The following is a 137,280-nucleotide window of genomic DNA, read 5'->3' as shown; positions in this document are numbered from 1 at the left end:
AAAACACTCAAAGGCAGAGTGGGGGTGGGAGGAGGGGCACCTCTGTCACTTGTCACTTAGTGTGAGCGCCAGACAGGGCAACCCTGTAAACCTAGACATTCACCTTTCTAGCTCACAGGATCAAGCCCCAGGGAGACACACTTCCTCGCATATCTTGTCCTGGTTTCTCAAACAGAAAGTGCCCGCATACATCAGAATACTGAGTTTTGCATGTGAGAGAGGCACAATTTAGGAGCACAAGAAGGATTTGAGTGGCAGGAATGCTTAGGTAAGAGAAAAGACAAATTAATTAACTTGTCAAATCCTTCTTCTGAGCATGAATGCAGAAGATTCTTGCATAACAAAGTATTGTTTCCCAGAGTGCCAAGCAGCCATTTTCTTTCCTTCTCTTTGTGTTCCAATTCATGCTTCTGAGGGTCTTCATAAATTAGCACAGTATTCACTAACATTGCAGTGTCTGAGGGACACTTTGTAATACTGCACAATTTAGTTTACCCTTAAATTTATATGTGTATAGATCTAAACATTACCTATGGGAAGTGTGACATCGATTTTTTTTCATTAGCAAATAGATGCACATTGAATGCAAAAATTGTGAACAGTTTTAAAACACTGAATTTTTTAAATGATAAAATATTCAGCTTATCTTAATATCTTTGAAAGTTTGATAGTGATTAACTATAACTTCACTTTGTCTTTTCGTTTTGTTTTGTCTTTTTTTTTAGCATTTTTTAAAATATATATTTTATTGATTTTAGAGAAGAAAGGAGAGGGGGAGAGAGAAACATCAATGATGAGAGAGAATCATTGATTGGCTGCCTCCTGCACGCCCCCCACTGGGGATCGAGCCCGCAACCCAGGCATGTGCCCTTGGTTGGAATCGAACCCGGGACCCCTCAGTTCGGAGGCCAATGCTCTATCCATTGAGCCAAACCAGGTAGGGCTGTCTTTTGATAGGTCTTTTATTATATTTTAGAAGATAACATTTTTAAGACATAAAACATTTTAATTTTGATTTTTTTTTATTTTACTGTTATTCACCTTTTTTAAAATATATTTTTATTGATTTCACAGAGGAAGGGAGAGGGAGAGAGAGAGAGAAAATTCAATGATGAGAGAGAATCATTGATCAGCTGACTCCTGCACACCCCCTACTGGGGGTCAGGACCGCAACCCCAGCATAAGCCCTTAACCGGAATCAAACCCGGGACCCTTTAGTCCCGCAGGCCGACGCTCTATCCACTGAGCCAAACTGGCTAGGGCTCACATTTTTTGTTGTTGTTTTTTCTTTTTTTTTTTTGGAAGAGCTCACATTTTTTTGATGAATATACACTCAAAATTTCTACATCTTAGCCTGGCTGGTGTGGCTCAGTGGTTGAGCTTCAACCTATGAACCAGGAGGTCACAGTTTGATTCTTAGAGGCACATGTCTAGATTGCAGCTCAATCCCCAGTAAGGGGGTATGCTGGAGACATCAGATCAATGTTTCTCTCTCATCAATGTTTCAATCTTTCTATCTCTCTTCCTCTCTCTAAAATCAATAAAAATATATTTTTAAAAACGAAAAATTTATGCTTTAAAAACAATTACATTTTGACCATATTTATACATTACTTTGAATTAAAAATTAGCCCTGGCCATTATGGTTCAGTGGATAGAGCATTGGCCTGTGGACTGAAGTGTCTCAAGTTCAAATCCAGTTGCAGGCTAGATCCCAGTAGGGGGCATACAGGAGGTATCCAATCAATAATTCTCTTATCATTGATGTTTTTATCTATCTTTCCCTCTCCCTTCCTCTCTAATATAAATAAAAAATATTTTTAAAAATTAAATATAAAATAAAAGAAAGATCATAAGAAAAAAGAAAGTCCATAAGAAAAAAAAGTGTCTCACAAGTGGTTTAGGGATCCTCCTTTTGCCACCCCCACTTTCCCTTTCTTACTTTTAAGTTGGCATCATATATATTTTTAAAATATATTTTATTGATTTTTTTACAGAGAGGAAGGGATAAGGATAGAGAGTTAGAAACATCAATGAGAGATAAACATCGATCAGCTGCCTCCTGCACACCCCCTACTGGGGATGTGCCTACAACCAAGTACATGCCCTTGACCGGAATCGAACCTGGGACCCTTGAGTCCACAGGCTGATGCTCTATCCACTGAGCCAAATCAGCTAGGGCAACTTGACATCATATTAAACATCTTTTCCTCCCTTGTTTTCCACTCTCCACCCTCCAAATACAAACATACATATCCTGTTTGGTTGCCTGATGGAAAAAAGTGTAAAGTTTGGAAGAAAACATAGCCAGCAGAATTGACAGGAGACATTAGAGGAATCTAACTGAGTCCAAGAAGAAAAATTAGATACAAGTTCAATAGTTTAAGATGACCACTACTTCTTAATAGAACTCTGACACATAGCCTATGTCTGGCCTTTCTTGGCCTAGGGCAGTGATGGCGAAACTATGACACGCGTGTCACCTCTGAACTCATTTTTTTGGTTGATTTTTCTTTGTTAAATGGCATTTAAATATATAAAATAAATATCAAAAATATAAGTCTTTGTTTTACTATGGTTGCAAATATCAAAAAAATTCTATATGTGACACGGCACCAGAGTTAAGTTAGGGTTTTTCAAAATGCTGACACGCCGAGCTCAAGAGGTTCGCCATCACTGGCCTAGGGAGAAGCCATGGGCATCTCAGAAATGTGAGTGTGACAGGCTGGGCAAAACCAAACACAAGTTTCAGGAACTTAGTACTACTGGCCACATCTGCACCTCTTCAGGTACATACCTGGAATGTTTTCACAGCCGGAATCCAGTCTCTGAGGTGACTCATGAGAAATTCAAATTTGTTTAGAACACTCAACGATAATAAGAGTAGCTAACAGTTTTCAAGTACATGCCAGGCACTGTGCTAAGCCCTTTTGGCAAAATAGTCTCTCTATGCCTTACTAGTAATAGTTAGGATTCCCATTTTGACAATAAGGAACTTGAGGCTCAGAGAAGTAACTTGCACCAGAGTCTCTCCTGCTCTTAACTACTTTCCCAGCTGTTAAGGATGGTGACTACCACTTACAGAGAGCTGATTAAGGGCCTGCCCACGTGTTGTAACTGACTTAATCTTCATAAGAACCTTACTAAGGAGCACCTAGGAGTCCCACAGACAGATGAAGAACCTTTGGCTGCAGCACCGGGCATCACAGGTAATACAGATGGTAATGATAATGGGTGCAGGGTCTCTCCCCACCTCCTGCTTTGAAAGCAGATGGGAAAGTGGGCTTTCTCTTCCCCCCGCTGTTGAGAATCCCGGGCTCTGTGCAGAAGAGATTTTTTTTTTTAATATTTTTTATTGATTTTCTACAGAGAGGAAGGGAGAGGAACAGAGAGTTAGAAACATCGATGAGAGAGAAACATCGATCAGCTGCCTCCTACATACCCCCTACTGGCGATGTGCCCGCAACCAAGGTACATGCCCTTGACTGGAATCGAACCTGGGACCCTTCAGTCCTCAGGCCAACGCTCTATCCACTGAGCCAAACCAGTCAGGGCCAGAAGAGATTTTTTTATTCTAGAGCAGCACTATTCCACAGAACTTTCTGTGATAATAGGAATGTTCTAAATTGGTGCTATCCCATATGGAAGCCACTGACCATGTGTGGCCATTGAGCATGTGAAATGTGGCCAGTGGAGATCGGTGAACTTATTTAATTTTAACCAGTTTACATGTAAATACACATGGGGCTAGGGTTCCATATTGGACAGCACAGCTGTAGAGGGTAAGACTGCTTGGTGGCAAAATTCCCAGTGGAACCTAAGAGTTTCTGATTTCCTCTCCTTCTCTTAGCCCTTCCATTGGCCAGCCTCTGGGGCATGTATGTTCCCACTAAGGCACTGCTAACAACAGAGGAAGAGGAAAAAGAACCCAGCTCTTTCTTACTCGCTTTATTAAAACCTAAGTCTGTAAGTGCTCAAATACTCGCTTCACTTGTTCATTTATTCATTTAACAAATATTTATAGAATTCTTCCTACAGGGCAGGCATATCGACATTGGCTCTGGGGTAAAAATGGCGAGCAAAACAGAACTGGAGAGACATGACTTAAATACTCACTCAAATGCATGATTAGAAACTCGAATAAATGAAACGTATAAGGAATTGGGGAGGTGTTTGACAAGGATGGAGGCTCCGTTGGAGGCCTCGGGAAAGACCTTTCTGAGAATGCTCAAGTTCAGTTTGTGAAGGAGCTGTTTCAGCTGAGAAATGAAGAACGAGTTAGAATTAGTGACAGTGAAGGGACGAGCATCTGAGGTGGAGGGAATCACATGTACAGGCTGAGTGGGCAAAGTGTGGGCATGTTTCAGGAGCTTAGAGAAGAGGAAAGTGGAGAGAGGGGAGACTGAAGTGGCAGACCTTGTCTTTTCCTACCAGGGTTTAAAATATATATATACACACACATAGATAGATAGATAGATAGATAGATAGATAGATAGATAGATGATAGATAGATAGGTAGATAGATAGATAGATAGATAGATAGATAGATAGATAGATAGATTCTGGAAAAGAAGGGAGAGGGAGAGAGAGATAGAAACATCAATGATGACAGAGAATCATTGATGGGCTGCCTCCTGAATGCCCTCCACTGGGGATCAAGCACACAGCCTGGGCATGTGCCCTGACAGGAATTGAACTGTGACCTTCTGGTTCATAGGTCCATGTTCAACCACTGAGCCATGCTGGCTGGGCCCTATCAGGGTGTTTGACCTTTATCCTAAAAACAGACCTGAGCTACTAGAAGGCTTTCAGCAGAACAGTGACATGGCTAGAAAATAAATGTGAAAAACAAAACAAGCAAAAAAAAAAAACCCTTGGCTTTTAATAAGGGCTTCATTGTTGCTTGTTCCTTCCTTCCTTCCTCCTCCAGCAGGCAGGCAGGTGACTTCCCCAGACACAGGCTGCAGCTGGCTGCAGAGGCCGATCCCAGGACAGACTAGAAGGGCTTGGTCCTAGGCCCAGAGGATGAATGGAGCTAAGCTGTGCTCTTTCCGCTAATGCCCTGTGTGTTCTCTCTGTGTGTTTCTGCCATTAAATAAATACTGGGGTATTTATAAAAAACTGTCAGCAAACCACCCACTCCATTTTCTCCGCCGCAGGCCCAGAAGCCCTCAAACAGTAACAGCCTGTACCAGAGTCTCAGTGACATCCCGAGACAGTTCCTAAAGGGCTACTAAATATAACTCTCTTCCACGGGGCTGCTGCCTGCTACCTTCACTTTTATGATCTTACTTATGAAACATCTAGTCAACGTGAAGTTCACGGGCAGGTCTCAGCTGAACAAGGGCAGCCTCGGACAGAGGTTGAGTTTCAGTATGTACTCATCTGGCCACCTTTTCACGGAGCCACGTGAGGTTGATTGACCTTCAGTTGGGAGAATGACCAGCTAAAAGAATGTGTTCCCCTGGGGAAAAGGCAAGCCATGAAGCGTGGAATGAGAAAAAAGACTGATGAATGCACTCGGACTTCCAAAGTTTCAAGCAATAAGAATCTGACTTGCTTAAAGCCAAGGGAATCACTGTCCTCTTCTTTCAAAATGAATTGATGTTGCTTCTGTCCCCGGCATGATAGAAAAGTCACCCATTTCGCTGGTCGACACTCTGGAGCCTGATTCCCAACTCTGCCACTTCCTCCAGGCAAGGTCACTCAGTATCCTGGCAGAGATGGAGTGTCCTTGTCTGTGAAAGGGGTTAATAGTGTCTGTTTGCAGGGTTGTATGGACGTGAGACAGTGTGGGTGGATTGCCTAGAAATAGTCATTGCACATGGTAAGCAAAGGCACTGGTTTTATCCAGTAATTTACTGTATATATGTATCTATCTCTCCTGTGGCCCTGAGCTCCTCAAGTGCAGAGACCTGCCATTGGTTTTTAGGTCTAGTGCCTACTCCTGTACATGCTCATATAAAAAATGAATAATTGTGCTCTGGCTGGGTAGCTCAGTTGGTTAGAGTGTCGTCCTGATATGCCAAGGTTTGGGGGTTGATCCCCAGTCAGGGCACACACAAGAACCCAAGAATCAACCAATGAATGCATCAATGAGTGGAACAACAAACTGATGTTTCTCTTTCTCAAAAAAGCAAACAAACAATAAATAATTTAAAAATAAATAAATCATAAAAAGAAATAACTGATACAGCCATCTTAGAGTAAAGGAATTCTTCTCTTGCATTATCAACCTTTCCAATATAGTCAGTTTTCTAACTTTCCACAACCTTTACTGTTTGTCTGCTTTAGACATGACTGAGGAAAACAAAATTTTTGAATACTTTCAGAAAGCTATGTTCTTGGGATATTTCTACTTACACATACATATATTCACTTATTAATAAACTAATTCCTGAGCAGTTTTTGGATTATAGAAAAATGGAGCAGAAAGTGCAAATTTTCCACATGGCCCCTCATTCCTATTCATATTATTAATGTCTTGCATTAGTATGGTACATTTGTTATGATTGATGAGCCAGTATCGATATATTATTACCTAAACTCAGAAAGTTCATTCTTTGTGATGTATATTTTATGGGTTTCAATAGATGTATAATAACATGATCCACCATTACAATATCATACAGATGTTAGAATAGTTTTACTGCTCTAAAAATCACGTGTGGTCCACCCATTCATTCCTTTCTGCCCCCAACTCCTAGCACCCACTGGTCCTTTTATTATTTCCATAGTTTTGCTTTGTCCAGAATGTCATGTAGCTGGATTCATCCAATAGGTAGCCAATTCAAATTGGCTTCTTCTTTTTTATGTTTCTATTGTTATATCTTTTTTAAATTAAAAATTTTTTCAATCACAGTTGACAATATTATATTAGTTTCAGGTGTACATAGAGGAAAGCAGATCAGGGGAAGAGAATTTAATGGAAATACATGTGCAAAGATGATTATGAGCCCTAACCGGTTTGGCTCAGTGGATAGAGCGCCGGCCTGTGGACTCAAGGGTCCAGGTTCAATTCCGGTCAAGGACATGTACCTTGGTTGCGGGCACATACCCAGTGGGGAGTGTGCAGGAGGCAGCTGATCGATGTTTCTCTCTCATTGATGTTTCTAATTCTCTATCCCTCTCCCTTCCTCTCTGTAAAAAAAAAAAATCAATAAAATATATTAAAAAAAGAGAAAGATTAAAGATGATTATGAAATCTGGGGATATTAAATGTTATTAGGTTAATATTAATGATAATAACAGTTACTTATTGAGTATCTGTCATGTACATTGTGCTCATATGTTTCTCATTTCACACCAATCCAGCAAAGTTACTGTTATTATCTGTATTTCACAGCTGACAAAATTGTGGCCCAGACTGGGCTACATAACCTAAAAGCAGCAGCAAGCCAGCAGCAAGCTGGGATTGTAGTCCAGCCTGCCTGCCCCTAGCCCTTACTTCCTCCATTTGGATGCAGACTTTACCAGCACATGTACAAAGGGGTTTGTACACATGTGTTCATGCTCATTGTAATATTATTATAATAAAAATAATTTCTATTGTTATATGTAAGTGGTTAAAATAATCTATGTTACATCTTTATATTTACTAAGGAATATAATAGAGTTAAAAAGAATAGGGCAGGTTGATATGTACTAACCTAAAAAATCCCCTCCCCATACCAGTGACAGATAACATTTACAGAATATTATGATTATGTTGGCCAAGCTAATTTAAAAAAATACAAAACACAAGATGTGATGGAGTCTACAGATGTATTCTTGTATTTTTAATATATAAATTTTTGTTAATTTTTAAATAGAGTAAGGGAGAAGGAGAGAGAGAGAGAGAAAAACATCGATTGGTTGCCTCCAGTACACACCCCAACTGGTGACTGAACTGACAACCTGGGCATGTGCCCTGACTGGGAATCAAACGGATGACCTTTTGGTGCACAGGACAACGCCCATCCAACTGAGCCACACCACCAGGGCTACAAGTGTATTCTTATATAAAACTTCATCATGCTGTACATTTAGAATTTGTGCAGTTGACTGCATGCAAATTAAACCTAAATCTGAAAATAGACAGTGTCTATGTTTTCATCTATATATGAAAATAGAAACCAGTCTCGAACAATACACACCCGATATTTTGGCAGTGGTTACATTGAGGAAAAGGAGACCTCTGCTTTTCCTCTACATCTTTATTGTTTAAATATTATAAAAGGAGTATGCATTAACTGGGTATCAAATCCTATACAATAAAAGCCTAATATGCTAAGTGTCCAGTCGTCTGGTCAGCCATTCAACCAATCAAAGAGTAATATGCTAATGATATGCTAAGGCCACTCAACACTGGCTATGATGTGCACTGACCACCAAGGGGCAGACAGTCGACTGGTCGACCAGTCACTATGACATGCACTGACCACCAGGGGGCAGATGCTCTGACCAGTAGGTTAGCTGGCTGCTGGGATCCGGTTGATCAGGACTGAGCAAGATGGGCTGGACATGCCTTGGAGCCTTCCTGTGGTCCCTCCCCAGCTGGCCAACCTCCTGTGTCCCAACCCTGATCGTGCACCAGTGGGGTTTCTCAGCCTGGCCTGTGCCCTCTCACAATCCAGGAGCCCTCGGGGGGATGTCGGGGAGCTGGTTTTAGCTCGATACTGCTCAATGCAGGAGCTCCCCCCTGGTGGTCAGTGTGCTCCTACAGGGGGAGCGCTGCTCAGCCAGAAGCAGGGTTCACAGCTGGAGAATGCAGCAGTGGTGGTGGGATCCTCTCCCACCTCCACAGCTAAGGATGTCCGACTGCCAGACATCCCCTGAGAGCTCCCAGACTGCAAAAAGGCACAGGCCAGGATTAGGGACCCCCCCACAAGTGCATAAATTTTGTGCACCAGGCCTCTAGTATATAAATAAAAGTGCAATATGTTTTAAGTCAACAAAATAACATCAATAAAGTATTCAATTAATAAAATAATCAAAATTAACTGACAATAAATACACCTTGGAAGGCAACAGGTTACTAAGAACCCAGATAGAAATATAGCCACCCACCTCCCTTGGGAAGAGTTTCATATGGAATGTGTTTTCTCTATTTTTCTCTGGAAAGAAGTTGACATTAAGTCATTGGTTAACTTCTGTATGGGGGTTTTCCTACTACCCTAATCGCCATGCAGCCTGAAGGCTGCATGTAGAGGTGAGATATGAGCACCAAGCCACCCTGTGAGATGCCCCACCCAGAGAGCTGGAGCCCACAGGAGACTCAGTACTTGCTTGAAGAAGGGGCCTCACTCCTTCCCACTCTCACAGTGGCATGGGGATGACACAGCTGCGGGAAATGAATATGCAGTACATGTATCCACGGTGGGAATTAAAAAGCAAAGGAATACTAAGACATTCGGATTAAAAGCATTTCCTACCAAACTGGTGAAGATTTGTTTAATGTTTCTACACAATATTGGCATGGGGTGAGGGGGCAATGATGAGAGGTTAGCAGAAGCCAAGGAGGCAGAGATCTGCCAAATGCATAAGGAGTTTATCTCAAGAACAAGGGCGAGCCAGTAAGAAGCCTTAGGCAGTTGCATCACGTCTGCAGCTCCAAGGGGAATGAATGCACTGAGAGGCGAGCAGACTGGAAGTGGGTGGAGTAGCTAGGAGGCTAGTGCAGTAAGTCAGGCAAAGGAATTTGGTACCGTGAAACAGTGATAGCACCGGGGAAGGAGACAAGTGGATGATTAGAGGGATAATGAAGAGAGAGACCTGACGGGCCTTATGATTAGCATATATGCCGAGAGAGAGGACAGGGTGGTGGGAATGGTGGTACCTGTTTCAGTTGGGGTTCAATTAGGAAAGCTGGAACTTAGGAATTATGAAATAAAGAATTCAACATTACAATTAGACCTTACATCGTTTGTAGGAGGAGCTGGGCAATTGGACATCTGGGGAGGGGAGTTGGAGGACCAGTGAAGTCCCCAACCGGTCAGTCTGAGAAGCCAAGGATGTCCAGACCACATCCAAGGATGTAGGACCACAAAGGTGAGGCTGATGGCGAAGTCTAAAGGAAGCATTTGCCTTGGTGGGTCCCAAGGCAGGCCTCTGCTGATGGCTCTGGGGCAGCTGTTGGTCCACAGGACCTGCAGTCTGGAGGAAGAGCGGAATGCAGAGTGGAGGGAGCAAGAACAAGCTGGAACCTCTGTGGGTCATCTCATTGAATCATGATAGCATTCAGATGTAGTGCTCCCAAATTCCTTTCTTGGCCAACTCTAACCTGGAACCACATAGGGAACGGTTTCTGGGAAATTTGGTTTCCAGCCTGCCCAAGCTAATGGTGGGGGAAGATTCTGGAAGAAAGGTAGTAAATGCCACTTTGGACATGTTGACTTTGAATTGACTGTGATACACCCCCATGGAGATTCCAGTAAGCACTTGAGGTTGTCTAAATGTCTTCAATGTGCAAGAAAGCTGATTTAGGACTCCAGTTCTAATCTAACCTGGGGTGAGAGAGTGGAAGGCAGCTCCAGATTAAGAACCTACAGACTGAAGGTATTGGCCAGGCGTGAAGGCAGGCTCAAGAGACAAGAAGTCCAGTCCTAGCCGGCTTGGCTCAGTGGATAGCGCATTAGCCTGCGGACTGAACGGTCCCAGGTTCAATTACGGCCAAGGGCACATACCTGGGTTGCAGGCTCGATCCCCAGTAGGGGCGTGCAGGAGGCAGCAATCAATGATCCTTTCTCATCATTGATGTTTCTATCTCTCTGTCTTTCTCCCTTCCTCTCTGATATCAATAAAGAAATAGATCAAAGAAAAAGAAAAATGTCTATAACTTTCAGGTAGGGACTTGGAACAGCAAGATGGATTGGGCAGTCTTATAGGGAAGGTGGGAGAGCTGGCCTGAGACACCCTGAGAGATATGTCAGTGGGAAGGCAATTTGTATATTAAGAAGAGCCTCTTCAGGCCAGAAGGTCACAGTTCAATTCCTGGTCAGGGTACATGCTCGGGTTGCAGGCTGGACCCCAGCGGGGAACAAGCAGGAGGCCGCCAGTCAATGATTTTCTCTCATCATTGATGTTTCTATCTCTCTCTTCCTCTCTGAAATCAATAAAAGAAAAAAGGAGGAGGAGTGGGAGGAGGAGGAGGATAAGGAGGAGGAGGAGGAGGAGGAGGAGGAGGAGGAAGAGGAGGAGGAGGAGAAGGGCCTCCTGGAATCACTATTTTGAAAGTACCACAACTTAGAAGAAGAAAAAAACAACACGAAAGTTTACTTGATAGTCACTCTGCTTATTTCGTTTTTATCTCATTATGCACATAATGAACAATCCTTCTTTCAGAAATTCGAAGAGTAGTTTTTTTAATACACTTTGTGACCCAACTGCTTAACTCATAAAGTGAGTTCTGACTGAGGTTCTAGGTGATGTAGTAAACATTCCACACATCAATTCAGTGGAGCCCACACCATTGCCATCACCTTTCCATTATTACCACTGCATCACCACCCAAGTTGGAGGAATAGAAGCTAGGGAAAGGTGACAAAGACAGGGCACGGAAAGGTAACAATGGTAACGAAGGAAAAGAAAATGAGTCCTTTCAGGTAAACTTCATTTTTACTGAGTAACAAATGTAATCAATGAACAATTATATTCGCAATATTCTTTTACCTTCACTTTCTTTTTTTAAAAAAATATATTTTATTGATTTTTTTACAGAGAGGAAGGGAGAGGGATAGAGAGATAGAAACATCAATGAGAGAGAAACATCAATCAGCTGCCTCCTGCACACTCCCTACTGGGGATGTGCCCGCAACCAAGGTATATGCCCTTGACCAGAATCGAACCTGGGACCCTTGAGTCTGCAGGCTGATGCTCTATCCACTGAGCCAAACCGGTTAGGGCTACCTTCACTTTCTTAGTAATCAAATAAACCTAGGCTCCCTGTTAGACTGTGTACATGAAACAGGGATATCTTCCTTTGATTACCTTATGCAAAAACGGCTTCCATTCCTCTCTGTACTCTGAACCTATATTTTTCAAAACAGTACTTACCTCTATCTGATATATGTTTACAGGTGTCCTTTATTTATTTTCTGTCTCTCATATCAGAATATGAGCAGCATCTCAGTCCATGCCTATTTTGTTCACTCCTGTACCCTCAGAAAAGAAATCAGTACCTGGAATATTGCAGACACTCAAGAATTTGTTGAATGAATGAATGAACATATAAATGACACATTATATTCTAAGAATGACTCCATGTGAGAGATAAACGTATACTGGCTATCCTTTATATGCTGAAAAATAAAGTTCTGATATAAAAGTTTGAGTTGAGGTAAAAAAAATAATATTAGGGTCTGGCTGGCATGGCTCAGTGGTTGAGTGTTAGCCTATGAACCAGGTGGTCATGGTTCAATTCCTGGTCAGGGTACATGCCCAGGTTGCAGGTTCAATCCCTCATGGGGGGTGTGCGGGAAGCAGCCAATCAATGATTCTCTCTCATCATTGATGTTTCTCTCTCTCTCTCCCTCTTCCTTCCTCTCTAAAATCAATAAAAATACATTTTTAAAAATAATATTAGGCCCTAGCTGGTTTGGCTCAGTGGATAGAGCGTCGGCCTGCGGACTCAAGGGTCCCAGGTTCGATTCTGGTCAAGGGCATGTACCTTGGTTGTGAGCACATCCCCAGTAGGGAGTGTGCAGGAGGCAGCTGATCGATGTTTCTCTCTCATTGATGTTTCTAACTCTCTATCCCTCTCCCTTCCTCTCTGTAAAAAACCAATAAAATATATTTAAAAAAATAATATTAGGATGCCTTATATATTGCTCCAGCAGTTCATCAAGGCTCAGGAAAAAAATGGTATCATTTACTTGCATATCACCAAATAATAGCAATTAAAATATTTAATATACATTTTGGTCAGAAGAGCTTAAAAGCTTGCCGGCTTCCAATCTCTTCCCCTGCTTCTCTGCTTACCTTTCCATTTCCTTTGCTAGGTCTTCTTCCTGCTGCTATGAACTGGTATTTCTCTGGGATTTATTTTGGACATCTTCCTGATTTCTCTCAATTGTGAGTTTTTCTAGGTCAGATTCTCATGTCTCTTAATGCCATTCCTGGCTAGATCTAGGGTTAGGCCACTGGTAGGTACTGTCATGGGACAGTCCTAAGCTCCACCTGACCTGTTTAATCCTTTGTATGATCATCTGGACAGCCCTTCAAATCTTGCCCCTGTAGCTTCAAAGGCAGGACACAAGCCGTCTGTGCATCTTCTGTACCATGAACAGTAGCTGGTAGTGATTAAAGAAGTGAATGGATGCTGATCAAATTTGTTGATGAGACTGAAATATTTAAGAGTAATATAATTTGGGGATTGGCTTTAAATTTCTCCAGAAAATTAAAGAAATAGAATAAAATAAAATAAAGTGGAGGAGGACTCAGATAAGTGAGAAAACATTGAAATGGTTAAAACTGGTGATGGGTATATGGGAGCTTATTTTATTCTTCTCTCAATTTTTATGTAATTTTAAAATTTTCCATAAAAATTTTTTTTTTATTTTTTAAATATTTTTATTGATTTCAGAGAAGGAAAAGGGAGAGAGAGATAGAAACATTAATAATGACAGAGCATTATGGATCACTGCCTCCTGCACACCTCACAATGGGGATCGAGCTCCAGGCAACCCAGGCATGTGCCCTGACCGGGAATCCCAGCGTGACTCTTGGTTCATAGGTCAACACTCACCCACTGAGCCACTGCAGCCAGGCATGTGGCATAATTATTTTATTTATTTATTTTTAAAATATATCTTTTTTTTTTAATTAAATCTTTATTGTTCAGATTATTACATTTGTTCCTCTTTTTTCCCCCCCCATAACTCCCCTCCTCCCAGTTCCCGCCCCACCCTCCGCCCTCACTCCCCACCCACTGTCCTCATCCATAGGTGCACGATTTTTGTCCAGTCTCTTCCCGAATCTCCCACACCCCTTTCCCCCCCAGGAATAGTCAGTCCATTCCCTTTCTATGTCCCTGATTCTATTATAATCAACAGTTCATTCTGTTCATCAGATTATTTATTCACTTGATTCTTAGATTCACTTGTTGATAGATGCATATTTGTTGTTCATAATTTGTATCTTTACCTTTTTCTTCCTCTTCCTCTTCTTAAAGGATACCTTTCAGCATTTCATATAATCCTGGTTTGGTGGTGATGAACTCCTTTAGCTTTTCCTTATCTGTGAAGCTCTTTATCTGACCTTCAATTCTGAATGATAGCTTTGCTGGATAAAGTAATCTTGGTTGTAGGTTCTTGGTATTCATCACTTTGAATATTTCTTGCCACTCCCTTCTGGCCTGCAAAGTTTCTGTTGAGAAATCAGCTGACAGTCGTATGGGTACTCCCTTGTAGGTAACTGAGTTTCTTTCTCTTGCTGCTTTTAAGATTCTCTCTTTGTCTTTTGCTCTTGGCATTTTAATTATGATGTGTCTTGGTGTGGTCCTCTTTGGATTCCTTTTGTTTGGGGTTCTCCGCGCTTCTTGGACCTGTAAGTCCATTTCTTTCACCAGGTGGGGGAAGTTTTCTGTCATTATTTCTTCAAATAGGTTTTCAATATCTTGCTCTCTCTCATCTTCTGGCACCCCTATAATTCTGATGTTGGTACGCTTGAAGCTGTCCCAGAGGCTCCTTACACTATCCTCGCATTTTTGGATTCTTTTTTCATTTTGCTTTTCCGGTTGGGTGTTTTTTGCTTCCTCGCATTTCAAATCATTGACTTGATTCTTGCGCTCCTCTGGTCTGCTGTCGGGAGTCTGTATAATATTCGTTATTTCAGCCCGTGTATGCTTAATTTCTAGTTGGTTCCCCAATATAACATCGAGGGTCTCATTAGTTTTCTTGTAGATCTCATTAAGTTTATCGGCGGCTTCTAAACAGTTCTTGAGAGACCTTAAAAGTGTGGTTCTGAACTCTATATCTTCCATTGACAATTTTGTCCTGTTTCTTTGTCTCCGCATTTTGTTATGCTTCCTTGGTGCACCCTCTAGTGGTCTTTGTTCGCAGTCTTATAGTTAAATCTTGATTGTTGTAGCTAATTCCAGGGAGGGTTTGACCTCCAGGCCAAGTGGCTATGAGAATCAGCTGTGTCAGCAGTGAGAGAACTTCTGTCCTCTAGGGAGGTGCTAATCTGGCGTTTGCCTGAGGCTATCCGACAAATGCCTGTGTGCAGGGCTTGGGCGGGGAGGGTCGCACAGGATCAACAGGGTGGGCCAAAGAGAGCAGTTATGGCGGCTCTCAGTCCTGTCCCCAGGGGCTCTGCCTCTCTGAGTCCCAGCACCCGCTGCAAAGCTCAGAGAGAAAGCTGCACTCGCTCTGACCGAAGCCAGACAGTCCCGCTTCTCCCGTTTGAGTCTGGGTCCCTAAAGACTCGCCCGGATCTGGAGCTCAGAGTCTGCGACTCCCTCCCGATTGAAAACGCCAACCGCGCCCTCCGCCGCCAGCCCGCTCCGCGCACTCCGCACCTCAGAATTTGACTTCAGCACTGCGCCTCCTCTGAGTGTCCGTATGCGTTTCTCTTTCCTCCTAGTTGTAGGACTTCCACTCAGCCAGCGTTCCTGTGGTTCTGGGTGATGTCCCTTCCGTTTTTTGGTTTCACTTTTGAAGTAGTTGTTCAAAGCAGCAAACTCCGGCGTTAACCTATGCCGCCATCTTGGTTCTCTAAAATATATCTGTGTCCACTGCTTCAGCTCCTTTCCCTTCTCCGCTGCTTCGCTCCCTTCTGCAGCACTTGGCTTCCTTCTATCTTAAAATTTTCCATAAAAATTTTTTCATTGATTAGGCAGAGCCAGGGAGGCTCACTAATATGCTGCTATTTCTACTTTGTATCCTCCTGCATTGAACTTAAAAAATGATTATGCATTGCTTCTATTAAATGTTTACAATATATTCCTAGCCCTAACTGGTTTGGCTCAGTGGATAGAGCATCAGCCTGCAGATTGAAAGGCCCCAGGTTCGATTCCGTTCAAGGGCATGTACCTTGGTTGAGGGCACATCCGCAGTATAAGGTGTGCAGGAGGCTTCTGATCGATGTTTCTCTCTCATTGATGTTTCTCTCTTTCCCTCTCCCTTCCTCTCTGTAAAATAAAATCAAATATATATACACACTAGAGGCCCAGTGCACAAAAATTTGTGCACTCGGCCTGTGCCCTCTCGCAGTCTGGGACCCCTCGGGAGATAACGACCTGCTAGCATAGGCCTGCTCCCGGGTGGCAGAGGGCAGGCCCAATCCCTAGGTGCAGCCCCTGATCGGGCTTAGAGCAGGGCTGATTGGGGAGTTGGGGCACCACCCCCTGTTATGCACAGAGCAGGGCAGATTGGGAGGTTGTGATGCCACCCTCAGTCACACTCAAGGCAGGGTCAATGGGGAGGTTGCGGCGCCACCCCCTGTCACGCACAGAGAGGGCCAATCAGGGGGTTTGGGCGCTGCCCCCTGTCATGCTGATCCCGGTGCCGGGAGGCCTCGCGGCTCCGCTGATCCCGGTGCTAGGAGGCATATTACCCTTTTACTATATAGGATAGAGGCCTGGTGCATTGGTGGTGGCCAGCTGGTTTGCCCTGAAGGGTGTTCTGGATCAGCGTGGGGGTCTCGCTTGGGTGCCTGGCCAGCCTGGGTGAGGGGCTGATGGCTGTTTGCATCTGGTCACACCCCCTTCAGGGTGGGGGTCCCCACTGGGGTGCCTGGCCAGTCTGGGTGAGGGGCTGAGGACCGTTTTCAGGCTGGCGGGTGACTGAAGCTCCCAACCGCTCCTTTTTTTCTTTTTTTTTTATTCTGGGCCAGCTTTAGCTCTGAGGCTTGGCTCCAGCTCTTAGGCCTCGGCTGCTGAAAGCAGGTATCTGGTTTGTTTGGGTTCTATAATCGAAACACTGTTTCAACTCCAGCTCTGAGATCATGGTTGGCTGAAAGCAGGTTTCTGGGGTTTTGTTTAGCTTCTATATTTGTAACAATGTTTCAAACTGCAAGCTCAGAGGCCGGCAGCGGCAGGCGGGGAAAGTTGGCTTCCTCCGTCACTGAAACAAACAAGCCTCATGTTCGCTTCAAGCTGTCTGGCTGCCGGCTGCCATCTTGGCTGGCAGTTAATTTGCATATCGCCCCGACTAGCCAATGGGAAGGTTAGCGGAGGTACGGCTAATTGCCATGTTTCTCTTTTATTAGATAGGATATATATATCTACACTAAAAAAAGAGAAACATGCAAATTGGTGTCAGGGGGCGGGGCCACAACCTCCCTATCCACCCTGCTCTGTTCGTGACAGGGGAAGGCGCCCCAACCCCCTGATCGCCTTGCAGCTCTGTGTGTGACAGGGTGCGGTGCCCCAACCCCCTGAACGGCCCTGCTCTGTGTGTGACAGGGTGCGGAGCCCCAAGCCCCCCCCCCCCACAGGCCCTGCTCTGTGTGTGACAGGGGGGAGCACCCCAACCCCCTGATAGGCCCTGCTCTGTGCGTGACAGGGTACGGAGCCCCAACCCCCCTGATGGGTCCTGCTCTGTGCGTGACAGGGGGTGATGCTGCAACCCCTGCCTTGAGTGTGACTGAGGGTGGCATCGCAACCTCCCGATCCGCCCTGCTCTGTGCATGACAGGGGGCGGCACCCCAACTCCCCAATCAGCCCTGCTCTGAGCCCTACCAGGGGCTGCACCTAGGGATTGGGCCTGCCCTCTGCCACCCGGGAGCAGGCCTAAGCCAGCAGGTCGTTATCTCCCAAGGGGTCCCAGACTGCGAGAGGGCACAGGCCGGGCTGAGGGACCCCCCCTCCCCCCCCGAGTGCACAAATTTTTGTGCACCGGGCCTCTAGTGTGTGTGTGTGTGTGTGTGTGTGTGTGTGTGTGTGTGTGTATATATATATATATATTTTTTTTTTTTTCCCCTATTGATTTCAGAGAAGAAGGGAGAAGGAAAGAAACATCGATGATAAGAGAGAATTAGTGATCAGCTGCTTCCTGCACACCCCCTACTGGGGATTGAGCCCACAACCTGGGCATGTGCCCTTGACTGGAATCAAACCCAGGACCCTTCAATCCACAGGCCAACACTCTATCCACTGAGCCAAATTGGCTAGGGCACTTTTATTATTATATAAAAATTATTTTGTCATTATTACTAAAAGGGCTCATTTTTTTTTAAATATATTTTATTGATTTTTTACAGAGAGGAAGGGAGAGGGATAGAGAGTTAGAAACATCAATGAGAGAGAAACACTGATCAGCTGCCTCCTGCACACCCCCTATTGGGGATGTGCCCACAACCAAGGTACATGCCCTTGACCGGAATCAAACCTGGGACCCTTGAGTCTGCAGGCCGACGCTCTATCCACTGAGCCAAACAGGTTAGGGCTCATTTCTTTTTTTAGCATATCATTTTTAAAATATATTTTTATTGATTTGAGAGAGAGCGAGAGCGAGATTGAGAGCGAGAGAGAGAGAGAGATTGATGTGAGAAACATGGATTGGCTACCTCCTACTGCATGTTCCCTATTGGGGAATGAACCAGCAACCCAGACATGTGCTCTGACTGGGAATCAAACCAGCGACCTTGCAGTGGCATGGGAGGATCCTCAACCAACTAAGCCACACCAGCCAGAGCTAAATGGGCTCATTTCTTATCTCAGCCATCAACATTCTTAAATACCTGTTATGATGCCTAGAATGCTTTAAGTCCGTATGGGCTCCAGGCATTATTTTTGTAGGCCCTACCCTTCATCATATCTAATACATTAAATGTACTCATATCAAATATAATTTATGTATGAATTGAGTTGAAGTTATCTAATTTTCAAAATGCCACATTTCATAAGCATTTCAAGCCACTATCTTTGATGTTTCGGATTTTAAAATATTTTATAACCAAAGCATTTTTTTTTTTCGGGTCTCTAACATTTCCATAGGCCCTTGCAAAGATTCCATGCCCTAGGATTTGTGCATAAAATGGATAAACATGTCCCCATGTGCTGAATACTGTTCTAGATGCTTCTGACAGGAAGGTGTCAGCTCTCCAGAAATTTATCATCCAGGTCCACAGCTTTCTTTCCTTTTCTCAGCCCGTACCTCTTGCCCATTGTGGTCCTAAAAAATTCTGTTCTTACCATCAGTCTGGTTTTGGCATCTCCCATTCATTTTTTTGGCAAACCCTTTAATTAGGACAAAAGTGTTTTTAAGCAAGACAAAATAGAGTATGAAAGTAAGTATGCTCATATTTTGAAATCAAATTCCTAAGTCTTAAGAACATACCTCCAGATGCCTGGGATTAAATATTGTGCTGATTTCTCTGAGTATTTGCTCTTAGATGTCAAGCTGACTTTGTGGAGATTTTGCCTAATTTTATTCAGTCACACACAGGTCAATCACCAATTTATTCAATATTTCCCATGTGTGTGGTTTGTTCTCTTTTTTTTTTTTTGAAATCGCAGAAAGATGCATCAATATTCAATTCTAAGTCTAGATAAAATCATGAGGAACCAAAGTAAATTGCAAAGATATGGGTCTGCATCATTCCTGGCACATAAATATCTTTCCTCCTGCTTGCAGAGTAGTTTGGAGAGTGATGAAATGGAATATGAAAAAATTTGATTCAGAAGCGGAATTCCTAGTTTTATGGAGAAGAAAGCATTTTAGAAGGAAGGAGGAAAGACCATTATGTTATGCTGCAGACCAGCAAGAGCAGCAGCTCCGTGATAAAGTGATCACAATCCCCTGTTCCATATGCAAGAAGGAAATTGACCTAACTGGATTTTTCCTACACAAAAGGCAACATGAAGCTCTAGCCGCACTGGGTCTTGAATGGAGGAGTGGATTTAAACCAACACGCTTAGCGATTTCTAGTAAGAGAAAGTTTACCATTACTAAACTACTGTCATCTTCTACATATTCTGAAAAAGGCCTAGACAGCTTGAATAATGCTTTAGAACTACTTTGGAAGAAACAAATACCAGCGTTCTATAAGATTATGGACAACATTCCCAACAGTTCCATCTATTCACAAAAAATCCGCCATCCATTAATTAAAGGAGCAGCCATTTGCAATGACAAGAATTCTACGTGGAAAGTGCACATGAATGATAAATTTACTGTCGTGAATCATTTTGGCAGTAAACCGAATGTGTGTTTCTTCGGTTTGTTTGATGGACATCATGGTCCATCAGCAGCAGACTTCACATCCAAGGAACTCCCAGTTTTACTTCTCCATCAGCTTTCCAGATTTGATCCATCCTACCAAATGACCCCCAAAGAGCAAACATTAATCAATTCCTTCCAGACAGTGTTTAGGGAAGAGTACATCGCTCTAGAAAGCCTCTTCTCTGCAAGCAAACAAACAAAAGAATCATGGTGTGAGCATGAGAGCATACACAAAGCCTTTGCCAAAGCATTTTGGAGAATGGATAGGCTTTTACGTCTTGGAAGGCAAGAAGTATCCAGGGTTCGATGGAGTGGCTGTTCTGCAGTTGCCTGTATATTGGAAGGCAAAATCACAAGTTCCCATGACGAGAAGAATCAGAGACCCATTGACCATGATGGTTTGCCAGAGAGGTTACCTTCCCAGAACGTGCCACAAATAATTTCTGGAGAACTACATATTGCATACACTGGTAGGTACACTGAAGTGCCAGGTTATACCTTAACATTTTTTAATTCCTGGCAGCAAGACCTCTTATGTTTCCAGAATTATTTAGTGACTTATTAATGCCTAATATTGCATTGACCAATTAAGAAATGACCAATAACCAGTTTAAATGCAGATGACAGGCACACAAATCATTGTAATTTTTTTCTGTTTATTTTTAAAATATATTAATATTGATTTCACAGAGGAAGGGAGAGGGAGAGAGAGATATATCAGTGATGAGAAGGAATTGTTGATTGGCTGCTTTCTGCATGTCTCACACTGGGGATCAAGCCTGCAACCTAGGCATGTGCCCTGACTGGGAATCGAATCATGACTTCTTGGTTCATAGGTCAATGCTCAACCACTGAGCCACACCGGTTGTGCAATTATAATTCTTTTCCAAGGAGGCACATATATGAAATAATGTCACCAAAACATTAAACTTTCTAAGTGGGCAGCAATACAGCAGTTAATAAAGGCAAAGCAAATACATTACATTTGTTAAGTTCTGAGAGAAACAAAAAACGTTTCTCACACTCCTTTTTCAGAAGAATGGAAAATACTTTGACTATTGTTAGTATAATTGTTCAGTTGGTATATTGGTCATTTATTCTGATTACTAATACATTTGCAATAGGGCACTCCTGTGCTCACTGGCCAAGTGGCATCCATTTCATCTCAGAGAAAACAATAGTGCATGCCTCAATTTTATGGCATGCTTTCTCAAATATTTACTGTATTCTTTTACTTTTATTTCAGGAAGCCATTCTTTTGACATTTGGTGCTAAAGTTCCAGTTTAGGAGCTTGCCGAAAGGAAAAGCACAGGAGTAAAACCGTTTTAGTGAAGTGAATCTGAGTTACACGCAGTTTCATGAGATGTCCAGGACTCCACCACCCCATTCATGGATATAATTATTATTGATAGAGTCTGCTTGTTAAATACTAAATAATTTCTCATTTAGCCTTACAAAAACCCTGATATCTAACTGCTGGGGGTTTTTATTTAAAAATATATTTGATGACCCTGTGGTTTGGCTCAGTGGATAGAGCATCGGCCTGCGTGTGGACTGAAGGGTCCCAGGTTTGATTCCGGTCAAGGAAGGGCACATGCCCAGGTTTCGGGCTCCATCCCCAGCAGGGGGTGTGCAGGAGGCAACCAATCAATGATTCTCATCATTGATGTTTCTCTCTCTCCCTATATTTAAAAAACAAACAAACAAACAAACAAACAAACAAGAAACACATCTAAATGCACAGCATTTAAAAAAATATATTTGCCCTGGCTGGTTTGGTTCAGTAGATAGAGCGTTGGCTTGTGGACTGAAGGGTCCTGGGTTTGATTTCAGTCAAGGGCACATGCTGGGATTGCAGGCTCGATCCCCAATGGGGGGCATGCAGGAGGCAGCCAATCAATGATGCTCTCTCATCATTGATGTTTCTCTCTCCCTCTCCCTTCCTCTGTGAAATCAATAAAAAATATATTACAAATATATATTTGATGTATAACATTGGTGCAAGTTTAAGGTGTATAATATGTTAATGTGGTACACTTATATATTGTAATATGGTTGCCATTGTAGCAATAATTAACACCTGTATCACATTGCATAACTATTTCTTTTTAGTGGTTGGAATAATTAAGGTCTAGTAGTCTCTCAACAAGTCTGATGACTATAATGCAATACTGTTTTCTCCATTCCCTATACTGTGCATTAGATCTCTAGGACTTATTTACCACTCATTCCAAGTTTGTACCCTTAAGTATCTGTTCTTTCCCCCACCCCCTATATCTAAGTTTTGTTAACCCACTTCTCCAGATGAGAAAATGGAAGCTTGGCGAAGTGAGATCATTTGTTCAAGGTCTCAGAGGTAATAGAATGGAAATAATTCTGCCTCTGGAGGGGATTGCTTCCAGAGGCTGAGGAGGCTGGGCCTCAGTGACAGAGATGGCTCTGAACTAGGGCCAGATAATCACAAAGACCATTACAATGTCAAGGTCTTGGAAGTCAGCCTGTTTCTGATCTAGTTCAGGTTCTGAGCCCCAAATGAGAACTCCAGATTAAGCAACACCAAGAACCAAGTGCAGTGCCAATTTCCTTGAAGTCATTGTCATTTCTCAGGCTCTACCCTGAGATTCCAAAGTGCTTCAGAGTAGGCCTCCTCCACTGAGCAGAGAGTTTTTAGATTTCAGACCCAAGTGAGAACTGTCCCATATTCCTGGACTTGGGACCTTTATTAGAAAATATCATTAGATATCAGGGTTCTTGCAAAATTAAAGGAAAAATTAAGAGATAGTCAAGTAGATAAGATCATTAAATGTCTAGTTTACTATATGGCTAATTCTGAGGCTTATATATAAGTGTGTTACACTCTTTTACTTAGGCATCCCTGATTTTAACAGAAACAAAAATATAGGAAAAACATTCAACTTGTGAAAGGGAGGTCATGACTTACACTACAGAAGTGTTCCTAAAAGAATATAATTGATGGAAAACTTTATTCTGCATCAAGGTGTCTGGAAAGAAGATAATTTAAATGGACTATAAAAAAATAAATGTTCGCATAAATTTATTAAGAACATATTTTTTTATTTTATAAAACAAGATCTATAATTGTAGCAAGTGAATTCATTTGTCTTGTTTGAAATTTTAAAATACCAGTGTCATCACAACTCTGGAATTAAAATAAAAACACCTCACTTTATAATGAAACGTGAGGGCAGTGATGAAGCCATTAAATAACTGATTTTGTACATGTGAAAAAAGATACTTCCCAACTGATATTCCTGATTTTTTTATTCTTATCACTTCTCATTTATAATTCATTTTATAATTTTTCTTGATGCTTTTAAAATTTACTTTATTCCTCATAGGTTTATGAAGTATTTCAAGATCAGCTTATCAATTTCCCAAAAATATCTACCTGATATTTTGAGATTGTGTTGATTCTGCACAATTTGAGTATTGCCATTTTATCAATATATATTATATGTAACATCTTTTCTTGTTTAAGCATTCAATTATTTTTAAAATAGATTTCAGTAAGACAAATTGATATACCAGGTGTCCCCAAGAATGTATACACACTTTGAATAATTATAAAGACAGTGTTTATTAAAATACATTTCATTTTCAAAATGAAATAGAATCAGCTGTTAAAGTGTGTATACATTTTTTGGGGACACCCTGTGTTTTAGATTCCTTCTGCTTGAAAAACTTAAAAAAAAAAATTATATTTTTATTGATTTCAGAGAAGGGAGAGGGAGAGACTGAAACATCAACGATGAGAGAGAATCATTGAAGGGCCATCTCCTGCACGCCCCACACTGGGGATCAAGCCCGCAACCCGGGTATGTGCCCTGACTGGGAATCAAACCATGACCTCCTGGTTCATAGGTTGACACTCAATCACTGATCCACGCCGACTGGGCCTGCTTGAAAAACTTTTAATAGTTTTTGTAATGTCTTCTGGTGATAAATTCTAAGACTCTATTTACATTTGTGTTTTTCAAAGATGTATTTATTTGGCATAGAATTCTAGATTGACAGGTTTTTTTCTTTTCAGTGTTACGACTAGGATTTATTTTTCTTTTACTGTCTTCTGGCTTACATCCCCCCCCCCCCTTTTTTTTTTTTTGCTGTGAAGGTATTTTATTTTTTCTGTGTCTGAGTCTTCTTTCTTTTTTCTTAACTCCTTCACCTTTTTCACCCAGACTCCCAACCCACCTCCTCTCTGATAGCTCTATGTTGCTGGTTTATTATGTTCATTATAGCCCACATATAAGTGAAATCACATGGTGTTGGGGGCCAGATGTAAGCTGGCAAGGTCCTTGCACCTGAAGGGGGCTAGCAAGGCTGGGACCCTTACCCACACAGTTTTCCCAGACTTGTTTGGATGGCGATTATCAGTAGAATGAGAACAGCCTTTCATAGCTTACCAAGAAGTCGGTAACTATTTACTGAGATATGCTGTACTGAGAACTTGTCCTTCTGCTGTCTCTCCCTTAGAGATTAAGAGGAACAAAGAATACATTCCTCTTGACCTCCTATTCAGTGTCTTGTGTATAAATAAGATTGTGTGGCTAATAAACCTGCTTCAGTTCCTCGAGAGCTGTAGTCCTCCCGATCCCGCTTTCCTGTCTTTCTTTATTTTCTCAATTCCCACCTTTCTGTGCTCGCTTCGGCAGCACATATACTAAAATTCCCACCTTCCTGCCTCAGCCCGGCTCAACCTGTCAGGCTGGCCCTGACAACATGGTAGTTGTATTTATCTGACTGGGTTATTTCACTTAGCATAATACTCTCCAGGTCCCTCATCCATAAAAGGTAAGCTTTCCTTCTTCTTTATGGCTGAATAGTATTTCATTCTGCAAATGTACCACAGCTTTTTTATCCACTCATCTACTGATGGGCACTTGGTCTGTTTCAAAATCTTGGCTATTGTAAATAATGCTGCAGTGAACATAGGGGTGCATATATTCTTTTGAATTGTTTCAGGTTCTTTGGATATATTCCCAGGAGTGGAATCGCTGGGTCTTTATGGCTTGCATTATTTATGAGAAATCTTCTATTACCACTATTCCTGTCTATGTGTCTTTCCCTTCCCTGACTGATGGTTTAAAGGTTTTATCATTGGTTTTAAGCAAAATTGTGATGCACCTCAAATTTTTTCTCCAAGTTTTCTCCTCTCCTTAAGGAATTTCAATGATGTACTTTAGGCCAATTGAGATTGTCCAAAATCTCCATAATGTTCTTTAGATTTTGTTAGTTTTCAAAATCACCATTTTTTTTTCTTCTGCAACATCTAATTTGCCATTAATCATATCCATTGTATTTTTTAATATATATTTTTAGTGATTTCCGAGAGGGAGAGGGAGAGATATCAATGATGAGAATCACCTGCCTTCTGCACACACCCCCATACCAGGGAATCGAGCCCGCAACCCGGGCATGTGCCCTTGACTGGAATTGAACCCCAGGACCCTTCAGTCTGCATGCTGATGCTCTATCTACTGAGCCAAAGCAGCTAGGGATATTTTTCCATTGATTTTTAGAGTGGAAGAGAGAGGTAAAGACTGAGAGAAATATCGATGTAACACATCGATTGGTTGCCTCCTGCACACGCTCTGACCAGGGCCCAGCTCAGGAGCCTGCAACTGAAGTATGTGCCCTTAAGCCAATGGTTCTCAACCTTGGCTGCACATTAGAATCACCTGGGAATCTTTTTAAAATCCGGATTTCTGGGCCTCATCCTCCGGAAATTCTGTTGCTTTGTTGCTAATGTTGTGGCCCCACCCCATAACAAAGAATTTCTGGAGGATGAGGCCCAGAAATCAGGATTTAAAAGATTCCCAGGTGATTCTAATGTGCAGCCAAGGTTGAGAAGCATTGCCTTAAGCAGAACTTTGGTCCTCAGGCCAACGTTCTATCCACTGAGCCAAACTGACTAGGGTGTATTTTTCACTTTTAACATTGTATTTTTATTTATTTAATCTTCACCCAATATATTTTTATTGATTTTAAAGAGGAAGAGAAATATCAATATGAGAGAAACATTAATTGGCTGACTCTCTCAAACTGGAAATTGAACCCACAATATGGGTACGTGCCCTGACTAGGAATTGAACGCGCCACCTTTCAGGGTACAGAATGACACTCCAACCAACTGAGCCACACTGGCCAGAGCTAACATTTTATTTTCATCTTTACAAGTTTGCATTTTAAAAATTATCTTCCATGTCTGTACTCAACTTTTTATTATATTTTATTGATTTTTTACAGAGAGGAAGGGAGAGGGATAGAGAGTTAGAAACATCGATGAGAGAGAAACATTGATCAGCTGCCTCTTGCACACCCCCTACTGGGGATGTGCGTGCAACCAAGGTACATGCCCTTGACCGGAATCGAACCTGGGACCTTTCAGTCCGCAGGCCGACGCTCTATCCACTGAGCCAAACCGGTTAGGGCTCTACTTAACTTTTTAAACATATGGTATTGTTATAACTTTTAATGTTCTTGTCTACTAATCCCAACATCTGTGTCAGTTCTTAGTTTTATTTTTTTTTAAACTGTGGGTAGTTTTTTTCTGCTTATTTGCATGCCCCATGATCTAGTTTCCTATCACAAGTTCTGGAGTCCAGAAACCTAAATTAAGGTGTTGATAAGCCACACTTCCTCTGAAGCCTCTAAGGCAGTGGTTCTCAACCTGTGGGTCGTGACCCCTTTGGGGGTCAAACGACCCTTTCACAGGGGTCACCTAGGACCATCGGAAAACACATATATAATTACATATTCTTTTTGTGATTAATCACTATACTTTAATTATGTTCAATTTGTAACAATGAAATTGGGAGTCACCACAACATGAGGAACTGTATTAAAGGGTCGCGGCATTAGGAAGGTTGAGAACCACTGCTCTAAGGGAAAATGCTTGCCTCTTTCAGCTTCTAGTGGCTACAGGCACTGCTTGGCCCAAGGCTGCAAAACTCCAATCTATGCTTCCATTTTCCCATGGCTTTTTACTCTTCTGATATCTTATAAGGATACTGTTCTTTGGATTTAGGACCAACTTGGTGGTGGGTCACATACATACAAACCTGATTCTGAGAACACATCCAACAAATACTTGACAGATAGTTGACTGATATGTAAAATATTATCTGGTTCCAGCTTTATAATGGTGAACATGAGTTTCATGCACACACATTTTACATAATGAAACAGGGAATACCCAGGGAAAAGTAGCTCCACATCATGATGTCCTCCCATATAAATTCAGCCTTTTTGGCCAAAATTAAGAGTCCTTAACAAAAACTAGACAAAGATTGTTTAACCCCTAACATCATTTACATGCACTTCTGTTATGCTTCCATTTTAGGTATACTTCATGTGTGTCAATTTCCTTAGCTTTGCTATTTTTCAATTGCTTTTTCTTTTCCCAATAACTATTTCTTCATTTCTCCAGTTATTGCTCCCTATTCCCTTAAGCCTATAATTCTATTTCATAAGAGACTTTCTTGCAATTTTTAAATAAATGGTTCTGATGTGTAGCTTCATCTCAATTTATTTTTGGATAGGCTCCTTGTGTTCTGTGAAGAGGAAAGCAGGCAAAGGAAAAACCTTTATCAAGTGTCTACTTATTAAAAGTACCTTCTTACCCTAGCTGGTATGGCTTAGTGGATAGAGTGTCAAGCCTTCAAACTGAAGGGTCCCAGGTTCGATTCCCATCAAGGACACATGCCTGGGTTGCAGGTTCCTTCCCCAGTAGGGGGCGTGCAGGAGGGAGCCAATCAGATTCTTTCTCATCGTTGTTTCTCTCCCTCTCCTTTCCTCTCTGAAATATCTATATATACGTACCTTCTTAAATCCTCACAATAGCATTGACAAAAAACTGCAGGTGGAAAACTGTTAGCTAAATGAAGTGACTTAATGAATGTCACACAAAGTGGGACTCAAGTTTAAGTGTGTCAGGCTCCCAAGTCTTTCCACTTCCCCATGCTGTTTCTTCTAAACAAGCCATCTTTTTATCCCAGGGCACTCCTACATCCTAGGTATGTTTCCTTTTCTTACCACTACCTAAGTTTTCTTCCTCTTTTCTCCAGTTCTTCCTTAAAACTTTCCTGTTATCTTCAACAGTAAGTAGCCTTGCTGGCTTTAGCTGAAAAAAAATCTTGATCTTGACCATTCAGATACAGAATTCCTTTCAGAATTCCAAGGTCACTCTGACTTACAGAATACTTTTCCTTTTCACAAGTCAGAGATCACCCAGCAATTGCAGGAGGCAGTTACATCACAGCCCTCTATCTATGGAATACCTTGCCTGATTATACAAGATATCTTAAAAAGGCTTAAGTAACATCTCAAAGCAGTTCTTCTTAATCCCTATATGATTAATCCCCCTAAACATGACGCTCTCCCAGTAACCCTGTTCCATTTTTGTTCCGATAACATTTTCTGAATGGCACAATCTCTCCAGCTACTAAAAAATTATCTTTATGTCTAAGACTTTGAATTCTTATTTATAATCAGATTCATTAAAATTTTTGTGTAAGTCTTCATTATATTCACTGCTAATTCTCATATCCTTCAAACAATGTTACAGGGCCTTTTCTTGAAAGCCAATCTGTCCCCCCTTTTATACTGTCATGACTTGCTTCTCCCTTCAGTTTTGCAGATACATGGACATACAGTGCTATTTTAAAATCTTACTCATTTTCCATCTTCCTTGGGGCTTTTTATTCATTATTCTATTCTTTTAGCTTTAACAGTCAACTACTTTCAACAACCCCATTTGCAGCTGACAGCATATGCAACCTAAGGTCCAGGAAATAAAACAATTAACCCTGCACACCTAAGTAGAATAATCAGCAGCAAAGACCTATTAATATAAAATATTAATAAATCCTTCTACAAAATATAAGAAGTCCTGCTATTAGGATTATCATTTATACAGTTCTTAGATTTCTAAAACATTTTCCATATACATCTTCATCTTTTGGTCCCATTAACTCAAGATATTTTAACAATTCCCATTATGTAAACGAGGCAATAAGCTCAGTCTATGCCAGATACCAATTCTTCACTAACTTATACTCTGTCCAATCATACTAGGTTGTGGACCTCTGCCTCCTGAAAGGTAAATTCATTTACTTCATTTCATGTTGGCTATTATCCATTTAATACATTAATAACACGTATTTTTTTCTTCATAAGGCTGTGGTTTAATTTCTTTTTAGCCACACACATCAGGAACCTAACAAGCCTGACATTAACAGTCATATTCTAATTTTTTTTCATCACCCATACCTACCTGTATTTTAGTTTTTAACATTACTAGTTATAAAACCAGCAAATTCCACTTTTAAAAAAATCAAAATTTGTTTTTAAACAAAAGGCATTTATTTAAACATTTAGAAATGTCTGCTCTATGGAATATATATTGGTTATAAAAAAGTTCAACTTTTGGCTCTACAAAGTAAGTAACATTTGGAAGTGGTTTCATAAAACATTTGATTTTTCAGAGTCTGTAATTTTAGTTTTTTAAATACTAAATGCGGTATTTTAACACTAAATTGCTTTAAAAGTAGGAATAAACTGGCCTCTCAGCTTGAATTACTGTAAATCATCCAACGATACCAATTTATACATTTAAAAATATTTTAAAATGGCTTACTTTGTTTATGCATTGAAACACAGAATTACTAAAGTTAACAGCATACTTTGATACAACTGGTTATTAAATCTCTGGGATCAACTTTCTCTAATAATCTTTTAGGTAATGTACAAGCACTCTTATGCAGAAATGGGAAAGGCTTTCGCCTAACCAAAGAACACACTCTGAGAAGCAAAAAGGAAAAAAGAAGAGTACTTCAGAATGGAGCGGTAGTCAGTTCAAATGAACCATATGGACTCCTAGAAGGGCAAATAAAAACCACAAGAGGACTTGGATTTCATGGAAATCCCAAACTGAAAAAATTCATTATCCCGGTACCTCAAACTATGTCTGTCCCTATAGATGACTTATGTCAATTCCTTATCTTAGCTACTAATGGACTCTGGGAAGTTCTGGATAAAAAGGAAGTCACTGCATTGGCAATAACAATGTTTCAAATGTATGAAGAAACATACTCTTTAAACATCCAAAAAGAATCATCATCCAAAAAGCCTCTGTTACTCCCAATCAATGAATCAAACGCTACTGAATCAACAAGTAATACCCACACATTGTTTCAGCGTAAATCTGAAGAACGTGTGTCAAGTACAAATTCAAAAGAAAATTTGTCTGATGTAAAATCTAAATATTTCACTCATGGTCCTAAAAATACACAAACATTTCTACCAGAAATGACTAATTGTGGTACTTGCAGTGAGAAAGCAACTGAAAGGCCAACCCATGTAGACGGTGTGCAAAAAGATTCAAGTGGAAAAGAAACAATATGCACCAAGGATATCTATGAAGCGGTAGCTGAGTATATCAGCCATGGACTTGTACATGCTGCTTTAGTGGCTGGCTCCAGAGATAACATTACAGTTATGGTAATACTTCTCAATGGAAGTGAATGTCAGTTTCTGAAATGAAAGATAAAGTTCTGATTATCCAGAATACAAAAATATGAAGACTCTTCAACTCTTCAATGAACCAGATATTAGGATAATACATCAATACCACACAAATCATTTTTAAGAATGTAGTAAAGAAAATATAAAGACAGATTTTTGAGTTACATAACACCATTTATATATGTTCACTGCTCCATTAAAAAAAAAAAAGAGAGAAAAACCAGTGCTTGCTTTTTATACCACTTTATTCCAACCTGAGCACCTCAATATAAAACTAAACACTGGTGAACTGTTTTCCTTACTAATTTTGAATTACTGTAAATGTACAAGTTCTGCTAGCAGTTCAACACTTAAATAGATTAAAATCATCTCTGACACATGGTAGATTTCATATAATGAAAATACCTAAAACAATTAGTGCAATATACTGAATTGATCAAAATAAACAAACTTTGGAAAATAAGGCTGCAAGATTATTACTAACATATCGCAATACTTATGCTACAAATTACTGGTACATTGGTTATTACGGTTCTGAAGCCCCTTCCTTTGAAAGGGGGCAAGAAGGAAAAAATTAGCTGTTTTAGTAACTGTACATTTTGTATGCTTTTAAGCAACTCTTAAATATTACAGAAGAGGAACATATGGAGACTACAGTGCAGTACCCTATTTACAGTACAGCTGAAGATCGAATTTAAAATAATCAGGTCTGAATGTACATAATTGTTAGTGCATTGACTATATTATGCCCAAAGGGAACAAAGCCCTGGACCTCCATGCCCCTAAACAAAACCGATAAAATGGCCTGCAGTGATTAAACAGAAATCACAGACACCTGGTTTGTTTCACGTTTGTTGAAGAGCTCACCTTTGAAGGGAACACTACCCATTAAGATGCATTTTATCAGTTTACATATTCCTAAAACAAGATGAGGTTACAATTGGTTTTTGTTTTTTTTTACCCCATTTAAAAAAATAACAGGACTGGCTACAATTTAGATGCCACTAATGTTCATTCCACCCTCCCCCCCAAACCCCATATGTGGGACTGTTTTCTTGCGGCTAATTTGTTTAAATGTGGAATGTACACTTTAAATACGGATACTAAGAGAAATTACTGGCTGCCTAAATACTATAGCTAAGCATAAATATCTTTAGAACCTTCTAAAAAAAAAAAAAGAGTGTTTCTGAAAGGCTCAAATTAAGTTCGAAATCTCTTTCTTAGAACTGGCTGGTTAACTGTGGGTTCAGATAGTCATTTGCCTATATCCCTGGTGATGAGAAATGATTCCTCCTAACCTTCCAAGGAAACAAGTATACACAGCTCTCATTTCCCCCTTCTACTGCTGAAACGTTAGTCAGAGGGTCACATGCATGTCATTAAAAATTAAGTTCAAAACACTTAAAATAATTCTGTATTAGAAACTTGACTCTATCATAAGTCTCTTCTTTTTGGAAGTCATACTGAGCTGGTTAAATGCTCCAATTCCACGGTTATTACATTTAGGAAGCAGAAGACTATTCCAGCTAGTTCAAACTGGAGGCTTAGTTACTACAACACTGACTCCTGGTTGGCTGTGTGGGTTCAGTAAGGTCTACTCCTCTTCCCCTGGCAGAATTTGCTCCTGGATTCTGTGGTTCATTCTTTGGCAACTTTTTAGCTGAGAAATAAAGTATTAAAACAAAACACAATTAGAATATTCATACTAGAATGTTAATCTTCTTACTGATAATCTTCCTTTCTAATTAGATTACCCCAAAGTGTCACATAACCATATGTTCATGCTTTTCAAATGTTTATTGAGTATCCACTAAGTATCAAAACATTAGTCACTCGGTCCTGATGGAGTTCAGTGAGTTGATAGAAGGATAAAATGGGGACCAGTTGCTGACACACAATTAAAACTTAACACTTCTTCCCAGAGCTGTCGTCCCACCCTTGGGGCCTCTGCTGGGAAAACGGAATCAAGTCTCAAACAACACCTTTTTAATTGTATCTCTAGTATTAGAGATGTAGGGCAGTACTGTATTATACCTCTGTGAATGTAAAATAGGGGGAGCTCTGCTCAGCCACAAGCCAGGCTGATGGCTGCCAGTACAGTGGTGGTGGTGGGAGCCTCTCCCGCCTCCTCAGCAGCGCTAAGGATGTCTGACTGCAGCTAGACCTGCTCCCCGCTGGCAAGTAGACATCCCCTGAGAGCTCCCGGGCTGCCAGAGGGATGTCTGACTGCCAGCTTAGGCCCAATCCCCCCCAGGGAGCGGGCCTAAGCCAGCAGATGGACATCCCAAGAGGGATCCCAGACTGTGAGAGGGCATAGGCCGAGCTGAAAGACCCCGCCCACCCCGAGTGCACAAATTTTTGTGCACGAGACCTCTAGTGTATATATAGTTTGAATTGTTGGAAACTTCAGCTGTGCTGTCAACTTTGGAAAAACTATCCCAGTTGTTCTGTGTTGGGTTGGCATTGTACAGAAATTAACAGCCATGTTGGTCTGGAAACGTTCAACATAATTTTTTCCATTTGTACAGGGGTAAAGCACTGTATTAAATATGTAAGGTCTTAATCTACATGGGTTTGATTACAGAAACTAATAAAGTATCCTCTAAATAAAAAAAACAAAACAAAAAAACTTAACACTAAAGCTATATGAAATCTTTATGTAGATTCACCTACCAATACCAGAAAAGGTATACTTTATTTCAAAATCATTAACACCTCTATTATTTATTTGACAGCCAATCTACACTAATAAAAGACAAAGATGCTAATTGACCGTACATTCGCTATGCCCACCAGCCAATCAGAAGAGCATGCAAATTAACCCAACAAAGATGGCCGTTAAATTTGCATACTGCAGGCTAGCGGGGCAGGGCCTCGCCATCTGCCGCCTGCCCCAACCGCGGGATAGGGCCTGCTGTGTGCGACCCAGGGAGCAGGCCTAAGCCAGGAGGTGGTTATCTCCCGAGGGGTCCCAGACTGTGAGAGGGCACAGGTCGGGCTGAGGGATACCCCCTTCCCCCGCCAGTGCACAAATTTTTGTGCACAGGGCCTAAACCTAAGCGACCAGTTGTTATGACACACACTGACCACAAGGGGGCAGGCACACAACACAGGAGCTGCCCCCTGGTGGTCAGTGTGCTCCCACAGTGGGAGCACTGCTCAGCTGACCGACGGGACAGATGCCAAACGCTGGGCTCAGGATCATGGTGGGCGAGCTGCAGTGACGGTAGGTGCAGTGTTGCCGGGATGAGTGGAAGCCGTGCGGCACTGGCCCCTCCCCAGCCACCTGCTGCTTTACACACTACTACATCCCTCAGGGGATGTTAGACTGCCGATTTTGGCCTATCCCTGCAGGCCCCACTGAGGGACCCCACCAGTGCACAAATCTGTGTACTGGGCCTCTAGTAATGTTTATAAAGTTCAGCTTCTATCAATGTTCTCTGGACTGCTACAAGCACATTTTGGAATAAGTTAGGATATAAACAAATAGCATTACCATCACCCCAGAACTTATCCTCTGCTGTGCAATCTAATTATTACCAAATTATAACAGATCACATCTCCTATTTTCTTCCTACCTTACGCAGATTTTACCCTTCAAATATCTACCATTTTCCTTTCTTGTAACTGAGTAAGAATACTAATGTGATTCATAAGTAATTCTACTTAATGCAAGTGAGGCTCTCTCAAAAACCATTTCCCAATTTTGAGACAGATGAGCATGGCTTGCCTCATTTGAACAAAGCCCCTGAACCAGCAGTTATAGCTTTAGCTCTGCTATACTCGGTACAATGCTGTTCTCTGTAGCACTGCACCTGCTGATTAGATGTCAGCTGCTTGGAATCTGAAGATCCTTATATGCTGGGTTCATGAAATAATAAAACGTCTTTAAGAGTACAGATTGTAAGGGTAGCTAGACACACTGGTCTCTACCAACCTTGGGAATGGACTACTATGGTAAGACTCTAACTTAATCTTAGCTTTGGCTAAGCTTACACAAAAGTTAAACATGCTCTACTTCAAAATCTGAACGCCTAATTGTGTCTTGGATCTTCTATCCTTTATTTGTTGTAATATTCCACATCAGCATTAATAATCTCTAGAATTCTAGATGCTGGGCTGGGCAATGGATCGGGAAGCCAGAACATCAAGGTTTGGGAAGAAAAGCCATCATCACCTTAGGGTACTTCTCTAGGAACTTCTGTATAGATGGTAGGGTAAATGATAATAAAACGATACATTTCCAGTCAGCTGTATTCACAAAGTTTCATAGGACAAAGAATAGGCTACCATTATAAACTTTATTATAATTATGTCAAGTTAGGTTTCTGACTGAGTGACCATTTTCACTTTAGCAGGGCTTCCTGTAATTAGATATGAGTGAAATCAGGAGGCTGAAGGAAATGAACCAGAATGGTTAATTTTTACTGTGATAAACCAAAACACATTTTGGGGATTTCAAAAGAAGCTGTCTCCTGTCTTATATCTTACTGAATGTCACCAAAGTGAAACTGGTACTATCTGTTTTGTACATAGATAACCAGCCTACCAATCTGTCCCTAAATTGATTAGGATTGTGAGAAAAGAAAAATTCTAGATCAAGTTAATGAAAATGAACAAGAAAAGAAGCCACTCAAAACCTTATAAAATTAAAAGCAGATGATAAATTTATTTTAAACTCTTCCACGAAATAAGTGTACTCCCTTTGGGAAGTCACCAAAGTAAAAATATGAGTGTATTGTGTGATTTAAGTTATAATCTGGTAAAAGAAATGGCCTTTCCACTTCTTTCAAGGAAAGAACATTCTAATTTCAGAACAGTAATAGAAAGTTCTAGTATGTAGGCTACTTTCTGACTGGAAAAACGACCTTACTAGTACTTCTAAATAAAAAATAAAAATTAAATAAATTAAATTAAGACTCCTCTGGTATTCAGCCCCCCCTCCCCCTGGTAGTCTTAATACCATCAGAAAGCTTTAAAGTTCAGCCTGATTTAAAGGACTTACTATTTTGTTTTCTTTAAACTTTCCAGATGTGGTTCAGGGTGTGGTGTCACCCATCCCATTTACAAAAAGAGCGTATTGTCCACAATCCTTCACAACTGTGCTGGCTAGCATTTCCCTAATAAATACGAGCCTGAGTTTCTCAGGAAAATATTTTAGACAGCAGTTTTTTCCTAAGTGAGCCACCATTAAACTCTTTCCCTTAGTTCCAGTTATTATGACAGTACTTGCAACTTTTTTTGAGTTTTTTTTTTTAAGCTCTTAAATGGTTAATTGGTATGACTTCAATATAAAAGAGTATTTCTTATTTGGGGATAGGAATGTGGACACTCAGTTAATGATCATTGCAATTTAATAAAAGATGTTATGGGACAAGAAGAGTGCTGGCACATGAATAGAGTGGAGGCAGAAAATTGTGAGAGCCACCTAAGTAGACCCTTCCCATAGAATCTGCACCTTAAAACTAATGGAAGGAGTTTAAAGTCAATAGAAATACTTTTATTTTTGTTATAGACAGAAAGAAACTTCCTTATTACTATTCCAACTTCATTACTTCAACAATGGTAGAATAGCAATCATCATCAGTTTAAAGTACCTTAAAGAAAAGGTAAGAGTGCTGCATAGGATGGAATGATCATTGAGGTCACATAAAGCATAGACGGTGTTTTGTTTTTCCTCTTTCTCTCTGTGTCTCATGCTTTGAAACTTTATTACAATATCTGCATTAAAAAATATGGCTCTAAGTTTATTACCTTTTATTTAAAAAGTATAACCTAATAGAAAAACACACACTTTATCCTCAGTGAAATCTTTAGAAAATCTATTACTGCAAAGTCCAGGCTTCCATATTTTCAGAAGAAACCATGCTTAAAGTATTACAACCTAATAGATAATAATCTCTCAAATTTGACAATATTACTAAGTAATGAATGTTTGGTCAAAAGGATCTAAAATAGTTGTAGAATCAATTAAAAAAAATAAAAAAAAGAAGGAAAATCGAAGAATTTTTTAAAAAGAAGAGTCAAACTAGCCCTGGCTCAGTTTGGTTGGGCATTGGTCATCTTGGGTACCAAAAAGAATGCCAGTTTAATTCCTGGCCAGGGCACATGCCCAGGTTGCAGTCTCAATCCCTGGCAGGGAGCATGTAGGAGGCAGCTGACAGATGTTATACTCTCACATCAATGTTTTGATTTTTTTTTCTCTCCCTTCCCCTCTCTCTAAAAACCAATAAAAAAAACCCCAGAAAATTTTAAAAATAAAAATATTTTTAAAATAGAGTCAAACTAAAAATGTTCCAGTATAATTTGTTTTGCCTATATTTGTAGTTTGAAAAAAGTTCATCTTACCTATTGCCATGAATATTTCATTTACATTCATTGATGTTTTAGCTGATGTCTCCATGAATAATAAACTGTTGTCATCTGCATAGGACTGTGCTTCCTGTTTATAGAACAAAAATAAGAGGCTTCCTTATTACTACTCCAACTTAATTATCTACAACCAATAATTACTAGGTAAAAGTAAAACAAAGATAATGGCATTGTGTAATTTTCTTTTTGCTTTAACTTGCACTATCCCAGCCTGATTAATCTGGTCTTACATTAAATCTGCTTTCCAGCCCTGGCCAGGGAACATGCATAGGCTTCAAGGTTGATCCCTGTTGGTGCACCTACAGGAAGGCAACTGATCAATGTTTCTCTCTCTCTCCCCCCACCCCCTCCTCTCTAAAATCAATGTGTGTCCTCAGGTGACAATTAAGTAAATAAATAAAAATAAAGTCCTTTAAATCTGCTTTCTAGAGGGGGAAAATTTTATCCTATTCTAAATATAAAATTTTCTTGGATCTCAATGGCAATTTTTTTTTTTTAACAGCAAAGGTGGAAATTTATTGAAGAACAAGTACACACTCTCATGTGGGGAGGGGGAAAATGTACCCTCAATGGCAAATTTTACTTATGCTCATCATTTGCAATAAAGTCAAAGGGAAACCAAATATATAATATTGCCTTCAACCACTAAAAGGCACTCTGATATTTAATTCTAAATGAGTTTTGTAAGCAACATTTTAAATTTGAATGTATTATGATCCATTCCTTTGAAAATTGTTACTATTCTACATTTTTGTCATGCTTTACAGTTTACATGTATTATTGCCTTTGATCCTCACAGCTGTTGTAAAGAGCAACCAATTATCTTTCCCATTTGACAAAGAAAAAAAATGAGGTAATAAGGTTCCTTTGAACTGTAATGTGATAGAACCACTTCTGACTATAATTTACATGCTCTATCTACCACTCTATGCTGGGGAGTTAATATATGATACCATACCTGACATGGATGTCACCAGAACCAAATGAACTCTGTATGCTCAGCTTCACACCTAATGATGTAAGAACCATTACTTCCCTTTCTCCGTATCTAGCCAAATTCCCTTCACTGATGTTGTACATATAATGGCCACAATCAAACTTCTCTAGTAGAGAAGCTGACAAACAAGAGGACAGAAGTTTTAAAATATCTACTTAAAGACATTTGCTTTATTTTAAAAGATTGTACTTTCTCTATTTTATAGCAGGGACCATTCCTAAATAGCTGTATTTGATAACATACAAACTGGATTTTTTGAGCCTTTTTTTAAAGGCCCCTTTAAGAACAATCACATGAGTGTAGATTATGTGTACCGCAAGCGTGTGGGTATATCTGGGTATGCATATGTGTGTTGATATATATGTTATTAAATAAACAGGAAAAGGTTAGGAAGGGTAGGATACAATCGGTTTTTACTTATTTCTGCACTATTTGCAAACAATTACTTTGTAATTGTTTAGGTCAACAAAATCTGTATCTATATATATTAAAATTATGTAAAGACATTAAAAGATTCAGGTTTATCATGAGGAGCATTTTATTATATATAGTATATCACGTGTTCAATACATTTTATTTACATGGTTTTTAAATTATAACTATAATTCAAGTATGGCTACAGAAGAATTTACAATAAATATGTGTCTTCAAATATAAGTTAAATTCAACATACCTGGAAATCAACAGCTCTTTTATTTGCAAGGTCAGCCTTGTTTCCTGATAAAGCTATTACAATGTTAGGACTGGCTTGCCTCTGAAGTTCTTTAACCCAATTTTTGGCTCTGGCAAAGGACTCCTGGGAAACAAACAAAAAAACCCCAGCTACTTTCAGGCACAGGATCAAAAAATGGCCAGTGAGAGTCTTTGTGAGACAAGGCTTTAAAGACTGTTCAAAGTGACGCTGGAAAGAAATTCTTAGGCCCTTTGAATTATTTAAGATACTTTCATCTTTTTTTTTTTTTAAATCAACTTTTCTAATTCAAAAGCTTTATGGAGAAATGTCATGCTTGGCTATAAAAAAAAGGATTTAAAAAGATCTTATCTCTAATCAAAATTCTAAATATCAGAAACGGACATTCAAACTAGTTCCATGATATTATGCATTTCTACTTACCTCATTTGTGATGTCATACACAACTATGGCTGCTTGTGCTCCTCTGTAGTACATTGGTGCTAGGCTATGGTATCGCTCTTGACCAGCTGTATCCCATATTTCAAACTTTACTGTTGTGTCATCAAGACACACAGTTTGCGTTAGAAAAGCAGCTGAAAGAAGAAAATGTCTGCAATAAGTTTATCATTTTCCCCCCTAAAATTTTCATAATACAGAAAACACCTGAAAACCTGATATATTATTACGTACCCAGTTAACAATGGCTTTAAATACTTGTAAGATCTGTGCTTCATAGCTGAATAGATGTGCTTACATATAAGAACTTTATAAAATCAGCTTGAAAGTCTCTTCTACATTGTTTACTGTAATAAATAAGCTTAATACATTTCTTAGTGTCTTACAAACTGTAACTTTAAAACTGTAAAACATGTTGACCACTGTCACCCCAATAAATTTAATAAAAAACTAAAAATTCAAGAAATACATTTATTAATATTCTTGAAAACGGGAGGGGGAAAATCAGCATACCTGTAACTATCATATATATTGCCAAACTATAGCCCCCTGGCTCCATTCTCCTGGTTATTAATGGTATACTCTACGGCAGTGGTCGGCAAACTCATTAGTCAACAGAGCCAAATATCAACAGTACAACGATTGAAATTTCTTTGGAGAGCCAAATTTTTTAAACTTAAACTATATAGGTAGGTACATTGTTATTAACTTAATTAGGGTACTCCTAAGCTGGCCTTTGCTAAAAACGTCCTCAATCTGAGGTACATTCGCTGAGGTCGACCCCTTCCAACTCTCCCATCCACACTCGTCTTGTATACTTGTTTCAGAGTTAGATGGGAGAGTTGGAAGGGGTCGACCTCAGCGAACACACCTCAAAACAATGTACCTCCTCCACGCTGAGTATCCCGCGGCCAGCCTGCGCCACGTCTCCCGTCGCCGGACCTACCGACACCCCCCACTTCTTCTAACGCCACTTCTTCAAAATAGACTCGCCCAGGCCGAAAACCACTTCTGCACATGGGCCACGAAGTTTCAATTGCACTGTACGTGCGTGCCTGCATGTGGTATTTTGTGGAAGAGCCACACTCAAGGGGCCAAAGAGCCGCGTGTGGCTCTCGAGCTGCGGTTTGCCCACCTCTGCTCTAGGGATTTACCCAGTTCATTACCACTAAATTAATATTTTTGTTATATTATTCCTTTAAAACATTGACACCTTGATTTTTATAATCATTAGCTTAAGCTACACTTAATTTGCTAAACATAGTTTCAATATTAACTCCTAGCTCTTTCATTACTTGCCACGAACATTTTTTTTTGGATTTGTACCTTTTCATCTTTTCCCTCAGATTTTAATTTTAACAATAAAGTATCATTTTATAATGACATTTTTGTTTTTGAAATTGAGATTGCTGTCAAATCTACAAAGTACCACTTGTTTTCTGAATTGCTTCATGAGAACAGTATAAAGTAAAATATCTATTACAAGTATACTTCTCTTGGCTCTATGAATAGCCATCAGTAAAGGCACCACAATGGACACTTACGAAAAAAAATCTGATTTATAAAAGGTAGGTTATAATCAAGTGGATTAACTTTAAAATAATGTGAGAGTAAACAACTAACCACAGCTAACTGCACTAAAGATATTTATGAACAAGATCTACACACACCCATTTTTAGCAGCATGCTGGCCAATAACCACACCTATAGTTCCTTTTGTTCATTAACTTTGGTAGTCAAATTCCTGCAGTTCTAGCATTCATCTTATTATGTTCCTCACTTTTTAAAAATATGCATTTTTATTGATTTCGGAAAGGATGGGAGAGGGAGAGATCAAAACATCAATGATGAGAGAGTATTGCTGATCCACTGCCTCCTGCACGGTCCTAACTGGGACTGAGCCCACAACCCAAGCATGTGCCCTGAGTGGGAATCAAACCGTGACCTCCTGGTTCACAGGTTGATGTTTAACCACTGAGCCTCTCCAGCCTTGGCTGCTCCTCACTTTTACTTTCAGCTCAAGGTGTGATCTTCAACTCCTCCCCAAAGAGCATGGAAGAAAGTTATTAAAATTTCCTAAAACTGGTCTATCTTGCAAGAAAATTATAATCAATTTTTGTAAACTGTACCAATTTATCTGATGGTGTCAATCCTTTGTAAGAGATTCAGTAGTTAATATGAATATGCTGACTGAGCCAATTGTAATTAGATATTATATATCATATTTGATATAACATTTATTTTTCTTGCTATTTTTTAAAAATATATTTTATTGATTTTTTACAGAGAGGAAGGGAGAGGGATAGAGAGAAACACTGATGAGAGAGAAACATTGATCAGCTCCCTCCTGCACACCTCCTACTGGGGATGTGCCCGCAACCAAGGTACATGCCCTTAACCAGAATCAAACCTAGGACCTTTCAGTCCGCAGGCCGATGCTCTCTATCCACTGAGCCAAACTGGTTAGGGCCTTGCTATTTTTATTAAGTCAATTGGTTCCTGGCTTCAGTATTAGCACCTATAATATTAATTTTGCAGACATTACAATTGGAAATGTATTTTGAGGTACATTCTAATGAATATTTCTGTGAATTCTCACAAATGTAGCCATACTTAAAATATACTTAATAATCAAGCCTCTTTTACAACACTAGCAGTAATACCCATTTTCTATAATCCTGTATTTATAGTAAAGGATACCGAGAAAGCACTTTTTAAACTTTCATGAATGGCTCTTCTATAGAATCAATAAATATTTTTAAGCACTTAAAATTTAGCCTCTAACATTATCCCTTTCTCAATAAAAGGGAAAAACAAAGGAATGGATCACAAAATATAAGCCTTTTCTCAAGTAAAGTTTGATGAAACTAAGAAAAATTTAGTTATAATTTGGAATTCAGACTTTGTTTTCTCTTTTTTATGACCACAAAGTACACTGGCAGTAAAAACATTCACTTACACTTTTGTAAGTCAACTCTAGACTCAGGGAAATAACTATTAGTTAAAGCTGCCTTAAAGCATATATAATCTGATTCTCAAACCGTTTACATATATCACAAAAGGCTACTGATCTTTTTTATTAATGCATGTACAAAAAGAAAATACAGGCAAAGAAATGCCAACAAATACATTAAAACAAACACACACACACACACTCACACAAACACACCATGACCAAATAGAGCTCTTTCAGATACACAAAGCTATTACACCAGGCTACAAAAGAAAAACTGTGTTTTATTTAAAAATTAGAGGCAACATGCATTCCTAATATACATATAGGATTTTTCCCTTAAAATTTATCAAGTGTCCACTCCATCCTTAAGTATGAAATCAGCAAAGCTCTTAGGCAGTCTCTCTAAATCTAGAAACCAAACAAGGAAGTCCACCATCACAGTTATTTATCATCTGGGATATCCATATAAAAGTAGTAAATTATTGGAAAGAGACAATTATTTGAAAGACAGGACTGCCATGAAAATCCAAAGGCATCAGCTAATGTAAAATGGATAACGAGTTCTTTAAATTGACTAGAACAGACCTTACCATGCACTGCCAATTACCAGGTTTTCAGTATTATGCTGATGGATCCCAATCATATTAACAAAGAACAAGAATCTAAGCAATTCCTTAGATTCCTCTTAGAAACCATTCTTCAATCCCACACCATCAAGTAGCTCCTACTTCTGTGCTCCCAGACTTCACTGTGCAATAACATATTTCATAGTTTTTTATAATCTGTTTAAAAGGATATCATCTTTTTCTTTTCCTAGACTGGAAGTTCCTTGAGAAATTACTCTTAGTTATTCTTCTCCACATACAACATCTAATATAAATCCCAGTTCATATAAATATTCAAAATGTTTGCTAAAAGATGTTCATATAAGTTATGTGGAATTATTTTTGGTCTACTTTAGATAACATTTGAATAGACAGTTCCCAAATGAGAAAAAACAGGCATTTCAAAAAGCCTCTATTCATGTTACTATATAACTATCAATCTCAAGCATAATATCATCAAAACCTTTTTAACTACATAATACCATACTGTTGCTCATGGTATGATGAAAGCATAATTTTGGGAGAGGAGAGAAAGACCAATTATTACAGGCCAAGGGAATGAGTTTTAGGATACATCTAAAACACATTAAAATAATAAAAGTGTTGTAGTGCCACAAGAACAAATATTATGGGAATAGGATAACTCAGTATTATAAACATTACATATTGCAAGACCATCACGATTCCCTAAAGTTCTCAAGTTTTCAAATACTACTAACTATAGCATTTAACTTCCCATAAAATTCAGTTAAGTATAGCTGACGTCTTCAAACCTTAGTGTTTGTAAAAATACATTACTTGTCAATTACAAAGTTATAAAAATAAATTCTGGCACTCAAAATATAACTACATCAATACTGTTAGCAACATTAACTAACCACAAACTTACCTGAATCTGCAAAACCACTTTAATATATCCAAAATGTCTATTTTCTGGCTAAGAACCATCACTTTCTTAGACCTCTTCATTTTCTCTTCACTTCCATCACCAGCACTAGCAGTTGGTTTTCTTTTCGGGCCCACATTTCACAAAGAAACAGCTTTTATCACTTCGAGAGTTACTGTGTACGCGACGACAAGTAGAGAAAAACAAAGCTGCGTTGAGATGTGGGTGCTGGCCTGTCTAATAGGCTCCCTTTTTGAGCTACATGGTCAGTTCCTATTTGCAAGCCTGGCAGCAAGCAACAATTCAGTCTCAGGAAAACTACAAATTACCGCATCATAGACCTAATCAGCTGAGAATACCTGAAACTGTAAATATTAAATCTGCTAATACCAAAGGCCTATAATCTAAGACCTTAATAAATAGTAATCAAGGAGCAGACACTGCAAAACAGTGGGCAGGGGAAAGACTATCCAAATCAATAGCATATCCAAAGGCCAACAACTCGAAAATAAAGTATAAACTAACAACTAAAATGATTCTACATGAATTAAACAGAACAGACTGAGGAACCAATACCACCCCAACCCTTAACAAATTATTTATCAAATTTGATAGAATTACTTTATTCGAATCGACAAAAACGAAACAAAACTATGCCTATCAGTCTCAAATAAAAATTTGAGACTAGGTTTGCAATGTATCATAGAACATCTTTAAGGAATTTTCTACAATGTTAACAGATTAATTTTTAATATGTGGAAATCTTATATAAATCTTACAAAAAATTACAAAAGCATTAAGGATAAATGTGTAAAAAAATATTTCACAAAAGGTACATAGAGAAAAGTCAATGTCAAAATCATCTTTAGAGCAAAAATATTAAATTTATCTCCTAACTTAAAAAAAAATGGGGAGGGGGGATGGCAAAAACACCCACTGCTAGTGATGCTGTACAAATGTTTTGGAAATAATTTTTTTTTTTAACCAGGCAAAGCCATGAAATGCTGGTACTTGTTAACCTACTATATCATGGAATTTCCAAAATATGGTATGGTGGGCAGGGGCAGGAGAGTAGGTAGAACAAACCTTTATGTTAAAAACGTTGTAAACTACCTAAATGTGTAAGTGAAAAGACACCGGTGGCTTGGTAAGTGTTAAGTAGCAATTACATAAAAATATGGTTATAAAGTGACCAATTTAATTGCCATAAAGTAAAATATATAAGTTCCTTGTAAGGATAAAGTATATCTATATAAAAACATTAATAGAAAAGTAAACAGAAAAAACTAAAATAATAGCAGTGTCCCCATAGTGGAATCATGACTGAATGTTCCCCCTATGTAAAACTATCAGAAGTGGTGGATTTGAGAACCTATCAAGCTAAAAATTAAAAATATAAATTGCTATACTGAGAGGAAGGACCTTTTTTACAGGGGGGATGGATCTCAGAAGATCAGGAACTTGTGATCATCAAATCCAAGTTAGACATTGGAAGTGATGTGTAGAGAAAGCAAAGGTTTTGAGACCCAAATAATTCAGTAAGAGTTCAATGGATCTGGAGCAAATTTCATGATGAACATCCAATCAAGAAAAATAGCAGGAATTGATTGAGCAGTATCAAGAACCAGGTACCACCCTGGCCGAAGTGGCTCAGGTTGGTGGGATGTTTGTCCTGTGCAATAAAAGTTGCTGGTTTGATTCCTGGTCAGGGCACATGCCTGGGGGGCATGCAGGAGGCAGCCAATCGATGTTTCTCCCCGTCCCCCCATCTAAAAACAAATAACAAACAGACACACAATAAAAATTAAAAATCTACACTAATAAAAGACAAACATGCAAATTGACCATACCTTCGCTATGCCTTAAACCATGCCCACCAGCCAATCAGAGTGACTATATGCAAATTAACCCAACCAAGATGGCGGCCAGCAGCCACAGAGCTGGAGCAAGCAGGAGGCTTGCTTGCTCCAGTGATGGAGGAAGCCAAGCTTCCCACTTGCCAAGGCGGCTCTGAGCTCCACTTAAAGCAACAAAGTTTCAATTATAGAAGGTAAATAAATCCCAGATACCTGATTTCAGCAGCCCGTGGCTACGGAGCTAGAGCGAGCAGGAGGCTTCCCTCTCGCTGCCATGGCCGGCTCTGAGCTCCTCTCAAGGCTACAAAGTTTCAATTATAGAAAGTAAATAAATGCCAGAATAAAAAAAGAAAAAAAGGAGAGGCTGGGAGCTTTTGTCGCCTGGGGGCTTGGCCAGCCCAAAAACGGCCCTCAGCCCCTCACCCAGAATGGCCAGGCACCCCAATGGGGACCCCCCATTCTAAAGGGGTGTGGCTATCCTGAAATCAGCAATCAGCCCCTCACCCAGGCTGGCCAAACCTCCATCAGGTGAGGGTCCCCACTGGGGGGGCTTGACCAGCCTGCAAACAGCCATCAGCCCCTCATCCAGGCTGGCCAGGCACCCCAGCGGGACCCCCACCCTGATCCAGGACACCCTTCAGGCAAACCAGCCAGCCCCCTCCCATGCACCAGGCCTCTATCCTATATAATAAAAGGATAATATGCAAATTGACCTTAACAGCAGAACGACTGGGAATGACTGGTCACTATGACACACACTGACCACCAGGGGGCAGACGCTCAATGCAAGAGCTGCCCCTGGTGGTCAGTGCGCTCCCACAGGGGGAGCTCTGCTCAGCCACAAGCCAGGCTGACGGCTGCCAGTACAGGGGTGGTGGTGGGAGCCTCTCCTGCCTCCTCAATAGCGCTAAGGATGTCCGATTGCAGCTTAGGCCTGCTCCCCGCTGGCAAGTGGACATCCCCCGAGGCTGCCAGGCTGCCAGAGAGATGTCTGACTGCCAGCTTAGGCCCAATTCCCCAGGGAGCGGGCCTAAGCCAGCAGGTAGGTGGACATCCTCTGAGGGGTCCCAGACTGCAAGAGGGCATAGGCCGGGCTGAGGGGCCCCCCGAGTGCACAAACCGGGCCTCTAGTAAAATAAAAAAAAAAATCAGGTATTAAAGTTATCAGTAAAGTTAGAAGTTGGTTTTCTAGGAAAATAAGTATCAACAGTAATAATGTAATGTAATGAATTTTCTAATACAGGGAAGCACTGACTTCAGATGATAAAACGTGGAGGCTCTGGCTGGTGTGGCTCAGTGATTGAGCACGGACCTATGAACCAGGAGGTCATGATTTGATTTTCAGTCAGGGCACATGTTTGGGTTGCGGGCTCAGTCCCATTAGGACCGTGCAGAAGGCAGCAGATCAGTAATTCTCTTTCGTCATAAATGTTTCCATCTCTTCCTCTCCCTTCCTTTCTGAAATCAATAAAAATATATATATATTTTTTTAAATATATTTTATTGATTTTTTACAGAGAGGAAGGGAGAGAGATAGAGAGTTAGAAACATCGATGAGAGAGAAACATCGATCAGCTGCCTCCTGCACATCCCCCACTGGGGATATGCCCGCAACCTAGGTACATGCCCTTGACCGGAATCGAACCTGGGACCTTTCAGTCTGCAGGCTGACGCTCTATCCACCGAGCCAAACCGGTTTTGGCGAAATCAATAAAAATATTTTTAAAAACTGTACACAGAAAATAGATAAATGGTCTAGAGCTGACAACAGGCAAAATAAAAACTAAGGCCACTTTTATTGCACATTAAAATTGTATGTGTATATGGGGGAAGTACCCAGTAGATTATGGTAGCAAAGCCTAGCCACATTTTCAGGGAAGAGTTACACTGAATTAATATGAGGAAGAGAAGGGGATACAAATAGATTAGGACAGAAAGCATACACATGTGACTAAACCAAAATAGAAAATATTGCAAAAGCCTGGCAACAAGATAAAGAAAGTTACTATTAATATATAAAGAGATGGCAATATCCCCAAAAGTAAACCCATCTTATGAGATGATCTATAAACATTTATAATATGGGATTCATTTTTAACACATTGTATGTGGGAAACGTACTTATACGTTTTACTTATACATCTTACGTTGACTGGTAGTAGAGCGCGGGACACGTATTAATACGTTTTTTATAGACTAGTGGTAGAATGCGGGTAACGTATAAATACGTAAACTAAAGTTATCGTAATTTTACTGAACGTTGCCATTTGCGCAAAAAATTAGCAAAAATGGCCCGCGCCACCTGTTAGCGCGCAATAAAAACTACCCACAATGTGTTAAAAATCAACGATCCTCTTGCCCAGCAGGCGTGGCTCAGGGGTTAAGCCTGCAAACAGCCATCAGCAAACAGCCGTGACCAGCAGGTCACGGTTCGATCCCCAGTGTGAGGGGTGCAGGAGGCAGCTGATCAATGATTCTCTCTCATCATTGATGCCTTGATCTCTCTTCTTCTCCCTTCTCTAAAATCAATAAAAAAATGTATTTTAAAAAATCAACAATCAAAAAAATAATTTAAAAAATCAATGATCATCTCATAAGGGATTGATATAATATAAAAAGAACTCCTCCAACTCAGCAACCCCAAAAACCCAAACCACCCAATTAAAAAATGGCCAAAGCACTTTAGTAGAGTTTCTCTAAAGAAACACAAATGGCAAAGAAGCATAGGGAAAGATGCCCAACAACACTAATCACTAGAAAAATGAAAATCAACGCCACTTCACACCCATCAGGACAATTATTATCAAAACAGAAAACAAGAATTGGCAAGGATATGAAGAAATTAAACTCTAGTGCATTGATGATGGGAATGTTAAATGGTGCAACTGCTGTGAAAAGTGGTATAGATTCTTAAAAAAATATTAAGCATAAGACCCAGCAATTCCACTGCTGGGTATATACCAAAAAGATGTGAAAACAGGAATTTGAACAGATATCTGTACATCAATGTTCATAGCAGCATCATTCATAATAGCCAAAGGTAGAAGAAACACAACAGTCCGACAAAGGATGACTAGATAAGCCAAATATGGTATATACATACAATAATATATTATTCTGCCTTATAGAGGTAGGAAATTCTGACATGTTACAATATGGATGAACTCTGATGACATGCTAAGTGAAACAGGCCAGCCTATTAAAAATTCATGGACAAAAATAGTATGGTATTGCCACGAGAAGGGATAGGGAAAAAATGAGGAGTTATTCTTTGGGTACAGTTTTAGCTGGGGAAGATGAAAAAGTTCTGAAGATGGACAATAGTGATGGTTGCGCAACATGAATGTACATATCACAGAACTGTAAACTTAAAAATTGTTAAAAATACAAATTTCCTATTATGCATCATTCAGCAACATCTAAAGGTAATTGTTGACAAATGAACTGCAATGTTAGGAACTATTAATGATACATAGGAGAGAGTCTGCATGAAGTCAAGCAAAACCAGGTGAAGATTAAGAATCATTTTTCCAACACTGTTAAAACTAATTCATGTGCTTAAAAAAAAAAAAAAAAATCCTCAGATCCAGAGACATGGAAGCATGGAACAGAGTGCGGAATTTTGGAGGGAAAGTGGGGGAGGGTGGGTGGGTGGGAGGTAATCAACCAAAGACTTTGTATGCATAACCCATGGACCCAGACAGTGGGTGGTAAGGGTCTGGGGTGGGGGTTGATGGGAAAAAAGGGAGGCATATGTAATAATACTTCCAACAATAAAGATTAAAAAAAATTTTAAAAATTACACCAATTTGCGTGCACACGCACACACACGAAAATAAATACATACATACATTCATCCTATCTAATAAAAGACATGGTAATTAGCCGTACGTCTGCTACCCTTCCCATTGGCTAATCAGGGCGATATGCAAATTAATTGCCAGCCAAGATGGCGGCCGGCAGCCAGGCTACTGACATGAACAGGAGGCTTGCTTGCTTCAGTGACGGAGGACTCCAACGTTCTCCGCCTGCCGCTGCTGGGCTCTGAGCTGCTAAGAAACATTGTTACAGCCGAAACCGGTTTGGCTCAGTGGATAGAGCGTCGGCCTGCGGACTGAGGGGTCCCAGGTTCGATTCTGGTCAAGGGCATGTACCTGGGTTGCGGGGACATCCCCAGTGGGAGATGTGCAGGAGGCAGCTGATCGATGTTTCTCTCCCATCGATGTTTCTAACTCTCTATCTCTGTCCCTTCCTCTCTGTAAAAAAATCAATAAAATATATATATAAAAAAAAAGAAACATTGTTACAAATACAGAAGCTAAACAAAACCCTGGGATTCAGAGCTGGAGTCGCAACAAAGTTTCAAATACAGAAAGTAAACAAAGCCAGAAACGTGCTTTCAGCAGCGAGGTCTCACAGCTAAAGTCAGCTCTCAGCTCCAGTGACAGCCATAAATCCAAGAAAAAAAAAAAAAAAAAAAAGGAAAAAAGGAGCAGTTGGGAGCTTCAGTCACCTGCCAGCCTGAAAACGGCCCTCAGCCCCTCACCCAGACTGGCCAGGCACCCCAGTGGGGACCCCCACCCTGAAGGGGGTGTGACCAGATGCAAAAAGCCATCAGCCCCTCACCTAGACTGGCCAGGCACCTAAGCGGGACCCCCACCCTGATCCAGGACACCCTTCAGGACAAACCAGCCGGCCCCAACCCGTGCACCAGGCCTCTATCCTATATAGTAAAAGGGTAATATGCCTCCCAGCACCGTGATCAGCAGAGCCACAAGGCCTCCTGGCCCCTGGAGCAGTGTGACAGGGGGCAGCGCCCAAACCCCGATCGCCCTGCGGCTCTGTGTGTGACAGGGGGTGGGGCCACAACCCCCTGATCAGCCCTGCTCTGTGCCTGATAGGGGGGAGCTCCCCAACCCCCTAATCGACCCTGCTCTGTGTATGACAGGGTGCAGCGCCCCAACCCCCCCCATGAGCCCTGCTCTGTGTGTGACAGGGTGGAGCCGCAATCTCCCCATCGGCCCTGCCCTGAGTGTGACAAGGGGGGAGTGCCCCAACTCCCTGATCGGCCCTGCTCTGTGGGTGACGGGGCGACGCCCCCACCTCCCCATCGACCATGCCTTGAGTGTGACAGGGGGCGGCGCCCCAACCCCCCAATTGGCCCTACCCTGAGCGTGTCTGAGGGTGGCATCGCAGCCTCCTGATCCGCCCTGCTCTGTGCATGACAAGGGGTGGTGCCCCAGCTCCCCAATCGGCCCTGCTCTGAGCCCGACCAGGGACTGCGGGGCAGGCACCTAGGGATTGGGCTTGCCCTCTGCCACCCAGGAGTGGGCCCAAGCCAGCAGGTCGTTATCTCCCGAGGGCTCCCAGACTGTGAGAGGGCACAAGTGCGGCTGATTTTTGTGCAAACTTTTGTGCACCGGGCCTCTAGTACATAAATAAATAAATAAAATCCTCACCCAAGAATTAATTTTATTGACTTTGATTTTAGAGAGAGAGGACGCTAGGGATGGAGGGAGGCAGTGGGAGAAAGAGACAGAAACACCAGATTTGAGAGAAAAATTGGGTTGCCTACCATATGCACCCGACCAGGGATCCAACCCACAATGTAGGTATGTGGCCTGACCAGAAATGGAACCCACAACCTTCTGGTGTACTGGATGACACTCCCAAAAAAACTGAGAAACCCGAGAGAGAGAGATTGATTGATTACTATCGCAGCTTGACAGTTATTCTAAAAGGACACCCAACTCTCCTAAGGGAATTCACTTACCAGGACATAGCTTTAATAAATATACTCTCAACATGTACTAGAAAACAAAATCAGTCTTAGGAGTTTGCGTTTGGTTAGTATTAAGTTAGTGCCCCAAGCCTTATCACCCTAGAATGAGCTGATAATACCAGTATTTGAACCTTCAAGGCTAAGAGGCACTAAAGGCCTCTTTACTTCACCAAAGGCACAAGCCTTAAGTCTTTACTCACTAGATTGGATTTATCTAACAAGGATGTAACAAATACAGAACAGGGAAGCAGAATGAAGGTACACATTACAAAGAGAAAAGGTAAAAACATGTGAGAAAGGGGAGAGGTTATTTACAAGTTATTAACTAGTATCAGCTCCTCCCAAATATGAAGACAGAAAAAGTTAATAAAATTAAGTTAGCTTTAAGATTATGTCTATGAAAGACATTTTATCTACAGACAACAAATACTTTATTAAGTAGCTTGAATATTATTAAATTTCTATAATATGCAAGGAAAAGATGACTCTGGTTTCTAGTTCCAGGTGTAAGGACCTTAGAAGTCACCACTTCACCCTGAAAAGAAGCAGAACAAACTGACAATCAACAACTCTTCTTAGATCTGTAAGACAAGTGAGGTCACAAACAATCTGCTACCCTCAAAACCGGAGACATAGGCAAATATAGAAAATCACACCTCAGAGCAGAAACCTAAGGAAACCAGTGCTCAGGTAAGAAAACATGAACTGTAACTGACAAATTGCTGGAGGTAAGGTGCAAACAAGTCTGAGTTAAAAACTCCAGGGAAACCCAGTTTTAGTAGGGGCCACCACACGTTTTTGAATTTTACCTACAGGAACTTGATCAGGTTCTCACAGTAAATATCAGAGAAAAATCCTCTTGTATTCTTGGCAGGGTGAGGGAAAAGGACCCATTTTGAAATAAGGCCTTGAGGACATATTAATTGAAACCTCTAAAACTGAAAATATAAAGAGCGCAAAGTCAGAAAACAACAACTACAACAAAAAACCCCAGAACAGAATATCCAAGGAAAAATTATAGATCCAGGAAAGTCAGAGAACGGCAAGGAAGATAAGTGCTGAAATATCTACACTTAAGCCTATCATTTTCAAACTATAGAAAACCAAAAATAATGTGCAAGGATAGTGCCCACGCTATTTTGCAAAGGAAGCTTCTTTCCCCCTTCTCTTTGGTGATACCCTTTTTCTTTCTGACTCAAGAACCTAGCACTTGATGCTTCCCAGACTTCAAGGGCATCTCCCAGACCTTTACAACATTACTGGCCTTGAAAATGACTCTAATGTTTAGCAATAAACCCATCCACGAAGTGAGCTTAAAAATTCTAATAATGGATCTGAAAATTTTACAACCCAAGAATGAAAAGGAGCAAATTAAAGAAGGGAGAAGAGACAGGGGAAGACTCTAACCCTAGAGTAATAACAGTTACAGGAAAACTGTAGTCCCAGAACAAAAGTATCTATGCCAAGCAATGCCCCCCAAAAGTAAGAGTACCTCTACAGGAGAAAAAAGAGATGAAAAGACTGAAATCCTTTTGATCCCACAATATTTAAATAAAATTATTTCTGGTTCAGTAACCACATCTAGAAATAGATCTTACAGAAATAAGTCCAGAGGGGGAAAAATTCCATGAATATATCCACTATTACATGATTACCTAAAAGAGCAAACAAAAATATAAACATTAACTGCCCAACAATAAGGGTATGGTTAAAAAATAAGGTAGAGTGTAAGTTTTTAAAATAAATATGACTACAATCCAGAGTTACTGAAAAATAATTACCATTAACAAATGAAATAGAATACTATAGTATTACTATTATAAGTGAATCTATATAAAATATCATAAAGTCATAAATAGTTCAGAGAGAAAGGAAATACAATAGGTTATAAAAATATGAAAGTATACTTGACCTCACTCATAATATGGAAAATTTATACATAAAAAGTGCAGAAATCAATGCATATAAGAATAGAAAAGACTGACAAGTATGATGATACTCTGAGTTAATAAAATTGGGTAATAGGCATCCTATGCATTGCTGATGGGGACGGCAGTTTGGAAAATTTTATCAGAATTACAAATGTATATAACCTTTGACAGAGTAATCAACTTCTAGAAGTTTATACTACAGATACTTGAAATACGTGAGAAATGACTATGAATTAAGTTATTCACTGCAGCACTGTTTAGAGCCAAAAATACAAAACAATGTGCAAATCCGAAACTAGAGAACTGATTAAGTATATCCATGCAATTGCATACTGTTACAGCCAAGAAAAATGAGGATGCTTTTCATAAAATGACATGGAGAGAAACTTGGCAGACTGTATTTTCCAACATGGTTGCAATAAGATTTCCCACAGTACACTATTCTCATAACACAACACTGAAAATTCCTCTCTTAAATCTGTTTAAGCTTGTGACTAGAACATGCCTGATACTATTTATGTGACTTTTGGGGCTAGGCCATAAAAGGTTATCCATCTTCCACCTGGTACTTTTGGGACACTCATTCTTGAACCCAGCCGTCATACTGTGAGGAAACCCAAGCCAGGTGGGTGAGACCGCCTGTAAGTATTCTGGCTGTCAGCTCCAGCTGAGGGCCCAACAAACTGCCAGCATTAGCTGCCAGATATGTTGACATGATTTTAGCCCCAGACTGACTGCAATCCATGAGAGATCAGAAAACCACCTAAGCCCACTCAATCCCCAGTACATAGGAGAATAAAAACAGCAAATTAGTGAATCAAAAGAGTTCATTGAACAACATAAAGATGGTGGTAGTTAATTATAGGTAGAATTGGCAAAATCATTTTACTAAACAGCTTTAAACACTTCAGCACCACCAGAGGGCATCAATGGATTAAGTGAGATACAGTAAAAACTGTTTATGATCCCAATATGTGAAATAAATTTTAAGAGGGAAAAAAGGTTAACTTGTATTGATTGTATTGTTGAATGTGTCGGAGAGTACACACTTTACAAGTTGGCTCTAGAAGAATTCTTACTTAGCTCAATCTGCTCAGTTTAAAAATCTGTACGCAGGGCTTATATAAGTGTTTATAAAAGGGTGCCAGGATAAGAACCGAGCTTACTGTATCCTAAAAGAGCAAACAAAAAATATAAGACAATGTGTCTCCTAATTCATTGCAATGTTTAAGTAGCCACATATAATAACATTTTAGTCTGGAATACTGGAAAATAATTGATGTTAAGATTATTAAAAGATAATTTTAGGTTGAATGGGTATAAATCTTTACAACTTTCTTGATTAATAAAATCTATCTCAAATACTGAATATGTACTTTCTAAAAGGAAATAAACTATATATATAAAAGCCAAGCGACCAGGACTGGTTGCTATGGCACGCACTGCAGAGGCCAACTGGCTGATCAGGGCCCCGACTAACCGCCCCCCCCATAGCCCCCCCCATAGCCCCCCCCCCCGCCAGCCCTGCCCCCAATTGGCCCCCATGGGGCGGGCTGGCCGGACCCAACCCATGCACTGGGCCTCTAGTATTATGCATAAAGATAATATTCTTTCACTGAAAGCCAAATGATTAATTTACACAAATTCTAACTCTTGCTGTATCAGAAAGAACAATGAATATTTCAAAAACCATTTTTCTCACTAACCAAAAACCATATACTGGTAGTCTGTCTCTAGGTCTTATGTCCTTTCTCAAAAGTACTTTTAATCTAAAGCAATGTGCAGATGCAAAAAGATAAAGGCAAGTAAATAAATGCCCAGATTACAATTATACAAACAAGTCTTTCAGAATGGCAGTAGTGGAAAGTTTACTACTTCAGGAAAAACATGAGCTTTTCAGATTTAAATTTTCTAGCTGGCTTTTATTTCTCAGTTTAGGAAGCAACTTTAATATTTGCATACATGTAGTATTCCATTTAAATGTGTAATTTCTCCCTCTGAGAAAACTTCCACAAATAACTTAGTTGATGTGGGTGGCATACATTTAAAGTAATATACATGACTAACCACTTTTGTGAAAACTAATTAAGGGGGAGAAAATTATTAAGATTTTACCATACTTAGTTGTAAATACTCATGTTATATACTTGAATCAAACTGCAAAACCATCACTATTAGAAAAACTCAACTTTAGGACATAATTGCTTATAGTTTTTTAAACCTTATTTGTTCCTGTAATTTTTAATGAGAAGCTTTACATTCTGCTAATCTGAGCATAAAATTCTTGAACACTGTCAAATGCTAAACTGAATGCTATGCACCAAGTAGAAGAGTCACAATTCCAAAATAATGGCATGTCATGACAATATAACAAAATATCATTAGTGATGAAAATGCCTCAGCAAAGGCCTGGCTGGTGGGGCTCAGTTGGCTGGAGTGTAGTCCCACATACCGAAAGGTTGCAGGTTCGATTTCCGGTCAGGGTATATACCTAGGTTGTGGGTTAGATCCCTGGTCAGGGCACATGAAGAAGGCAGCCAATTGATTTTCTATCTCATATCAATGTTTCTCTCCCCGCGCCCTCCGCCCCACTTCCTTTCTCTAAAATCAATGGACATATCCTCCTGTGAGGATTTAAAAAAAAAAAAAAAGGACAGCAAAAATATATGTGATTAAAAAAAAAATTATGTGATGGTAGTGGTAATAGCTAACATTTATTAAGCATTTTATTCTGAGCTTAGGCATTGTGCCAACAAATATATAAATATATATATATACTTTTGTTTAATCCTTGCAAAAAGATCTTTCAAGTTAAGTACTACTATTTCCATTTCATAGAGGGAAAAATAAAGTTGGGTATGACTTGCCTAAGATCACTGGTATGTACTAGAGCTAGAATTTAAAATCAAACGGTGGATACAAAGTCTACCACTTTCTTTAAAAAGAAAATAAATAAATTCTTTTTTTATTGATTTCAGAGAGGAGAGGGGGGGAAGGGAGAGGGAGAGACATCAATTATGATAGAGAATCAGTGATCAGCTGTCCCCTGCACTCCCCACACTGGGGATTGAGCCCGCAACCTGGGCATGTGCCCTCACCAAGATCTCCTGGTTCATAGGTCAATGCTCTACCACTGAAACACACTGGCCAGGCTGAAGTTGGTTTTAAAAGCCTTATTTGACCTGTATAAGCAGAAAATATTAACACATTGTATGCGGGAAACGTATAAATACGTAAACTAAAGTTATCGTAATTTTACTGAATGTTGCCATTTGCACAAAAAATTAGCAAAAATGGCCCGCGCCACCTGTTAGCGCGTGATAAAAACTACCCGCAAACAATGTGCTAAGAAAGCTTTACAGGCAGGAAATAATAGTAATAATAAAAATAAAACCTTTTGGAAAATTCATTAACAAAATGTATACAGCATAATTGGTATTAAATAGAAAAGGAAATTATATATATATAACTAGTGGTGGCCCGGTGCACGAAATTCGTGCAGAGCTGGGGGGGGTTGAGGGTGGGGTTCCCTCAGCCCAGCCTGCATCCTCTCCAATTGGAGCCAAAACCAGCAGTTGGACATCCCTCTCACAATCTGGAAACCCTGGCTCCTAACCACTCACCTGCCTGCCTGCCTGATTGCCCCTAACTGCCTCTACCTGCCTGCCTCATCTCACCCCCAACAGCCCTCCCCTGCCAGCCTGATCTCGCCCCTCAACTGCCCTCCCCTGCCAGCCTGATCGCCCCTAACTGCATCTGCCTCAGCCTCCACCACCATGGCTTTGTCCAGAAGGAAGTTGGATGTCTGGAAGATGGTTGGTCAACCCAGTCTAATTTGCATATTACCCTTTTATTAGTATAGATAAATTATATAGGATAGGATTGCTCAAAAAAGGTGGGGGGTGGGGGGAGCCTTTTTCAGCAGGAGGAGATGCTCTTCATAATTCCTATACTTGGACCGAAAGCCTGCCATATGCACTATACTGCCAAACTGGTCATTAAAAAGTTGAAGCACTATCTTACACCTTACACCAAACAGCTGTTGCCCTTAAAACCCCTCCTCAGCCCCCACCTTAGGTTCTGCCTTCGCAGTTCACCCAGATTTGGTTCTGATTTCTATGCCAGTCAGCGTCAAAAGCGCCACCTCCTAGGCAGCCATCTTGTGAGGGTGTGAGGATTAATTTGCATATCACCTCTTTATTATATAGGAGGATTATCAGAGAACATCTACATTTATGATGCCCTGATATGGGTTTTTTTTTTTTTTTTAAACATACTTGAGATGTCATTAAGAAAAAATACGAGCCTCAGAGAGGGCACCAAAAAAGAAAAGAAAAAAACCCACACATTTTGATGATGATCAGAGTATCCAAGACAAAAACAAAATGTCTACTCGCAGACTTCTCAGGCTCCAGCAAACTTTCTCAGGAATTAAATTCTGTACTATAGTATTTCAGTGTTTTGATTATTTTAATAACATGTACTGTGAAAGGGATGGGGGGCTAGCATATAATAAGTCCCAAACCTATTGGGCCCAAGTATTTCTCCTAGAATACATGTGCACTTTGGGAAATGCTGCCACTGACAATCACTTGCTAAGAAACCAGTTACAATAACTAACTTTCTGCACCAGTTTAAGGTAGGTGGACATGACCTACAAGTCTTTAAACTATTTCTACTACGTCAGCCATTTAATTGTATTAACAAAGAATGCATAGTATATTGCTCATTAAATATTCTAAAAATACCAGCATTTTTGTGATTCAAAGTAAAAGCTCCATGATATGGACTACATTTTTCTTTTTTTAAAGAGGTTTTTATTGGTGTTTTTAGAGAGTGAGTAAGGGAGAAGGTGAGAGAGAGAAACATTGATGTGAATGAGTACCATAGGTCAGCTGCCTCCTGCATGTCCCCCACTGGGGCTCTGGGCACGTGCCCTGACTGGGAATTGAACTGGCAACCTTTTCGGTGCACAGGATGACGCCCAACCAAATGAGCCACACTTGCCAGGGCTGGACTACATTTCTGATGCTCATCCATTACAAAAACACAAAACACTAAAACAACAAATAGAAGAGATGGACAAATACTATACTGCTGAGTCTATTAAAGTGGGAATACTACTTATCTAGTGTATTTCTGTATACAGGGAAAATCCAGGAGGTAGTAGAGTTCTGGAATTTATCTTCCTGGACGGGTCTGAGACTATGAATAAAATTCTCAAGTGTACTTACTTGAGAATATACACTAAATGCACAGCATAAAATTATGCTTCTTGAAAGATGGAATCTAAGAAGCTGCCACATGACAGTGGGTATATACCTTACATATTTCAAAACTTTGCCTTTTTAAATGTATAAGGTTAGAATAAATTCATATACATCTGAAAAAATATAGTATTGTTTAATTGCATACTCCTTGCAAAATATTGTGAATCTTAAAGCTTTTGTGGTTCCTCTGACATTATCTAATCCAAAGCTTCCTTTGACAGATGAAGTTAAGGACCCCCCCCCCCCCCCCCCGCCAAAAGGCTGTTCTGCACCACCCGCTATATAGTTATGATTTCTTTGATTAAATTATTTAATGTTCTTTCTTCTAACCACAAAACTGAACGGTTAGTTGTCTCCTCTTTGTCCTACATATTACCTTCCTCTCATCTTGGTCCTACCAAAACCATTGCATGCAGTGCTTTTTCTACTTCTTCCCCCTCTTCATGTCCCTCTCCATTATAACTCACTTTTTCTCTTCCATCATCCTAGGAGCATTCTTAAATGAGATTAATAAAACTTAATTTATTTTTACAAATTAGTGTAATTTACAAATATTTAGAATTAGAAGTTTAAGATTCTTTTACCATTCTAAAGCCAATAATTCAGCACACATCTGTAGTAATTTGAAGAAGCTTATAATTATCAAGAAGTAGATACCAGATAAAATCTCATTACTTGGAACATTAATTCTACTCTTGTCTAAATCTGTATTTTAGCTCCCATACAATGATCTTAAGGGTAACCAGAAAAATCAAAATGTAAAAACTATTATCTTAACAAGAATCAAGGTAAATTTTACAGCTTGAGGTATACTGAACAGCTCTTTTCTTCACTGTGTTACCTATTTAGGAATTCATCATCACACAACTGAAATTGCAAAATCAGTTTTGCCAATGTGAATCAATTAAATGAAGGGAAAAAAGAACATCTTACCCCCAATGGTACTCTCTTGAAACTCATGAAACTGGCCTTTCACAAAACGAAGCACTAGGCTTGATTTGCCAACAGCAGACTCGCCCAAAAGTACTAGTTTGAACTGGCATATTTTATTTCCAGTATTTGGCCCGTTGGGTCTTGTTGCTCCTCGATTAGCCATGTCCAAATTCGAAAGAAGTCCCTAATTTTAGTCTCTTAAATGAACTTCCAGGATGCAAGGTGTCAATTTTTTCTTTCTGGAGGCAAAGAAACCTATAAACAAACAAATGAGTTAAATACATAAATCAATAAAACAAAACATAATATTAATCACTTTAGTAAATTTTGCCTATAATATATTATTGTATAACAATTATATCCTTGCCCTAGCTGGTTTTGCTCAGTGGATAGAGCCATTGAAGGGTCCCGGGTTCAATCCTGGTCAAGGGCACATACCCTGGTTGTGAGCTCGATCCCCAGTAGGGGGGCATGCAGGAGGCAGCCAATCCATGATTCTCTCTCATCAATGATGTTTCCCTCTCCCCTCCTCTCTGGAAATCAATAAAAATATATTTTAAAAAATTATAACCTCTACTGGACATTGAATGCCATTGAGTTTAAACATCCTCCCAACACTCAAAGGTTTTGGGTTCAATCCCCAGTCAGGAAACATACAAGAGTCAACCAATGAATGCATAAATAAGTGGAACAACACCCAGCTGGTGAAAATTTTAATTGACATCCAATATTATGTTAGTTCCAGGTATTCTGCACAGAAATTAGACATTTATACAACTTAGGAAGTGATCTCCCTATAAGTCTGGTACCCACCTAGCACCATACAGTTATTACAATACTAGTGCCCTGGTGAACAGATTTGTGCACATTGAAAGAAAATTATAAGGTGGCCAGCAGGGTGGGACTGGATGAGATGGGCCAGACACGCCCTGGAGTCAACCTCCCGTGGCCCCTCCCTCCCAGGCACCTGGGGCGGAGCCACGGCTTGAAGATCGTCAGTGGAGTGACTCGAAGGTTGTCTGCAGAGGGTTCCCTCCAGCAGGTGGGGTCCTTTGGCCTGGCCTGCAGGAATCGGGCAGAAACTGGCTCTCCGACACCCCCCGGGGAGGTCCTGGATTGTGAGGGTGGTTCATGGGTGATGCATCCCGGAATCAGACTCTCTCGTCTCTGGTTCCAGATGCATCACCCTTGAACAAGTCACGGCAGCTCAGAAGCTCCTGCGTTGAGTGTCTGCCCCCTGGTGGTCAGTGTGTGTCATACCTACTGGTTGGTCGCTTAGCCTTTTATATGTATAGATTATTGACTATATTCACTATGCTGGCCTGCACCCTCTCAGTCTGGGACCCCTTGGGGGATGTCAGAGAGCCTGTTTAGGCCTGGTCTGCGGGGATCAGGGACCCCACCAGTGCACAAATCCGTGCACCAGGCCTCTAGTATGCATATAAGATTTTTGGTTCATCTCTTCCCACCCTCCCCACTTCCCTCTGAGATTCAACAATTTGTTCCATGTTTTCATGCCTGTGGTTTCTGCTCCTGCATTGAGTGTCTGCCCACTGGTGGTCAGTGTGCATCATAGCTACTGGATGGTCGGCCAGTCGGCCAGTTGCTTAGGCTTTTATATATATATAGATTTTTGACTATATTCACTATGCTGTACTTTACATCTGCATGACTATTTTGTAACTGCCAATTTGTACTTGTTAATCCCATGAACAAAAAAGATTTTGGCTTCCAGGTTTGTATGCCTAACAGCTGAAAGATTTAAAACTGTTTCCTCATGTGCTCAAGTACACATACATTGACGTGTTAACAGTGGTTTCCTATGTGGTGAGCTTATTAGTGTCTTATTTACACTTTCTGTAGTGTTGGCGCCAACAATGAAATATGTCATTATTTTCTATTTAATACATTTAGAAAAAACTAGCCTGAACGGCAACTCCTGTCTTCTCTTATTAACTAGTAAAGCTAATTTTCAATCTGAAAGGAATTAGCAAACATTTAAAGAATGATTTTCCAGTCCTGACTGGTTTGGCTCAGTGGATAGAGCATCGGCCTGTGGACTGAAAGTTCCCAGGTTCGATTCCAGTCAGGGGCATGTGCCATGGTTGCAGGCACATCCCCAGTGGGGAGTGTTCAGGGGCAGATGATCGATGTTTCTCTCTCATCGATGTTTCTGACTCTCTATCCCTCCCCTCTCCCTTCCTCTCTGTAAAAAATCAATAAAATATATTTAAAAAAAAGATTTTCCAATCTACCTCCAAGTCAAACTTAAAGTTCTTTTTATCCCATCTGTAATCAAAACCTGATCATGTGCTTACTAATGCTATTAAATCTGACGATTCTCTCCCTATAATCATTATTTTAAAAATATCTATTTTTAATAATTTCAGAGAGGGAGAGGAAGAGATAGAAACATCAATGATGAGAGAGAATCATTGACTGGCTGCCTCCTGCATTCCCCCTACTGGGGATCAAGCCAGCAACCTGGGCAAGCGACGTGCACCAGAATTGAACCTGGGACCTTTCAGAATGCAGGCTGACGCTCTACCCACTGAGCCAAACCAGCTAGGGCAAATCATTGTTACATTTCACTTAGGTACCTCATAAGAAATGTGCCTTCCCCATGAAATGAATTTACGTAAGAATCTCTCTTGAGTCAAGACAAGAGTCAAGAGTCTTGACAATGAATTCATTAATAAACACATCCAAGAGAACTTACATTAGAGACAATAAATGTCTTACCTAAACAGCAGCTTGGAAGAGTCCTTTATGGGTAACACACATATTTACAGATTAGAAATAGGTCTAACTGCTTCCAAACAATGGGGATGTAAACAACGTAAGACTGGCCATACAAAAGAGAACTTAAACTAAGTGATAGGTTCTCATTATACTATTCTCCCTATTATCTGCGTATTTAAAAATTCTTTCAAAATAAAAAAATGCTCCAATAGAACCCACCCTGCCCCCCAAAAATGCCAGATTTGGGAATCTAATTTGGCTGGCCATACCAATTTCTGCCAAAGCAAGCTCTTTGATTTCCAATTCTCTATTTCCAGAATACCTAATTTACATAGCTGCTGTGAGAATTAAATGAGAGATTATATATAAAATCATCTCCAATACAGTGGCACATGAAATTACAAATTGATAGAAGCTCTTTGATGAGATAATGACCAAGTATCAATAGAATGTCATGTAGACTAAAAATGCATCAACATACCATCAGATATTATACACAATAGCAATGGAAATATTTTCCAATTGTCTAACTACCTTACAAAACAGCAAATTAAACGATTTAAGGAAAACATGCTCTGAATTCCCACGATACTTACTAAATTTCAGATTCCCATTATAAAAAAAAATTATAATTTAGCTTTGCCTTCTATTGATTCTAATTCGCCGCAGGCTTCCAAACAGAAAATAACTAAATTTAATTATAGGCAGTCACCTTAACATTGTGAAAAATTATGTGCATTTATTTGCATTCACTATTGAAACTTGTTTTGCAAAACAAAGATGTTTGCATAAAGCGCCATTTTAATCTTTCGAAAAATTTTTAACTGGTTTTCTATCACCAAAATTGTATTGATAACAGCAGCTACCATTTAGTGGGCCTTCTACTGTACCAAGCACTACTCCGTGACTTTTGCTTACAGCTCATGCTCCTATTTGTCTCTAGTTTACATTAACAATAAAGTCTCTGGGCTGTCCTGAATTGTCACAGAGGGGTACAGGTGTTATTTTTCTCTCCCTACTTCTTAAGTGAACGGCAACTGATTCCACACTCTGACCTGCACTCAACAAGACAAAAACCACAAACGTGAATGACGACGTGCAGGGCCTAAAAGGTCCGAGTCTATCGGGGGTAACCAGCTTCCCCCCGACAGCCGAGCAGGTCTAATGGTCTCCGCCCAGGGAGCGTGTCCAGGGGCCTAGTGGTCTGGAGTTCTGCAAAGACGCGGGACACCACCTTCCTCAGATCAGACAAGCATCTCCAGACAGCCTATCTTGATGGGCCACCTCCTCCCTCCGAGGCCCGTCTTCGGAAGTCCAAGGGTAGGCGGGGCTCCCCGATTTCACACCTGCGGTAGGCCCCGGTTCCTCCACAGAGAACACCTGAACCACCGGTGCTCAACTCCGGGTCGCCGGAGCCAGCGGGGCCCGCCAGGCCCCTGGGCCACCCTTCCGGGCCTCTCCCCTGGAATCTGGCCTGGTTTGGGCCGTCGGCCCCCTCTCCCCGGAGACCGCCAGGGCCCCGGGCCGGCGAAGCCGCGGCCTCCAGACGCCTTCGCGGCGCCATCTTGAGAAGGGAAGAGGGTGACACCCGCCGCTCCCTCCGCCAGACCGCAAATCCTGTTCCTCCAGAGCCTCTTGAAGGAGGAGTCCGCGGGGCCGGCAGGACGAGACGCCGAGTTCGACAGCTCTCTGGTCCCGGGTACTGGCGCGCGAGAGGCGGGAGGGGCGGGGGGCTCGGTGCCGGCAGGGCCCCGACAGGCTGGGGCCGGCAGATCGCCCGGGGTCCCGGCCCGCCCCGGTTACCTGAGACCGCAGCTCGCAGGGCCGCGGGGCGGAAGCTCCTGGCAGCAGCAGGTCCCTGGCGGAGCCCGAGAGAGGCTGTGGCTTTGGCGGCGATGCGTCTCCTCCTCGCGCCGCTCCCCTCAGACTGGACGGTGCGGGGCTGGCGCCGTGGTGCCGCCCCCGTCGGCCTCGGTCCCCGCCTCTCTCCGCTCCGCCTTCCTCTTTCCTTTCTCCTCCTCCTCCTCCGCCGCCGCCGCCGCCGCCACCGCCACCGCCGCCGGCGCGCGAGTTCCCACTAATTCTTCCTTCTCCTCCCCCTTCCTCTGCCTCCTCCCCTCGGGGCGGCCGCGGGCTCCTTCGCGAACCAAAACACAAACACTCCAGCCCCAGCGCAGAAGCCACTTCCGCCGCGCGGCGCCGGCCTCGCCGCCACGTCGCCGCACGCAGCGAACGAAGCCCCTACGTCACTTCCTGTCGCCGCCAGTCGGACCCCGCTCCGTCAGCTGCCCGGCTCCTCTCCAAACCCTCCGGGCGGGCGCTGCTCGCCGGGCGCGGTGGGCGTGTCACGTGGGCCCGGCAGTTCCACCGCCTCCCTCCCCGCGGGCGCGGGGCCCCGCCCTCGCTGGCGCCATTGTTATCTGGGCGGCGGTCTCGCTCCCTGCGGCCGGGGGCGGGGGAAGCTCCATGCCCGCCCTGCTTTCGGGAGGTACGGAGGGAACTTGTGTTTGTTGCTCCCAGTCCACGTGGGGCGGCGAATTTCTTCTGTGAATATTAACTCCCAGTCCCCCTTAACCCTACCCCGCAGCACCCCAACCCTGGCACCCCGGTTATGGATCATGCCTAACAGGAGAGAGCCCCCCATTATATCCCGGGGGAAGGGTTGGTTGGTGAAGGCAGTAAGTGGTACTTTAGGAAAGAGGCTAGAGACCTTCCCTAACCCCAAAGTTGTCTTTTTAAAGTATATCTATATCTCTATCTCTATCTCTATCTCTATCTCTATCTCTATCTCTATCTATATCATCTATATCTATATATTGATTTCAGAGAGGAAGTGAGAGGGAGAGAGAGGTAGGAACATCATGATGAGAGAGAATCATGGATCTGCTGCCTCCTGCACACCCCTTACTGGGGATCAAGCCTGCAACCTGGGCATGTGCCCTGGCGGGGAATCGAACCCATGACCTCTTGGTTCATAGATCTGATGCTCAACCACTGAGCCACACCATCTGGGCCCCAAAGTTGTCTTTTGGTGGGGATATCTTAAAATAATCGCTTGCGCCCTAACTGGTTTGGCTCAGTGGATAGAGCGTCGGTCTGCGGACTGAAGGGTCCCAGGTTCGATTCTGGTCAAGGGCATGTACCTTGGTTGCAGGCACATCCCCAGTAGGGGGTGTGCAGGAGGCAGCTGATCGATGTTTCTAACTCTGTCCTCCCTTCCTCTCTGTAAAAAATCAATAAAATATATATTTTTAAAAAATAATCACTTGCTTTTATTGTGAGTTTACTGTTTTTACGGAGCAGAGGGCACATTCTAAAATAATAGCAACTTTTATTCAGAGTTTCCCTTCTTGGGTTACTGTACTAAATGCTTTATAGGAGTCGCCTGAAGTTGTCCTTTCCAATGTCCGGCCAGCACAGTGCCTGGCAGTCCGGAGTCTTTTTCAGTCTTGGTTGTGGAATTAATGAATGAGGCATACCTGCTTTACAGGTAAAGAATTTGAGGCACAGGGATTGTGTAACTTGTCCAAAATCAACATGGAGTTGGTGATGAAATTATATTCTAACCTGCAGGCCAGCCCCAGAACCTGAGCTCTTAAGCACCAATTCTAGTGAAAGACAACCCAAAACATTCATTACCCTCCACTGCAGACCTGCATAAGACAGGCTGCTTTGGTTAAATCTCACACAGTAGGCAGTGTCTGGCCAGGCATTTGAAGTAAAACAAACAAAAAATTTTGTAATTTGGTAGACTGTTAAATTGATTTTTCACTCAGGATAATGGCTACTTTTCAGTGTACCATTTATAGCTCTGTTGTGAGGGCATCAATATTGATTGTCTAGGATGTGTACTTGGAATAAGATACTCCGTGGGTGCTCGGTCAACATTATGCAATGAAGATGATTTGAATCCTTGAAGAGCCAGTCTTTTAGATCACTCCCCAATTACTAACTAGAAGAATGTAATGTGTCACAGGTAAATGGTATCTGTGGCACTTTATCCCCAAGGGGTTGTGCTAGTATAATATGTTAGTCATGGTAATACCTCTTGGACAATCCCAGGAAGAATCAGGAAATCGGATATGTCGCATCAATGTTGGCATGTCAACAGTCTGTCCAAAATCAAACCCGTACCACCGCAAACCTGCTTCTGCTTGGTGACTGCTATTAACAGCCTCCCAGTCACCGGACTTGGAAGGGCAGAATCATCTTCAATTCTTCCTTCTTTCTCCCATGAAAAATTGTCCTTTCTATCACCAAGAATTCTTTAATCCCCAAAACGTGACCTAATCCCAACACCTAGGCTATGATTAGCATTTATATAAACTGGAATTAATGCACACTCTTGCCTTTGCAATCTATTCTTTACACTCCAGCCAGTCACACTCAAAAAAATAAAACCTGACAGAGTGTAAACCCAATTTAAAGAAAAATCTGGAACTCAAAAACAAAGTTTGAGTTTAACACAATATTTCTAAAAAATCAATATGCAAATAAAAAAATATGCATTATTGTGTAGCACATCTCAAACTTTAATATATTTACTTAAACTTTAATAACATATTTACTTTAAATGTCATTCAAAGCCTAGTTACTAAAATGTTAGTGTCCTCAAAGACTTTAAGGTATTTCTACACCCCAGCTGTCAAATATAACTTAAATGTAATAATAATAAAGTAGTTCTTTAGAGCTAAAAAAAATACCACAACTAAATGCAGTGTGCATGCACTTGCATAAGGTAGGACCTATAATTAGGGATCACCAACAGAGAAAATGTTATTTATTCCCTGATTACCAGTAAAATGAATAGGCCAATGGCCAGGAGGAAGCCCATGGCTGATCCCATCCTGAAAGGACTACATTGCGTGGGAAACCAGAGAAGTTGGTGAGCATTTGCTCTAGTGTCCAAGAGCACATCCTTTACGTTTTCTTGCCATCCAAATCCAGTAAAGAAGCGGGGGGGCCAGGGCGGGGGACGAGAATAAGAGAGGAAGTAAGGAGGAGAGAGATGGGCAGATGGACTGGGATCCCAGGGAAAGAATTGCCCGCCTAGCCACACCCCGGTTTCCCAGGTAACGCGGTAAACAGAACTTGAGCTCCTTGTCCTCTGTGAACTCCATGGGTGTAAAGTGGTAGGTAGAAAGTAGCGGGGAGTGAAGATGTGCTCTTTCGTGAGAGTAGGGTCCTCCAAAGGGTTAGAGCCCCCAAAGAAATTGGAAACTTCCCTTGGGACCGGTACAGGTTTCCCCTTAGAGATGAGTGCTGTTGGAGGCACGAGGGTGTCTGAGAGGAAGTCTCCCCTGAGCATGGGAGTCGGATTAACCCACAAAGGAAAGGATGATGTAGGAGAGAGGAGGGTGTTCAGGGGAACAATATCTCCCACGGATTGTGGGCGCAGGGGAGGATTAAGAAAAGATTCCCAGTGGAGGGAGAGCCCCTTGGTTAGTGATAAATATGAGGAGAGAACGGCATCATCAGAAACAAAATCGCCATTGAATAAGGGGCTTGAACTTAGATTAAAAAGACAGGATATTTCTAGGACCCCCTTGGAGAGGAGTAATTTAGGAATCAACAGGGTCTCAGCCTCACAGGAAACAAGACCTTCCCTGGATATGTTGCCAGAAAATGAGTGTCTTCTGGCAAAGTGTTCTGGAAGGAGAATACAGCATCCCTCGGGTATGGTGTGTGAAAGTCCGCAGGCTCTGGGGAGCAGGAGAGGGCCTGTGGCTGGCGCCCCTGTAGAGTGTGGGGCCTCAGTGGAGAAGCAGCAGGCTCTGGGTGTGGAACCTAGCCAGGAGCTGGAAAAAGAGCCCACCTGTGTGGTGATGAAGCCCAGTGTAGAGGTGACGTCTCCCGTGGAGGTGGACATTGGGCTGCCCCAACCAGAGGAGCCAGATGCCGTGAAGAATACAGAGCCCCTAATGGGCTTGGTGATTGAACCTTCTGAGTGCCAGTTCGCCCAACAACCTGAAGAGAAAAGAGAGGCTGAAAACTTTGAACCAGGAGTAGAACCTCCAGATCGCATCAGACCCATCTACTCTGGGAAATTTTTTGATCGAATGCCGTGCTATCCAAGTGTAAGTCTTTTTTTTTCCTCTAGTATTTTCCCAGGGAACTGTGAATAGCCATATCTTTATAGAGGTGATAAGCTGATGATACTTGTGTTTGGGTTTGTGGAGTCAAACTGCCAATATTTCATTGGGATTCTGATATCTCTTGTCCCATTGGACTCTTTCTAGCTGTTACTTCATCCAATCTTCTCTGATTCTCTGCCTTCTTTTCTAGATGTCAGCTTTGTTTTCTGTGCACATCAGTGGTTCCTCTTGATTTTTGTTTTCTCCTATGACCTTTATTTCATTCCTTAGCCTGCATTTCTCAGTCCTCTCACTGAGATACATGTTGTATTCTTTTTTAAAAAATATATTTTTTATTGATTTCAGAGAGGAAGGGAGGGGGAGAGAGATAGAAAAATCAATGATGAGAGAAAATCATTGATTGGCTGCCTCCTGCATGCCCCACACTGGGGATCGAGCCTGTGATCCACCTGGGCATGTGCCATTGGCCAGAATCGAACCTGGGAGCCTTCAGTCCTCAGGCCAGCGTTGTATCCACTGAGCAAAACCAGTTAGGGCCATGTTGTATTCTAATATTCATGTTTCTTTTTCAATTTACATGGAATGTTCTTTTTTGGTCAACAACCTGTATTGCTTTTCATTTTTTCTTTTCCTGTTTCAAAGAGAGAGAGAGAAAGGGGGGGAGAGAGAGACAGAGAGGTGTTGTTCCACTTATTTATGCATGCATTGATTGATTCCTGTATGTGCCCTGACCAGGGTTTGAACTCAAAACTTTGGCATATCAGTATGACACTCACACCAAATGAGCTACCCAGCCAGCACCTTCTTTTGGATTTTTTAGGTAAATAATCATATTGATGCTTTTATCTTTCCTTCTTTAGTATATATGCTTCTCGTTTCTATTTTCTATATCATTGCATTGCCTATGATCAATAAAATGACATTGATAGTAAGGTTTCTTTCTTGACTCTCATGGGAATAATTCTAATGCTTCAATATTGAGTATTATTTTTGCTGAATATTTTTGATGTGTCAAGTTAAGGACACCTATATCTACTCTGAGTTTGCTAAGAAGGTTTAAAAATCAGAAATAGACCTTGAGCTATTAAAATGTTTCCTATTGGTTGAAATACACCTTTTCCAGATTGAAATGGTTCATTTTCTAACAGCAAACAATCTTCATATTTCTGGGCTAAGCCCTACTTGGTTGTGATATAGGTAGAAGGAAGGAAAGGTTCAAAGAAAGGCTAACCAATTGTAGTGCCTACAATGAAGAGACAGTATGTTAGGCACTGTGGCTACAAAGCTGAAAAATGATATGGTGTCTGCTTTCAAGGAACTTACAAAGTATGGTAGCAATCATCTCAGGTAGAAACTATAGTTTAACGTTAACCCTGCTGTTTGGCTTCTGTACTTATTTTGCTTTGTTTAACAATAGAAAAGTTATTTTGATTTTCTGAATTATATAAATTAACCCATTTGATTAAATACCCTATTGATAGTAATGTGAATATCCCATGGGTTGTGGTCATACTGGTCTTTAGAAAGCACATTTTCCTTTACCTGGGAAGGACAGCACAATTATCCCAAGGTCAGAGGGCTCCCGTTAACGTGTCCCTATTGACTCAGTGTTCCGGAGACCCAAAAACTGTAATTTAGATCAAACCAGGTTCCTCATTCCAGACCTGAGGGCTCCAGATAATTTGTTTCTGTCAATTCAGTGATCCAAAGACCCAAAACTATAACTTAGATAACATGCTGCTTCTGCTTCTGTAAACTGCTTTTTTTTGCGAACCAGGTTGCTCATTCCAAACCCTGGGATGTAATCAATACCTTTGTGATTTTTGCCTATATAAACCTGGTATTGTAGCCATCTTATCACTATGAGATCTGGGAGAGCGAAATGCCCCCTCATAGTCCCGGATTTGCAATAAATGTGACTCTTTAATTCGACTTCTTGAGGTGTCCTTGTGATTCGCGGGATATATTACAACACTTAGAGTTTAGCAGGGGTCCTCAAACTTTTTAAACAGGGGGCCAGTTCACTGTCCTTCAGACCGTTGGAGGGCTGGACTATAGTTTAAAAAAAAACTATGAACAAATTCCTATGCACACTGCACATATCTTATTTTGAAGTAAAAAAAACAAAACGGGAACAAATACAATATTTGTATTTGCATGTGGCCCGCAGGCCATAGTTTGAGGACCCCTGGTTTAGAGACTCAAGACCAATAGACAAATGACTTTATAATATGGTAAAAGTCATGTAAAAGGAATGCCTTATTTTTCTTTCCTGTTCCATACTTAGGGAACCTGGTAGATATTTGAGAAATGGGTAGAAGCAAATGAATCACCTAATTGTAAAACTTGTGAGAACTTGCTAGTTATGTAAACCCTGTTACTGAAAATTCTTATTTTGTATGGATTTGTAAAGATCCAATCTCCGCAGAATTCCGAGAAGTGGGTGGTTGCATAATGGGTTCAGGGCCTTCTGGGCAGAAAGAAATTGATACTATCACATCTTTTTCTCTGAGATATTCAGAATTAGGAATATCTATGGGTAAAACACAGTGATCTTGGACAAGGCCCAGTGGGAAGATGGAACCATAATATTAGCCCACACTGAGTTTAGAGAGTAGAAGGTGACACGATTATGGGTCGTTGGCTCTTTAGCAACCAAGACTGGTTTTTATCAACCTTCCTAAGTTGACTTAAATCTTGAAAACCAACTGTGTAAGAAGTAAAATAGGTCACTGAAAGCTGTAATATTGGGGAATGGTGAGGAGGTGGTGACATGAGATGGCCATGGTATGGTTAGGAACTGAGTAAGGAAGTGGCTGAGCAAGGAATTGGTCAGTGCAGTGGGAATTTGGTTACATACAGAGGCCTGAACAGATAAGTAAATATTTTGAGGACAATAGAAACCAGAGTTCTCACTCATAGAGAAAAAAACCCCTACAAATATGAGAAGAATAGAAATAATTCTTCTGTACTGGATAGTAATTGGCGGTATTGGTGGAAAGTGGTGCTACACCTATGCCTATACCTGTGTCTCTGTATCTGTCTCTGTGTGTCCATGTCAAAATCCATATCTATGTATTTACACACATTTAGCTAAACAATATAGAGTTGATACAGATGCTAGTGTGTGGGGGCCTGTGTATATACATACATTTCCTAATTCTATCTTCTCAGAGGACCTAAAACAATGTTTATCTAGCAATAATGAGCACACCAAAACACAGATCTTGATTTCTAAATACCGTTCTATTGAAAGTGTTAAGGTAAAAACATCAAGAATTTTTGTGAGTTTGTTTGAGCCAAATTATCGACAATTGCCAGGAAGCCGAATCTCAATGGATTGGGATAATGCTCCAGAGAGTAGCGGTTTTTCATCTATTTTTATACATTGCAATCAAAGGAGGAGATGTCGGTGGGTTACATGAAATCCATTGATGATAGATTAGAGAGGTAGGAGAAAGCAAAGTGGAGCTAGTGGTGGAGGGCGGGGGCTGTGGGAGAAACCTCTAGGATTGGATAAAGAGTAAAATAATGGATACATACTTCTTTTACTTAGGTGGGTACAGAATAGTTAGCAGTCAACAATTAACATGATAACAATAACAGTGAAGGAATTTGTGGTATCTGTCCTGGTGCCCAGGACATTTGGTTGTGCTAAATTCTTTGTGCCAACATTCTTTCTTCTTAATACTTCCTTCCCTCACTCCTTTTGAAGTATGGTAGCAATCATCTCAGGTAGAAACTGTAGTTTAACTCTAACCCTGCTGTTTGGTTTCTGTACTTATTTTCTTGCTAAAATAATAGAAAAGTTATTTTAATTTTCTGAATTATACAAATTATCCCATTCGATTGAATACCCTATTGATAGTAATGTGAATATCCCATTGGTTGTAGTCATACTGGTCTTAGAAAGCACATTTCCCTTTACCTGGGAAGGACAGCACAATTATCCCAAGGTCAGAGGGCTCCAGATAACGTGTCCCTGTTGACTCAGTGGTTCCCAAGACCCAAGGGCTCTAGATAATGTGTTTCTGTCAATTCAGTGATCCGGAGACCCAAAACTATAATTTAGATAACATGCTTACGTAAACTGCTTCTGCTTCTGTAAACTGCTTTTTTGCAAACCAGGTTCCTCATTCCAAACCCTGGGATGTAATCAATACCTTTGTGATCTTTGCCTATATAAATCTGGTGTTGGGCCTGGGGCGGGCACTATGAGATCTGGGAGAGCAAAATGCCCCTTCATAGTCCCGGATTTGCAATAAATGTGACTCTTTAATTCGACTTCTTGAGGCGTCCTTGTGTGATTCGCGGGGTACATTACAACACTTTTGTAACCGGACAACCAAGGGGTCCAGGCTGCCTGTCACTACTTGCTCCAATTAAGCAGCGACAGGGTTTAATCATATATGAGCGTTTATTCCAATGATGCCAGCAGTATGGGAAAGCAGCAGGTCACCCACAAAAATCTGCTCTGCAGCCCCCCATAAGCCAACTGGCTTATATTGGGTAGGGGGAAGATTACATGGGGAAGTAGGCTATGGGGGCTGGGGAGAGACTCCATTGTTTGGGCAACAAGGTTGTTAATCTTATTGTGTTAATAGACAGTTCTTGAACAAGAATGGACAACATTCCAAGGTTGACTGCCAGGTCAAGGTTGACTCCCAGGTCCTGGGGGCATACACCTTGTAGCCAGGTTAGAATGTCCATTCTTTAATTAGAACAAGGCAATCTCAGTTAACAGGGTATGATTAATATATATTTTAACTATAGCTAGTCCCCAATATTCTATTTTTGCTCCTAACACTTTCGTAGATGTCATGGTCTAAAAGCTCTTCCTGTCATCTCCTCCCCCTTTACCTTTCACAGTTCTTTTCCGTAAAAAATCTCTTACATGTCTAATCTTGGTGTCTGCTTCTCAGAGAATCCATTATAATCTTGGATTTGCTCCTTTTGCTATAAAGGACAACTGGTGATATTTGAATGGGGTCATTACAGAATTTCCTGATTTCTGAGGCCTTTAGTAGTTTTTTTTTTTTTAAAGATAACCAGCCCAGCTGGTGTTGCTCAGTGGTTAAACAACCAGGAGGTCATGGTTTTATTCCTGGTTAGGGCACATGCCTGGGTTGCAGGCTCGATCCCCAATGGGTGGGTTGGGGGGGGGGGCATGCAGGAGGCAGCTGATCAATGATTCTCTCTCATCATTGATGTTTTTATCTCTCCTCCCTCTTCCTTCCTCTCTGAAATCAATACAAACATATTTTAAAAAATAAATAAAGGTAATAAGCCACAAGGAAAAAGAAAACAGAAGAGGAGACAATAAGTTAAGAAATTTCAATAAATATTAGAAAATAGGAAGATGGAGGTATGGCAACTGATTTTTGCAGAGCAGGAAAACAATGAAGTTTGAGGGGAATCAGGTGGTAATTTCCACCAGAAATGGTCCAATTTGCCTGGAACAGTCTCTGAGAAGCTCAGCCTTTGGGAGAAGGTATAGTAAAGCTTGGGTCTGAAAATCAAAGGATTGAAAGTCCTTCTATGCAAGTGCCTGATGCATAGAACAACACTTAACCAACTGAACCACACCAGACAGGCAAGACCATCTTTTAAAGGACGTTGGCATAATGCCTTCAAAATTCAGAAAGAAAATTACATATTTCCTACCTTGTAGTCCATACCAAGTCATACTATTAACCAGTCCATACCAACTCATACTATTAACCAATGTAAGAGTAGAATAAAGACATTTTCAAAGGTGTAAGGAATCATAAATTGGCTTTTTATGCATTATAATGACTAAAGAATTTTCTTCAGGGAAATGGGGGAGTAAACCCAAAAGGAGGAGTAGATGGGAGGAATGGGCAGTCTAGCTCTGAAGAAAGGCAAAGGAAAAATTCCCAGGACAAGACCTCTGCACCAGTCCTAAAGAGCACCCAACTGAGATTGAAGACATAACTGTCAGCTGCCTTGAAATGATAAAAGGGAAATAGATAAGAGGTGAATTGCTGGGAATGAACAGTTATAATCTTTGTCTTGGGCAAAGAAAGAAAGATAAAATTCAAATTTGAATCAAGTGAACAATGGACATTAACCGAAGGATCTGGGCCTGTGGTTGAGGTGTTTCCGTATACCAAAAGTTAGGGTGTTGGTGGAAATATACCCCTACACAAACACACCCACACATTTTATCCTGAGTTTAGCTTGAATATAGCCATGTCCCCATTGTACTGATATGAACTCTGACAAGATTATTTCTGAAAGTTGATTTCCTTAGCTTTTCACAGAGCTCATGTGATTGGACTACAATGCTAGCACTGTAAAAACATATGCTTATATATACTTAGAAGTTAATGTTTATATTATATATCAAGATTGCTTTAGATTTGCAATTTGTTCTTACTTTTTTCCTCAATTGTGTTAAGTAGCTGAAAAGTTAGAAGCATTTTGAAATAAATTTCATTCTTTGAAATGTTACCCCCAAGCTCCTCCACCCTTCCCATCCCTCACCCTCCATTTCCCCCACAATGATCAACTATGAGGCATTTTTTGTTGTTCTTCTTAGGCAGGGAAAGTTATTCCGATTGGATACAGAGTTGCAACCTGCTTGACTGAAAAACTTCCAAGGGTGAGCATTTTCAGTATGCATTTGTGTTTATATTTTTACCTTGAATGTGAACTTTAGAAGATAGACAACTTTCAATATTCCCTGTGCAAGTTGTTTAAACTTAATGTATTGGATTTAGATTTGGATTCTTTATTGTATTTTGAGGGCTTCTATAGATTTTATCCAAGGAAGTGAAAATTCCAGTTCTATGATTTCCAGCTTTATAAAAAGCTACAGAGGGGATTCCATTTATTTTAAAAGGAAATATTTGTGGTGTGCTTTCTAACTTGGATACTTCCTGATTGTTCTCTAAATGTAACTTTTAAAATAAATTATTTCCATTAAAAAACAAATCTCAGGACATTTTATTATTTGAAGCTGTAGGTCCCCTTGTGCTTACTATACGCATGCAATGAAGGGCATTCATTGATTGGTGTAGGTCAGCAGTTTTCAACCTTTTTCATCTCATGGTGAGACAGGCCAGTCAGCCAGGACAAGTGGAATAGAGAAACTGAGACAAGAAAATTAAACAAGGCCAAGCAGTTTGGGCAGCTTGCAGGGGCAGCTTGCAACAAGAGCTTATCTCCCCCAACAAAGGACACTTAAGAACAAATGATTAATACGTCTCCTCCCTAATAAGAGAATACATAGCTTAAATCACCTTGGAACTGCTAAGGCAGGAGGGGGAAACGGGGAAGGAGAGAAGAGAGAATTTCATCTCACTCACTGAACAAGGAAGTCAGCAGTCTTGGGATTTTCCAACATAAAATTGCCAGATGTTCTCATAAATTCTGGGAAAGCCACAGCCAAGTAATCTAGTCTGTGCCCAAGATATCCAGCAGTGGAACCTTGAAACCTGTAGACAGAGAAGTATAAAACCCTAAACCTCCACCAGGCAGGACACTCATATTAGCTGGGTGCTCACTTGTGCTTTATGCCAAGTATATTTTTTATAAATTTGCTTGCCTTGCTTTCTTAATAAATTTTCTTGCTTTGCTTCCTCAATACATTCAATGCTACAATACCGCTGTCCACTGTCAGTTGTTTGAAATCTTTCCTACAAGATTGATAAAAACTGATGAGGGGACAGCCGTCTTCCTCTGACTCGGGGGGCTGTCCGATAACAGCTTTTCTGGGTTTGATAACAATGGCACACATAAACTAATAACTAAAATTCTGTGGCACACCAAAAAAATATATTTTTTGCCGACCTGAAAAAAAAAAATAGGTGTAAGTTTGATTCAGTCATACCAGATGGCTATTGTTGTGTTGGTTGTTGTCATTTTTTTAATTTGACAATCTAAGGGAAAAGAGGTCAGTGCCCTTGACTAAATATTCAGGTATTGCATGTTTTAAAAGTACTTGTAGCACACTGGTTGAAAATCTCTGATACAGATCAGTCCTAATATTTTAAAAACTGGACTTGATAATTCTATTTTCTTGTCTCACTGTTTGTAGCCAATTACTCCACCTGAGACAAAAAAATTTTTCAACTTCAGATATCCACCTGCTGGAGCCGAAAGAGTATTTTATGGCAGAGCAAATGATCCTCAAATTGCACCGTATTTGACACATGGAATAAGATCTAAAGTTTCACTACCGGTAACTTCTTTTTCTTTTTTCCCCTGTATATTACTACTGACGTACCAAAATGAAAATTCACAAATGAGGTATTAATGAAATCATCAGTTCCACTCTCCTTTCCACCCTACATCTTGAGCACTGGAAAAAAAAACCCCAAAACTGGCGACTCTCGTGTCTTTCCCCTTCCCTTCTTCTTCCCCCCAGGTGCATTACCTTTACCTTTCTCTCTCCTAAGCTCCAAGGGCCCTCCTTTTGCCTCTTATTCTCTGTGCCCATTTCTTCTATGGCTCACTTCTACCTCTGTGACTTTCTAAATGAACTTTCTCTAATAGTTTTTTTTGGGGGGTGGGGTGGGGGGAATCCAAGAAATAGCAGCCAAACGAATGTGGAAAAATTAATGATTAAAGCTACATACTTGATATCCTCCCCTCAAATATTAAAAGCCAAGTTGCACTCCATATTCTGACAGTAATAAGAAATGCTGTCAGGCTTTGCAGGGAACAACAAAGGCTGGGTGATTATTGCCTAGAGCAGCCATGGGCAAACTATGGCCCGCGGGCCGGATCCAGCCTGTTTGAAATGAATAAAACTATTGAAAAAAAAGACCGTGCCCTTTTATGTAATGATGTTTACTTTTAATTTATATTAGTTCACACAAACACTCCATCCATGCTTTTGTTCCGGCCCTCCGGTCCAGTTTAAGAACCCATTGTGGCCCTCGAGTCAAAAAGTTTGCCCACCCCTGGCCTAGAGGTACTACGAAGTGCTTAACAGTAGATATATTGAGTGAGTGGAGATGTCCATTCATTGAATGGACAATCTAGATTCAGAAAAAAACATTTGTTGAATTCATGTGTTTCTTTTGTTTGGCATTCCCATTTTTCTGGAATATTGGAGTCAAGTAACCTGGGAGCTCCTCTCATAAGTCTTTTAACCCCATTGAAACCTTTTAACCCCTTTGAAAGTTCATGTTTAGACATGTTTAAGCTTCATAGTCCTAACGGTTACAGTTCTTTTGAAGATGAGCAAAGCAGTGATGAGGAGTTATTTTTCTACAATCATATTTTCTTCTCTCTAGCTATGGATTAGAGTGTCAGCTTTTAGATTTTTGCTTCTTTTGTTCTTACATCCGTGCTTTGTATGATTTCTTTAGGCAGATGTATTGATAAACCCACAGCCTATTACAACATTTCAACAGAAAATTAAAGATAAAAAGGAATCAATATATTTTAGTAATCAACGAGCACCATTAGGAAAATCTCATGATCAATCACCAGGATTACCTAAAGGCCTGGATGTACTCAATACGACATTTGGAACAACAGTCATCAGAGGTAGTAAATAAAATAAGGGATAGGAGGGGTGGCAAAAAAAATTCTCAGAAAATTGAATTAAATATCCCATTGGTATGGTGTTTGGTGGTGGTGGTGGTGCCACTGATGACTAAAGAATGAGAGATGGGATCATAGCAACAAAGCTACTCTTAGACCCAAAATCCTTAGAGTTTATGTGTGTCAGGCAGTAAAGTTCAGGTTTTGAAATGGAGATTCGGTGAGCATAGTATGTATGATATAAAGACAGGAAAGAGAGCCCTGGCTGGGTATCTCAGTTGGTTAGAGTGTCATCCCCATATGCCAAGGACCAAGGTTGCAGGATCGATCCCCAGTCAGGGCACATACAGGAAGCAAGAAGCAACCAATGAATGCATAAATAAGTGGAACAACAAATCAATTTCTCTCTCTCTGCCAATAAATAATTATATTAAAAAAAAGACAGGAAAGTTGGCATTGGGACCAGCGGTGTAGGTTGCAATTCCTTCTCTCTGGACATCCATTTGTGGCTGTTTTTTTTCTTCACTAATGCCCCTGATGTGTTCATATGTCTTAACTCTTTATGAAACTCTTCCATAAAGTAGGTCAAACAACAAATAAGTTTGGTAAACGCTGACACCCCCTTCTGTACATGCAGATCCCCAGTGTCTACCACGTATTAACAAACATAGGCAGTGTATAGAGCAGACTTGTCTTCTCATTTTGAGAGGGAGTGGAGCACATCTTTCAACAAACGACAACGTATAATTGAATTGATCATTGGCCATTATTTCTTCTGAACCTCCAGCTTTCTGCCATGTGGTCAGGCACCTTTCTTTACGTTTCTCACATTTATCTTCTGTCTTTTTGAGGTTTCTACCCTGTCTCCAGAGTTTTTACACGAGACCTCAAATTCCATCTTTGTCCTGCAGAGAAATTCAGTTCTTTTTGTCTTTCTGCACCCATTAAGGTTCTGCTCCAGGACTTTCTTCCACCAAAAAGTCCATCAGATTATTTTCCTTAACATAGTAACATCCACCCTGGATATAAACTATGCCTCTTTCTTAGAATGCAAAATATGCAGTTGTATTTTATTGTATCAGATCTTAAGTTAAAATTTGAAATATGGAAAATGTATTTTAGAACAGATAAAATATCTTTTTTTCTTTTTAATAGAATTAAAAATTGTGTTTATGTAGGCATGGCATTACAGTATTACAGTAATGATATCGTAAGTGCTGTCTAGGACTAGCTCATTTAATAAGGAAAGTACTGTCTAGGTGTACCTCATTTAAACATATCATGTTCCAAAATGTGTATGTGTGTTAATAACTATAGTGGTTCATCGAGTAGAAATAAGTACTGCTTTACAGTATTATTCTGAGTATGACCACCTTCTGGTATCCTTTTTTTGTTGTTGTTATTAATCCTCACCCAAGCATATTTTCCCATTGATTTTTAGGGAGAGTGGAAGAGAGAGGGAAAGACAGAGAGAAACATCAATGTGAGAGAAGCACATCTATTGGTTGTCTCCTGCATGCGCCCTGACCCAGGCCCTGTCCGGGGAGGAGCCTGCAATCAAGGTACGTGCCCTTGACCAGAATCGAACCCCGGACCCTTTGGTCCGCAGGCTGATGCTGTATCCACTGAGCCAAACCTGGCTAGGTATTCTTAACTGTTTGTTTACAGACCTCAGTTCTGGCAGAAAGTCCAAAAGAAAGAAAACATGTGGTTAGGTTGAAAGGGAAGAGTGAAATTATAAATAGATTTATATTTTATAATTATTATATCATTAATTATATATTAATATTAATTGTATGACAAATATATCAGTGATTATATATTTAGTTAATACATAACAGATGTATTTATTATAACTATAAATTAATCCTATATAATAAAACCCTAATATGCAAATTGACCAAACGGCTGAATGACTGCTGGAACGACCAGTCACTATGATGTGCACTGACCACCAGGGGGCAGATGCTCAACGCAGGAGCTGCCCCCTGGTGGTCAGTGCGCTCCCACAGGGGGAGTGCCGCTCAGCCAGAAGCCGGGCTCATGGCTAGCTAGTGCAGCGGTGGTGACAGGAGCCTCTCCCGCCTCCGCTGCAGGCGGGTGGTAAGGAGCGAGGGCTCCCAGACTGCGAGAGCGCATAGGTCAGGCTGATGTCATGCACTGGGCCTCTAGGTATTATAATAATTAGTATATATTATTATTAGTAATCTATGTTGTTAAGTTGAAACAGTAAAATTGTAAGTGGAATTATATTTTAAAATCATTATGTAAAATAATGAAAACAAAATAATTCACTATTGTGGGCCACCACTCCTGAGAAAACAGCTACTAAACAAGTTATAGCTCTAGGTTTGGGATCTGTAAGAAGAAGAGGAATTTCTTTCTGATTCCAGTGATTTCCCTGGTACTTTTGGCTAGTTTGAAGATGGATATTCAAATCTAAACAGACTCAGAGTATATGTTCCAGTCTACAGCTGCCAAAATTTGCACCAAGGCTCCCCCACAGGGCATCAGGGTTTTTGAAACTGATTTATGATTCAAATTTGCTTAGATCATCATGAGAAGTCTGGAGCAAACTAAAATCAAAATTCTCTAGAGTTTCAGAATTGGGAATTTAACTGGGCTTGGAATATGGCTCAGGACAACCTAAATGGTTAACTGGTACAGAGTTTTGATATTCTTCAGACTTCTAGGGAGCGAGCCAGGTCAAATGAGGGTTCCTAGAACAGTAACATCTGGACTATGTCCCATCTATCTTGATAAATCTTCATTTCTATTGGCTTTGTGTTCTTCTAGGGTAGCCATGTGGCTTATGCATTCAGCTTACCTTGTTTGTCATTTGTTCTTCTACTTAATTTAAATATAAATAGAATATATATTTCAGAGAGGAAGGGAGAGGGAGAGATAGAAACATCAATGATGAGAGAGAATCATTGATTGGATGCCTCTTGCACATCCCCTACTGGGGATTGAGCCCAGCCCCCGAGCATGTGCCCTTGACCGAAATCAAATCCGGGACCCTTCAGCCCTCAGGCCGACACTCTATCCACTGAGTCAAACCAGCTAGGGCTATAAATAGATTTTTAAAATACCTTAAAACTGATGTGATTAATTCTTTCTTTAGATATATCTGCTCGAGATGTGGTGAATCCACCGAAACCCTATCATGAAGTATTTAAAGAAGGAGAGGAAGGGCATGACCTATATGTTGTTTCTCACAATGATTATTATGTGGGTAAGTGTCCTTCAGTATAAAATGGGCCTGACAATATGGGACTCTCAGATTTGTGAAGAGGAATAAAAGAGATAATGTGCATAAAGTTAAGAGCCTGGCATATCATGGGCGATCAATAAATAATAACATTTTAAAAAATAACGTCATAAACCCCCATAGCTGGGACCACATACCCTTAAACATTTTGTATGTAAAATGTAGAAATGTATGTATCATTAAAATGAAAAGACAGGTAAGAGAGATTAAATGCTAGATAGTGCTATTTGTTTTAGTGGTTTTAGGCTTTAAAATACTGTTCTTTTTTAAATGTCAGGATTATTCTAAGTGCTTAGCTTTATATGAGGAATATTGATTGGGTATTGGTTAAGTGAACAACTTCTGACTAAGATATATCCGATTCAAACTCTAGCTCATCTTTTAGGCCTTGGGTATTTTAATTGTCCTATTAACATCTATTCTAGTCTCTTAAATGGGGATAATAATATTGTAAGGATTAAGTGAATGCTTGCAAAAGACTTAGCATAGTGCCTGGAATATGGTAAAAGCTCAATAGGTATTAGTATTAAGTCATTTTGATTAATAGTAACCCTATTACTGGAATTATTCTACAGCACAGCTGAAAGGCATTAGATGTTTATAGTGCTATAAAACACAACTTAATTGTTAATGTGTTGATGTTAAGTAGAATCGTGATATGATAGAGGGTTGAGAATTAGACTCAGCTATATGTCCTGAGAAAGCTGCTAAATTGTGAATGATTCATGAACTCAACTTCCATTAGCTAGAAGCAAGACTCTCCCTTGATTGCAGCTCAAGGCACCTCTCTCCCTTGCTCCTTCTTTATTTCTTTACTTTTTCTCCTCCATCTTACTCCCAGTCTATGGTCTTCCTTTTAAACTTTCTTCATAGCTGGGACTTGTATCCTCTGCCATTCTCTTCTTTCATGACCAATCTCTGCTGGTTCCTACACTCTAACAGGATCCCAGTCTTAAGATTGTCTCTACCTTGCTGTTCAGACAGCCACTTCTGCCACCCGCTTGGTCACCATGTTCCTTCTCACAACCTCGACTTCTCTATCTCCACCCCCTCTACTTTCTGACTCTCTCCCTCCCTTTCTTCCTTTCCTCCCTCTAGTCCTCTCTTCCTTTTTTCCTCCTTCCCTCCCTTCCTTTCTTGCGAAAATATTTTATTTACTTTTTGGAAAAAGTTTAGCATCTCTCACACAATCTAATCTAATGCCTTATAGTTGTTTTAAAAAGAACTGTTTGAATGAATGTATATAGACAGCCTACAATGAGATATCTTACTAGATGCATTTAGCAATTGGAGGTAAATGAATGTAGATTAAAAAAATATATTTTGAAGAACTTAACTTCATTTGCTGATTTTTACAGATGTTTCATTAGCCTCTTGAAAAGTCATGAAATCCAATATTTTTTTTCTTTTTTTTTTTAAATATATTTTATTGATTTTTTACAGAGAGGAAGGTAGAGAGATAGAGAGTTAGAAACATCGATGAGAGAGAAACATTGATCAGCTGCCTCCTGCACATCTCCCACTGGGGATGTGTCTGCAACCCAGGTACATGCCCCTGACCGGAATCGAACCTGGGACCTTTCAGTCCGCAGGCCGACGCTCTATCCACTGAGCCAAACCGGTTTCGGCATGAAATCCAATATTTTAAATATTGTTCTTATTTTTTTCATGATGAAATTATTTATATTTTCATTATAAAAATACATAATATTGTGCATAATTTAAATATAAAAAATGATGAAAAAGTAAATGTAACCTTGAAATCCCATTCAACCAGAGATGACTACAGTTTTTATATTAAACATCTTTCTAATCCACTATTCATAGAGCTATCTTTAGTTAAATGTGATCTTATTCTCAATGCTTTTGGGGAATCTGCTATATAACATAAAGCATTAAACATATTTTTTAACTTAATATGTTAAGCACACTATTCAATAGATACACTCCTACAACTTCTTTTAAATACACTTAATTTAAATAATTACTGAAGTAATAGGTATTTCTTTTATAAATTGCAAGCTATAGAGAAATACAGAAAGCACAATGAAAATCTCCCACAGTTCTCAATCTTGCACAGATGATACTCTCATAGCTGTATTTGCTCATTCATATATGAGTATATGTGTGTATTTTGCTCTGTATATATGTTTTTTCCTATTTGCTTTCTCTCCCATTGTATGAAATCTTGGTTATCTTTTCATGTGCATTTCAATATTATATTTTTCAATATTAAAAATATTGCTTATATATCTTTGTGACTATGGTCTATTTCCTTAGGATACATTCCTATATTTCTGAGCATCTGAAATTTTCACTCTTAAGCCTAACTGTTCTCCTGATAGCTTCCCCAATTTGCCCTCACACCCACAGAATATGAAAATTTTCACTTCCCCACATCTTCCCATATAGTGAGTTTGCCAATCTTTTTCTTCTTTTTTTAAATACTCACCCAAGGATATTTGCCCATTGATTTTTAGAGAGAGATGAAGAGAGAGGGGGAAACAGAAATATCGATGTGAGAGAAACACATTGATTGGTTGCCTCCTGCAGGAGCCCCCAACCAGGAGGACTGGAGAGGAGCCTGCAACCAAGGTACATGTCCTTGACCGGAATCAAACTGGGCCAACGCTCCGTCCACTGAGCCAAACTGGTTAGGGCCAATCTTCTTTATTGTTACTTAACTGAGAGACCAATTATAATTTCACATGATTGTTTTTCTTTACATTATTTGGGTTACTAGTGAGTCTGAATATCTTCTCTCCATTATATCTTAACCTTTGAGCTAATCTCTAGTTTCAGTCTCACTTTCTAATCTAGAAATAGAAACTAATGCTACATTTTGACTTGAAAAGAAAAAACCACAGTATTAGATCTTCAATATAAAGACCTCCCTGTTGTGTTCTCTGCTCTCAATCACCCTTTGAACGTTTCTAATATGAGATACATGATTTTAGTGAACTGTGAGGGTTTCAGTGTTCTCATGTCACTAAATCTCAGTGAAAGCAAGTACAGAACACCAACCTCTCTGATCTTAGCATAATAGGAAGGACTCCTGGGACCTCAGAGCATTGCCCAACCTCCCCAATCTTCAGGATTCCTGTAATGTTAATTGGGTCTGCATTTTTCATCATGTGCTGCCTACTTTCCAAATATTAACACAAGGAACTCTTGTCCACCAGTCTCCTACTTCACATGGGAGAACTCTTCTGTCATCTGTTGCCTAATATGTGCAGGTCTCTGCACTGTTACAGTTTCATTCTTTGTTCCACTCTCATTTTCAATGTCAATGAGAACATAATGTGCTTCCTTCAAGATAAGGTTATTTGTATTGCAGAAGTCAGAAGTCTCCCCTTTCTTTTTGCAGGAGAAGCAAAGAACCGAAAGTATAACCCATCAACTTTCCATAGGTTTAACCTGTACGGGGCCCCAACACCACATTTTAATGATGGACGAACCATGGCAAAAAGTTTATATTGGCTCCATGAATTACAAATGTAAGTTTAATTATATTGTATCCTGGGACAAGTGTTAGATATATGACCTATGGACTTAAAGAAAAGTTTATTTTTATTTATTTAAATTTTCTTATTGATTTGAGAGAGAGAGAGAGAGAGAGAGAGAGAGAGAGAGACATTGATTTGTTGTTCCACTTATTTATGCATTCATTGGTTGCTTCTTATATGTGCCCTGACGGGGGATAGAACCTGAAACCTTGTCATATCAGGACAACTCTCTAATCAACTGAGCTAGGGCTAATTTATTTTTTGAAGAGGTAATACAATGATATGTTTCAGACATAAAATTAATAGAAAAGATATAGTGATGTATCTTCCAAATTGACCAGATCCCCCATAGATAATCATGATAATGTGTGTGTGTGTGTATGTGTGTGTGTGTGTGTGTGTGTGTGTGTGTGTGTAAGTATATATCACTCTAAAATTACTTGGTGATTGTACAAGCAAATATAAAGACATGTATGAATGTTTTTGATCTATGGGATCAACTCTATTGATGTTTCTTAAAGATAATGGGTTTTTAAATCTCTACAAAGATAGCCATGTCACATATAATTGACCAGTCCTTTTATCATTCATCTTTGTTTAATAGTTATTTGAGCCCAACTGATGTGGTTCAGTGGTTGAATATTGACCTAAGAACCAGGATGTCATGGTTAGATTCCTGGTCAGGGCACATGCCCAGGTTTCAGGTTTGGTCACCAGTGGGGAGCAAGCAGGAGGCAGCTGATCAATGATTCTCTCTCATCGTTGATGTTTCTATCTCTCTCCCTCTCCCTTCCTCTCTGAAATCAATAAAAATATATCTTAAAAAATAGTTATTTGAGCACCTGAGCATCTGACTTATTCTTGTAGACTGTGATCTTTTTATGCCTTCATTCTATATATGACTACTTCCCTAGAAAATGAAAATAAGCATTTTTAGTTTTTCATAACCTGTGTTAAGCTTTATATCTAAGCTAACACTTAAATAGTGGGAGATTACTCGTAGAAATCCATATTTTCTACTATGCTTAAAATATCAGAAGATTGAGAGGGGACATATGCAATATTTTCAATAATAAATTTTTAATGAAAAAAAAAAGCAGAGACAATAAAAAAAATTAACAGAAGATAGGAAATACTGGTCTAGTGGGTTGAAAAGGTATGTCCAGACAATTCCCAGAACCTCTGAATGTTACCTTATGTGGGAAAAGGGTCTTTGTAAATATAATTAGATTAAGACTCTTGAGATGAAGAGATCATTTTGGAATATGTGGATGGGCCCGGAATCCAATGACAAGTGTTCTTATATAAGGAAAGGCAGAGGGAGATTTGAGACTGAAGAGAAGGCACACAGAGGAGAAGGTGAAGTGAACATGGAGGAGGAGATTGGAGTGATGTGGCCTGAAGCCAGCGAAGGCCTAAGAATGCCAGCAGCCTCCGGTGTTGGAAGAAGCAATGAATAGATTCTCCCCTAGAACCTTTGGAAGGAATGTGGTCTTACTGACACCTTGCTTTTAGACTTTTGAAGCCTTTGGAACTCTTGAGAGGATACACTTGTTTTAAGCCACAAATTGTGGTAGTATTACCTTTTTTATAGCAACTACAGGAAACTAATATACTGGGCCTGCACATCTATATATCAGCAGTGGGAGTGGATTCATTTTGCCTTCTGCCCTCTTTAAAGGACAGACTGAACCTACAAGTTTCCAGGCTCCAGTGTGGACACAAAGTTGCATTCCCACAACTTGTGACCCAACCTGCCTCACTCAGTTGCCCCTCTGTTCTCGGTGGTAACACCCCCTCCCAGTTACAGAGGCAAAGTGCTAAGTATTTTATATATTGTTAAATTAATCCTACCAACAACTCCATGGGGTAGGTGTACTATAATTTTAATTTTTCCCATTTTACAGATGAAGAAACTGAGGTACAAAGAATTATATCATTTGCCTAAGATCATGTAGCTAAGAAGTACTAGGGTTAGGAATGAAACCCAGGCAGTGTGACTATACCAGATTTATTTGCCCTTGATTCTATGATAACAGATTTGAAATAATGATTTCCATTCCTTTTCCACTTCTTAGTTATATGAGTTTCTGATACTTGAATTATTCAAAACAATAATGATAAAATTCAAACACTAAATAAATTCTTACAATATTATAGTAAACCCTTATGGAATAGTTTTCTTTTGGGTATAGGAGAAAAGTTTATATGACAAATATTCATTAATTTATCATTATTTAAGTGGTTAAACCATACATAAAGGAAAACATGAAGAAATTATTGAAATATTTAAGGACTTTAGATACTTATAAGGAAGTATAACAAAAATTGATAATTAAAGGGAGATGACAAATATGATTTATTCAGTTATGAAAGCTTAGAAGTAGAAACCTATCAATTTTTAAAATACATTAAATAAACACATTAACAACAATGTAGTTCTTAAGAATGTCCTAAGAACAGAGCCTTTGGGTCATTAATAAGGACATATTTATTAATGATTTGGGATAGTCATAGGTAAATACACTGAGTACTCCAAAAACTAGGGCAAGCCCTAGCTGGTTTGGCTCAGTGGATAGAGTGTCGGCCTGCGGACTGAAGGATTCCGGGTTCGATTCTGGTCAAGGGCACATGCTCAGGTTTCAGGCTTGGTCCCCAGTGTGGGGCATGCAGGAGGCAGACGATCAATGATTCTCTCTCATCATTGATGTTTCTCTCTCTCTCTCTCCCTCTCCTGTCCTCTTTGAAATCAATAAAAATATATTTTAGCCGAAACCGGTTTGGCTCAGTGGATCGAGCATCGGCCTGCGGACTGAAAGGTCCCAGGTTCGATTCCGGTCAAGGGCATGTACCTGGGTTGCGGGCATATCCCCAGTAGGAGATGTGCAGGAGGCAGCTGATCGATGTTTCTCTCTCATCAATGTTTCTAACTCTCTATCTCTCTCCCTCCCTCTCTGTAAAAAATCAATAAAATATATTTAAAAAAATATATATATATTTTTAAAAAACCTAGGGCAATGTTATATGTTAATTACATCTCAATACAAAATAACTGAATTTATAAAAGCAGGCAATAAGTAGGGTACATTTATCTCCAGTTTGTGTCTATCCAAGAGGAAACATTGTTTATAGAACAATGTTTTATTTGATCATAATTTTTGTATTTTGAAACGTAATTGGAAAATTATTGCTAAAATAATAGAGCATTTATTCCTTCAATTGGTTGGATTTTTAAAAAGAACTCACTACTTTTCAATGTGATTTCTAGTATAAACTTGGAATTAAGCATGTTTGTTTATATTTTAAGGCATCTGAATTTTATATGTACTATTTTAAAAATATATATATTTTTATTGATTTCAGAGAGGAAGGGGAAGAGAGAGAGAGAGAGAGAGAGAGAGAGAGGAACATCAATGATGAGAGAGAATCATTGATCAGCTGCCTCCTGCACACCCTACTGGGGAATTGAACCCACAATCCAGGCATCAAATCGTGACCTCCTGGTTCATAGGTTGGTGCTCAACCACTGAGCCATGCCGGCTGGGCTATATGTACTATTTTAACATAAATTTGGTTTACTCTTAACTTTTAAGGGATATATTTCCTCTGTAAAACTACCTCTATCTGTATTTTGTTTATGCCTTTGGTTTGAAGAATCAGTTAGAATCTTCAAATAGTAAGTGTATGTATATGTGTGTGTGTATGAAAAATCTTACTGGCATGCAAAGGACTTTATTCTGAGTTGATCAGTGAATGCTGTGAGGTTGTGTGATAATGTTACAATTATTGATATTCTGACTGAAATGGCTTCTCACAGGTACTTTCTGATTCTCCCAGAAACATAATCCAGGCACTATTAGACTGGAGAGAGTAGACTCTGTGATTTATATACTAACCCTTATCATTCTTCCATGTTCCTAATTATGTCTTTTGGAGCTGGTTTTTAGATTGGCAACTTTATTTATTTCAAATTATGGCCTTTAAACTTCCATTGATTTATTCTGACTGTTACCTGTATTTGTTTTCCCTTCTTTTTTTTTTTTTTTTAATATATTTTATGGATTTTTCACAGAGAGGAAGGGAAAGGGATAGAGAGTTAGAAACATCGATCAGCTGCCTCCTGCACGCCCCCAACTGGGGACGTGACCACAACCAAGGCACATGCCCTTGACCGGAATCGAACCTGGGACCCTTCTGTCTGCAGGCCGACGCTCCATCCACTGAGCCAAACCGGTTAGGGCTCCCTTCTTTTTGAACTAATGGAAAGTAAATAAAGAAGTAAGAAGTGAATTACTTTATATTTCATCTTTTGTTTCTCCACAGAGTGTCGCTCTTCTCCAGAAATTTATTCAGCTTGATATTTCTATAGCACAGGAAATAGTTTTAAAAGAAAATGAAATTTAAGAATTTTATATTCGTTGTTTTAAGTCTTGAGCAAAACAATAGAGGATTTATTAATTCTAATGTTAATGAATAGTAGTGTTCTAATTTTACAGTTCTCAAAAGAAATCTTATTCATTTAATCACAATGAAGTAACAAAATTATATTACAGAAAATTGGCAAAATAAAATCACCCATAGTTTTGTCACTTTAATTCAGCCATTATTTTTAATGTATTTTTTTCTAGTGTGGCTTCCTGTGTAGTTTTTTGCATAAGTTTGATCAGAGTGCAACCTCATTCTTTATTCTTTTTCACTTAACATCAAATAATTTTATATTGCTGTGTATTCTTAATAACCAACATTTAAACTGCAGGCAATATTCCTTTTAATATGACATAATATAATCACCCTTGATAATCGAATATTTAGATTCTTTTTGCATTATAGTCAATGAGGCTACAAACATTTTTATAAATATAACTTCTCTATATTTTTAATTGTTATGTGGATTATCTTCTTATGATTGGTTCCCAGAGGTAGATTAAAAAAAGAGAATGAACGTTTTTATGCTTTTTGAATCATATTACCAAATTATTTCCAAAAGGATTATAGCAATTTGCACTAGAAATCTGCAAGAGTTTTACCATTCACTTTGCCCATGTTGAATATTTTCTTTCTCTATCTCTCTGTCTCACTCTGTCTCTCTTTATGTCTCTCTCTCTCTCTCTCTCTCTCTATATATATATATATATATATGCTAGTGTACTATGTTAAAAGTAGTACTTTGTTGTTTTTACTTTACGTTCTTTCATTACTAGATAGTATTATAATTTCTCTATATTTTACTTACTAGATGTGAGTTAATTGTTTATATTATTTATTTATTTAATGCTTAATTTTCTTTTAGCAATTTTAAAAGTTAGACACCTTGGTTTTGTTCATTGAAAACAAATTGAAGTCTGCTTTCTTATTCTTTCATTAAAATTTCAGATTGTGCCCTAGCCGGCTTGGCTCAGTGGATAGAGTGTCGGCCTGAAGGGTCCCAGGTTCGATTCTGGCCAGGGGTGCATGCCTGGGCTGCAGGCTCGATCCCCAGTGGGGGGTGTGCGGGAGGCAGCCAACTGATGATTCTCTCTCATCATTGATGTTTCTATCTCTCTCTCCTTCTCCCTTCCTCTCTGAAATCAATAAAGAAATATATTTAAAAATATTTCAGATTGTATTATTAACTTACCTTTATAATCTATATATATAAAAGGCTAACATGCTAAGTGTCCGACTGTCCGGGTAATGATGTCACGTAGCAATGCCTGGCTTTCTCTTTCTAGTGACTAGCCTCTTTGCAATTTCTTCAGCCCAGGTGGAAACATTTCACACTTTAACCAAATGTCTGTGAAGCATTTTCTCATGACTCATCTCATTTGATCCTCACAGAAGTCCTGGAATAGATAGATAGGAGACTCAGTGGAATCCTGTTTCTTTTCATTAGCTGGAAAATGGAGATTTAGAAAGCTTAGAAACTTGAAAAGAAGTAAGAAATAGTGGACCTTGAAAATGACTTCAGATTTTCTCACTGTGCAGAATATAGTCAAACACTGCTGCAGTTAAATATTTTACCCTTTGTTCTTCCTGCGTGATCTACAATAATAATCTGCTCGTGTTGATATTTACTGCTGTGTTGCTGACAATTACCTGAAAGAGAAGTTGGGGTGCTTGCTTCACTGGGCTGGAAAAAGTTTAGCTATATCGGAAAGCAGGTCTTATTAAGCAAGTTTATTCAGTACTATAAAAGGCTAAGTTGACTCGCACATGTGCAATACATATAAAGCTCTTGCTGGAGCCAATCACACGCATGTGTTTTGATCTGTCATTGTCAATCGAATTTGGTTGACACTCCTATTATAGAAAAAGGGCGAATAGCAATATTAAAATATTTCTTCTAATTGATTTCCTTTCAATGTGCATAAATTCGTGCACCGGGCCACTAGTAGAATGATAGATGAATGAGCATAGAGCTTTCTTTTTAGCATATGATTTATTTTGAAACTGGATTTATTTTCCCAATGGCCTGAAGTATACTATGATTTTCCTTACCATATGTATATTTGGCAGCCAAGAATACTTTAGGTGATGGAGATAACTGACAATTTTCTAATTTTGTAGGAAAAGAGGAGCTAAGGTTGTATCCAAGAGAATTGATGATTTCAAAGAAAAGTTTCAACATAAACTTGGAAGAGTCTTTGATCCGTAAGTTAATGATTAACTTCGAATCGCGAGTGTCTGTAGATTGAATTTTAACAGTACTCTTGTGGCAAATGTTGGCTTGTGTTCTATTTGTTTCTATCTATTAAATAAGAAAGCCATCCTTGTGTGTTTATCTGTCAGCTTCCTCGGGGCCTGTGGTTGCAGGAAAGTGCTGAGTTCTCCGGGATGGAGAGCCATTTGGAGAAGAGGGAGGGAGAACTTGGTGTAAAGCTTTATTTCATTTTAACTTATTGTGGTACATTTTCCTCTCTCTTCCCTGTCTCTGGAGACCGTCTGTTTGATAACGTCATAGTTTGGTTATAGGAGAAAATATGGGCTATTAAAAACATATGGCAAACATATTTTAAATTCCAGGGATGCCATGTGGTGGGTATTTTAACTAAAGGGTTTGTTTTCTTGGATAGCATTGCAGAAACAATGAATGTTCATCCGGACCACACATTTGGAGCTTGTCTCCGTCCTGACGACTATGGTAAATATACAGACTTTCTCTTTACAAAACAAACAACAACCCCCCCGCCCCAGCCTCCCCCCCCCCCCCCCCCACGCACAACGTTATACAGTTAAGTTCACCAGCTCCTCTCAAAGCTTCTAATTTTAGAGGTTTTGTCGAAACAGGTTTGGCTCAGTGGATAGAGTGTCAGCCTGCGGACTGAAAGGTCCCAGGTTCGATTCCGGTCAAGGGCATGTACCTGGGTTGTGGGCACATCCCGGTGGGGGATGTGCAGGAGGCGGCTGATCGATGTTCCTCTCTCATCGGTGTTTCTGACTCTCTATCTCTCTCCCTTCCTCTCTGTAAAAAAATCAATAAAATATATTTAATTTTAGAGGCTTAAAATATCATATGAATATTAATAAGAAAAGTTTGTAACACAAAAAAGAAAAAAAGTTTTTTGTGTCATGTTTGAAATAGGCACAAATTAAAGCCGTTGTAATGAATATCTTCAGTCAATTAGGGCTCACAATTTTATTTAGAAAATACATATGGCCTGTATTAAACAAGCCAAAGTGAGGTGAGGCAGCCTTTTACTGAATCAAATACAGTGGGGCCTTGTAGTATTGTATTGGCCGTTGCTACTCTTAGTTAATGAGACTGTGGATGGGGTAGGGGTGTTGGTAGTGGTATAGGGAGAAGCAGGACTGGGAAATGGGAACTTGATCTGCAGACTGAAGGTGGACTAGAAACCCATATTAGGGGGGAGTAGGGAATTTGAGTCTAGTTTTTAAAAAAAAAATGTTTTTATTGATTTCAGGGAAAGGGAGAGAGAGATAGAAACATCAATGATGAGAGAATTATTGATCAGCTGCCTCCTGCATGCCCCCTACTGGGGATCGAGCCCAAAACCCAGGCATGTGCCCTGACCGGTAATTGAACTGTGACCTCCCGGTTCATGGGTTGATGCTCAACCACTGAGCCACACCAGCCAGGCTTGAGAACAGTTTTAACAGGGGCTCCCAGAGGTTCAGCCATCTCTGAGGCATATAGAGTGGCCCCCACATGAAATCAGCCCCAGCTTTTCAGTCCTCAGCATTGCAGCCGAATATCTGCGGAGAGGCAGTCAGGCCTCCACTGTCATTGGAAATGACTAGACAGCTGAGCAGGGCTAATGATGCCCCCACAAAATTTATTTCTTCAGATTTTGTTTTCATTGAACAGAGAAGTCACATAAAACAGAAATATTAGTTTTTGTCCATTACTTCATGTACTTTTTTATACACAAGATTTTGTCATGCTGGATCATAGTGTTGGAGTTAGGTAGATTTTTCATTCATGGAAGTTGTTTGATCACTCTCTTTCTTTAGCATGAGAATACTAATGACAAACTTTATATTCAGATAAAAAGACTTTTCTCCCCCTCCTCAATAGGCTCTGATGATCTCATCTATAATAGACTCCCGAGTGAATATCTTCGAGGCAAGGATAGGGAGCGAGCCATGGTTGCAGCAGTTCGTCATCACTTGAAGAACGTTAACTGCGAAAGGTTTGACTCTTTGGTGACAGCCTTCAGGCACTATGACAAGGCCAGTAGCAGAGCAGAGCTTTTTGGTTTGTGCATAGGCTTCCAGATCCCTGCAGATGGGTGCAGAACAGGGGCCAGGGAACTATAGCCTGTGGGTCAAATCCAGTCCACCTCCTGTTTTAGTAAATAGGCTTCCATGCCCATGTGTTTTGAGTATTGTCTGTGGCTGCTTTTGCACTACAAATGCACAGTAGTGCATCAGAGACTGCCTGGCCTACAAAACATACAATATATACTTTTTGGTCCTTGACAGAAAAAAATGTTCTGACCTTTGCAGTGGTTGTCAAAGTGTGGTTCTTTACCACCATTGCTATCACTTGGGAATGTGTTTAAAATGCACATTGCAACACCCATCCCAGACCTACTGAATTAGGAACTCAGGGGTGGGGCCTAGCAACTGTGCTTTAACAAGCCCTTCAAGTGATTCTGATGCACATTCACGTTTGAGAGCCATTGATGTAGATTATTTAACTAGAGTGTGCTGGGAGCAATGGGAGGGAAGCACCGTGGAACCCTGGCGAAGACTCCTGAGGTAGAGACAATCTACATCTAAATCTGAATATGTACACACAGTACTGTCAGTCTAGGTCAGTGGTTCTCAACCTTGGCTGCACATTAGAATCACCTGGGAATCTTTTTAAAATCCTGATTTCATGGGCCTAGAAATCAGGATTTTAAAAAGATTCCCAGGTGATTCTAATGTGCAGCCAAGGTTGAGAACCACTGGTCTAGGTCCATGTCACACTTAGAATGTCTCTCCCCTGGGGGAGCAGGGTGCGGTTTCAGTTTTGAGATGGCAAGACCATTCAATTTTCAAGTTACTCTAAATTTTATCCTTTGATAAAGTAGATCAATCTAGAGCTGTGGGATTACCTGACATCATTATAGGTCATCAGAGGATTGCTTTACCAAGCTGCTTGCCTTTAGGTTATACCAAGGAACACTATTATATAAACTGCTTACGAGGCCATGGTACATTTTTGTTCTTATGTCCACGAGACTATTTATTTTTGTCATGTGCACTCTCTTTATAAGGAAATCCTGTCTTTCCACAGGTAATAACTGTGCTTCATCTAAGTATTTGGTTTGTCTTTACCTTATGAACAACACAAATTTTGCATTAATTGTCCAGACCTTTTTGACTAGGCCACCAGGAAGCTCAGAGCCAATTCAATGAAACTCATCTAGTTTGTGAATATGATCTCATAGCATACATGTTGTATGATCTTTTTATTCAAGTTTCATCTTAATTTTTTCCATCCTTATATTCTCTTTGCTTTGATTTCCTCACTTTTATTTTGGTTCTGTTTTTATTTTGTACTTATTTTTATTAATTGTATTTATTTTTCTAGGCAGTCTAGCAACCATTTTAGAATGATTCTAATATAAACAAATAAAAGTTTATAAATAAGTCTGTGATAATGTGGTGTATCATCTTGATATGAGAAGAAAAAAGAACAGAATAATTTTAGTTTATCTCAAAAGGAAAAATATAATATTCCTATTTTTCTTCCTCTGTTGAGTATAGTTTTTTAAAAAATATATATTTTATTGATTTTTTACAGAGAGGAAGGGAGAGGGATAGAGAGTTAGAAACATCAATGAGAGAGAAACATTGATCAGCTGCCTCCTGCACACCCCCTACTGGGGATGTGCCCACAACCAAGGTACATGCCCTTGACCAGAATTGAACCTGGGGCCCTTCAGTCCGCAGGCTGACGCTCTATCCACTGAGCCAAACCGGTTAGGGCAAGTTGAGTATAGTTTTGAGAAAGTTACACTTCATAATTTTTTATCTTAAAAGAATCTTAATCACTCATAGGCTAATTAATTTTAAGTCCATTCATTTTATTTGTTTTTAGATTAGGGCCTGTGTACCTGTGTTGTCCTAATGCATAAAAAGTGGGTTAATATTCTCATTTAGGTGTGTACTGATTATGTAGGGACACACACCAACCAGTCATCAATTACACTTCTCACATAGTTGTGTTTAAAGAAAAGAGAAGTATTCAACAGTTTCTCTGGTTTTTCAGTAGAGACCAATTGCTATTTACAGGTAATTTAAAAATGATTCTTCAGAATTAAAATATGTAAGCTAAAATAAATACATTTTAAGCTTAACTCAAATCCAAGTTATTTTACAAAGATGGTATCCGGGGAAATTTATGTAGCAGTGATATGAATAAGAAAACCTGCCCATACGTAGTGCTCTGCTTTTAAAAACTTCTTCATTTTAAATGTAATTATAGGCAAGATGATCATCTTAATAGATGTTGATTATCTTAGTGAACCACCAGGCATACTCCTTATGATACAATTAAATTAAGCAGAGAGGAAATTACTGAGAATTATTTAATGCTGATACACCTTTTAAATAGTAAATTTTTAATATGTGTAATGTAGTGCTCAGTGTCCTTGAGGAGCTTTTTTTCTGAGAGAGTAATAAGATGTGGGTCTTCCTACTACAGCTGTAGGATAATTTTTGATTATTTGAATTTTCTATCGTTGAACGTCCTTTTTAAAATTAATTAATTAATTAATTAATTATAGTGGTTTTTTTTTTGTTTTTTTTTAATATATTTTATTGATTTTTTACAGAGAAGAAGGGACAGGGATAGAAAGTCAGAAACATCGATGAGAGAGATCCATCAGCTGCCTCCTGCACGCCCCCCAGTGGGGACGTGCCTGCAACCACGGTACATGCCCTTGACCGGAATCGAACCCGGGACCCTTGAGTCCGCAGGCCGACGCTCTATCCACTGAGCCAAACCGGTTCAGCTGGTTTTTTTTTTTTTCTTTTTTCTGTTAATCCTCACCAAGGACAATTTTCCATTGAATTTTTTTTAAGAGAGTGGAAGGGGAAGAGATAGAGAGGGGGAAACATCGATGTGAGAGAGACACATTGATTGGTTGCCTCCTCCTCCCCTCCCCCCAGCTGGGCTGGGGATGGAGCCTGCAACCCCAGTAGATGCCCTTGACTGGAATCAAACCTATGATCCTTCAGTCTGTGGGCCGATGCTCTATCCATTGAGCCAAATCGGCTAGGGCTTGAATGCCCATTTTTAATTTAATGCCAAAACAAAACTAACAAGATATTCTTTCCTAAATGAATCTTCTTGGCTTAGAGGGTTAATTCTGTTATTTATTGAGCACACAATACATCAGACATTATTCTGGAAAATGTGTAGACTTTCCATTTAGGGAACTTAAAATCTAGAGGGTGGAAAATGCATCATGTCCAAGAACGGTCACAACAGAGTCCCACATTTTCAAAATTAGGCCAATGTAATTCTCACTCCTTTTATTCTAATTATTATCCAGGAAGTAGCTGAGATGGGATGGATTCCTTTTGGGGGGCAGCTGCATTCAGAGACAAACTGCTTTACTGTAAGATGTATGAGCAGGAGCTGATAGGGAAGGTAGTCTATTTTTGAGGCTATTCCAAAGCTCAGGTGGCTGTGGATGGTTGAGAGCAGGAATGGTTCATTGAATACCTTGCTGAACAGCTGATTGTTGAGTTGCTTTTGGGCTATAAGGCACAGCACTGTCAGACTGAAAATGGTCCAGAAAGCAAAACACATGACTCAGATAAATTTCATGGGCCATTCTATTGCGACTGGAGCTGGTTGATTAGGCATAGCCGTTCCATAACTTGAAAATGTGTCAACAGTGGTGAGACACCATTCATAACTCTGAGAGGGGACAAAGGTCAGCCTGCCAGGAGCATGGAGCAATGTCTTGTGTGCAATGTGTCCCCCCGCATCATGAGACTGATGGGTCAGCTTGTGGCAGGAGTCACAGTTTGTCACAGGGCGGTAGCCTCTGCATCAGAAACATAGAGTGCTTTACTTTGTGCCTTGTCTTTTGTGGTGGGTGTGTTGCCATGTCTGGTGCAATGATGGTTCCGGACAGCCATGGTGGCAATCTGAATGGATCAGGCTCAATCAGAAGCTTGACTCCAGTTATTCTCATTAGAGACGGGACCCTTATCATGGTCATCTATATGAATTGCCCAGAGGGCTCATTCAGTAGCCATGATCCGTTTCCATAGTTTTCAGACTCAAAAAGAAGTGTCTTTAATCTTCTAGTCTGTAGCTTTCCAAATGGCAAACCAAGCAGGCAGGCCATTGGCAACAATCCAAGAGTCAGTAAAACTATAGCAGCTTCATCAAGGGGAGGATTGGCCAGAGCCATAAGAATGGCCTTGATTTCTGTTCACTGGGTAGAGTGACTATATGTCTATTTTCGGTCCTTCGGAGCTGTCATTGAGGTTCAAAGCCACAGCAGCCCAGTGAAGACCACTGGCTTTCAGGTTAGTGAATGAGGCCCAGGCACATGGGCCTCTGTGAACTGTATGGTCCTATTGAGCCAGTGGTTTTTGCTTCAGGTAGCAAAGATGCATCAAGTTTTCCCCCTAAGGATTGCTGCCCTTTTCATGTAAAACTGAGATGTAACTGGGGTCAGGCCGGCTGCCTTCTTGAATACACCATTACCATTTCACAAATGAGGCTTGTTAAGTCCTTTCTATCTTATTAATCATTGAGTCCAAGTTGGCTCACTTCAAAATGCTTTTCGGTCTGGAAAGTTACAAGGCCTCCGTGGGTCAAGTGTTTAGTTTCAACAAGAGCTCAGGAACTGGCTATTAGCTGCTTTTCAAAAGCTGTCTGCCTGGTTAGGGGGCAACAAGTCTGAAATCTCATGGGGCGCCTTCAAGTGGAGGTTGCCTCTCTTTTTCCAGAGGCACTAAGTGACAAACTCATTAGTCATGGAGACTTGTAGCTCAAAGGGGCCATTAGGGTTGTGGAGCCCCAAAGGTATTAGCAGTTCTCTACATGTGGTTCTTCTTGATCATGAGTGCCTCTGGGTCTTAAGAACATTCCCAGTACAGGCATGTAAAGTATCAATATCACTTACACGTGTAGAAGTGGAAGCCACAGAAATATGCTATTGCTAGCTTTCCCTCTCCACATCAAACCAACTCTGCCCAGGCCCTCTAGCTGCATCCAGATGGCTCCTCCCCCACAGACTGAGTAGGGTGATGACTTTGGCACCTGTATTCAAAGAAGCCACGAAAGTTGGAGTCTCTGCCCCCCCTGAAGTTCCACAGCATACTTGGACAGCTGCATGTGGCCTTTGATCCCCCATGCGGACAGGGAGACCTTAGCCCCACGTCTACTCATCTTTCTTCTTAGAACTGCTGAGGTTGGGGTCTGGGGAGCGAGAGATTAAGGGCGTGGAGGGAGAGAGGGTGTCTGCACCAGTGAGTAAGAAACATATACTTGCAGTTTTGAGTGGTGTGGTGGTGGCAGGCAGCTCAAAGAAACACACCACCAACGTTGTCAGGCCACACAGATGAAAAAAACCACCAATGTTTTCAGTCCACACAAAGCCCTATACTGGGCAGCAAAGTTGTCATTATTGACACCATCTATTTCCGTTTTGAAGATCCTCTTGATTCAACAGCCACAGCCCACGTTGCTTTTTAGCCAGGGCTGTGGGTTTGCTTTTTTGGTTGATTTGGGTTTGTAGCAGATGATTTCCTAAAGGAGTCTACTTTAATACAGGGCATTTGTAGCTCGCTTGTCAAGATATGTTTCAATAGAAACAAACACACACACACACACACACACACACACACACACACACACACACACTGGCATGTTTTAAATTCTCCTTCTGTTTCAACATAAGGGTTAGGGACATTTTCCAGGCCTATGGATGTGAAGACAGGAGTTTATCTAGAACTATAGGGTCAGTGTTTTGGTCTCCAGGGATCACCTTCATCATTGTAAATCCAATCCTGGACGTAAGAGCTGAATACTAGTCAATGAGTCAGTTATGGCTTCCCTCATCTGTCTCAGAGAAATCTCTCTCGTGTGTGTGTGTGTGTTTATATTTCCTCCTTTCTTTTCTTCTCCTTGTCCTTCTCTCTGTCCTCCTCCTCCCCCTCCTCCTCCTCCTCCTCCTCCTCCTCCTCCTCCTCCTCCTCCTCCTCCTCCTCCTCCTCCTCCTCCTCCTTCTCCTCCTCCTTCTCCTCCTCCGCCTCCTCCTTTTATCTCAGAGAAATCTCTCTGAGAGGGCCAAAGCTCCCTTATAGCAGCCAGGACCCACCGGGAACATACTCAGATCTTTTATTGTCATCTTTGAATGGATTCAAGGTTGGCTTAAAAGATTTTAGGAGGGGCTGAGGAGGAAGACATCCCAACTCTTGTCATTCTTCCTTAACGAGCATTATGGGCTCTGCCCCCACATCTCCCGAGGCCGTCATACATTTCCCTCCTATCACACTCAGTGTAGGTGCTCCTGTATTAAACTGTTCTCTGAAAGGGGGTGCAGACTTCCCCTCCCACCAGACCAGGATGAATTGTAGTGCTCATTGTCACAATGAGGGCTCACCACCAAATTGGTAGCGGGCCCCTCTTGCCCATAGGAGTGTTAACAGCAAGCAGGCAACTAAGTGTATTAGAATCCAACTCCCTGTCCTTGGCTGGCAGCTGCTTCCCCAATTCTTTCTCATTACCAGGTCGTGAAGTGGAGGATCACTCACTGCCCAGTTGGGACACCAGAACACTTTGAAAGCAAGGAACCTTGTAGAGAGCTGTCACAGCATGCTTCAGATGAAATGTCAGGCATGAGTCATGGTCACATCTTCTCAGTGTAAACAGCATGATTTAAATGAAAAAAATTATTAAATAGCATTAACAAAGATTCTGAGCCACACCTTGCTCTAACCAGGGTTAAAATTACTGTGCACATAGCAGGTTGGCACCATGAAGATCAATCTTGCTTAATGTTGGACTCCTCTTATGTGACAAATAAGACATATTCATTGAATTGATGTGTAGAACTCTTTCTTTTTTCTTAAACAAAATAATAGGTGTTGCATACCCTCCTTTTGAACAACGCTCACTGCACCTTTTTTTGCTTTATGTCTAACAGAAGGCAGATGGGGTGATAGATAAAGATGAGCTTCTGGAAGCTTGTGAGCAGGCCAACTTGCACTTGGATGAGAAGCTCCTGGACCAGCTATTTGACTACTGTGATGTGGATAATGATGGGCTGATTAGCTACCTGGAATTTGCAAATTATCTTACCTGGAAAGATAAAATGCCTCTGAAAGAGTATGAAGAGAGGGTTGTCATTAAAGGTAATTTTTGAAGCTTTGCCAAACTCTTAAATGGACTTTTATATTTCTAGGAGCTCATCTCAACTTTAATATTATGTATTTAAAAATATGCACATATATATATATACATATTTATTTGCTTGTTTATGCATAGACTATCCATAGAAGGGTAGAAAAGAATTTGATAACATTTGCTATTTCCAGGGAGGGGGAACTGGGTAGCTGAGGGATAGGATAGCAGTGAGACTCAGTGTTTTTGTTTTTTTTAAAATAATTTTTATTGCTTGAAGTATTACAAAGAGAGAGACTCAGTTTTTAATCTTATGTTTTTGTATCTTTTGAATTTTATTACTCATTTAAGATAAAAAAAATTAAAAGCAAAAGAATTTATTCAGAAGCCCAAAACATGATATACAGTTCCTCAGAAAACTGTTCACAAATCATTTTTATAGAGTAACTAGAGGCCCAGTGCATGAAATTTGTGCACGGGTAGGGTCCTGAGCGGCTGCCGGCTGCCAGTTGGGGCCTCCCTTCCCCCAGCTGCTGCCTTCCTGTGGTTGGCTGGCTGGCTCCGCCCCTTGGTCGAACTCCCTGTCAAGGGGACAATTTGCATATTAGGCTTTTATGATATAGGATTATCTATCCTCCCCCAGGGAAAATGAATAGTGAAGTAGAATTTGACAAAGGAAAATTTAACCGGTTAGTTTTCATAAACAGTAACAACAAAAAATAAAGCCATAATCTTCACTTTCATGCAAATATTTTCATGCTTACATATTATATACCTGCATTACTAATTATATATAGATATACATATATACATATTGTATGTGTGTATGCATATATTTAAATATAGCTAAAATCACAGTGAATGTACCATTTTTATTTTATTATTTTTTAAAATTTAACTTTCAAATTACTGTGGAATGAAGAGATACTTTTATGGTTTCTGTAAACTTCATTTTCAGTTCCTTCATGCTGTTGTATTATGAATTACTAAACCATTTCCTTACTCTGAAATTTTGGTTGTTTCCAGACAGTTTTAAAGTAATATGGGTAACACTATAACGATTATCTCTCAAAAAGCTTTCTGTTTCTAATTATATCTCATTTCTAATGAATGCTATTATTACCCCAGAAGTAACTCTCTTTACGTATTTTCGTTTCACTTTTCTAAATGATTTTACCAATTTGCAACTTTACCAGCCAACGCTGTGAGACAATTTTACTCCAACTGTGTTACCACTGAGTGTTATTTCAAACATTCTTGTAATTTAGTTGGTATATAATGATGCATCATTTGCTTTAATTTTCAAATCTTGATTATTAGAGAAAGATAACTATTTTAAATGGTTGTTTACATTTTTATTTTCTCTCTTCTAAAAAGTGAAGATACTTCTGCTTCTATTTTTTGTTAATCCTCACCTGAGGATATTTTTGCATTAATTTTTAGAGCAGCGGTTCTCAACCTGTGGGTTGCGACCTCTTTGGCGGTCGAATGACCCTTTCACAGGGGTCGCCTAAGACCATCCTGCATATCAGATATTTACATTATGATTCATAACAGTAGCAACATTACAGTTATGAAGTAGCAACGAAAATAATTTTATGGTTGGGTCACAATATGAGGAACTGTATTTAAAGGGCCAGAAGGTTGAGAACCACTGTTTTAGAGAGTGGAAGGGAGGGAAAGAGGAGGAGAGACAGAGAGAGAGATACACATTGATTGGTTGCCTCCTGTATGCACCCTGACTGGATCCAGGGATGGAGCCTGCAACCGAGGTACATGCCCTTGACCAAAATTGAACCCCCGACCCATCAGTCCAAGAGCCAACTCTAACCACTGAACAAACCAGCTAAGGCCTGTTGCTTTTATTTTTATTCCTTGGTCATGCCTTTCTGCAAGACCAAAACCAAATTTGGGGCTGTACTGATGACATGAGCCCTTACCAGTTTCTGGGATGGCCTTTCTAGTCTACCCACTAGGGAAACAGGCGCATCTTCCCTACCTAATGAAGCTCTCAGAAGTATGAGCATTGTCTTCAAAAGTAGGGTATGCAACACCTGTTATTTCGTTGAAGAAAAAAGAAAGAGTTCTACCACATCAATTCAATGAATTTGTCTTATTTGTCACATAAGAGGAGTCAAATTGTTGTTCTTGGCACAACTCATGAGTTGGGGGTGGGGGTGGGGGGGGAAGCAGAAGCCTATTTTCAAACCAGACAGTTTTCATGTCAGGATTTGGGGCCTGACTTTGTCAGCCATTTTCTATGGAATTCTTGAGATTTTTATCTTTTAAGATAGTGCCCAATGGGTCAGAAAGGGCTCAGAAATTGTCTTATATCAAATCTACCCTACTGTTGACTTCTGCAGAAAAGGTGGTGCTGGTGGGGTAAGTACTTTAAGATAGTGGCCTTCAAACAGTTTTCTGAGGAATAGGTTTTCACACTTTGAACAAATTTCTGCTTTTCTGTGTGTTTGGGGGAGGAGTGGGGGGTTGGGGAGGGGTTTAGAGGATCTGCAATGGGCCTGAATGCTTTCATGGAAACAGCTGGCGAGCGCTAAATGGGGGGTGCAGACCTTACAGAGACATGTCTTTTCTGGTTCGCCACTGCTCCCACCCCGCTCTCATACTGGGGCACCATTTGCCTTTGCAAACCTGGATTGAGCTTTTTCAGAACTAAGAGTTCTTGTAGAGAGTGAAAGGCCACAGCGCCCTCTAGTGCGAGTGTCCGTTACCAGCTCTGTTGGAAAGAATGTCAGGAATGTACTCCTAAGTTTCAGAATTGGCTCAGCAAAGCAAATCTGCAAAACAGGTCAGAATCTTATAATTTCAGTTTTACCTCAGGGTTTTCTTTTATATACGGATTTGAAGGGAGTTATTGATAGACTAGTGATCAGCTCCTGAGCTCACAGTGAGTTATCATTTCTCCAAATGTTTCAATACACAGGCCTTCCCTACCATGATCAGGTATGTATGGCATTTACAACTCTAAATGTGTCTTTTTTTTTTTTAAAAAAAAAAATTGATTTCAGAAAGGAAGGGAGAGAGAGAGAAAGACAGAAACATCAATGATGACAGAGAATCATCGATTGGCTGCCTCCTGTGTGCCCCCCACTGGGGAGCAAGCCCGCAACCCTGGCATGTGCCCTTGATCGGAATCGAACCTGGGACCCTTCAGTCCAAAGGCCAATGCTCTATTCATTGAGACAAACTGGCCAGGGCTCTAAATGTGTCTTTTGCTAGGAACAACTGTGGTAATCCTGTAGTTCAAGTTAAATATGAAAGTAAGCTCTAATTTTTAAAGAGAGGAAATAAAAATAATAGGTTCTATGTTTTTTATTCTTTCATACTTAAGAGCTTTATTCTAGAGCAGTGGTTCTCAACCTTCCTAATGCCGCAACCCTTTAATACAGTTCCTCATGTTGTGGTGACCCCAATTTCATTGTGACAAACTGAACATAATTAAAGCATAGTGATTAATCACAAAAACAATATGTAATTATATATGTGTTTTCCGATGGTCTTAGGCGACCCCTGTGAAAGGGTCGTTCGACCCCCAAAGGGTTGTGACCCACAGGTTGAGAATCGCTGTTCTAGAGTCAAGGGAGTGGAATGGTGAAAAGAAGCATTAGACCAGGTTTCAGTTTCCTGGGATATGACTTTGGCCTGAACTTGCTCGTCCACAGTGGGATGCTGGTATCTGGGGAGGGTTTACACCAGCCCGGTCTCAGTTTTCCACCAGCAAGAAGAAACTAAATGGGAAAAATGCTTTTGTTGTGGAGTTGTAAGAACCAAGTAGTAACTTCTTCCTGTACATTTCCCCCCTTTCTCTCTTTGCTTATAGGTAGAAAACCAGATTGTGCAAACCCTGCTGAGGCTAATGCTGAAGAATCCGAACCAACCCTCCTGATACAGCCTCAAGATATTGTCTTAAATGAGAACTCAGAAAAGACTCTCCGGACACTTCTGAGGCCAAGCAATAAAGTTTCCAGCCACTATAAGACCACTTCTTCTGATATCAATGCGGTTGTAGGAGCTGTCCCTACCATCTGTGAGTATGTCAAGGCGTTTGTTGAGATCAGAAATGATCAGCAAACATGGTAGTGATATGTTCTTCACCTGCCCTTGCATCATCCCCAGCCTTGATTTCCATGAGGCTGTAAGTTTCTCAAAGCCTAGGATCTTTCGTTTCATTCTGTATCCAAGCACCCAGGGGGTCTTGGTAAGTTTAGGCTGAACTATTGTTAGTGGCGATCCAAGTAAAAGGATTCTCTGGATGTTAATGAAATTGAAACCATCACAGATCAGAACACTGAATGGTACACAGTGTAGTAATCAGATGTCACCGAGCTTTAGGAGATTTGTAAACCACGTGACTCTTAGCCACACACAGGTTTGCCTTCAACTATTTGGCGAGCTCTTACAAAAGGTTTCTCACTATCTTCATTTTCCATCTATAAGTTTGCTAGTCCTGCCGTAACAAGGACCGCCTACTGGGTGTCTTAAACAACATAAATTTACCATCTCACAGTTCTGGAGGTTGGAAGTCCGAGTTCACGGTGTCGGCAGGGGTGGGTCCTTCTGAGAGCTCTGAGGAAGAATCTGTTCCAGGCCTCTCCCCCAGCTTTGGGTGGCTTGTTGGCAATCTCTGGCACTACTTGGTTTCTGCTGCATCACCCCGATCTCGGCCGTCACCTTCCCATGGCATTCTCCTGTGTGAGTTGCCAAATGTCCCCTTTTCTCTAAGGACCCCAGTCACAATAGATTAGGAGCCTACTCCAGTACAATCTCATCTTAACTTAATTGATTATATCTACAATGACCCTATTTCCAAATAAGGCCACATTCTAAGTACTAGGGGCTAGAACTTTAACATATAAATCTGAGGAAGATACAGTTTAACCCATAACACCCTATATCTCCATATAGTGTATGATGTTTATTGGCTATTTAGAAAGTCTAATTTATGTTGATCAAGATCACTTCCGGGTTGTAAGGACATGATTAATAATATACATGTTTTTTTGTGTAACTGAATTTTATAGACTTGCTATACATTCTGGTATAATGAGGTCTTGCTACTCTTCAGAATAGTGCTATCTAATAGAAATATAACTGGAGTCGTATGTACTTATAAATGTTTTATAGCAACATAAAGAAAACAAGTAATATTAATTTTAATAGTATAAATGTGTATAAATGTGTATACAATATTTCTAAAATATTATCATTTCAACAAGTAATATAAAGTGATTAAATATCTCACATTTTTGGTACAAGATCTTTGATATTCAGTGTGTGTTTTATATTTCTTCCACATCTCAAGTCAGACTAGCCACATTTCAAGTGCTCAAAACAGCCACATGTGGCTGGTGGCTAGTGTGTTACGCAGCTCTGTTTCAAAATATGTGTTTTCTTCCCTCAATGATGTCCTAGGTTATCCCATCTATGGTGTTCCAACCATTCGATCTGATATCCCTGCCCCCCGAATTCGCCGCATCAGCGATAGAATGAATTATGGTGAAGAGGGAAATGCCTATTCGTTGCTATATCCTTCCATCTTTGGCCAGAAAGGAGTGTTTGAAAGAGACTTTTTCCAAACCAGATCCAAAAAAGAGGTACAGCATACTAATTCAAAAGGGTGGAAAGAAATGTCAACTTTACATAAATACACCAACATAGGAATGTGTATTTAACAACTACTACTTAATATCAGACTTTATACAACTTGACCTTATATATAAGTCATCAGAACTCATCAGGATCCCCAAATAAAGGGTCCTTGAGGGTAATGTTCAATTTGGTTGTGACATTTTGGTACGATTCTTATAGCGGAATTTACTCTATGATAGTAAGCATTACTTTCACATCATATATTCACTACGACCTACTATAAAAGAAAAATGTTTTCTAAAACATTTCACAGCATTCTTAGTTGAAAAAAAGCCAAAGGGTCAATCTCTCCCTTGTGTAAGTTCTTGGGTCTCCAGAACCAAATAGTAGGCATGCGAAGGCCACTCTGCCACCCTCCTAGGTACTGCTGTTGTGTCAAATTATCTGCAATAGCACTGATTTAAAGTACTCTGTCCTGTATTGTGTGTCAGCCCATGTATCTTGTGTGTGTGTGTGTGTGTGTGTGTGTGTGTGTTTCCTCTCTCTCAGAAAACATGGTCCTCGTTTCCCAGGTGATTTTCTTCCTGGATGGGTTATAAAGCAGAAGCAGCCAGGTAGCCTCGGGCTTCAGAGGACCAAGGATTAATAGCAGGGCTTGGTCCTACCAGCTTGGTTAGAGCCGTACTTGTGAACTAGTGAGTAACTGCTTCCTGAGATCCTGTATATCTGGCGGCATAAGTGATAGAATAGACAGACGATACCTTCTGGGACTTCACATGAAGGGTTGGTGGCTTGAGCACTCACTAAATACTAAATGCCAGATTCATTGCAACCATTCATTCTGCTGAGGTGGGGGAGACAGGAAGGGAGAAGCTCAGAGGACCATGCCTGCTGGCTGGTTCCAAAGCAGGAGGCCAGGATCCTCCTCAGTGAGTTAGAGAAGAGACATTCCTGGTCTATGTTTTCACTTCCTTCAGTCACTCCAAAGGGCCTGTGAAATAGATGGTCAGGGTTCCGCAACCTCCCCGCCCCCTCCCAAAAAGCTCACAAAAATCTCCTGCTTGTTTTATGTAGCCTAAAATTCTTTTAACTAGAAAGTCATCCTTTATCTCACAATACTAGATAAAAAGTAAGAACCAAAGGCCTGGTTGGGGTTAACTTGGGACTAGATGTGGGTTTCTGTAAAAGTATTCTATTGATTGATCAGTACACCATGATGGGATGCTGAACGAGGGAGAATGCCTCCGGAGGAGTGGCAAAGGGGCTGGAGAGGAGATCCGAGATGCCCACGTCATGAGTCACTCTGCAGGGACATTCTTTACTTGCCACTGGGTGCGGAAAAACAGAGGCTGTACTTTGGGACCTTAAGGTGTTTTTGCTGTATGGCTGCAGCTGCCCACAGAGCTGTGGTTCTGAGTTTCAAGTGTATTTTATTATACTCCTAATTTCCCACAAGGGCACATCATTTCCAGGGGATCTTTTAATTCTTGTTCAAATTCTGTTTAATAGATGTATTCTGCAGCTATTCTGTTTCTTTGGCTTTCCTATTCCCTGTCTAACCTTTCTTTCATTTCCCTCTTTGCTTTTTTTTTTTTCCTGTATGATTTAGAGTAAATGTTATTTCCCCCTCAAGTCTTTTATTACCTCTCCTCATTCTAACATTTCTTTTCACTACCAGTTCTTATCTTTCCTTTCTTATACTTTCTCTGGGACGTGAACAGAGTATTTTTCCTCTCCCTTCATCTCTTTTAATAATTACCACTTCAGAGAGATGATTAATAAGCAAAGTATGCTTATTATATGTAACTAGAGGCCCAGTGCCTGTGCCCTCTCACAATCCGGGACCCCTCATCCCGGTCCCTGCTGCGCCTGCTGCCGCTTCTTGGTAGCACTGCCACGGAGGCGGGAGAGGCTCATGCCCCGCAGCTGCACTCGCCAGCCGTGAGCCCGGCATCTGGTGCCCGTTGGTCAGCTGAGTGGCGCTCCTGCTGTGGGAGCGCACTGACCACCAGGGGCAGCTCCTGCATTGAGTGTCTGCCCCCTGGTGGTCAGTGTGCATCATAGCGACCGGTTGAGCGGTCGTTCAGTCACTTAGACTTTTATATATAGATACACACACACACACACACACACACACACACACTCACAAATTACCCCCTATCACCATATTTTTTTGGATAAATATTCATAGCCTTATATGTTACAAACATATTATAAAAATACAAATTTATATAAATCTTGGCTTGACTTGTAATGTTTTCTTCTAGATTGCAGAGATATTATGTAAGATTGGTGTCAAGCTTTCTGATGAAGAATTTGAAAATGTATGGAATCTTGCATCAAAAAAACATCACAGAGGAGAAGTCTGTATTGAGACCATTAGAAATGTTCTAGATGAGCTACTACATGCAGAACGGGTTAAGTGTAAAACAACCCTGTGATATTTTGGGAGTTCATTCATTTAAATAAAGGAATTGTTAAATCTATGCTCAGTATATTCTGGTTTTAGCTATTGTATGATAATTCAGTAATCACTGTGTTGGGACTCATATGCCTGTATGCATTGCTAATAAATTAGATTTTGGATTTAAATATTTATTGTTTTTATAAAGTACCAAAGAACTTGACAAGCAAGAGCTTGGAAAGTCACCAAAGGTGTAGTTCAGAATGATATTAGAAGTTTGTAATGTTTAGTATGCCTAAGAAGTCTATTGTTTTTAGTTGGTTGTCTGAAATTCAAACTCTGGTTTGTGATGTCAGGTTCACAAAATGTTGCCTTCCACATTTTGTTAATCTTCTCTTTAGGTGTCTTTTTTTTTAATTTTTAAAAACTTTTTATTGATTTCAGAGAAGGGGAAGGGAGAGAGTGAAATATCAATAACGAGAATCATTGATTGTCTACCTCCTGCACGCCCCCTACTGGGGATATTGCCCACAACCCATATGCCCCTGACCGGAATCGAACTCAGGACTCTTCAGTTTGCAGGCCGAAGCTCTATCCACTGAGCCAGGCTGGCTAGGGCCAGCTCTGTTTTCTTTAACTCCATCCGTCCATCCATTCATCCATCCATCTACCCACCCACCTACCCACCAATCCACACGTGCATACTTTACTTGTAAACACTCCGCTGTGTATTTCCTGTAAACAAGGATATCCTGTTACCAACCATAGTGCAGTTTTCAAAATCAGAAAATTACTATTGCTAAGGCATTATTATTCAATCTACAGACATTTTTTCAAATTTCTCCAATAATCCTCTATCATACTAATGTCCTTTATAGCAAACACATCCATGAATCCATCCACCCATCCATCCCATCCATCCATCCATCCATCCATCCATCCATCCATCCATCCATCCATTCATCCATCCTTGTGACTAACCATTGCTTACCTGAACTTTGCTTAAGTGAGTGACATTTGGGGGAGAATCTTGTTTTCTGAGTGAAACAGCCAAGAGAAGTGCCTCCTAATTTACAACGGTAGGGGGCACCCCAGCATTTCCAAACCTAGCAATGAGGCTTAGCCCACAATGCAGAATAGCTGCAGCCTGCTCAAGTTAAGTTACTGGGAGGAGACAATTTATCACTGCACTTTCTGAAATCTAGGGTGATCCATGCAGTATTTCTTTTATTATTTAGTGGCACTAAGTAGGCTGGAAAGAACACTTTAAGTAGTAACCTAGAGGGGAGTTTTGCTTGGATTACAAAGTATCATCTCCATGGAACAAGAAAAGCAAATATGAAATATTCAGGTGAGATATAAATATCCCAATACGTCACCATGCTCTCACCTAAATCATGTTTCTATAATGTTCAGGACAGTCTTATTAATAGTGAAATATATTAATCACATGAAAACTTTAAAAAGCCACTATTTTCTAACTCAAGCTAATAAATTTCATACATTTTCTTCACAGTATAGCTAACAAACCGAGATACTTATTGGAAATTTGTAATCCAATAGAAGTTAATTTTATTTTATGGAAAAATCACTTATGAAAACTCACCGAGGCTTGGTGTGAAGAGCGGGGCTGGTTAGAGGTTAGCACCCCAATTATAAACCAACAATGAGGATAGACATGAAGGGCATTTCTTCTATTATGAAACATTTATAATAATAACCTTGTAAAAAAATAATGGGACCTATTTAAAGCTCATTTATTTCCCATCCAAGTGGCAATTTCTCATCACTCAAAATGTTAGTACTTCCTCCTGAAACCCTAGGGATGAGCCAATTCATGTGTGTTCATTTTTTTTTTTTTTTAAATCTGGTTAAAACAAGCAGGCGATTCTATTTTAATAATATCTGTCCTGCCAGCAATAAGACAGTCTCAGGTGCAAATAAATGTATCAACAAACAGATTTTCTTTAGAGCACATGGAGTCTCATATCATTTCCAAATTAGCCAATTAGCATGATGCTATTGGAAGAGCTAATTAAAAAGTGCATTTAGACTCAGAAATGTTTCCTGAGAGGAATCTGGAGCTTATAGTCCTTATTCCACCTGTAATTACTCTGCCTGATTTTCCTCTGTAGATAGAGGTGAACACACCGTTACCTGGGCAGAGGAAGAGCCTTTTTCTCTCTCTGTTGGAGTGAACTCATTTATATCAGTACCTTGAACCGATACACACATGTGTTTTAAAAAGGCACTCCCCAGCCTGGCTGGCATGGTTGAGCATTGACCTGTGAACCCCGAGGTCACAGTTTGATTCCCAGTCAGGGCACTTGCCTAGGTTGCGGGCTCAAATCAGTGATTCTCATCATTGGTGTTTCTATCTCTTTCCCCCTCTACATACTTTCCTCTCTGAAATCAATAAAACTATATTTAAAAAAATAAAAAGGCACTCCCCATCCCAACTCTCTAAGCTTTTAGAGGGGTGGTTAACTAGCACAGAATTTAGATTAAAAACTAAGAATATCTTTGGGCAGGGCTCCAGCCTGTACTTTTCCTGTTAGAGATATTTCCACAATTAAAATCCTTGGTAAGTTTGTCAACTTTTGTAATAAATATATCTATTAGAAAAGTTGAATTCTTGAGATTTATAGGTGGTAGAATTCTGCTGTGGGGTGCTTTGGGGGGACAGGATGACTAAGTAATTTATATTTGATAGCCATTAAGCTAGTGCCTTTTAAATTTTAATGTGCATATCAAGCACCAGTACCTCTTGTTAAAATGCAGATTCGTATTCAGCAAGTCAGGGTGGGGCCCGGAATTCTGCATTTTTAAAGCTTCAAGAGGATGCTGCTGATTGTGGTTCACACTTGGAGCAACAAAGTTTTAAGGTTTCTGGCAATTGTGCAACTATACTTTCCGCAGATCTCCATCCTCCTGGTGCCTATAGGACTTTTTTAAAAAAAGAATTTAAAGTTGATGTTGAAGACCAACTCTAATTCTTCTCTTTTTCTTTTAATATATCTTTATTGATTTCAGAGAGGAAGGGAGAAGGAGAGGAAGATAGAAACATCAATGATGACAGAGAATCATTGAATCATTGATTGGCTGCCTCCTGCATGCCCCCTACTGAGGATCGAGCCCACAACCCAGGCATGTGCCCTCAACTGGAATTGAACCCAGGACCCTTCAGTCCGCAGGCCTACGCTCTATCCACTGAGCCAAACCAGCCAGGGCTTTTACTATTTGTACTCCTGCTCACTGCACATGTTCTCTTTTGGTAACATTCACTTTATTTATAGAAGTAAACTTTTTAGAACAGTTTTAGGTTTACAGAAAAATTAGGAGCATAGTCCCCACACACCCAGTCTCCTCTGTTATTACCTTCTTACATTAGTAAGGTGCATTGGTTACAATTAATGAACCAATACACATACACTATTATGAACTGAAGTCCATACTTTATTAGAATTTCCTTAGTTTTAACCTAATATCCGTTTTCTGTCCCAGGAGCCTATCCAAGATATCACATTCCATTTAATTGTCGTGTTTCCTTAGGCTACTCTTGGCTGCTACCGCTTCTCAGACTTTACTCGACTCTGATGATTTTGACAGTTTTGAGGAGTGCTGGTCAGGTCTTTGGTAGAATGTCCATCAATTGAGATTTGTCAGTTAAAATTTTATTTTTTAATTACAATTGACATTCAATATTATATTAGTTTCATATGTACAGCACAGTGGTTAGTGTGCTAGTTGCTAATGGGTGTCTTTGCTTCTCTGCCCTCTCAACTGATGGAGCAAGCAAATATATACGTGTATATTAACGTGTATCTACACATATTTACAAATATTTCCATGTGTAAGCATCTGTATCTATATTAAACTAAACATGAGTTTATACTGATGTCTTTCCTCCCTCCCTCCCTCCCTCCCTCCCTCTCCTTCCTGGGATTCATATTATGCATGTTTGACTGTTTTGTTTTTTCTTTTTAAGTTGATTTCAGAATGGAAGGGAGAGGGAGAGAGGGATAGACACATCAATGATGGGGGTGTGGGGAAGGAGACATATGTAATACTCTGTAATATTTTAAGCAATCTTATATATATATATATATAAAAGAAATTTCCACATATAAGTCATATCATATAGTATTTGTCTTTGTCTGGCTTGCTTCACTTAGCATCATGTTGCAAATGTCAGGATTTCCCCTTCGTATGGCTGAATAATAAATATTCCTAATATACCTAAAAAAGAAAAGAAAAAAAGAAACATCAATGATGAGAGAGAACCATTGATCAGCTGCCTCCTGTACACTCCACCCTGGGGATTGAGCCCACAACCCGGGAATGTGCCCTGACCAGGAATAAAACAGTGATCTTCTGGTTCATAGGTCTATGCTCAACCTCTGAGCCATGCCAGCTGGGTGCATGTTTGGCTTTGTGAGGTGGAAATTGCCCCTCAGCTCTTGGGTGTTTTGTCCTTTTCCTTTTCCTTTTAGTTTGGGAAGTTTCTGTTGGCCTATCTTTTTTTTTTTTTTTTTTTTTTTTTTTTTTTTTAAATATATTTTATTGATTTTCTACAGAGAAGAAGGGAGAGGGATAGAAAGTCAGAAACATCGATGAGAGAGATCGATCAGCTGCCTCCTGCACTCCCCCCAGTGGGGACGTGCCCGCAACCACGGTACATGCCCTTGACCGGAATCGAACCCGGGACCCCTGAGTCCGCAGGCCGACGCTCTATCCACTGAGCCAAACCGGTTCGGCCTGTTGGCCTATCTTGAAGCGCACTGATGTTTTCCGCTCTGCCATGTCAAGTCTATTGATGAGCCTATCGAAAGCGGGCCTCATCTTTGTTACGGTGCTTTTTACGGTGCTTTGGATTTCTCTCATTTCCTTTTATTTGTTGCTGTTGAGTTTTCATCTCTCTGCATATATTACCTTTTCTCGCAGTTGTCTACTTTTCCCTTGAGTGTCTCTAACATATCAGTCACAGATATTTTAAATTACCTGTCTGATTTCCCAACAGCTGTGTCATATCTGAATCTGGTTCTAATACTTCCTTTGTGCTTTTGGAGTGTGTTTCCTCCTACCTTGGCACGCACTGCAAGTTTTTGTTGAAAGCTGGTCATGTTGTGCTGCATAACAGAGGAAATGAAGTAAATGGGCTTTTGTGAAGATTTATGTGAATACTAGTGGCCTGGTGCATGGATTTGTGCATATTGAAAGGAAATTAATTAGAAGAAAGATTCCTGCGGTAATTATGTTACTACAAAAAATTACATGTCAAAATAGCATATATGATATATTATAAAATTAAAACACACGTGCCATGGGTGCCAGCGAGAGCTTTACCGTGCATGTAGGAGTCGACGTTTATTTTTAAATTGCCAGTGTGCGTCATATGTACCAGTTGGTTGGTCGGATGGTCGGACGTATGTACAGCCAGTCACCTAGCCTTTTCTATATATAGACGGCTAGGTGTTCCTACCCATTTATAGTGCCAGCAGCTTCTGCTCCAGGGAAGCAGATCTTGTCTATGACTTGCTAGCTTTGCCTGCCTCTCCAGGTTTTGGAGCGGCAGTTTTCCCTACAACCACAGTTCTCTGATGGGCCCAGGAAAAGCAGCTGCTTTTCAGATTGCTCAGCTTTTTCGTGCCGTAAAGATGGGTGGCTTCACTTCCAAGCTCTCTACATGTTGGAGAGAAACCAAGTGTTGTAGTCACTATTTGCTTGTACCACTCCAGCTTGGTGGAGAGAAAGACAGGGGAAACCAAAAGCAATATATTTTATAACTTAGGAATTGTAGTAAACACGGATGAAGCTAATGACTAACCTGAGTTTGAGAGTTTAGTCTGTATGTTAACGCTTTTTAAAAAAATATATTTTTATTGACTTCAGAGAGGAAGGGAGAAGGAGAGATAGAGACATCAATGATGAGAGAGAATCATGGATCGGCTGCCTCCTGCATGCCTCCTATTAGGGATCGAGCCTGAAACCCGGGCATGTGCCCTTGCCCGGAATCAAACCCAGGAGCCTTCAGTCCCCAGGTTGACGCTCTATCCACTGAGCCAAACCGACCAGGGCTGTATGATAACTCTTTGTGTGTCTTTATTTCATAATTAATAGAGATGGCTAATGGTGCAGTTACAGGATCTTGTGGTCACTTCTGCAAGTGTCAGTCAACACTTATATGAACCATCACCTAATAGATCAGATACAATTTCAAGAGGTATAGCTCAGGGGTGTGTTTGGTCAACAGACCTGAGGCTTTGTTCCTAAGATTATTTGAGGTGGGCCAGAACCTCATTGTCCTCAGGGCTTGATTGCTTAAGGGAGTGTTGTGCAAAGGCTTGCATGACAGAACATTTTCTAGCATATAAGTAGAGCTAGGAGCTATGTTTTAAGGCTATATCCTCCCAAGATGTATCACAATCATCTGTATTTATGGACAGATGAATTATTTCAAGGTTTAAAGGAAATGTATTTTCATTGCAGCAAGAAACCAGTCATTATTTTCTGCTTAGAAGTCTATTTCTTCTTTGGCAACATCTGACTACCTGGATTTAAATTTTACAACCATCACTTTGTAGATTTATGACCTTGGGAGCAAACATTAACTATTGCAAGCTCTGATTTCCTCATTCATTAAAAAGCATAATAATAGCATATACCTTATGTAGTAAGTCCTAAACAAGTAATTATTATTATCCTAGATGATTTCTGAGTCACCAACTCTGTCTTAAGAAATCCATTTACTTTTATTTGACATAAAATAGTGGTCACCTTGATCCCAAGAGACAAAAACCAGTGAATAAATCCTTCTTAGTATTAACTAACTTCATCCTTTCCATTCTATGCTTTGGGAAATTAAAAATTTCAGTAAAATGTTAACCTTGAGAAAATGTGTTAATGTATTAAAAAATGATTTTATACCCACAGGCATTGCCTTTTTATATGGCATCTGATGGAGTCTGTAAAATATCTGAATACACTTAGTTTTATAATGGAATGGGGAAGCTGGGAGAAAGAACTGGGTGCTTCCTTTCCTTTTTGGAAGAATGTGTGAAGTGTGGTGTTTGACAAAGGAGAGGGCTCTACTCTCAAGGGACCCAGGTTTGAGGGAAGCTCTGGGAGGTTCTATTCTGCAGAAAATAGAAAGGCTTCAAGTACCAAGAACATGGACATCACGGCCCCAGTTCGGATTTTGATTTCCCTGCAGCTCCCTTCTGCTTTCACCTCCTGATCTGCTCAGTTCGTATCCTCATGTTTGAGCACCTGAGGAGGACTTGGCAGGTATTGTTCAGAAAACTGTGATACTTTGTGCACTTGAATTATACTCTTGTGCTTGAAATGGCAATGATAATTCTAATCACAGAACTGCATAAAGTGGTATGAGCTGGAAAAATATTTAGGAAACTCTTTAAGACCATTCTTCCTCATTTGCTGGAATATTGAAAACTTGGCACAGGTCAGATATCTGTGGGAGACTTAGGAGCTTTGAATTTGGACCTCATACTGGGTTCTCTGAAGGGTCTCTCTACTTTAAGCTGTAGATAATTGGTGAAGACGGACAGACACACACACACACACACACACACACACACACACACACACACATTGTGGCGCTGGTGACTTAATTTCCTCCTTATCACTCCTGGAGCAGTGCACTTTATGGAGACTGGAACCCAGGCTATGTTGGTACTCTGCCTCCACCTTCTTTTCCTCCCATCTCCTCACTACAGCTCACTGAGTATGCTTTTTTCTCCTCTTCACACCTTTCCCCAATGCTGGGTACTCAAAGCTGGATTTCTATCCAGATAGCTTAGGTTTCCTCATTTAGCATTTTGGGGGTTTAATTTCTAGTCCTTCACCACCTCCTCTATACACTTTTAAATGACTAAGCTTGGCTATTACCTTGTGTTCATTTTGTGCATTATTCTCACTGCATTTTTAATGTGAGCCACCTCAAACACTTTCAGAAAGTCGGCAGGGTACAAATGATCTACCTCGTTATTTGGTGTCACATTCTTTAGGGGTTTATGAAGTAGTATGTGCTGCATGAGATGTGGCGCATATTTGTCCTCATTGTGTTGTCAATTTCAATGAAGGCTGAGAAGATCTGATGAATAGGTGGGGGCGGCCTGGGGAGGGGGGTCAGATAGGCGGATGGTGATTTGGATGGCCTGGTGTGTTCTTCAAGCCAATTTACAAGGCTGTTTTAATTACCTTGGCAACTCTCCTTGGCACCCTCTCCAAATTCCTCGTATTAAAAAATCTTCTCATCAGCACAACCCAAATTATCAATGATTAAAATGTCATAAGCCTCCCAGTCCTCTGCTGGGCTCATCATATGGATGGGCTCTCAGGTTCTTACAGTCTGAGATGTCAAGCTGATTCCCTGGTTGCCATTGGAAACAGTTCAGATCTCTTGAAAACACCGAATGGGCTCTTCAGGCCAATGTAGCATATTCATATTGTGATTACTAAATGCATCAAACTGGATTAAAGAATCTTTTGTAGAAAATTAAAAAGGAACTTCTTGTCAGAAATTGGAACATGATTAGCTGGCACTGGGAAAGTTACATAAAGAGATGAGACATCTATGTATGTTGCACGATACAACCATAGACAGCACTAAATGTAATGTTGACTCTGTTGAGACCTAGGGAATATAAATGAAAACAAGTACTTGGATACAGATACATAGAAACACATTTACAGAGTTCTCTTATGCTCAAACATAGCCATAAGCATACTGTAATTTCAGGGTTTCTGAAGGAAGATCCAAAGTGGCCCTGGAATTACAAGGCAGAGGTGTGACAAAAAAAGCACAAATGGGGAACACCCTAGAATTTTATCTGAGGCCAAGCAAAGCTGAGTCGGACAAGTCTGGCTTGGAAAATGTCGGCAGGAGGAGGAGAGAAGCCTGCTGGACCATTTTGGCTGCAGGCAACCTTTCCTACTGGGACATCAGAGAGATGAGATCTGAGGGTGGCTGAGTAATGGAGATAACGAGGTGGGTTAACTAGGTGGGGAAAGATATGGTTTACCAGTTATCTATTGTTGCACCACAAACCTTTCAGTGCCTTAAAACAATGCCCATTTATTGCTTACAATTCTGTGGGTCAGGAAATCCCTCTAGGACAGTGGTTCTCAACCTTGGCTGCACATTAGAATCACCTGGGAATCTGTTTCTTTGTTATGGGATGGGGACACAACATTAGTAACAAAGAAACAGAATTTCCGGAGGATGAGGCCCGGATATCAGGATTTTAAAAAGATTCCCAGGTGATTCTAATGTGCAGCCAAGGTTGAGAACCACTGCTGTAGGACTCAGCAGAAATGGCTTATCTGCTCCACCTGTTGGCGGAGCTCACCCGTGCAGCTACATTCAAGATGGCCTCTCTCACATGTTGGGAGCTTTGGTGTTGCCTGTCAGCAGGATTGCTGCCAATCATCCCCACCAGGCCTTTGTTTCCATGTGGTCCTGTTTTCCATCAGGAGAGCTTGAAGTTCTTTACGTGGTGACTCAGAGTAGCAAGAAAGCACAGGAGAAGCTGCCAGGCTTCTTAAGGTCCAGTTCTGGAACTGGCATGGGGTCACTTTTGCTGTAGTCTGTTAGTCAAAGCCAGTCACAGGACCCCCCAGATTTAAGGGAGCGGCATTAAACTCCCCTGCTGGGCAGGCGGTGTGGCCTGGGACCACAGAAATTGTATTGGTTATTTTTGCAGGTAATCTCCCACAGATTGCCACCCAAATTTGCATGCCCCACACTGGGGACAGAGCCCTCAATTGGGCATGTGCCCTGACCAAACCGAGACCTCTTTGCGTTGACACTCAACCACTGAGCAACACCTGCCGGGCTAGATCCCCTTTCAGTCTCAGCATTACTAGGTGTGTAACTCTAGGAGAAAATAATTGGGAATAAGGGGGCATTCATGTAACCAGAAGCTGGTACAGAGACAATTAATTGTTCTTGCACATCTCGAACAGGAATGAAGCAGCAATGCCAAAAATTCCCACTGCATCCAAAATGTGGTTGATTAAAAAAAAAAAAAAAAAATCAGACCCGTGGTGCTGAGACCTGCCTGGCTTTGAGAGATCTGAAGGAGAGGTAGGAGCTCGCGACTCCATCTCAGATGTAGTCGTGGCAGAGGAACAGGACAAGCTGCAGCCGAGTACATCATGCGTCACATAAAGACGTTTCCGGCAACGACCGCCAGCTGGGCGGGTAGCGCAGTGGTTCCCTAAGGTTGTAATGGCGCTGAAAGGTTCCTATTGCCGAGTGACGTCATAGCTCATAATTGTCGTAAAGTCCTAACGCAATGCTTTACAGCGAGGCCAGGCCCTACTTAGGCCTTCACGTTCCCTCCCGCTCACTCCCGCACTCACCCAGAGCAGCTTCCGGTCCCATCAGCTCCATTTCATGGTAAGTGCTTTATATGGATGTACCATTTTCAGTTTTTTACTGTATTTTTACTCTACCTTTACTATGTTTGGATATGTTTAGGTGCACACATACTTCCCACTGTGTTGCCGTTGCCCACAGTGTTTTCAGCTCGGTGGCATGCTGTGTGCAGGTTTGTAGCTACACCGTGCCGCCCAGGTGTGTCGTAGGCCCTGCCCCCTAGGGTTGTGTAAGTGCACTCGGTGGTGCTCGCACAGTGTGAAATCACCGGCCCACCCATTTCTCAGAACGTGTTCCTGTTGTTAAGTGATGCGTGGCTCAGTGTCATAAGATCATCCTGGGTCATAACCAAACCGTTTGTTTGCAATGTTGAAAGAAAAGGCTGGACCGAACCGAGATGTTGAATTTACTGCCAACTCTGTGTGGCTTAAAACAGACGAGGAGGCTCAGCTGTTTACCCGCTCTTTCAGCGCCAGCCCCCAGGGGCAGGGGCAAGAGTGGGAAGGAGGGGACCCAGGAGCCCGCCCTCTCCCGCCCTTGCGCAGGTGTGCACAAGCACGCACGCAAACGTGTGCACAAACTCACCTCCTTACCTTCTGTTTCTCTTTATCTCTATTTTTACCAGCCCTCCACCCCCCTTTTACTATTTCTCTTTGTCAAGCTTTATCTCTCAGGGTCTCTTTTGATCTCTGCCCGCTCTCTCTCCTCCCTTCTCCTTCCCTTTCTCCCGTTCTCTCCCTGGGGTCTATTCTTCCCCTGAGGGTACCTCCATCCACAGCTCTTCTCCTGCTCCCCCAACGTCTATGCGTGCGTGTGCAGGTGCGTGCACAACATTATCTTTTATGCTGTATTTTTACTGTACCTTTTCTATGTATAGATATGTTTAGATACACAAATACCATTGTGTTACATTGGCCTAGTTATTTTCAGTACAGTAACATGCTGCACGGGTTTGTAGCCTAGGACCAATAGGCTCTAGACCTTACAGCCTGTGTGTATAATAGGTTCCACCATGTAGGTTTGTGTAAGTGCACTATGTCATGCTTGCACAATGGTGAAATCACCTAAAGACTCAATTCTTGGAATGTGTCCCCATTGTTAAACGATGTGTGATTGTATGTAGAAATGCTATTCCTTATAGAGGGTAATAAGCTATCAGAACATATCCACAAGAAGTTATAGGCTGAAATTAGAAATACATGACAGGGTATCTAGAGATTAGTGAAAGTGGGAAAATTAATTAATAAATTTAGTATACACGAACATTTCTAGCTTCAAGAACTGGTGCTACTGTGGGAAGGGGAAAAGAAGGGAAAGGAATCTTAATACATTAAGTCGTTACTATGTGCAGGCGTTGTATATGTTTTATTTGATTCTCAAAACAATCCTGTGATACATATTAGTTTCCCCATTTTACTGATAAGGAAACTGTGATTTAAAAGAGCAACTCATTTAAGGTCACAGCATTTCTTTAGATGCAGCACAGGTCTAAATTAAACTCATTTTCTTTTGATCAGTGTGTATGGAGTGGACACTGTGGGCAGGGCTGGGAAAAGATAGACCAGGACCCGAAGACAGAACAGGACCCTGACCTTCATCAATAGAGAAAATACCCTCTTGCCCTCTCTTGACGAGTTTGCTTCCCTCTGCTGCTGCATAGCTCATTCTGTGTGTCATTATCATCTTTTTAGATATCTATCTCTCACTCTGGGCTGTGAGTTCCTTGAGGGTAGTGACAGAACCATATCTATCTTTGTATTCCTAGTGCTAAATGAATGAAGAGACAGTAATTGCTAAGGCCAATATTCAACTGGAGATCCATCCTATATAATAAAAGCCTAATATGTAAATCAACCAAACAGTGGAATGACCTTGCTATGATGCGCACTGACCACCAGGGGGCAGATGCTCAACGCAGGAGCTGCCCCCAGCCCACAGGCCCCCGGCCAGCCAAGGCAGGTGCCAGCGGGGGAGCCCCAGTCGCCCTGCCAGTCACCCCACAGTTAGGCCCTGATCACTGGCCAGGCTGAGGGACCCTACCTGTGCATGAATTTCATGCACCAGGCCTCTAGTCTTATAATAAAAGCCTTAGTTGATGGGGCCATCGAAAGGGGACAATGTGCTTGGGGAACCTGCCCAATGAAATAATGCCAATGGTATATTCTTTTTTCAATGCACGGACTATATAGCAGCAGGAATAGAATGAATCAGTTTTCACTCTGATTTTGAATAGAGAATGGGCTTTGATAATTTATAAAATTAATTTTTCTTTTATACAACATATCATTTTTTGCTACATAACAGGAAATAAAAATGACTAATAGTGACATAAGTGGCTACCTTCTCTAACTTCTTTTAAGTTGTTTTGCCTTTAGATATGGCTTTCTTATTATTTAAAGCACAGTGATATAAAAGGCTAACTTCTCCAATCCTCTTTAGATAGTTTTGCCAATAATTATATCTTCCTAATAGCACAGTAATTTCTGATGGATGGTTGATATAATTTCCTTAGGAAAGTTAAAAATTGCTTTATCAGGAAGACTCAGGGTTTGACAGCTTTTTCAGAAGGCTACAAGCAGTGGATAACCCAGGCAAAGCTATTATAACACAGCGGACCAAAACTGTGGTGGTAAAGAAGAATATGGTTTAGTTAAGTCTCACACAGGAGTTTCAAATTAAGCCGTCCTGGTGACGACAGCTCAGCTCCACACAGTCATTCAAGGACCCAGGTTTTTTTCATTTCCTGGGTTCCTCTACACCAGTGGTTCTCAACCTTGGCTGCACATTAGAATCACCTGGGAATCTTTTTAAAATCCTGATTTTTGGGCCTCATCCTCCGGAAATTCTGTTTCTTTGTTATGGGGTGTGGCCACAACATTAGTAACAAAGAAACAGAATTTCCAGAGGATGAGGCCCAGAAATCAGGATTTAAAAAAGATTCTCAGGTGATTCTAATGTGCAGCCAAGGTTGAGAACCACTGCTGTACACTCTGGGGCATTGTCTTCACCTGCATGGTCAAGCTGAATCTCAAGCATACCAGAATGGGAAGAAGTGGATGTCTAGGGCAAGTCATGTTTTCTCATAAGTAGGCGACATGTGAATTACACACTTTACTTCTGCTCAAGTTGGTGATCACAGGCACGTCGTTATACTTAGCTTCAAGGGTGGTCAGGAAGTAGAGTGTTAATTGTTGCTTAAACTCTTACTGTAGAACAGGAGAACGGATTTTGCTAGGTGATTATGAATCTCCACTACTAATGATAAGACTGGAATTGACAGGACAATAAATAAATGTTTGGGGTGGGTTCCAGAAAATCTTTGGTATTGGTTATTAATAAATGACTTAATGTGGCTAAGATGCTTTCAGAAAACTGAACTTTTATGCATTTTATTTATTTCTTTGAACTTTTATGCATTTTTATTGTGAAAATAATTTGTTCGGTTAGCCCTAAAAATTTTCTAATTTAGGGTCACTGACACAACGTAATTTCCATCTCTTTTTAAACAAATGAATCAGAGATATATTACTTGCTTGTTGCCCATGTGTCTGGTCAGTTGGTAGTGGATTCCAGAACACAAACACAGGAGTTTTGCTTTGCTAATTGTTAATATAATGGCAGACAGAATGACGTTCTGAGCCATTCAGTCTGGGGTGTGTGTAGTTAATTGGAATTTATCAAGTGTTGCTCATTGAGGGTTAACCTTTTGATATCGGCTGCTATCAAACATTCATGAATGGTCATTTTATGTTCTTCAAGTGTTGTGTTAAACCTTTTAAAATGTGTTGATGTAATAGAGTCCTTTCGGACTCTGATGTATCTAAAGTGGTATTTATGTTGGCTAACTTATCTTTATTGAAAATATTAGCTTGTGGATAGGAAAATAGGAAGGTTAACTACTAAGCTAACTTGGCAATTCAAACTGAATAGGACATGTTATTATTTTTGGCCCCTCCTCATTTCATTCCCCACTCCCTACCAGCCCTTCCACACCAACTACGTACTGAGGCAACTTTGTTTCCTAATTAATCTCACTATTGTGACATGATGTGGTTTGGGGTGTTTGGAATGCATTTAGGACTTTAATTAAGATTATCTCAGTTTTACTGCTCCATAGATAGAATACCTCAGTTGACACTAGTTAACTGGAGATTCTAGAAACTTTGTAGAGCCCCATGGGCCACCAGATAATTGCATTAGTTCGTTTTAGTTTAACGTGATCTAATGTTCTGAGCTGACAACAATGGAAATGCAAACCATAGGCTGGGAGAAAAGAATACAGATATCTCACAGAGGGCATCCATCCAGAATATGTAATAAATTCTACAACTTGATATTAAGAAGCTAAACAATCCATTAAAATGGATAAAATATTTGAATAGACACCATACAAAGAAGGTATTTATGTCAGTACACATATGAAAGAGTCTAAACATCATTAATTAGCACATAAATACAAATAAAGTCATAATAAGATTGGGTTTGCATGCCTACTAGAATGGCTAAAATTAAAACTATCAATATTAAGTGTTGGAGAAGATGTGGAGCACCTACATTGCTATTGGGAGTATAAAATGGTATAACCTTCCTTTGAAAACATTTAGGTAGTTTCTTATAATGTTTAACCTATGACCTAGCAATTCCACTTCTAGGTATTTACTGACGAGAAAAGAAAATATGTGTCTAAACAAAACTTTGTACACAAATGTTCATACTGGTTTAATATATATTAGTCCCAAACTGGAAAACAAAAATTGATCAACAGATGGACGCATACAGAAACTGTGGTAGCTCGGCTGGTGAGTATCGATGTATGAACCAGGAGGGCACAGTTTGATTCCCAGTCAGGGCACATGCCTAGGTTTCGGGTTCAATCTCCAGTAAGGGGGCGTGCAGGATGCAGCTGATCAATAATTCTCTCTTATCATTGATGTTTCTCTCTCTCTCTCCCTCTCTCTTCCTCTTAAAGTCAATAAAAATATATTTTAAAAAAGAAACCATGATATTTCTATTTATGGACTACTATTCTATGAAAAGAAATGACCTACTGATACATGCAGCCACATGGATGAGTTGTAACAGCTTATGAGAAAACATGTTTTATTTCCAACAAATACATACTGTGTGATTCCATTCATATGAAATTCTAAAAAGGGAAATCTCATCTACTGTGGCCAAAAACAGATAAATGGTTATCTGGGTTTGGAGGTTCAGGAGGCTTGACCTCAAATGGGCACAAGAAAACTTTTTGGGGTGATGGAAATACTTTCTTTAGATGATTGTGGTAGTTACAAGCATTAGAGGCCCCCAGAGGAGCTGAGGGGACTCCGGAGGCAGGCACGCAGAGTGGCTGGCCCCACCTGGGGGTGGGCCCGGCTTCTCCCCGTGCAGGTGCACTGAGCAGCTGGCCCTGCCTCTGTTGTGGGCACCACCATCTTGTGAGGGCATGACAGTCAATTTACATATTCCTTCTTTATTAGATAGGATTCAAGTCTTTGAAAGTCTATGCCTGAGATTGAACTGCATCCTGAGTTACTCAAAATTAAACTTGTGTTACTTGATGGCATGATTCATTCTATACCCTGTGAAACTTTTCTCCTTGCCCCACCTACTCCTAAAAAAGTCTCCCACTGATTTTGCTTAAACAGTACACAAAAGTGTCCTACACATCTGGGCTGAGTAGAAAGAGGAGTGGGGAGACAAGAGGGAGGGTCAACTAAGGTAACTAAGAAGATACTTAGAGATCACTATGTCTGTATTACAGAGCTTCCTGGAGCTTTGCCAGAAGTTACCTGCATGGCAGCAGGTACAACTCTACCTTTAGAGACTAGCATGATTTCCACCCCCTGGGCCGGTCTGACAGTCTTCCTATAATTTAATTGCCTTCTTATACCTTACTAGAGGCCTGGTGCATGAAATTTGTGCACAGGTAGGGTCCTTAGTCCTGGCCGGTGATCAGGGCTAATCTGTGGGGTGACCAGCAGGGCGATCGGGGACCCCCTCTGCTGGCACCTGCCTTGGCCAGCGTGGCGCTGCCCGCTCACTAGCCCTGCCCCCCTCCACCGGTCACCTCCCTCTGCGGGGCGACTGGCGGGGTGATCGGGGACTCCCCCCACCGGCACCCACCTTGGCTTGGCACTGCCTGCTTGCCAGCCCTGCTCCCGCCACCAGTTGCCTCTCTCTGTGGGGCAACCAGTGGGGTGATCAAGGGGCTCCCGCTGACACCCACCTTGGCTGGCCTGGGGCCTGCAGGCTGGGGGCAGCTCCTGCATTGAGCGTCTGCCCCCTGGTGGTCAGTGCACGTCATAGTGTCCAGTCGTTCCACCGGTCATTCCACCGGTCGTTCTGCTGTTCAGTCCATTTGCATATTAGGCTTTTATTATGTAGGATATCCAAGGCCAGGACATGGCAAACTACAGCCTGGGGGACAACTTGTACGTTTCTATATGGTCCACATATTAAGAATGGGTTTTACATTTTTAAACAGTGGTCCAAAAAATGAAGAGAAAAATAATATTTTGACACATGAAAAATTATGTAAAATGTCAATTTCAGTGTCTATAAGTTAAATTTTATTGGAACAGTTTTTAACGTTGTCCGTAGTTGCTTTTATGCTATCATGGCAGAGTTGAATAGTTGGGACTGTTTGGACCATAAGGCCTAAGATATTTACTGTATGACTTTTTACAGAAACTATTTGCTGACTCTGGGACTCGAGTTTCTCTCTGCTCCTTTGCTCATGTGGGCTGTTTTTAGATTGTTCCAGGATACGCTGTAGGCATAGGCCCATTCTTTCATTGTGCCCACTGGGGGGAAAAAGTGTTCTGATCAAATCTTTATGTATATTTGAAGACCTTTACTTAGTTTTTTTGGGGAGGCACATAAGAAGGGATCACATAATATACTATATTGTACATACGCCATCTTGTTGGCCATAGCCCTTTTCTCCTCTTCCTTCTTCATTTCCCCCCTCCCCCCTCCCAATCTGGAATGACCAAGAATTCTCTCCAGGTCATGGCCACATACACTCAGTTTCCCTGCAGGCCTTAGTGTCTTCCCTAGGCAGGCTTGTTGAGGCATTGTTTGCAAACAAATCTAGTATTGTCTTTGAAAAAGGAATTCTGGTAATGCAATTTTTTCCACTTCATTACTATGGGAGAACAATAGTTCTCTGGAGATTTAGCTGAGGCTAAGAGCCTTCTCTAGGTACTAATTACTTTGCTTTCCAATACTCTTAAACTGGATCTCAGGTGGATCATAGTCACTTCACGAAGTACTTGATCCATGCATTCTTTCAGACATCAGATCTCTGGATGGTCTTTCAACTTTAATCCTCTTGCCTATATCAGTGAAAGAAGAGATAAGAGGCTATTCTTCCAGATGCTTTCAGCAGCCTGATTTGTATTGTACAATGCTTAGCAATTTAGTTTTTAATCAAAACATCACACTCAGAACTTCAGTTAAAATGGTATGTCAGTGATCTTTTGTTACATGGAAAGATGGCCTAGTGAGTAGCTGGAATTATTAAAATCTACAGCGGTGTCAGAAATCTGGCTGGAATCCTGATTGAGAGTGATTAGAGGATATTTATCAAAGTCTTCTGAAAGCTGCTCTTTGTTCTCCTAGCCATGGTTTTATTTTTACTTTATTATTATTATTATTAATTTTTGTTGTTGTTAATCCTCACCTGAGGATATTCTTCCATTGATTTTTGGGGAGAGTGGAAGAGGGAGGGAAAAGCAGAGCGAAACATCGATGGGAGAGAAACACATCGATTGGTTGCCTCCTGCACGAGGGCCCTGGGCTGGGGAGGAGCCTGCAACCAATGTACATGCCCTTGACCAGAATCAAACCTGGGACCTTTTGATCCGCAAGCCGACGCTCTATCCACTGAGCCAAAATTTATTTTCATTTTTAAAAATATGTTTTATTGATTTTTATTTTATATTTTTATTGTAAAAATTTTTAAAAATTAAATCTTTATTGTTCAGATTATTACAGTTGTTCCTCTTCCCCCCCCCCCCATTGCTCCCCTCCACCCGGTTCCCACCCCACCCTCTGCCCTTACCCTCCCCCCCCCCCAGCTGTCCTCATCCATAGGTGTATGATTTTTGTCCAGTCTCTTGCCACACCTCCCACACCCCTTTCCCCCCGCGGATTGTCGGTCCACTCCCTTTCTATGCCCTTAATTCTATTATATTCACCAGTTTATTCTGTTCATCAGATTTTTTATTCACTTGATTTTTAGATTCACTTGTTGATAGATATCTATTTGTTGTTCATAATTTTTATCTTTACCTTTTTCTTCTTCTTCCTCTTCTTAAAGAATACCTTTCAGCATTTCATATAATACTGGTTTGGTGGTGATGAACTCCTTTAGCTTTTTCTTATCTGTGAAGCTCTTTATCTGACCTTCAATTCTGAATGATAGCTTTGCTGGGTAAAGTAATCTTGGTTGTAGGTTCTTGCTTTTCATCACTTTGAATATTTCTTGCCACTCCCTTCTGGCCTGCATAGTTTCTGTTGAGAAATCAGCTGACAATTGTATGGGTACTCCCTTGTAGGTAACTGAGTTTCTTTCTCTTGCTGCTTTTAAGATTCTCTCTTTGTCTTTTGCTCTTGGCATTTTAATTATGATGTGTCTTGGTGTGGTCCTCTTTGGATTCCTTTTGTTTGGGGTTCTCTGTGCTTCCTGGACTTGTAAGTCTATTTCTTTCACCAGGTGGGGGAAGTTTTCTGTCATTATTTCTTCAAAAAGGTTTTCAATATCTTGTTCTCTCTCTTCGTCTGGCATCCCCATAATTCAGATGTTGGTACGCTTGAAGTTGTCCCAGAGGCTCCTTACACTATATTCATATTTTTGGATTCTTTTTTCTTTTTGCTTTTCCGGTTGGGTGTTTTTTGCTTCTTCGTATTTCAAATCTTAGACTTGATTCTTGCGCTCCTCTGGTCTGCTGTTGGATCTCTGTATAATGTTCTTTATTTCAGTCCATGTATGCTTAATTTCTAGTTGGTCCTTTTTCATATCCTCGAGGGTCTCACTAGATTTATCGAGGGTCTCACTAAATTTATCAGCGGTTTCTAGAAAATTCTTGAAAAACCTTAAAAGTGTGGTTTTGAACTCTATATCCAGTAGTTTGCTTTCCTCCAGTTCTGTCATTTGTGACCTGTTTCTTTGTCCCTGCATTTTGGCTGCTTCCCTGTGTTGATAGAGTGGCTTTCTGTGCTAGGTGTCCTATAGGGCCCAGTGGCTCAGCCTCCCCAATTACCTGAGGTGAACACTCTTGGTGCACCCCCTTGTGGGCTTTGTGCACAGTCTTGTTGTAGTTAAGCCTTGATTGTTGTAGGTATCACTGGGAGGAATTGACCTCCAGGCCAATTGGCTGTGAGATTCAGCTGTGTCTGTGGTGGGAGAACTTCTGTGCTGGAGACACCCTTATGGGGCAAGACTTGCTTCAGTGGGGCTTTGGTGCTCACTGAGTCTGACCCCTGAGTGTGTCCCTTATGGATCTAAGGAGTTGTAATCTGGATGGTCCCACTCTGACCACTGGGTACACTGGCTCTTGGATCTCTAAGGAGGTGCTAATTTAGCCTCTGCCACCGGCTAGCCAGCAGGAGCTAAGGAGAGATCTGCAGATTCCTCTTCTTTGTTTGGGATTTGGAGGTGCCCAGATGAGGCCTAGCTGTGAAGCAGTGCAAGGTGCTGTGGGGCCTTAGGCCTTCTTTTGGGTGTTCTGGGTCTCTCTGACCCAGCTGCAGTTTGTTAGGTAATTTTAGATTGCAAAGGGCCAGGCCATTCATATGCAAAAGCCTCTGCACACAGCTTGGGTTGGGCAGGGTCTCAGGGAATCAACAGGGCAGAGCAAACAGCTATGGCTGATTCTCAGCCCTGCCCTAAGAGGTCCTGGGTCTCCGTGTCCCGTGGTAATTGCTGAAAGCACCTCTGAGAGGAAGCCATCCTTGAGTTCCGCCCGATGCCAGACAGTCCAGTTTCTCCCCATATGAGTCTGGGTCCCCAGAGACTCGCCCTGAACTGGAGTTCAGAGCAGTTGGGAGCTTGTGACTCCCTCCCGATTGAAAAAGACAACCACGTCCTCAGTTGCCAGCCCTTTCTGCACGCACCTCCATACCTCTGCACTTTACTTCCGCACCTCCTCTGAGTCTCAGTGTGTTTTTCTCTTTCCTTCTAGTTGTAGAATTCCCACTCAGCCAGCCTTCCTGTGGTTCTGGATGATGTCCGTTTTGTCTTTTAGTTGTAGTTTTGAAGTGGTTGTGCGAGGCAGCAATTTCCGGTGTTTACCTATGCCGCCATCTTGGTTTCTCTTCTGTTTTTATTGATTTTTAGAAAGAGAGGAAGAAAGAGAGAAAGAGAGAAAGAGAGAAGAGAAGAGAGAGAAAATCAGTCTGTTGTTTCCTGTATGTTCCCTGACTGGGGATAGAACTAGCAACTTAGGTGTGTACCCTGACAGAGAATTAACCCACCGTCTTTTGGTATAAGGCATGACGCACCAACCAACTCAGCTACCTGATCAGGGCTAACATCAGTAGTCTTGGCAAGACATAACAAGAGCTTGATGTGGAAATAGCAGAGGGAATTAGGAAGAAGGGACAAGCATCAGTCTCTGTAGAGGTAAGTGTAGGCTTGGCACCTGAGAAACTAAAAATACTCAGATTGACATATTTGCTAGAGGCAAAGAAGAGGAGACAAAGATGGATCTAAGGTTTGCAGTTTTAAAGTGACAAGAAGGATGTGGTGACATAAACAGAAAAAAGGTACCCCAAGAGGAAGTGCAGGTTTTCAAAGGAAGAGGATGCGATCAATTTTGAACAGAGTGAGTTTGAGATTGTTGAGGTAAAAATACCTAGCGAGTCACTGAAAATGTGAAATTAGAGATTGGGAAAGAAGTCTGAATGTGTACATCATCTACATCAACACAAGTGCTGTGTAGGATGAGATTATCAAGGGAGAGGACACAGAGAGACCTGAAATCTTTGGCTGGAGTTGCCTCCTCATTTGGTTAAATAGAAATATGCTGCCTGTGGAACTGATATACTATCCGGATGTTCTTATTTTCTTTCTGGCAGCCAAATTTTTCTATGGATATCCCTTAACTTTAGCAGATTATTTGAAATGAAACTACTTTTTAGGCTACTTTATTATCCACCAGAAGTTACAGATATTGCCCTGAAATTTAACATTTAAATAAATTTATATTCATTCTGACTTTAAGCACCTACTAGTATTTCTTAAGTTGACATTCACTGTGCTTTTTAGTGTCCTTTCATGTAGCTATGAAAATTTATGTATATGTGCCCCTCACCCCGCCTCTGACAGATAACCTTTAAATCTGTCTTACTTCCCTAGTATTTACAATTTCTCTACCTCAGAATGGGCCAGACCTCTAGAACTTGAAGGAAAAAAGGACTCTTGAGAGGCACATAATCCTATATAATAAAAGGGTAATATGCAAATTGACCCTGACAGCAGATCTACTGGGAATGACTGGTCACTATGACACACATTGATCACCAGGGTCAGATGCTCAATGCAGGAGCTGCCCCCTGGTGGTCAGTGTGCTCCCACAGGGGGGATCTCTGCTCAGCCACAAGCCAGGCTGCCAGCTGCCAACACAGTGGTGGTGGCAGCGGGAGCCTCTCTTGCCTCCTCAGCAGCGCTAAGGATGTCCGATTGCAGCTTAGGCCTGCTCCCCACTGGCAAGTGGATATCCCCTGAGGGCTCCGGGCTGCCAGAGGGATGTCTGACTGCCAGCTTAGGCCCAATCCCCTGGGGAGCGGGCCTAAACCAGCAGGTGGACATCCCCCGAGGGGTCCCAGACTGCGAGAGGCCGGACTGAGGGACCCCCCTGAGTGCACAAATTTTTGTACACCAGGCCTCTATTTATAAATAATAGTTATGCTTGTTTACTATAATTACTATTCCATTTTAGAGCTTCCCTCTGCCCCTCAGTGATTCCTTCTGACACTAACAGGATCTTAGACGTTTGCTACAAGCTTCTGGGGAAAAAAAATACATTTACTTCTTGAGAGCATTTGTTTAATGATCTGGTCTCAAATGACTGTTATAAGAAACCATGATTTTCAGGATGTTGCTGTCTATCCAGTTAGTCATCTCTCCTTCTTTAAGAAGCCTAGTTATGGTACATACCATATTACCCCCCCCCCCCCCCCATTATTGTGTCTCTCTATTGTCTTACTGATTTTTTTCATGAATTCTCCCAGTAATTATTTTCTTTTTTTTTTTAAAATATATTTTATTGATTTTTTTACAGAGAGGAAGGGAGAGAGATAGAGAGTTAGAAACATCGATGAGAGAGAAACATCGATCAGCTGCCTCCCGCACATCTCCTACTGGGGATGTGCCCGCAACCAACGTACATGCCCTTGACCGGAATCGAACCTGGGACCTTTCAGTCCGCAGGCCGACGCTCTATCCACTGAGCCAAACCGGTTTCGGCCCAGTAATTATTTTCACTGAATATTCTGAGGAGCATATGCCTTTGCCTAGCCTTTTTGGGATTATTTGAAGCATAGGAGAAGTGCCTTTGCCAGAGAATTTATTAGAAAAAAATGCTACACTAGTAAAACTGTGGTTTCCAGCTTAGTTCATGACCAGAATCACCTAGAAGACTAAAAACATACAGATTTGTATCATTTGCGACCATTAACATCAATGTCAGCTATCAGTGTCTTTTCTTAGGTTGGCATGTAATACTTTCCTTCTTCTTTTCCCTCCTACATTTCACGGAGGTATTTCGTCTATTCACATGGCTCAAAATATCATCTACATTCTGATGATCTCCAGCTTTATGTCTCCTGTCCAATTCTTTTACCCAAATTCAACTATGTGCTTGGCATTTCCACTTGGATGATTCACTTGTATCTCAAATATAACTAGTCCTGAACTCCTTTAAAAAATATTTTTATTGATTTCAGAGAGGAAGGGAGAGGAAGAGAGAGATAGAAACTTAATGATGAGAGAGAATCATTGATAGGCTGACTCCTGCATGCCCCACACTGGGGATTGAGCCTGCAACCCAGGCATATTCCCTGACCAGGAATTGTTGACACTCAACCACTAAGCCATAACAGCTGGGCGAGTCCTGAACTCTTAATTTTTCATCCCACTCAACCCGTTTTTCTCCATATCTTTATCAGGGAATATCTGCCATATACATAGATACTATGTAGGAACTACCCTTGACTCTTCTTTCTCCCCGACGCAATCTCTATTCTACACTAGTTGTTAGCAATTCCTATAGATTTCTCTCTATAATATTGCAGAAAGCTGTTCATTTCCACTGCTATCAACAGAGCTTTGATGTTCTCTCATGTGGACTAATGCAGCAATCTCCTAACTGGATTCCCTGCCCCACTCTCTCCCATCCAGGGGTCAGTGTTTCTTAACCTGGTTGTATGTTGGTTCACCTGAAAACACACACAAACTATTGGTACTTGAGTCTCATCCCCAGAAATTCTGATTTAATTGGTTTGGGGTGTGGTCTGGGTATTAGGGGACTTAAATGATTTCCCCAAGTGATTATAATGTGCAACTGAGAATTGCTGCTCCATTCTACATGCAGCACAGAAAGTCAAACCCTTAATACTTAAGTTAGTCTGCTTAGAAACCTCTCATTGCTCCATCAAACTCAGACACTCAGTGACATCTCTTTTTTTTAATGGTGATTTTACTCTAGGCACCATTGCATCTTCTGATCCTTCTGACTAATAATGCACCCCCATCTCTTCATCTGCCTTACTCTGTCTTGCTTTTGAATTCATCTTTCTACAAAGCAACCCCATCCCATCTTTCCATCATAATTTGGATTGTAGGACTCCATTCTTCTACCACCTCCCTAGTCTCACTTTGTGGTTAGGAATGTCATCCAGGATTTGAGAATACTCACTCAGCGTTCAGTTCAAGACTAATCAGTGTCCTTTTTGGTAGTTTTTGGCTGAGTATATCAGGAACTGTCAACAGCTGGAGTTGTGAATCTGCTGCCATCTTTCCTGGCTGCATACACAGTCATCTTCAGTGGCAGAGAAAGTGACCAATCTATCAAGAAAAGAGAAGCCTTGAGATGCAGGTTGCTTCATTTATATGATCTCACTTAATCCTCCAATAACCCATTAGATTATCTGTTTCTATCCCCATTTTGCTGATAAGAAAAATGAACTCCAGAGAAATTAATATGCTTACACAGAAACATTTGCTTATAAAAGTCAATTTCTGAGGTATCTTACAATATGAATTCTCTCCACTCAAGGGTAAGTCTCTTATAAATATTATAGATCAGTATGCAAAAAAGAGGTTTTCAGAATGTGCATAATTATTTACTAACAGGACGCATGTTTGTATAAAAGGTTGCTGCTGGTGGTGGTGGTTGGCAGATTTATTAAATGACTCTGAGTGTTGGCACTGATGGAATATGTCAGTTAAAACAATGCTTCTCAAAATTTAATGTGAACAGGAATCACTTGGAATCTTGTTGAAATGCAGCTGCTGATTCAATAGGACTGGGATGGGGTCTGAAATTCTGCATTTCTAACAAGTTCCTAAGTGATGTCCATGCCGCTGGTTCCTGCACTACTGTTTGAGCAGCAGAAGGGTTAGAATGTCAGGGATGTAAAGTATATTTATTGCACCAATATCCCCATAGCTTTCTAAAAGAGTATAGCCTAAATTATAATCATACTCAACTGAATACCACACAAAACTCATCGACACTTGAAAGAAAAACCTACATCAGAGTTGGTGCTCATGTGATGACTTTAAGAGTTAGGTACCCACTGTACTGTCAGTCTAGGGAAACTCCCATCACTTCGGATATTCTGGGTGAGAAATCAGTTCTCACAGAATAGTTAGTTGAAGCTCTGGTGGTGGGGAGGCTCCAGGAAGCGCACAAATTATGGAAGTGTAGAATCTGCCCTAACTGGTTTGGCTCGGTGGATAGAGCCTTGGCCCGAGGACTGAAGGGTCCCAGGTTCGAGGGCCGAGGACTGAAGGGTTCCAGGTTCGATTCCGGTCAAGGGCATGTACCTTGGTTGCAGGCACATCCCCAGTAGGGGGTGTGCAGGAGGCAGCTGATTGATGTTTCTCTCTCATCGATGTTTCTAACTCTCTATCCCTCTCCCTTCCTCTCTGTAAAAAAAAAAAATCATTAAAATATATTTTAAAAAGTTCATAAAAAAAGAGAATCTTTTGAAAGGAGACATTGCACTTAACAAGTAAGCTCTTAAATGGTAGACACAATACAGAAAGCATCAGAAATAAATGTCTCTTGCCTATTCAAGTGTAGAATCATCTTGGTAAATAGAAGCCTTAACACATTTTTAAAGTTTTTTTTTTTCAAGTAGAGAAAGAGCTTATTTCTTTCCCTGTCTATCTTTCAAGCTGGTTTCTTAGGAAAAACAATTTATTTGATCAGTCTGTGAATAAACTAACTTCCAGGCTGAGAAGAGTTCAGATTTATGAAAAGTTGAATCCCCTGGAGTCCTTCTGCCAAATATGTCACAAGGAAAAATATCATTCAGTGCCAGTAGGTACATAACACAGTTAATGAAGTTTAATGTTTCATAAGAAATTGAAGTTACAGAATCGTTTTCACATTGAGAAAGGCCATAATTTTAAAAACAGTCACCTCCTTATAACTAGGACCATGGTACAGTAATTTTTTTTGTCTTTTGGGTAGCATTATCATTATGAGGCCTTGGGGTGAGGAAGAAGGCAGTGTAGAAGTTATCTCATTGTCCACATTTTGTAAAATGTGGAGATAATTTTTTCATATGAATAGGATTGACAATAATCTTGAAGAATGCAGCAGACATGTAAGCATAAGGATTAATTCACATTGAGCTAAGAAAAAGAGTTTGCTGGGCAGTTCTGGAGTATTTCCAATATTTTAAAAAAGTCTAAAGGAAATTCTTTGGTGATTAGGCAATCGAGGCTTATTATAACATCATGGCTCCTTAATTTTGGGTAGCATTGTAGCATTTAATGAGAAAACATTGGTTATTTGAAGCCAGTGGAAGTACTGATTGGGATTTATAGACATTTGTTTAAAAATAAGATAAATTATTTATTGTAATCTGATGGAATAAACCTCTCAAAATATTGGATTGATGTGGACTTGGAATAATGAAAGCTCTTTTGAAAGTTGAAAAGTTTGGGGGCTATTAAAATTAAGTAGATTAACTCTTAGGAGACACATCTTAAATCTGTGAACTTATTTCTGGTGAGTGAGCAAATATTTAATAAGCATCTTCATGTGCCAGACATTGGGCTGTGTATCTTGGGGACATAATAATGAAGAAGTCATGGTCATTGCTTTTATGAAACTCATGGAAGGAAAGAGAACATTAAAGAAACAACTAGCTGTATATAGTGTTAACATAAGTTATTAGAGAGGCTTTTCAGTAGTTGAACTCACTCAAATTTATTAAATAAAATCAATGAGTTATCACAAAGTTGATGCTTAAAACCAATCTGTTATGGCAAACATAACTTACAAATGATATAATATTGTATGTCAACTATAATTTTTTAAAATATATTTTTATTGATTTCAGAGAAGAGAGGAGAGGGAGAGACAGAAACATCGATGAGAGAGAATCACTGATTGGCTGCCTCCTGAATGCCCCACAAGAGGAACTAAGCCCGCAACCCGGGCATGTGCCCCAACCTGGAATTTAACCGTGATCTACCTAGTTCATAGGCCGATGCTCAACCACTGAGCTATGCCAGCCGGGCTATACTTTAATTTTTTAAAAATTATTAGAACATTTCCATTAGTGTTGTATGACAGGAAAGGAGTTTAGAATACTTTGGATTAACTTCCGAAGTTCTACAATAAATAACATCAAACATGTGTCAGCAATTCTAAAATTAAAATACCATATATAATTATTAAATGTGATTTGTTCTAAGCATTAGCTTTTTAAAAAAATATGTATTTTTAAAAATTGATTTTAGAGAGGAAGAGAGTGGGAGAGAGAGAAAAACATCAGTGATGAGAGAGAATCATTGATCAGCTGCCTCCTGCATGCTCCACACTGGGGATTGAGCCCGCAACCTGGACATGTACCCTACTGGGAATCGGACCATGACCTCCTGGTTCATAGGTCGACACCCAACCACTGAGCATGCTGGTTGAGCTGAGCATTAGTTTTCTTAAATAATTTTTTGTTTCTGGAGTTTAATTACATAATCAATATTTAAGCATCTAAAGAAATATAAAAATGGCCAAAAATTTGAAAAACAGTAGAAGAAAAGGTATCCAGAGAAAATAGAGATCATTTACGATCACGGACAACCAAGATGAACAAATGATGAAAAGAGTAAATCAAAATAGGATTCATAAGACAAAGTCTTAAGTGCAAATAGTCAACAGCTGTTCATTGCAGAAAGGCATGAGCTTGAACTCGAGCCCGAAAATGGAAAATATCTGGGTCAAGAATTCAAAACTTAAAAAAACAAAAACAAATGCTGTTTTGGTATAAGTAATTTCATTTTTTTAACTGTCTGAGACACCAACTCTTTTATGAGGACTGCTTGCAGGAGATACACCTCCAGGGCACCTGTATGCAGATAAGAACGAAGCCAAGGGTTGTCATCAGACAGACACCAAGGGTCATTCGCTGATTGTATTAGTCACAGATAACTATTTGTTGGTTTCTCTTCAGAATCTTACATTCTTCTTCTTCATGGGCTAGCTCGTATTCCCTCTCCTTATCCTCTTTACCCTAAATTCTTTCCTCTCTACTTTGTGATCTTAATATATAGAATTCTTGACTTTATTATGTTTTTCATAATCCATTAAAAATATTTAGGCACAAATTTTCTCTGCTTCATGGCACATTTTCTGGTAATTTTTCCTGCTCTAGTTCCAGTCAATGATTCTCATCACGTGTCTGTCTCTCTCCCCCTCTTCCTTCCTCTCTAAAATCAATAAAAATATTAAATAAATAAATAAATAAATAAATAAATAAAAAGAAAGAAAGAAAAAAGAAAAGAGTTCACGTTGTAAGTCCTCACTGGTTATCTGCAAATGAAATCCTCTTTCTTGAACATCCATCCCTACCAAACTATATCCCAGTACCCGCAGGACATGTGTTTTGTTTTATTCTTCAGATGGACAATAATAACTCTATCATCCAGAAGGTAACTTCCATATGCCTCCTAAAGTTTTTCTTAGCAACCTGAACAAAAATATTTCTTGTATACCTAAGAGATCTAACACGATTATTCTTGAGGCGGCAAGAAATACATCTAACTGAAAGAGCTTAAAGTTTCCCCACTTTGCAGTGAATTCACTTGTTAGAACAACTGCCAAATTATTGGCTACAACCAACATCCAAACATTATTTCTTTAACCTAAATTGATATGCAAAACACACAGATTCATCAGATTTGAAATGATCCTAATAGAAAACTACATTCTTCATGAAATTTTAACCAGAAGCTCTATTTATTAGACATCTTGATTGCTTGATTAAAAGGCTTCT

The 137,280-nt window shown here is 40.5% G+C and overlaps 3 protein-coding genes and 1 long non-coding RNA gene across 7 annotated transcripts; 3 read left to right on the top strand and 1 right to left on the bottom strand.

Moving 5' to 3' along the window:
• Nucleotides 1–2,607: 2,607 nt before the first annotated feature.
• On the top strand, nt 2,608–6,057 carry LOC118668226. The gene is made up of 3 exons (XR_004971594.1): nt 2,608–3,209; nt 3,851–3,966; nt 5,160–6,057. It is a non-coding gene; the product is annotated as an uncharacterized LOC118668226 (long non-coding RNA).
• A 13,011-nt stretch (nt 6,058–19,068) lies between these two features.
• Nucleotides 19,069–30,766, top strand: PP2D1 (protein phosphatase 2C like domain containing 1). Its single transcript, XM_036332730.1, has 2 exons — nt 19,069–20,614; nt 29,906–30,766. Exons 1-2 carry the CDS (start codon nt 19,507–19,509, stop codon nt 30,706–30,708), a joined length of 1,911 nt encoding a protein of 636 aa, XP_036188623.1. The 5' UTR covers nt 19,069–19,506; the 3' UTR covers nt 30,709–30,766.
• On the bottom strand, nt 30,508–64,147 carry RAB5A (RAB5A, member RAS oncogene family). 4 transcript variants are annotated; one of them, XM_036332727.1, is made up of 7 exons: nt 63,953–64,131; nt 59,408–59,662; nt 39,174–39,325; nt 38,733–38,855; nt 37,039–37,132; nt 34,868–34,891; nt 32,230–32,350 (listed from the first exon to the last, which is right to left on the bottom strand). In XM_036332727.1, the coding sequence occupies exons 2-6, from the start codon at nt 59,568–59,570 to the stop codon at nt 34,869–34,871; spliced, it is 555 nt and encodes a 184-aa protein (XP_036188620.1). In that variant the 5' UTR covers nt 59,571–59,662; nt 63,953–64,131; the 3' UTR covers nt 32,230–32,350; nt 34,868. The 4 variants fall into 4 exon arrangements, with proteins under 4 accessions (XP_036188621.1, XP_036188619.1, XP_036188622.1 ...); XM_036332728.1 differs by lacking the exons at nt 32,230–32,350; nt 34,868–34,891 and adding an exon at nt 30,508–30,699 and having other exon boundaries at nt 63,953–64,132; XM_036332726.1 differs by lacking the exon at nt 34,868–34,891 and having other exon boundaries at nt 30,918–32,350; nt 63,953–64,129.
• Nucleotides 64,148–65,067: 920 nt separating this feature from the next.
• EFHB (EF-hand domain family member B) lies at nt 65,068–108,544 on the top strand. Its single transcript, XM_036332724.1, has 13 exons — nt 65,068–68,226; nt 74,807–74,869; nt 76,307–76,450; nt 77,586–77,766; nt 80,888–80,998; nt 84,402–84,531; nt 91,087–91,170; nt 91,593–91,660; nt 93,056–93,210; nt 100,149–100,356; nt 104,184–104,390; nt 105,776–105,957; nt 108,220–108,544. The coding sequence occupies exons 1-13, from the start codon at nt 67,309–67,311 to the stop codon at nt 108,391–108,393; spliced, it is 2,625 nt and encodes an 874-aa protein (XP_036188617.1). The 5' UTR covers nt 65,068–67,308; the 3' UTR covers nt 108,394–108,544.
• Nucleotides 108,545–137,280: the final 28,736 nt, after the last annotated feature.

Source organism: Myotis myotis, unplaced genomic scaffold (assembly GCF_014108235.1).
Source record: "Myotis myotis isolate mMyoMyo1 unplaced genomic scaffold, mMyoMyo1.p scaffold_m19_p_13, whole genome shotgun sequence".
NCBI lineage: Eukaryota > Metazoa > Chordata > Mammalia > Chiroptera > Vespertilionidae > Myotis > Myotis myotis.
The sequence above is the reverse complement of the archived record's forward strand: the minus strand, read 5'-3'. Positions and strand labels throughout refer to the sequence as shown.

What these genes read in the sequence shown, in the direction of transcription:
- PP2D1 (XM_036332730.1), top strand. Translation starts at nt 19,507, where the DNA reads ATGGGTCTGCATCATTCCTGGCACATAAATATCTTTCCTCCTGCTTGC. An exon ending in ACTACATATTGCATACACTG is followed by an intron (nt 20,615 to 29,905) that starts GTAGGTACACTG and finishes ATAATCTTTTAG; the next exon opens with GTAATGTACAAGCACTCTTA.
- RAB5A (XM_036332726.1), bottom strand. Translation starts at nt 59,570, where the DNA reads ATGGCTAATCGAGGAGCAACAAGACCCAACGGGCCAAATACTGGAAAT. An exon ending in TCAAGAGAGTACCATTGGGG is followed by an intron (nt 39,326 to 59,407) that starts GTAAGATGTTCT and finishes TTCTTCTTTCAG; the next exon opens with CTGCTTTTCTAACGCAAACT. An exon ending in AAAGAGCTGTTGATTTCCAG is followed by an intron (nt 37,133 to 38,732) that starts GTATGTTGAATT and finishes TTCTATAAACAG; the next exon opens with GAAGCACAGTCCTATGCAGA.
- EFHB (XM_036332724.1), top strand. Translation starts at nt 67,309, where the DNA reads ATGTGCTCTTTCGTGAGAGTAGGGTCCTCCAAAGGGTTAGAGCCCCCA. An exon ending in TGGAACAACAGTCATCAGAG is followed by an intron (nt 77,767 to 80,887) that starts GTAGTAAATAAA and finishes TTCTTTCTTTAG; the next exon opens with ATATATCTGCTCGAGATGTG. An exon ending in TGGCTCCATGAATTACAAAT is followed by an intron (nt 84,532 to 91,086) that starts GTAAGTTTAATT and finishes CTAATTTTGTAG; the next exon opens with GAAAAGAGGAGCTAAGGTTG.